The 144,179-nt window shown below is 41.9% G+C and overlaps 1 protein-coding gene across 2 annotated transcripts; it reads right to left on the bottom strand.

Annotated features, from left to right (window-relative positions):
- Positions 1-36,480: 36,480 nt before the first annotated feature.
- On the bottom strand, positions 36,481-90,872 carry TRMT9B (tRNA methyltransferase 9B (putative)). Of its 2 annotated transcripts, none has more exons than XM_053578352.1 (5): positions 90,405-90,872; positions 53,851-54,042; positions 48,681-48,835; positions 43,983-44,156; positions 36,481-38,477 (listed from the first exon to the last, which is right to left on the bottom strand). In XM_053578352.1, the coding sequence occupies exons 3-5, from the start codon at positions 48,832-48,834 to the stop codon at positions 37,450-37,452; spliced, it is 1,356 nt and encodes a 451-aa protein (XP_053434327.1). In that variant the 5' UTR covers position 48,835; positions 53,851-54,042; positions 90,405-90,872; the 3' UTR covers positions 36,481-37,449. The 2 variants fall into 2 exon arrangements, with proteins under 2 accessions (XP_053434327.1, XP_053434328.1); XM_053578353.1 differs by having other exon boundaries at positions 53,882-54,042.
- Between the last annotated feature and the right edge of the window lie 53,307 nt (positions 90,873-144,179).

Raw genomic sequence — 144,179 nt, 5'->3', positions numbered from 1 at the left:
AGGATCACTTGAGCCCCACAAGTTTGAGGTTGCTGTGAGCCATGATACCACAGCGCTCTACCCAGGAAGACACAGTGAGACTCTGTTTCAAAAAAAAAAACTATTCAGTTCAGACTCTGTTTCAAAAAAAAAACTATTCAGTTCATTCACTCTTCCTGGTACTTCAAGATATTTCTATAGATACAGCCAGACATCGGAAAAGTAAACACTTAGATACTTTGGTTCCAAACGCATTTTCATTGGGGAAGTTCTGAGAGCCAGGGCAGGAAGCTGTTAAGCATTTGGTTTGGATCTGATTAGGTCTTCCACCTCCTGGGTCCTCTCTCAGTAACCTCCCATCAAGAAAGCCTTTTAAACTCAGGGCTTTAGAAAGCTTTTTCTCCCCTGAGTTTGCTCCCATAACTGACTTTATCTCCCCCAAGGCCACACGCACTTATTTGAGATGGGAACCTCAAATTTGAAACTCCATCTCACAATGCCATGGCCTCGTGTGTGGCCAGGCCGCATGTATCACATTACTCCTCAGACCCTGCTCAGTGACCCAGCTTTTTTTGTGCTTTAGTTGCAAGCTGTCTCAAGTCCTTTCTGAAAATTAGGTCTTATCCAGCAAATAGCATGTTTAAAATAATAATTTAGCAAACAATCGGATTCACATTATATGCATGTAACAAAATTTTTGCACAAATTAAAAGTGTACTAAATTAAAGTGTACTAATTACACTTAAAATTAAAATTAGTACTAATTAAAAGTGTACTAAAGTTTAAGAAGTAATCAGCTTCAGGGACTGATTATCCTGTCATAAATTGGCCGGCCCCTTTGTCGTCTTCTTTCAACCATCCTTTCTGTCCACAACTTCAGTGCTCACATCCAGTGACTCAGTAACAGTGTTATTGTTTAAACAAGTAACTCTAAATGAGCCTCCGTGCTCAGTCCAGACTCATGCCAAGTGGGATTTGTTTGTCAAATGAATAACAGAAGATTTGCAAAGGGAGGAAATTGAGTTTTGCAAAGGAGCTCAGGAATTCTCTCCACATTAATTACCAGAACTCCGGGTTTCTACCCCATAACTGATCTAGTTTTCTTTTCCTTGCAAGTTTCCTCGAGATTAGACACTGTTATGAAAGTGGCAGTCCCTTTGTCCCTGTTTGACTCTTCCTGGGTGACACTGGGAGTAACTACACAGTAGACCTGGAATCCTTCTTTGGAAAGGGGCACACAGTCAGTATTTTAGAGTTTGTGTTCAATATTGTCTTTGCCGCAAGTATAGCTGATGTTTGTTATTCGTGGTTTCTGTGTTCATGAATTCACCTACTAAAATTTATTTGTAACCCCCAAATGAATACTTATGGTGCCTCTGCAGTCATTCTCAGAAAAATGTGAGTCTCCTGACGCCCAGGTGCCCAGCTAATGGTGAACAGGGCTCTGCCTTTTCAACTCTCATACTGTTAATAATGATCTTTTCCACGGTCTACTTAGGGTTTTTTTCATATCTGTGTTTTTTGTTAATTATTTTGCTGTTTCACATGGTCCCCAAGTACAGCCTTGAGTGCTGTCTAGGGTCCCTAAACACAAAGAAGGCTATGACACGCCTCCTGGAGAAAATACCTGTGAGATGGGCTTCATTCATTCAGGCATGAGTTTTACTGCTGTAGGCTGTGAGTTCCATGTCATTGAATCAACACTGTGTATTAAACAAGGTGTCTTTAAACAGAGACACAGAAAAAACAAAATTATATATTGAACAGTTGGCAAAATTGTTGTGACCGGAGGCCCACAAGAAACTGACCCCCTATTTTCCTTAGAAGCAATGGTTCGGTATTCACTAATTCAGCATTCCCAATGATTCTACAGAACAGAATCACCAGAATTGGCTGTATTCAATTCTGTAGTCAAAATGCAAAAGCAGCCGTAAAGAATATGCAAACAATGAGCCTGGAGGTGTTCCAATAAAACTTTATTTATGGGAAATGAAACTTGAATTTCATGTCATATTTATATGCCACGAAAACTATTCTTTTGATTTTTTTTTTTTTTTTGCCTTCAACCATTTAAAACTATAAAACCAGTTTTAACATGCTAGCCATACTAAAACTGGGGGTGGGCTGGATTGGGCCCACAGGCTTTTGCAGATTTTTTCTGTATAGCCTTGTTTTTGATTAATCTTCTGCTTAGAGCAGGTCGCAGTTGATTAGAGTTGGGGAGACCCACAATCTTGCTCTCCCTGGAAGTCTCTGCGACCTCAGTCTCTGCGACCTCTGCGACCATCACTCTGATGGGGCCAGAGAACATCAGTGATGTCTGAGTCTATGAAATGACTACAAGGAGTCAGTTTTGAATGCAGAGTCCTGGCAGCTGGGTTGACAGCTGGGATATCACCTCTTAGCTATTTTCCTGGAGCCAACTTTTCTAGTCTCTTTTTAGCAGATCACCACAAAAGTTTTGAGACAGGCTGTGTTAGGGTTCATTATTTCACTTCCAAGAAATACAGGGGACAGTGTCCACCCTGCCAGTTTCTACTTACTCTGCTTATGAATGTGGCTCAGAGGGCTTCATTTCTTTCCCTCCATGCAGATTCTCCTTTTCTTGATTTTTGTCTATCTCAAAACTTTTGTAATGACCCATGTATAAGACAGAGGAAAAAAAAAAAAACCACAGGTGTCTCCCCAGGGTCTAGGAGGATCTCTGCAGAGGGAATGCCCCATGCCACCCTCACCACTCCAGCTCACCCAGGTCCAGTGTACCTTCAATGCCCAGAGTTCCCTGGACATCATTCAATTGTCACATGGAGAACAAAGCCTAAGTGGACATCTCTCATTCCTCTCCACCCTTCCTGCCATTTTCAGGGGTCAGGGATACCATGCAGTGTAACCAAAAAGCCAAGAAGAAGGCCTTTCCCTGCAAACTGCAGCCCTCCTGGGTCTGCCCTCCACATGCTGTGTGGAGCTTGGGAGGTGCTCCAGGTTGCTCCACCCTTGTTTGGGCTCATGTCAGGCAGATGATTTTCAGGCTCCAGCAGAAACCTGCTGGTGAGAAACTTCTCAAGTGTCACTGCTTACAAAAGAGAGAAGAAAATAGAAAACCCTGTTTATTTTCCTAACCTAAAAGATAACATCGCTTTGCCCTTTCCTTTTGTTTAAGGTTAGGCTGGGAGCATTTCTTGAAAGTTGCCCAAGAAGAAAGAGTTTCTCAGACATTTCTTTCTCCCCAGCAATTTGTGTTTTCATTCAAAACGGATATTAATTTGAAATAAAGAAAAGGAACAATGCTACTTTCTTCATCTGTAAAATTGAATATAATGATTTGGATCCCAGTCTACCTATTTAAAGTGATTTCTAAACTATGTAGGAATGCTGTTGTTACTATTACATCTAAGGAAGCATTGCTTTAAAAATTGCCATTATAGGCTCCGCGCCTATAGCTCAGTGGGTAGGGCACTGGCCACATGCACCTTGGCTGGTGGGTTCAAACCCAGCGCAGGCCTCTTAAGCAACAATGACAACTACAAGAAAAAATAGCCGGTGTGTGGCGGGCACCTGTAGTGACAGCTACTTGGAAGGCTGAGGCAAGAGAATCTCTTAAGCCCAAGTGTTGAAGGATGCTGTGAGCTGTGATGCCACAGCACTCTATTGAGGGCGACATAGTGAGACCCTGTCTCCAAAAAAAAAAAAAAAAATTCCCATTATACTGGACTACAGAAATAATGGGTGACAAAAAGTTAAGTCAGCACTTCTATCCCAAGGGATTCATGGCACTTTACAGACACAATCTGATTAATTTTTTCGCAAAGTAGAAATGCAATGATGTAAAGCCATCGCCTCAGACCGGAGCCTGGAAGTGACTTCACAGAGCCCATCCAGGTGCTAGAGAATGTGGAACCCACCCGAGGCCCTGAAAGCGACAGGGAACTTGCAGGCCTTGCAGAGAAAGGAGAGAGAGTTCGCGGGTGGATCTGTGTCAGTCTGCAGGCTTGTGGGGGCATGCTGCCCTGCATGGTGCCCCCACCACCACCCGGGACGGGCCAGGAGGAGGGGGAGCAAGCTCCCCCTCCCCCCTCAAGGGACCCCCAGCAGCAGCCGGCCAGGCTGGGTCACTCTGCCCCACCCAGGGACCGTGCAGACTTCTCGGGGCCAGCATTTTATGATACATGTATAGAAATGTCTAGAAAAATGGGAATCTGGTGGTTCGTACTTGCTACACTTAACCTAAGACAAAGGAGTGTCCCAGCAGGGCTCTCAGAAAGCATGGATTTCTCTCCTTTTTTTACGGATAACGAAAAGGATTTGGTCAAAATCCAACGGTTTAGGAGTCCCCAGCCTGGACCCCTGCACCTTCTTCGATCCTCACCTTTCGCCCCAGACCTCCACCCCGTTTCTGTGCCCTTTCTCCAAGCAATCCTGCAGGTTCCCTTTTTATCTGATGGGTTTAGGACTTTAAATAAGGACTTGAAAGCTCCAGAGTCAGAATGCTCAGCTTGCCTCAGCCACTAACAGACTATGTGACTTTAGTGAGTTGCTTTATCTCTTGGGAAAGAGAGATTGTAACAGCAGCTGATCACAGGTGTGCCGCCAGGAAAGATCACTGGCTGTGACGTGCAAGGCTGCATGGCTCTCTCCACTGCTGAGCCTTGGTAAGATTTGAGCCCCACCAAAAGCCCAAGGTTGCTTTTTATCGCCACTGCCCAACCGAAGCTGCTCCAGAAAACTTAACACATTTCTACGGGTCAGCCCCCAGGGTGCCACCCTCTTGTGAAGTGAAGGGGAAGGATTCCACGTGCACAGGCGTGCAGGGGGTCAGCTGGTGATTAGAGCTTGATTTTATCTTTTTCTACACCTGCAGGGGTAAAGCCCCAGGGACAGTTTGAAAACCCCTGTCCCGCAGGTTACAGTTCAGGGCTTTCAGTACTTGTCACCCTAAGTAGAGTGCTCTGGCGTCATAGCTCAAAGCAACCTCAAACTGTTGAGCTCCAGCAATCTTCTTGCCTCAGCCTTTGGAGTAACTAGGACTACAGGATTGTGCCACTACCTTCAACTGTTTTTTTTCTATTTTTAGTAGAGATCAGGTCTCAGTCTTGCTCAGGCCGATTTCAAACTGCTGAGCTCAAGCAATTCACCCGACTTGGCCTCCCAGAGTGCTGGGATTACAGGCATGAGCCACCACGCCCAGCCACATTGTGCATATCTTGAAAGTAGCATCAGAACCTCTGTTGTCTACAGTCAGTTTCCCCCACATGGTCATGATGAGTCCCTTGAAAACAGGAACCGGGTGTTATTCTTGCAGTGTACAAGGGAAGCTCATAGAACACTCAAGTGCTGGGGCTGGGGATAGAGTTGAGAGAAGTGGGACCCTCATGGAGCTGACGTCCTGGAGAGGGGGAAGACCAACAATAAACAAGTACCAGAGGTAGCATGCTACAGAGTGACCAGTGCTGTGGAGACAGTGAACTGGGGACAGGCAATTTGTGTTGGATGAGGACGAGGCTGTTCAGCTGTAATGGAATGTCAGGGAAGGCCACATACAGCTGGGGAAGGAGGGGGTCAGCCTGCAGGTGGCAAGGGAGGAAACAGAGTGTATCTTGGTTGGGGGGGTGGAGGGTGAAGGGCGGAAGTAGGTGGTGAAAAGTGATCAGGCTCTGGTCTTGGACTCCTGGCCTCAAGCAATCCTCCCACTTCAGCCTCACAAAGTGTTTAAATTATAGGCATGAGCCAGCATGCCCTGCTGGATTTATTTATTTATTTATTTTCAGATAGGGTTTCACTCTGTTGCCTGGACTAGAGTACAGTGGCAACATCATAGTTCACAGCAGCATCAAACTCCCGGGCTCAAGTGATCTTCCTGCGTCAGTCTCCCCAGCAGCTGGGGCTATGGTTGTGCACCAGCACGCATGGCTAATTTTTTCTGATTTTTGTAGAGACAGGGTCTTGCCATGTTGCTCAGGGTGGTTTCAAACTCCTGGCCTCATGCAATCCTCCCACCTTGACCTCCCAAATTGTTAGGATTACAGGTGTTTGCCACTGTGCCCAGGTGTAAGCAAGCTACTTGAAAATTAGGTGTAAGCAAGCTACTTGAAAATTAGGTGTAAGCAAGCTACTTGAAAATTAGCTTTTTCAGGAGGGAACATTTGAACTTAGACCTGAGTGATGGAAAGAGAAGGAAAAAGCCATGAGAACATCACAAGGAAACATATTTAAGAAGGAACAGTGGGTACAAAGACCCTGGGTTAAGAATGGGCAAGTTGGGTGGTCAGGGAATAGACTGGGCATGTGGTGAGTGAGGCCAGAAAAGGCCAGCAGGGTGGCTGTGGACCAGATTCAGAGCTTTGTGTTGTGGGTGTGTTATTTCATTTGAAATACTTTGGCACAGGCAGTTATGATATCAGGTGTTAGTGTATGTGTGAACAGTTACCATTACCTAGAATTGGATTGCTGGGAATGGTCAGCAATAGTTTTAATCGTGAAGCCTCTATAGGCAGTCCTCCAGTTACGAACGTCCAACTTAGATATGACTTGCCCTTATGAATGGGGACTACTGCAGGTAATAATACCTAGTCCAAATTACATACAAATTCAACTTAAGAACAAACCTACACAACCTATCTTGTTTGTAAGATATCAGAGCTGCCTGTACTCCAGAGGCAGCTACATCCTAGTACAGGGGTCCTCAAACTTTTTAAACAGAGGGCCAGTTCACTGTCCTCAGACCATTGGAGGGCTGGACTATATTTAAAAAAAAAACAACTATGAACAAATTCCTATGCACACTGCATATATCTTATTTTGAAGTAAAAAAATAAAACGGGAACAAGTACAATCACACTGCCTCATGTGGCCCGCAGGCCGTAGTTTGAGGACCCCTGTAGAGGCTTTGCTGATGTGTATAATGAATGTTAGCAACGTATTTTCATTGGTAAATTATGGCAAGTTAATATAATTTCATATAATAGATTATTAATGGATTTTTATTATAGAAATTATTGGCATTCAATAAATATGGACTGGCTCAAGTATTTTAGACACACTCCTGAATATAAAAATTTTAGCCAACAATCTTATTAAAAAAATAAGCAGGGTGGCACCTGTGGCTCAAAGGAGTAGGGTGCCGGTCCCATATGCCGGAGGTGGCAGGTTCAAACCCAGCCCCGGCCAAAAGAGAAAAAAATAAATAAATAAAAATAAGCCAAGGACTTGGATAGACATTTCTCCAAAGAAGATATTCAAATAGGCAAACAAAAAGAAAACACATGAAAAGACACTCACCATTACTAATCATTAGGTAAATGGAAATCAAAATCACAGTGAGCTACCACCTCAAACTCGTTAGGATGGCCATCATAAAAAATAAATGAATAAATAGCAAGTGTTGGCGAGGATGTGGAAAAATCAGCAGCATGTGTACTGCTGAGGGTCTTGTAAAATGTTGCAGCCAAGGGAAATATCCTGTTTCTCCGAAAATAAGACAGTGTCTTATTTTAAGGTGTGCTCCCAAAGATGCGCTAGGTCTTATTTTCAGGGGACGTCTTATCTTTCCTGTAAGTAGGTCTTATTTTTGGAGGATGTCTTATTTTCGGGGAAACAGGCTAGTATGGAAGTTCCTCAAAAACTTAGTTTTATGTCAAGTTTATAGTTTTAAACTATAGTTTATAGTACCCAATTGTTTGCTCAGAGTCAGTCTAAATATTGCAGGGAGGATAATTTTTAGATATAATTCACAATTAAGCCAGTAGATTTTGCATAAAGCAGATAACTCTCTAGAATGTGGGCAGGCCTCATTCAATCAGTGGAAGGCCTTGCCAGAAAAGATTGAGGTCTCCTGAAGGGAAAGGGATTCTGCCTCTACACTCAAGACTTTTGCAACATCAACTTTTGCTATCATTTCCATTCTGTCCGCCCGCCCTGCAGATTTTGGACCTGCCAGCCCCCACAGTTGCATGAGTAGATCCCTCAAAATGAATCTCTTTCTCATTGCTTGTATTTTACTGGAGAGCCATGACTGATCCACCATAAAAAGGGCACCGAACCATGGGACATACAGGTGATGAAAGCCTGGCTTTCAGATATTATGACTCATTTGGTGTCCACTTGCTGGACACTGCGAAAGCACAGCAGTTGTTCTGGTCACAGCCAGGTAATTCATACCACTGCTTGAGCATACGGTGTTTTCCCTGACATATTCAGTTTTTAGAGTGCCACTTAAAGCACCATAAGCCAAACCCCTAATGAAATCCTTTCAATTTACTGTTCTTAACACCATGCCACGGGTTCCTCTTAGGAAAGACTCTCACCAAAGCTGGATGGTTGACGGCTGAAGCGATCCATCTGTTGTCCTCCCGGTGTGACTGTCACATGTTTCCTCTCACACACTCACACTCTGTATTCTGGCAATTCGGCTGCAGAAAGTTTCCTCTTCCTCCCTAGCACCAGCCAGAGTGTGCCTGCTTTAGTAAACAATGTGCATGCTCGCTGGGTGTTCTCAGTCAAGCCCACTGAATGCTTTTTCTTTCTTTTTTTTTTTTTGGCTGCTCAGAGACAAGAAATGTGCACCCCCAGCAATTTTCTATCTAATATTATCAGCACTTACTGCCTTCCATGGAGGTCCTGGTTACAAAACAGGATGAAATGCGCCCCCAAATAAATGAACTGATATTATATAATGGAAATTATACATTGATTAGGATTCTGCTGCTTCTCTTCATGAGCTTCATTATAGGGCTCCTCTCCGCCCACACACACATACATAGGAAAATCTGGAAGAAGGTATTTGAACAATTAAGGTTTGGGCCAAACACGCAACATGTTTTTAATCAGATCTTTCTGACCCTCTCCCACCACCAGCTCCTAGTTCAGCACAGAGGTGAGGGAGCCAGTGATTTAGCAGCGATAAAAAGAGACGCAAACCAAGCAGACTGAGCGAGACAGAGGGCTATTTTAAGAAGCTAAGGAGTGAATCACAATGGCAGAAACCAAAGGGAAATGGAGGTAGGAACTGAAGCTGGCTCACAAAGCTAAGACTCTGGGATGGGTGGGAAAAAGTGACCAGTTAGAACCTGGTTTTCCTAGCTTTGCTTTGCAGTGCATGAGTTTACTGTAAAGTAGAATGCTTTCTGAGGCATGGGCAAAAGAAAACTAGGCATGTCTTACTCAGCTTTCCTTAACTTCCCTAAAATTTCCTGCTAACCGTAAATTAGCTACCACTCACAGCCCCTGCCCCAGACCCCCCCAGCAATGGCCCAGCTAAGGAGCCAGGCAAGGCTGGTTCCTCATGCTCTGCTCACAGGGCATGCTGGGAGTGTCAGAACAAGACTGGGCAGCTGTGAAAACCTAGAGTCTCCCTGTGACTCTGACTCATCTTTTCCTTGGTTTGTTCCTCTGCAAGGTCCAAAGTCAAGAGTCCAGAGTCCAAAGTCAAGGCTTGGTGTGATTCGTGTAATTTTTAAATGTGAAAAATGTTTCTGTGATAGAAATATAGGACCAACTGGTTAAAGTTTAGGTGGGGGTCTATTTTTAGGAGACGAAAGTATCAAAACACATGGGAAAAGTTCAAAAGGGAAGACAAAACAGCCCTGATGGAGGTGTGGTGGACTGGATAAAAGACAGTGGTGCTCAGGACAGTAAGAAGCTTGTCCTGTCTACACTTAAGGTGCTTATGATAAGATCCGGTTGAGCGGTGACAGGTGGGGTCTAAATTTGGTTTGAACATTTTAGGAGCCAGTCTGAAAGGGGACCGTGTAATAAATCACCTGACTGGGGACGGGGTGGCTACAGCAGGAAGTACCATTGCTCTTGAAATAGATATTAGAGGAAAATCCACCCTCCCACCACTCTCAATTTATCCCAGCTGTCTCTGGGGACAACATCAAGAGGACTTGGTTAGTCGTTTTTCTAACCAAATTTTCTAACACCCTGACAATGAAAATAACCAAGAGTTGGGATTGTAGGGTTACCATGAGAAACGTTGTAAAGCCTTGCCTTTTAGTAATTTTATGATTTAATAAATAGGGGGAGTATTTATGATTTAATGGGTGGAGGGAACTGAATGGATGGGGATGGCTTTGGAGGAATATTTCCACGGCAGGGTGTTCTTCACAGTTAAAGTAGAATTATGCATGATCTGGCCGGGCACAGTGGCTCACACTCTGTAATCCCAGCATTCTGGGAGGCTGAGGCAGGTGGATTGCTTGAGCTCAGGAGTTCGAGACCAGCCTGAGCAAAAGACCCTGTCTCTACTAAAAATAGGAAAAAAACTAACTGGGTGTAACAGCATATGCCTGTAGTCCCAGCTACTTGGGAGGCAAGAGGATTGCTGAACCCCAAAGTCTGAGATTGCTGTGAGCTGCAAAGCCACAGCACTGCACCCAGGGAGATTCTGTCTCCAAAAAAAAAAAAATAGACACAATCTGTCTAAAATGCCTTGTTCTGTGGAGAAAGACCTACCACCCCTCCGGGATGTGCCTTCTGGAAAATGTCAAATGGCTAAGAAAGAAGACCTATGAAAGGGACCCCGTAGAGCTTTGTTGGGGTGACAATAACTCAGACTTGCAAGGAAAGAGTGGAACCTGTGAGATAAGATCGTGACCTTTCTGTGAGGCATGACGCAAGAAGCAGGCACTCTGAGGGAACAGATGCTAGAAAAAGGCAAAGTGGAAAGGCTCCCTGAGCACACGCCTGAGCAGGGAGAGCAGCTACATCACACGCACGACCCTCAGAAACGTGCCTGGAGATGCTGCCTCCGCTGCAAAGGACGCGTTCCTTCAACATGAGCCACAGCGGCGTCTGGCAGCGGATCTGGGGGACAGCAAAGCAAGGCAAAGAGCAATTCTAGGGAGACGTTCTCAAGTGAGGGGCATCATATTCCTCTAGGACAACGTGCTTTTCCCATAGGACCTCCAAGCCATTCTTGTTAGTGTTTTAATGTTTTAAAAATTTGTCTGGTTTTGCTCTTCCATGCCTAGTTTAGGTTAATACTGGTATAGAAATATTCACCTAAACCAAGTGAATAAAATATTATTAGCATGTTCTAAAAGTGACTGTGGGGCGGTGCCTGTGGCTCAAAGGAGTAGGGCGCTGGCCCTATATGCCAGAGGTGGCGGGTTCAAATGCAGCCCTGGCCCAAAACTGCAATAAATAAATAAATAAATAAATAAAAGTGGCTGTGTAGGCCAGGTGTAGTGGCTCATGTGTATAATCCTAGCACTCTTGGGAGGCCGAGGTGGGTGGCTTCCTTGAGCTCAGGAGTTTGAGACCAGCCTGAGCAAGAGTAAGACCCCCCTATCTCTACTAAGAAAAAAAGAAAAAAAAAAAACAAGGCTGGCGTTGTGGCAGGCACCTGTAGTCCCAGCTACCTGAGAGGCTTACACAAGAGGATTACTTAAGCCCAAAAGTTAGAGGCTGCTGTGACCTGTGATGCCATGATGCCAGAGCACCCTACCAAGGGAGACAGAGAGAGACTCTGTCTCAAAACAATAACAAAAATGGTTGTGCGATGCGTCAAGCAGAAATAGCAACCAGCTTCTGAATGTCAAAGGGAGTTGGGCATTACAACCTTGGTAAGAGAAACTTCATATTACCAGTAACCGAGTTCCATCTTTGCCCTCTTCTGCCACCATCCTCAGGTAGTACAAGCAGCATCCACATCCTACACAGGCCACCTTATTCCGGCCTCATCTGCTCGTATTAAGTCATCTCTTCACAGTGCCTTGCTGTGCCCGCTGGGAGGGAGATTGGCAAGGCTTCATTCTCCTCCACTCTCTCTCTGAACGGGCGATGGAGCACCCCTTTCAAATACAAACAACCATGCTTTCTTTTCTCTTCCCCTTCCCTTGATTTTTAGGGGTATCACAATCTATCCTAGCCGGTTTCTCACTGGAATCTTCCCCTACACCCCTATTCTATATAACAGAATAATATACTATTGTTCTCATTGGATACACAAACATGACCCCTTTCATTGTGGGGCCATCTTGTTACTGTCACACCCCATTAATCACATGCACATCATTCCATGTTTGTAGCTATCATACCATTTAAAAATTGTTTGACATTATCTTGTGGCTTAATTTCTTAATGAGTTTATAACAATTTTCCTTCCATACAGTCCCTCAGAACAAGAATTTTGCTTATCTTATTAACTACTGTATTTTCAGGGCTTAGAAGAATGTTTGGCATATAGCAGGTATTCAATAGTTTAATTTTTTTTGAGACAGTGTCTCCCAATGTCGCCCTCTGTAGAGTGCTGTAGTGTTACAGCTCACAGCAACCTCCAACTGTTGGGTTAAACGATTCTCTTGCCTCAGCCTCCCATGCAGCTGGGACTACAGGTGCCCGCCACAACGCCCAGCTATTTCTTTTTTTTTTTTTTTGTAGTTGTCATTGTTATTTAGCAGGCCCAGCCCGGGTTCAAACCCTCTATTGTTGAGAATAGAGGCTAGATTACATTTTAAATTGGAGAACATGTGGGAAATAAGACATCCTCCTGAATGCTACAGTAAGGACGCTTAGAGTAGCCTGAGGTCTCTGGAGGCTGGAGAGCTGAGGAGCAATAAGGGGGCAGAGGGCAGTGGTTCTCAACCTGTGTTCCTCCGACTACTGGTGGTGGTACCCTTGCAAGGAATCTATAAGGTAAAAATTACTTTTGTAACATACGATTTTAGTTGCCTTTTTTTCACTATGTTTACATTTCCACTGATGGTGCAAAAGCAAGAGAGGCTGTAACTACTGTCACCTTAACGCGTATTAAGACAGTGGCACCAAATTGTCACCACACACTCACAGTGTCCTTGGCTGGATGTGGTGGTTCACGCTGTAATCCCAGCAGGAGACCAACGCGGGAGGACACTAGAGATTAAGAGTTTGAGACCAGGGCGGCGCCTGTGGCTCAAGGAGTAGGGCGCCGGTCCCATATGCTGGAGGTGGCGGGTTCAAACCTCGCCCCGGCCAAAAAAAAAAAACAAAAAACTGAAAAAAAAAAAAAAGAGTTTGAGACCAGCCTGAGCAAGAGGGAGACCCCGTCTCTACTAAAATGGACACATTAGCCCAGCGTGGTGCGTGCGTCTATAGTCTCAGGTACTTGGGACGCCGAGGCAGGAGGATGGTCTGAGCCCAGGGTTAAAGACTGCAGTGAGCTGTGATTGTACCAGCCTGGGTGACAGAGCGAGTCCCTGTTTCAAAAAAATAAATAAATAAAAAAGGAAGAAGAATTCTCTTGAAAAATCAGTAAAAATTTTATTAAATTTCAGCCTTTGGGTATATGATCAAAAAATATTTCTGCTGAATGATAAAATATGAAAATATTTCTGCTGAATATTTGAGGCTGAACGATAAAATATGTTGTTTTTCTTGAGGAAAATCCTTGGTAATGGAATCATGAGCCAACCAGACCATTCTTTTGATGGAAAACTCTTTTTACTTTACGGAATAAAAGAAAAACTAGGTTATAATTTAGACTTGGATGTATCAGAGATATTTTCTCAAAAAGGAATACAGTAAGATTGTCACCTCAAGGAGAGCTACTGACAGTGTCTACTGGCAAAGATAAAATTGGAACTCAAGAGATAATTAGGATTATAGCAAACTTATGCCTGTCGTGGTGAACTTGACAGCTTCCTTATCGAGGCTTTGATGAGGAGATTGGTGGTGATATTGATAAAAATTATTTTTGATTTTGTATAATAACATATATCAAAATTCTATCTATATAACTCAGTAAAGCATTATTTTCCATGTGCTGCAAAATCATGCGTAGGTAAAATTCATTCAAAATGCAAAACAGACAATGGATTTCCTGTAGCTGACTTTGAAATCTCCATAGATAAGGCTGCACATTCCACACTGAAATTTACTTTTAAGAAACCAGTGCTTACTGGGTTTGAATATAAGTTATTAAAATAATCCTCCCACAAGCAGAGGCTGATTTTTCTTCATAAATTTCAACTAAAACAAGCTATCACAACAAACAATGTAGAAGCAAAGTCAACGTGAGACTCCAGCTGTTTTCCATTAAGAGAGACATTAGGGACGTTTGTCAACTGTAGGTGATATCACTTTTCTTACTACATTTTTGTTTTGGAAAATACATTTTTCATAAATTATGCCCTTTATGTTAACATGTAATACACGATTGTTACTCTTTGATGAATAAATAAGAATATCAGTATTAATTCCTAATATAGTAAATATTGATAAACCACCTATTTTTAAAAAGCTATTTGGAGCACTCAATTTTTTTTTCATTTTGAAAAATAATTTATTAAAAAAATGAAAATCTAATTCCCTTACCATAGAATTTAGCCATTTAAAGTGTACAATTCGATAGTTTGGAATCCTTAATTTTTAAGGGTGTAGGTGGAATTTGAGACCAACATGTTTGAGAACCTCTGATGAAGATTATGTCTAGAAGAATTCAGCAGTGGCTTCACAGTAAATAAGGCATTTTATTCTTATCTTTCTTGAGGCTGAGTCCACACCAATGAAGCAAAATAAGGTAATTAAATTGAAAAAAGGGGGTTAATATTTACTGCTGTGCTTTTGTAGCCCAGGAAATTAACTCTTATTGTCTATTGTGTGAGGCAAGAGGTAATCTCATTTTTTCTTTTTTGGTGCAAGGGAATGTTTATTTTATTCTAAATAATTGAGCAAACCTGAAGTAGATAAACTACCTTGCACTATTTCCCAGATATAAGATGTTGTCTTCTTTATTTATTTTAGTTAAAAGGCCATGGCGACCTAATATAGTGAAAACAAAATACTTATATTTATAAGGTACTAAAATAATAAAGAAGGCTCTTATTTTAAGAATAGTCACAAGAGGGATGATTTTTCAAGTTAACATAAGTAAATTATATGTTTTTTTGCAGAATAATTCCCAAATCACACTTCTGTTTTCCTGTTTAAAAGTTGCAATTTTAGGCCAGGTGTGGTGGCTCAACACCTGTAATGCCAGCACTCTGGGAGGCCAAGGTAGGAAGATCCCTTAAGCTCGGGCATTTGAGACCAGCCTGCACAAGAAGGAGATCTCATCTCTACAAAAAAAAAAAAAAGAAAGAAAGAAAGTTAACTGGGCGTAGTGGCAGGCACCTGTTGTCCTAGATATTGAGAGGCTGAGGCAGGAGGATTGCTTGAGCTCAGAGCTTTGAGGTGCTATGAGTTTGGCTGATACCAGGGCATTCTAGCCTGGGCAACCGAGTGAGACTCTGTCTCAAAAAAAAAAAAAAAAAAAAATTGAAAATTTCCATTTGAGTAAGAGTATGAAGCTACTCTATTCTTCAAGTAACACTTTATTCTTGGTAAGATTTATTTCTGTGTGATAACATCTTGCTTTGGCAATATAATCGCAGGTATAGGAATGTCTGACCTTTAAAAAACAACATTGCCTCAGAGTTTTTAATGTCAACTAGTTAATTTACTATTTCTAAGTATTATTACTCCCTTAGAAATTATGACAGTGTTGATTATTTGTTCCTACAGAGCACATTTTTATTTTAGCCTTGATAGTTGAGTTTCCATTTCCACCACCCCCACCCAGGTTCAGAAACCTTGCTAATTCTAAAAGAGAGACCTTAATTCTCTCCTACTTCATTCTTTAAACCCGGGGAGGTAGAAATCAGTGTGTATCTCTTACCAACAGCTTTCCAAGCTAGGGAAGCAGGAGTTTGCAGATGTGATAGCTGCGACTGTGAGTTCTGGAAGGTGGCCCGTCATGGTGTCTATTTGCTGATCTTTAAGTTCAAAGAAGAAATATTTTCTCATGATTTAATAAAAAAAAAATTAAAAATTAAAAACATTAAAAAAAAAAAAAGAAATATTTTCTCACCTGTATAGTTGTGTTAATCGATCTCATTTTGAGAAAAGAAGAAAGTGGCTCAGAACAGTTAAGTACCTTGCCTAAGGTCACACAGCTCCTAAGTGAAGAGCAGAGTCACAAGTCTACTCAGCATTTCCCATTGGACCAAGATGAATCTGATGCTTGTTGGAAATATTTCGCTCCAAACTACTTTTGTCTAAAAGGGGTAAAATGTGGCTTTGATTTGTTTGAATTCTTCCCAATAATTGCCTTGGTATGCTACTTCCTTGGGCTGGGGAAGACAATGGCTTCACAAAAGGGTTACAAATTTCCTTGCAAAACTCTCTAAACCAGCTGGGCCTCTCTTTAAATTTTTTGGAATAAGTCCTCTTCCTAAGGAAGAAGGTGGTTGTGATTCTTTTTTTTTTTCTCCTTCTGGTTTCGTTCTGGCATTCTTTTGTGAGTATGGAACTGATTACAGTATAGGGTCGCAACAGCTGGAGTTGGGCTTCCTGTGTGAATGTGAACAGTGCTGATTCCTAGACTTTCGTTTGATATGTTATCTGTGGCGGCCGTGCCCGCCGTTGACGTTTCAAATGGCTTCCTTCAATTTCCTGTATTGTTACGAGGGTGGATGTTTGCCCACGTGCACGTGTAGGCGGAGAAAGGAGGAAGGCCAGAAGGGAGAATGCTTCTGCGTGAATGAATTTACTTGCATTTTGTGAGAGGTTTTTAGTTAGACATTGAGAAGGCCACATGTTAGCCCTGGTTAGCAAAAATGAGGGTCCCTGGCTTGTCTGCCCCTAAGTGTCTCTGGTTTGGGGGGAAATTATTGGTTCCTAAGGCCCGATGCTGCTTCCTTATAAGGCTCCTTCCATCTTTGAAATTTTGTTCTCTGGCTTTTGCTGACAGCTTGGCTTTCCAACTCCACACACTCTGCTGTTCTGAAACATTTGTTTTTCTTCTCTCTGATTTTACTTCCCAGGCATTCCTTGTCTCCTTCCATTTCCCTTTAATATGCCTATATTATAGCCTCTGACATTTAAATTCTTCTAGAAAAGCCTCCCCCACCTCCACCCGGTGCTTCTTATTCAGCGACCATTGTCTTTACAAAAAGTTACAAACGGTCAACTTTATCTTGGAAAGAAGGCTTAGAATGTGTTGGCATCCTGTTTTGGTGGTGGGGTATCTAGAGCTTGAGTGACCCTTATTGGGATCCTCCCTGAGCCTATAGAAGATGGCTCAGAGTTGCTGGGCAGACAGCCACTACGCTATCTCTGCTCTATTTTTATAAATTTAACTAGCTTTGGGCGAGGCGTGCTGGTTCATGCCTGTAATTCCCATACTTGGGAAGGCTGAGGCAGGAGGATCACTAGTGGCCAAGAGTTTGAGACCAGCCTAAGTAACAGAGTGAGATCCCATCTCTACAAAAACATTAAAAATTAGCTAAGTGTAGTGGCTTGGGCTTGTGATCTCAGCTACTTGGGAGGCTGAGGCAGGAGGATCACCTGAGCCCAGGAGTTCAAGTCTGTATGGTTAACAGAATGAGCCCTTTGAGAGTTCGGATCATGCTACTGCACTGTAGCCTGGGTAAAAGAGGAAGATCCTGTCTCAAAGAATGAAAAATAAGTTCAATTAGCTTTAAATGTGCAGAATAGTGTCTTATTTAATCCAGCCACTTTTGTGTTCAAGTATGAACATTTAAAGTGGAACCAGGACATGAAGCTTCTTGAACATTAACTTCTTGGGTGAGTTCTTCCCCAGATCCACAAGTGAGTTTATTGCCATCTAGTGGTGGGATGGCCTGATATTTTGCTGCCAGATTCACAGAGAGCTTGGGGAATGAAAACATCTTGTCTGAAACACAGGCTGACACTTACCCAAATGGGAACATTTGCAGGTGATCACTCTGTATCCCAGAAGTTCAGATTTGTTAGGAAACATTCATATTTGTGTAAATATAAACAGAATCCTTGAGACCACGCAGAGTAAAGAGTTATGTGTGCAGTATGTGCTTCAAATGTGAATTCTGTTAGATTTGTAACTTTTGAGTGAGATGTTTGTGTTCTTAGGGTGGGGTCAAAATGTTGTCTGTTGGTAATTTTTGGATCCTATGCTAAACATGGGCAAGTTGCTTACTTTTTATCAGCCTCAGTTTCTCTTTTTCTTATAGGTGAATGATAATTTCTAAGAACAACCCTCAGAGCCCTTTAAAAAGTTTTAACCAACACCAAACATTACAGTTCTGGGATTTCCTCAGGTGAATGTCTATATACTTCAGAATCACACTTCCTCCCATCTTCCAAGAATTTACATTTAATAGGGGGCGTGGAAATAATCCAATAGTCATTTACTGGGTGTTGCTGTGTTTTCGGTATTATTGTAGGGAGTTTACACAATGTACTTTTTAATTATCTTAAAAATTCTGGCCTAAAACTCTGGAAGATAACTCTTCTGAATCTAAGGCTTAGCACATGCTGCTTCCCACATTTACGAACCAGCAGAGAAGCTAAAAGAGCAAGGAGGGAGAAATACTAAGGTCAAATTCAACCTCACTGCGATTTGGGCTCCAGGCTTCGGCCACTTTGCAACCCTATAAAATGCTAAATATTCAAGCCACAGGAGGGAGATATCTCTCCATCTTTCACCTACTGATAAAGCTACTGTCCTAAGGCAATTGTTAGAGAGTTGTTTTTTTAAAAAATACATTTTCCTAACCCCAGTGAGAATGACCCACATCACAAAATCTCAAAACTGCAGATGCTGGCGTGGATGTGGAGAGAAGGGAACACTTTTACCCTGCTGGTGGGACTGCAAACTAGTACAACCTTTCTGGAAGGAAATATGGAGAAACCTCAAAGCACTCAAGCTAGACCTCCCATTCGATCCTGCAATCCCATTACTGGGCATCTACCCAGAAGGAAAAAAATCCTTTTATCATAAGGACACTTGTACTAGACTGTTTACTGCAGCTCAATTTACCATTGCCAAAATGTGGAAAGAGCCTAAATGCCCACCAACCCAGGAATGGATTAACAAGCTGTGGTATATGTATACCATGGAATACTATTCAGCCATTAAAAAAAATGGAGACTTTACATCCTTTGTATTAACCTGGATGGAAGTGGAAGACATTATTCTTAGTAAAGCATCACAAAAATGGAGAAGCATGAATCCTATGTACTCAATCTTGATATGAGGACAATTAATGACAATTAAGGTTATGGGGGGGGAAGCAGAAAGAGGGAAGGAGGGAGGAGGGTGGGGCCTTAGTGTGTGTCACACTTTATGGGGGCAAGACATGATTGCAAGAGGGACTTTACCTAACAATTGCAATCAGTGTAACTGGCTTATTGTACCCTCAATGAATCCCCAACAATAAAAAAAAAAAAAATACATTTTCCTGGGAAATGAGCATTCACTGAGTTCTAATGAGGTGCCCAGACCAGAGCTGGTACCTTCATAAATCTCTTCCCTGTGAGCTGACCAGTGAGAGGAATTGGAGAGTCGGGCCCCCAAAGTAGCCACCATCCACGTCCCAGATGCTGATGTAGGGATGGCAGGTGGCAGAGGGATGTGGTGCGACAACAGCCCTCTATGCTTGTCGACTGGCTTTTTTGGGTCTTCCTTTTAGAAGTGGAGAGGCCTTTTCCCAAATGTACTCTACAGGGAGTTAATGTATTTTAGATGGAAAACCATCTTTCCGGGTTAAATAACAGAGGAAGGATAGTGCTGAATACAGTTAAACGAATTTCTCTGCTCTAGCATAGGACTTCTTGAAAGCTTTTGTGTGTCAATGTGTACTTTTCATTTCATTTATAAATTAAATTATTTTAATCTAAGAGTTAATTATAAGTCTATGTCAAATAACTCAAATTATCCTAATAGCTGGTGATAAGGCAGCTTAACCACTTTTTTTTTTTTTTTTGAGACAGAGTCTACCTCTGTCATCCAGGCTATAATGCCATGGCCTCAACCTAACTCACAGCAACCTCAAACTTCTGGACTGAAGCAATCCTGCCTCAGCCTCCCAAGTAACTGGGACTACAGGTGCCCACCACAATGCCTAGCTAATTTTTCTACTTTTAGGGGAGACAGGTGTCACTCTGGCACAGGTTGGTCTTGAACTCCTGATCTCAAGTGATCTCGCCTCAGCCACCCAGTGGTCGGATTACAGGCGTGAGCCACCATGCCTGGCCTATAGCTGAACCACTTTTAATAGATTTTTGTGTGTGTGGATTCCCAAAAACAGCCTAATAGCTTCACCTTGTTTATTTGGCAAAGCTCATTAAATCTGGTGAACGTTGACAGAAATGCTGAGATGAATGATCAGCTCCATGCTGACCTGATATCCAGATGGGCTGGATATCCCTATATTACAGCCTCTGACATTTAAAGCATGAATTGTATGTCAGTAGCCTCTATTAAGACTTCCTAAGGCCAGGCACGGTGGCTCCCTCCTGTAATCCTGGCACTTTGGGAGGCTGAGGTGGGTGGATTGCCTGAGCTCATGAGTTTGAGACCAACCTGAGCAAGATGGTGACCCATCTCTAAAAATAGTGGAGCGCTGTGGCGGGTGCCTGTAGTCCCAGCTACTTGGGAGGCTGAGGCAAGAGAATCACTTGAGTCCAAGAGTTTGAGGTTGCTGTGAGCTATGTTACTACTCTACTGGGGGCAAGAAAGTGAGACTCTGTCAAAAAATATATATTCCTAGGCTATTAAACACTTTTTTGGAAATCCTGGAGTCCCAAATTGATTGGATCTCAGCATTTTAGTAGCAACATCTCTACTCTGTGCCAGGCACTCTTCACGCACTAACTTGATGAATCTTCCCAGAAACCCTATAAATGTAGGAAACTGGAATGTCTTTGATTTATAAACAGGAACTGAGCCAGACAACTTTCATGGTTAAACAACTTGCATCCCTACACAACTTCTGGAATCTCTTCTGTCTCCCCTCTTTGGCCTTTGATGCGCTCCATGGGAACTTCAAGCTAATCTGACTCAGCCTTATGACCTACCATGATATTTTCTCTCCCACCCCCACCCTCTGTCTCCTGCCCACGGTCACTGCTCTGAGCATGACGCACTGTGACAGATGTCTGTGTTGGACTCTCTAAGAATTTTCTGTTTTAAGATATAAAGTGAAAGAAGCAAAAAGCAAACTTTTCTGCACGCCGTGACTTCAGTTATAGGAAAGGCATGGTGATGAGACTGTGTTAGAGTTGTAGGGTACTGAATTTTTTTCTTTTTTGTCCCCCTATTTTCTTAGTTTTCTGATATATGGTTATTTTACCTATTAAATGAGAGATTTATCTTTTTGTTACTTTGGAGTTTTCTTCCCAAAGATTGAACTACGTATAGTGGTTACCGTGACTATATCACAAAACATGAGTGAATCTTTGCAATAGTTCCTGTTTATCAATTACTTAATATTGCTAGGTATCGTATATATATTATATGTAGCTATGTAAAATCTTGAATCCCCATAAAAACTGACCAAAGCAGCTATGCTCTTTTTGAAGTTTAGGACACTAAGGTCCAGGGAAGGCTAGCGATTTTTCCAAGACCACATTGCGGGAAGTGGGATTTACAAATGCCGAGCTCATGTGAATTCAAAATGCCCTCTCAGATTAACGCAGGTCCACGTTACCTGGGTTTCTATAGGTAATATTCACACAGATCTTCTCAGTCACTGTAACTCATTTGAGCATCACCATTCAGGCCTCATTCATCTGGTAGAAACAATTATTATTATTCTGATTTTCAGGATAGTCAGAGATTTCATTACTATATCAAGATGGTATGAAGTGTCAGAAACATGACTAGAATCTGTGGCCTCTGACAGTGCTCCTGGGACCAGCTTCTAACATGAACTGGATGTGCTAGTCTGTCTACCAATTCACGCTCATGTGGAGTCTCTGCTACATCGTAACAGCATTGTTCTGTGTGACCAGACACAGCAGAGAGGATGGCATGTCACCTCTGGGGTAAACTCCTAAAAGACATCTTACTGCTTCCTTCTGGATCACTGACTCTGGAGGAAACCAGCTGCCTTGCCATGCGGACGTTTAAGCAATCTATGGAGAAGTCCACGTCGTAAGGAACCAAGGCTGCCAGGTGACAGCCATGCCAGGGAGGTTTTAGGAACAGATCCTCCAGTCCCAGTCGGGCCTTCAGATGACTACAGTCCCAGCTGATATCTTGACTGCAAGCTCATGAGACACTGAATCAAACCCACCCAGTAAATTCACCGAATTCCCAATCTGCAGAAACTGATATATGTATGGCTATAACCCACTAAGTTTTGGGAGTAACTACTTATGTAATAACAGGTAATTGATATTTCGGATAATCTTTCTGTTTAGTTCACAGGACTTTAGAGAGAAACTCTACTTAAGAATCTCTTTTTCTTCTTCTTCTTTTTCTTCTTCTTCTTCTTCTTTTTCTTCTCTTCCTCCTCCTCCTCTTCTTCTTCCTCCTCCTTCTTTCAAGAGGCTCCATCTCACTCTATCTCCCAGGCTGGAGCAGAGCGAGTGGCCTGATTACAGCTCACTGCAGCCTTCCACTTCTAGCTTCTAATGAGCTTCCCACCTCATCCTTGTGCACTGCTGGGACTACAGGCACGTGCTGCTACACCTGGCTAATTTAAATTTTTTTTTTTTTTTTTTTATAGAGGCCAGGCTTCTCTATGTTGCCCAGGCTGGTCTCGAATTCCTGGCCTCAGAGGTTATGTACTTAAAGAACTACCCCTCAAGAGACCTATTTTCCCTGGGACCTGATTTAGAGGATGACTTCCTGGACTTCAAGCTGATGCTGTACAGGGATGAGACTTTTGGGAAGTGTTGAAAGGGATGAGAATATTTTACTTGTAGAAAAAAATCTAAATAATTTGTGACCAAATGGTGGACTGTGATGGTTGAAAGCCTAATTCCTCTCCACTTGAGTGTGTGCTGGGCTTAATGACAGATTTGTACAGATGCACGTATGTCTACGTTGCCTGGGTTTCTATAGGCTAATAGCCTGTGGACTATAGAATAAAGGCTGTATGTAATGTATAGGAGTAAATGACCACAGGTCTGTTACATTACATTTAGCCATTACTTTATAGAATAAAGTTAGACGTGTCAGTGTGTGACGTCAGAGATAGGTCATAAAAGCAAGTATGTCTTCCCACCTGCTCTTCCTCAAGGATGGGCTGCCTTGGGGAAGCTGTGAGTAGTCTCTGAGACCACTTGGTAGGGAGCTGAGGCTCTGGCCAATGAACCATTTGAGTGAGGCTTTTGGGAAGCAGATCTTCCAAGCACAGTCAAGCCTTCTGATAACTGTAGACCCAGACAACTTTTTGACTTCTACCTTCACGAGAGAGCTGCTATGCCAGAATCACCCATTTCCCCAGATTCCTAAAAGCTCAGAAACCATGTGAGGGAACAGTTTGTAGTTTTAAGCCATTAAGTTTGGAAGTTACTTGTTATATAGCAACAAATAGTTAATACATCATTCTGCAGAATTACTTTATCATATTTTCATTATTTGGATTAGAACATTTTAGTTAAATCCAAGAAAATTCTTTTCATCCTAAGGTCACAGAAACTTCAAAGTGATTTGCTTTTATTCTTGTTCCCGTTCTTCCAATATAAACCCAGAGATTCCTTTTGTCTTTATAATGTAATTTTTCATTATAGAAATTTATACAGTTACTTTTCATTTTAGAGAACTTTGTTATAGACTATGTTCAAACATTTTATTAAATATAAATTTTCTGAATAGGTACTTTATGAATTACATTATTCTGGGGATTCAGGAGCTGTAAAGATAAATAAGATTCAGTTCTTGTCCTCATGGAGTTTAATTTATTCATGGAATATGAAATGATTAGAAAGCAATAATATTCTATTCATTAAAATAGCAATTGATTTATGTCCAAATATCCTAAATTGAGAATTATTCTTTTGCTCTTTGTGTTTTCAACTGGATTCTCCTCCTGTCTTTTAAATGGATTCCTTCCTAGAATTTCTTTTCTATACTTTAATTATATTTTATTAAACTATAATACACAAAAACAAAAGTCCACTTATCAAAATGTGCTCCTGGATTCACCCAGCACCCCACCCACATATCCATGATCAGATTGGCTAACAGAGCATTAATTACCCAGCCCACCACCCAAGGAGCCATTATTCTAAATTCTACCACTATATGTTAATTTTGCCAGTTTTCAAAATATGTGAATGGAATTATATGTGTGATTTTTGGTCTGTCTTCTTGCATATAAACCACGTTTGTGAGATTTACTCTCAATGTTCCGTGCAGCAGGAAATGATCACTGTTATGTTAGATTACATAAATACACTGTAAGTTATTTGTACATGCTACTCTTGGTGGATGTTTAGAGGATTTCCAGGTTTGGAGTCTCATGAAAAGTGCTGCTAAGAATAGGCGCACACACGTCTGGTGTGTATCTGGGCTCCACTCGCAGTGGAATTGCAGACTCATAGCATACTAGCGCAGATTGAATTTAGAACACAGCTTCCTCCCTTTCTGTGCCCGTTGCCCTGTGGCTTCGTGGTGCCTCCTTTTAGAGGAGTTTTAGGTTGTCCCCCATCTTCTTCCACTTCTGCAACAGCATTTGACATTCGTAACTGTTTCTCACTGGTGACATTCTTGGGTGTTTTGTTATCTAATTTTTACCTAGATTTTCTCTATGATTGGTAACTCGCAAGGAATTACAGAGAGAGAGAAAGGGTGGGGGGCCCACATAAAACACTGGCGAATGGGAACAATCTCACATCAAGGTAGCCAAGCTGGTATGTATATACCACTTTTAGAGACCATAAATATTTATATTGACATTTGGGTGATTTCATACAAATAATCGCTAAGTATATACAAAGTACAAAATAGTCTTTGTGGTTCGAATTTTATATTCCATTCTCAAAATTCCTCAGGGCCATCTGGATGTGAACTGGGCAGCTCTCCTGAATCCGTCAGCTCCTGGGAGGTCAGGATGGAAAGAGTGGGGGAGGGAAGGAGGGGTTGGTGGGGGAGGGACGGGGATTGGGCTCTGGACTGTTTCTCTCTTGACTAAGGGGAACCTTCTCCCCTCTGGCCCACTCTCTCTTCTCAGTCACTCCCTGGCCTGTGTCCCTTCCCTTCCATTTTATTCTCTTGCACTGCCTGCCTCCAGCTCCAGCTTCCAAGTCATGGAATTCTATGGTTTTGATGTAGAGCCTGGAAGGCCATTGTTAGGGTTCATCTCATGACCCTCAGGCAAGAACAGCCCCACTGTCCACACTCCAGAGAAGATGCAGCCACCATTTAACCCTCCCCATGGAACAGCCCCTTTCCATGGCCCAGGACACACACACGGCACAGGAATGGATTTTAGAATGGGGGGGGGGCAGGGGTGAAAGGGCCTGTAGCTGAGTGCTGGGGTGGGGGCAGGGAGGAACGCCCTGTATGCCGCCCACTCAACGCCCCCTGGTCTTGTCCAAGTCTTCTCACCTGCTGTCATCTTTGCACAACTGCACATGCCATCTTTTTAAGTTGTTTGAACTCTGCACGTTTCACCAGTTGATAGCCTTAATTACTGCAGTGCAGCATTCACAGCTAAGATCACGATAGTCCAGGTCTTTTGTCCCCTCGGAACATATTAATATTCCCTAAAGGTTTGCTCTCATTTTCCTCCACAGATTATATTCTTATCTACATTCGCATAAATAATATTAAATATATATATATTTAAATTTTGGTCTGCTTCTGAATCTGAAATAAGATGCTATAGAAGATATAAGAATTTGCTCTGACAGCCTCTTGTTCTCTCTGCACAACCAGACTTGCCCGAATTACCACCTAGTTACTTACCAAGCTGTTAGTTAGCAAGCGTTTACAGGCCCAGTTGGTAGGAACCTCAGCCTCATTCGGTTCTACAAGGACATTGAGGCGCAGACGTTTCCGCCCAGCAGGGGGCAGCCTGGGCCCACGCTCCCCCTGGGCAGACCCTTCCTGGCTCTGGGCAGGTCCTAGACGTGTTGGGAGCATCAGCTCCTGGGCAGCAGGCTGGGTACCGTGGAGCCATTTTTTGCCTTTTTCTTCTCTCTGGCTCTCTAACCAGATTCTAGTCCAGTCCATCGTCACTCTGGACGTGTCATATTTTCATTTCTAAACTTACTGTCCCACTCGCTCCCTTTCCCCCCACTGTAGACTGCCCTAAGTCTCAGACCCTTTTCTTCACCTGCCCTCCCTTCTCCGGAATGATCTTTCTGAAGCGTCTGCTCAAAAATCTTCAGAGGCCCCTTAGCATCTGAAGAAATAAATAGCTGTGATTAGGTTAAAGTCCGGGAATCCCTTCGTGTGGCATCAGACTATATAACACACTTCTTCAGTTTCTCTGCCTTTTATCCCACTCACAAAACCTAGGCACCTGTGGAGTGGGAAGAAAGAGGGATTTCCCGGATATAAATCAAGTGCAAGGCTGAGGGTAGGAGTGGGTTACAACACCCTCACAATCGGCTCCACGTGGGGCTTCTTGTTTCATAGAACTGTGGGGGTCCAACATTATATTTCTTATAATGAGAAACTTGTAGTTAGCTCTGATGTGGGAAGGGGGGCTAATAACAATACTGGAGGTATTGGGGGGGGCAGTCCACCGCCCTGTCTGCATCTAGGGTGGGGACAGGGACGATGGTCTTACTAGGAGCACAGGAATGATGCCTGTTGAAGTGACCCTGCCACCTCAGGTCCCTCTGGGACAGAGGAATTTTTGCCAAGCCTCCCAAATGTCTAGGACCAAGCACACATGATCCGTTTTCATCAGTACTCATATAAAAATCTAATAGATATTATAAATGAGCACTTATTCTGCATACCCACAGCCTTAGAGAAGGCTGAAAGATGGGACTTGGACCTAAGGGAGAGCTTATTTCCTGAGAGGAGACTAAAGATGCAGGAAATGAATAAAGTAGTTTTCACAGTATTGTTTATTAGCCCTCCATGGCTGGTACTGGGAACTGGGTCCCATCAGCCAGGCCTGGGCCTCTTCTTCCCTGAGATCCTGAAGACAGGCAGTGTGGGTGGGAGAGCTTAGGGCAGGCCCTTTAAAATGGCTACTTTGTTCCTGGAGGTCAAGGCAGGAGGGACATGGAGGAGAAAGATGTAGTCACCCTTGTTATCTAAGGAGAACTGGTGCCAAGAATACCGTGGGTACCAAAATCCATGGATGCTCCAGCCCCTGATCTAAAAGGGTGTAGTACAGACGGTTGCCAGGTATGGATGAGAAACGTCCCTGAGAACTTCGCACGTCAATTGATAAGCTGTGTGTACCTGGTGACAATAATAATAAACTACTATAATGACTTGTATGTGGTAATAATAATACAGTGTGATACTGTAGTAATAATAATACCTGTGTTCTGTAATAATAAAAGTCAGAAACTATTGTGCTCCTTCTTTTAATGCAAACAGAACATAAAAACAAACTCATAAAAATATTTAGGTAAGAAATTGGACAAATTGCAAAAAAAAGTATTACACATCCACATTCACCTAATGTTGCAGAAATGCCTTGCTTACTGGCAGGGGCCTTTTCCTTTTCCTTTTCATTTTTTTGGAGATGAGGTCTGGCTCTACTGCCCAGGCAGAGTGCAGTGGTGGCATCATCCTCAAACTTCTGGCCTCCAGCGATCCTCCTGCTTTAGCCTTCCAAAGTGCTGGAAATACAGCGTGAGCTACCCCTGGCCTGGAAAGGGCCTTTTTGAGGCAAGAAGGTACACTGACGTTATGAGATGGAGATGGTGCTGTGAGGACGGAGGCAATGCTGGGAAATCAGGATTCGATTCTGTTGCTGGAGGAGGGGAGCTCACCACTGAAGTCAGGATCTAGGGTTCTGCACACAGCCTTTTCCTCTTTTCTCTCATACATGGCTGTGAAGCAGCTGAACTTCTCACTGACTGCGCAGCAAAGCTTTGCAAACCGCTGTGTCAAGCTCTCCTCAAGCTTAGCAAATCCTGCTTCAATGAGACAAAAGGCTTCAGCTAATTCTTTTCTTGGCTCTGGAGCTTCTGATTCTTTGTGTTCTTGTGTTTATTATCAGCTGCTTTTCTATGAGACTAGTCACATGTAACAATGCTTCGCTCAAGAACCGCTTAGGCCTTTAGGTTTGTGTATATGCATGGAAGAAACCAGTTCCTGAATTGTGAATTTAATTATTTCGTTACAAATTATCCTCATGGGGAGCATTGGGAGCCTGTTCCTAAGTTGTAGGTGGGTCCCTTATAGACAATGGTTTAGTATTAGCATATAACCTACACATATTTCCTCTACACTAAATCAGTGTTTTTCAACATATTTATCTCATGGCACACTTGAACTTATAGTTAAACTTCCTTGGCACACTTAAATTATGGTGATCAAAAAGAAGAGTAAAAAAAGAATATACTTACTGTGCTTTGAACTTCTTTCAAAAATAATTTAATTTGGCCAGGCCCGGTGGCTCATGCCTATAATCCTGGGAGCATTCTGGGAGGCCCAGAGGATGGATTGCTTGAGGTCAGAAGTAAGAGACCAGCCTGAGCAAGAGTGAGACCGTGTCCCTAGAAAACCAGCTGGGAGGCTGAGACAAGAGGGTCTCTTGAGCCCAGGAGTTTGAGGTTGCTATGATGCCATGGCACTCTACCAAGGGTGACAAAGTGAAAAATTAAAAAAGTAAAAAACAAAATTAAAAATAATTTAATTGATTTGTTTTTTGGGGGGAGGGGGGAGCGGGGAGGGACAGAATCTCACTCTGTTGCCCTGGGTAGAGTGCTGTGGCATTACTGTGCACAGCAACCTCAAACTCCTGGCTCATGCAATCCTCCTGCCCCAGGCTCTAGAGTAACTGGGACTACAAGCACCTGCCACAACAGCTGACTAGTTTTTCTTTCTTTTTTTCTTTTTAGTAGAAACAGGGTCATGCTCTTGCTCAGGCTGGCCTGGAACTCCTGAGTTCAGGCAATCCACACACCTTGGCCTCTCAGAGTGCTAGGATTACAGGCGTGAGCCACTGCACCTGGCCTTAACTAAGGGTGTTTAAAAATTTTTGTGGCACACCAAAGACCCTCTCACAGCTCACCAGTGTGCCGTGGCACACCAACTAAAAAATCACTGCTTTCAATCATCTGCAGATTACTTACAACAATACAGTGTAAATGCTATGTAAGCAGTTGTCACACCATAATCTTTAGGGAATAAGTAACAAGACCAAAAAAGTCTGTGCATGGTCAGCACAGACACAAGTTTTGTTTGTTTTTCGATTCTTTTCTATCCTCGGTGGGTTGACTTCGCGGGCTGGTTGACTCCTCCGGATGTGTGAACAGGAGCTGGAAAGGCCTTAGGCAACTCTCCATTTTAAACAACTGGGGAGACTTACGGAGAAATGGAGGATGGAAGAAGGTTTTTAATTGCTACCGGTGAGTAAAGTGAGCAGTGCCGTAACACATCCCAAATGCCAGGGCCACGGATGGTGAAGAAGAAAATCAACACGGAGTCGTGTGATCAGGGACTTCCCTGAGGATGGGACCTGTGTGGGGGCCTCAGCATGACTAAAGCCTGGATGGATGCAAAGGGCGGCAGCTTCTGGAAGGAGCATGAACAAGGTGCTGCTGGTAGGAAGATGGCAGGAGCCCACGGGTCTGGGGTCCAGGGTCGGCAAGTCACTCGGCCACTTCTTCATGGGGTTGGTGCTCCTTAGGCTTCTGGAAGCTCAGGCATCTGGTGGTTTCCCATGCAGGGAGGGTGCGCGTTCCGCCCCTCTTGTGGGGATGATGTGTTTTCTGCCCTTGGACATGGGGTGGGGGGAGTGCGCTGAAGTTGGCCGCTGCCTTCTGATCTGTCATTGAGAAAAATGTGAAAACTACTAACTATCTGTTAAATGTACAGCTATTATTATTATTATTTTGGCTAGGGTCTCTGTGACCCAGGCTGGAGCACGGTGGCAACATCATGATTCACAACCTTGTACTCCTGGCCTCGGGGTGGCTGGGACCACAGGAGTGAGCTCTGCTCTCCCACCACACCCAGCTAGTGAAATACATCGATTTTAAGCTGAATTTCTATTCATCTATTTCAATGATGAAAGGTGAGCATAAAGACGCAGGAAGTGATGATTCCCAAAGACAATGACTAGCGGTGTTTTCAAACTGGGACATTTCCGCTAAAGAGGAGGAAGCGCCTGACCAAGGTCTCACTGATTTTGACAAAAGATTGGCAAAGAGCCTTTCATTTGTCATGTTTCTCTCTCAGCGGCCACTGGAGGGCCAACCGAGGCTTTGGGGGTTGGGGTAGCTTCTTCCATGACAGGTGAGGCACAGCCAGGCTGCCCTGGACAGCCACCATCTATGGCGAGATCACATTCCCTCGGAGCTGTGTTGGGACCACCGCCGTGCCAAGCGCACATCCCCTTGGCTTCATATCCCTGCTTTGGTCAACAGCTGACAACCTGCGGATGGAGGGCAAGAAGGTGAACAGCTGTGCTCACCCTCCAAGCAAAACAGAAAATAATAAATTTTCAAAGTGTGTACTGCATTTACACACACCCACGTTTGGATAGTCTGATACATCTTTATTCTTTTCAAAACATTTCCTTTTTAGTCAATATATTTTTTTAACCCACTAAAGGTATTATTAAATGGTTAACTTGGTTTCCGTTAGCTAAATATAACAGAATTCAAACCCAAACTCGTTCGGTTCCGCTGACATGAAATGACAGTTGGCTGCATGTGTGAACTGAACAACAGTGTCCCATCACAGAATGGAGAAGAAGAGCTAGATTTTATTCATCTAAGAATATTTGTTAAAAATAAGGTGATATATAACTTAACAATCGAGTGCGTATCATAAGCATACAAATGATACCATTTAAGAAAGACTTACTACAAAAAGATCCTGAACATTGTTAGTTAATGCAAATATTAACTCTTCAAATTATTACAAGAGTCATGATATTTATGTCAATTTGTGCTTTTAAAACTATTGCTAACTTCCTCTGGGAAAAGATAAAGTAAGGGTACATTGTAGAAAAAAAAAATAAAAGACTTTTTGCATTTTGACCCAAAGACACATAACACCACCAGGAGTGCAGTAACACTTAACAATTACCTTTAAATTTTCCTGAAACACAAAATCTATGCAATGAAACACATTTTTGTGGTAATTGCTAATTTACTGTTTTTCACAAGTGCACAGGGAGTTATTTTTTTGTGGCCATTAATGATAGCACACATTAGATGTCTAGAAATATACAGATATGTACATAGATGCACTTACATACATACATATTTAAGAGCATCTAAAGAAAATAGGATACTTTGCACATACATATTCTAAGTATCTCAAAAATTTCATTTTGGTCCACACTAGTAAGCTATGTATTGCCAGTGTTCTGTGTAAATAAACAATGAAAAAACCTTTAATAGTGGAGTCTCTCTTCATACGTCAATAGAAAATCCAGTTAGAAGGGATATGGTTAGCTCATAAGAAAAATGCCCATTTTTCAACCACATTTCCATACTGTTCATTTACGGTGAACAGTAAACACAATCGTAACTTAGGGAATTCAACATCTAGAAACACTGGCTACAGGTTAACAGCAGGGACCCACCGATTTTTCTATGTGGCGGTAACAGCCTTAGAAAAATAAACATTCTCTGTGTAGAAAATATATTGTTTCCTTTGGATTAATAATTGGGTTGGGCAAACTTTACTTCGCCCAGCTCTAGTTGAATGAAAGACAAAAGGATGCATTTATTTGCCAAAAGGGGATCCAATTTGATAACCAGCTGTCACAGTGGCCCATCAGATTGAACAGATAGATAATATTACAGCTCGAATCCCTCCCAGATAAAGTGGGTCATTATCCAAACATAATCAATTACGGAAGACCTGCGTCAAGATGGGACAGAACGTGCGGTTACTGAAATGATTCACATCCCTATTAATGTGTCACATACTGTAGGACCCCTGGGGAATCAAAAATAGGACAAATCACAGTCAGGATTTTCTCTCTGACTAGCTGTGGTAGGTTTCTTCTTGTGCTCTGAAGCTGAATGCTTTCTCTTTGCATTATAATTTCAATCCTTGCTTCATGAGAGTTCTTTTTAAATGTTCCACTCCAATTTTATAAATAACCGAAGATGCAAACATGGAGTTTATAATATCAAAACATCCAAGTTAAGATTGGGATGAGAGGAAGATCACACCCACGATTCTCTGATTCCCTTCCGCGCCCACGGTTTTTCCATCTGTGAGATGGGTGTGTAATCACCCCACTTATCTCATATGCCCCTTGATGGAACGAAGCCGGTTTCATGCATTTTTCTTTGGAGAAGGATCATAATTACGGCATTTTAAATCCAAGTATAAATCTGAAAGGTGTGATAATTGTCATTATGTCTAATGAAACCATTGTTTAAAATAGCACATTGCGGAACAGAAAAAAATAGGGTGCAGTTACAGGAAATGAGGCTGAAAAATAATTTCAGTCCATTTGTGAAGGGCTTGAATATCATCCCAAGGAGTCTGCATTTATTCTATAAGACCTTCTTTTCTGAAACATATCCCACAGCACACTCGTGCTGAGAGGATGTTATTGTATCTAGGGCAAGCTTCATTAGATTAAATCCAGGTTTTGTGTAGACTTTTTTAATGTGTTAGCATGCATTATGATTCTTTAAGAGGGGGCTTTGTGTATTGTTTTTCTCAAACCAAACAATATAGCTTGACAGGTTATACAGCAAATGTGAAAAAGGTTCCAAATTGGCACTTTTAGGTGAGGCAATTGTAATATTCTTTGTACATCAAGACTCCAGGTGGTCATTGCCTTGAGTCTGATGTATCCAGCACACAGGAGGACTCAGTACACAAACGCTCCTCAATTTTCCCACTTATAAAGTGAGAACACAGTAATACAATTTTTAAAGAATTGAAGAGTTGGAGAAAAGTGATCACAGAATATTTTGTGACCAAGACATATTTTAAAAAATTCAAATCAGGCTCGGTGCTCGTAGCACAGTGGTTATGGTGCCAGCCACATACACGGAGGGTAGTGGGTTCAAACCCGACCCAGGCCAGCTAAACAACGACAACTGCAACAAAAATAGCCAGGCATTGTGGCGGGTGCCTGTAGTCCCAGCTACTGGGGAGGCTTAAGTCCAAGAGTTTGAGGTTGCTGTGAGCTGTGACGCCACAGCACTCTACAAAGGCGACATAGTGATACTCTGTCTCCAAAAAAAAAAAAAAATTCAAATAAGATTGAAACAGACATACAAATAAAATTTATATAAAGATGGAAAGAAAGATGTAAGAGATTAGTATGGAATTATTGTCTAGCTGTGTAATCTTTGCTTAACCTCTCTAAAGCTGGTTTATAAGGAGATAATCATGCTTACCTTGAAAAGCTCATAGAATCTGCAGAGCACAGTGACGGGAGCCAGTGAGAGAGAGTATGTAGTGTTGTGGTTAGGAATGCAGGCCTGGGAACTAGACCTGGGTTTGAGTCTCAGTTCTACTATTTAATTTTTTGCCTCAGTTTTCCTCATCTGCAAGATGGGAACAATAAGTTTACTTATCTAAGAGGACTGTGGTGAGGATTACAAATAAAATAGTAAATTCTGGGTATTAAGAAAAGTTCATGGCTATTGTCATTAGTATGTCAAATTTTCTCTCTCGCATTTCCTTCCTTCCTTTTTTTTTTAAACAGCGTTTCTCACTCTTGCCTAGGCTAGAGTGTTGCAGCCTCAGCCTAGCTCCCAGCAACCTCGAACTCCTGGGCTCAAGTGATCCTCCTGCCTCAGCCTCCTGAGTAGCTGGGACTATAGGCACCCACCACACCTGGCTAATTTTTCTATTTTTAATAGAGATGGGGGACTTGCTCTTGCTCAGGCTAGTCTCAAGCTGTTGAGTTCAAGAGAGCTTCCCACCTCTGCCTCCCAGAAGTCTAGGATTGTAGGCGGAAGCCCCCGCACCTGGCCTTTCAGATTTTCTATGTATAGGAAAGGAAAGTCAAGGCCGGCCCTATTTGTCCTTCCAGGACTGCAGCTGCTTGGCTAGAACTGCTTGCTTGGTCCCAATTTACTCCTTCCCCCCAAACTGGGTGCTCACAGCCCATTTTTAGGAAGTACCCTCCCCCACCAAGTTCAACTACTGAGTTAAAACTTTCTGTTCCCTAAACCCATATGTCTTTATTTATATCAAAAATTTCACCAGTGCTTATTCTCTCTGCAGCCATCAATGTACAAGTGCACTAACGTTCCTAGCTGATTTATATTTGGATCATTTTCTCTCTGGCTCACATCCGAATTTTTGCCCATTCAATTAATAGTCAGTTAAAAGCCAGAGGAATTCTTGGCCGGTCAAAGAATTTAGAAGGAAACAGAATTGCAAACCAGAAACAAGAATTAAAACTATTCTGCATAAGGATGTGTGAGGAGGAAGGACGATCAACCAATGAGATATACCAAGATATTAGTGTAGTTTGTTAGTTATTGCAACATACTGGTGGGATTTCATCACTATACTGGCAACTGAAAAAAAATACCCTTTTATTTTGAGACAGAGTCTTATTCTGTCACCCTGTATGGAGGGCCATGCATTATAGCTCACGGCAACCTCAAACTCGTGGCCTCAAGAGATCCTCCTGCCTCAGCCTCCCTACTAGCTGGGACTGCAGGTGCCACCACAATGCTCAGTTAGTATTTCTATTTTTAGTAGAGATGTGGTCTCACGCTTGCTCAAGCTGGGCCCGAACTCCTGAGCTCAGGCAGTCCACTCGCCTTGGCCTCCCAGAGTGCTAGGATTACAGGTGTGAGCCACCACGCCCGGCCAAAAAATAATAAATAGGCCACCTGCACGGTTCCCACTGTGACATTATTTTGATGGCATCTTTTGTCCATGTTCATGCACCTTCTCCCCCAATCATTTGACTACGAACATGGAGTTCCCAAAATAGGCTGGTGAAGATGGAGATGCTACCAAAGGTTTTGAAGGACTCTCTGATAGTCCCCCAAACTCTCTCCTCCACATAGTGGGACTCTGCTGATGCCAGTAAGTAAAGAAGGAATAGACACTGATATATTCTCAATAATGAAGTCAGTTTGCTACTTATTTTACTTCCTACAGTCTATGGTCAAGCAATTAAGGCTTGATTAGTTCACAGTAAACTGTCTGCATCTGTATTCATTTATGACTCATATTTCCATTTAAGCACAACCCTAAGTATGAACAAGCTTTTTCAATAATCAAACTTCCATTAGTTTTGGCTTCAATGGCTTTTTTTTTTTTTATCCACAGGCAGAAGTTAAATAGTGCCTTTTACCTGAATATCCCAAAGAGAGGTTACCGGCTGCCAAGTTAAACATCTTTATACAAAGTAGTATCTGGATGCATAGACTCTTGGGTTCAGCATGTGAAGAGCAGAAGACGGCTACTATTAGTGGTGTTCTAACTGTAGCCCTGTCAAGATTATATAAAACCAATTCTCTCCCAAGGACTGTTCTGGAGAACCCTTTTATACAAAGTGGTGTGCATGTGAATAGAAGGTTGCCCACATAGGTTGGCTCAAAACTGTTCTGGGACTGTCTAATAAACTGAACGACACTGTGTAACGACCTCTTATGTGCTACACTTAAGAGATGGCTTCAGGATTGAAGAGTCGCATGACAGGCTTCAGAGAGAAGAAAAGTCCTTTCATAATAAAAAAAGGTCATTAAAGGCTTTTTGTAAGGGTTGTTGGACATCTTTTGATCTGAGAACGTTCTCTTCCTACCAAGAAAATCACTTATGCTCGCGGTTTAATGTCGTAATGTAGGAGATGGAAGGCACTAAATTAATTTTTAATTGTGACCCTCCCCTTCTACGCCATTTCCATTGTTCCTCTAATGCAAAATGTGCACAACGGTACGAATAGCTGTCATTTCCACCAGACATTAATGTGGTGATGACACAATCTTATTTTGAAGCCAAAAGAGTTATAAATAAACATCAATAACACTTTAAAAATAATCCTGTACGTTTCTTCAAAAGTAGCGTTGTTGTTTTAAGTTATAGCACAAACATCAAAGGAAAAAAATCCCCAAGAACAAGTGAAATTCATTGCTATTTTAGTTTAGTTTTAGTGGACAAATAAACAAGATTTGAATCTCTATCTGGGATTATAGTAGCACATAAAATTAAAAGACTTTAATCAAATGTCAAATTTCTAATCATTAAGGAGCTACCTGAGTCCATATTCCTTTCTGGGTCAACTTATTTCTGCTTCTCTTAGGTGACTAGTCCTGTCGTAATTTAATTTTATGTCTCGGGATCCATGACACAGACTGAAATAGACCTGTGGTTAAATTCAAATAGATGAAGATACTAATTTCTCTATTTGGGGAAATTCAACCTTTAATTAATAGAAGTCAATTCTGTCTATAATTCCTAACATAACAAATAAAATGTGGCAGCCTTCAATAAAATAAATGCCTAGATATTATTTGTTAAATTTCAACACAAATCATACTTATATTATGCTTCTACCCAAGCTAAATATCCTGCACCTTCATTTAGTTGTCCTCGGAGCAAAAAAATAGAACGGCGTTTCAAAGAGATTCGTGAGAAAGGCATCATTCTTGATGAAAACTCTTTAGTCAAAAAAAAAAAAAAAGAAAGAAAACTCATTAATCAATCTTGATCTTTTCCTAACAGGATATTCATGCTGTAAATAAGGTTGGAAAAACACCGGTTGAGTACTTACAACTGCTGGTATCCATATATTCCATTTCCTACAAGCTAACAGTGCCTTTAAAAACCTGAGCAACATTGAAAACCTTATTACTGTATTTCAACTTATCTTGAAGCAAGTTTGCTTATAATTTAGAAAAGTCCTTATAACTCTTCTTGGTTCTGTCTGCTGCACTCACTTTTCTGAAAGGCTTTAAGTAGAAGCAAGATCTTGGCAACAAAATGACTCATCACACGGTTCTCTATATATGATGTGGGTCATTAGCAAGTTTTGAGATACGCGACAATCAAGAAACATAAAATCTGCATGGACAGAAAACAAAGGAAGCCCTTCCAGCAACAGTGACAAGCTAAGCAAGTTGAAACTTGCATGGGTGAATCAGAAAGGACGCTGTTGACTGTGTTTCTTGGAAGTGAAATAATGGACCATAACACAGTCTGTCTCAAAACTTTCATAGTGACCCACATCTGTGCCATACTTGTTATCTTGCACACAGATCTAAATTATAACCTGAGAATCAGAAATGACCCCCCTTATTTTATAAAAATACTGTTTTAAAGGTGTGTTTAACAGAAGAATCTTTTAAAATTCAGTATATAATACTGAAAAACAACAGATATATATCCTTATAAGAATTTCACCTTGCAGGGGGTAAAAAAAAAAAAAATTTAAACACTACTTCAGTATATTTTCTATTGCTTCTTCAGATCTTTTACATTAACATTTAAGCACAGATACCCTTTGTCAACTGTTTTCAGTGCCAGGCACTGTGCTTACTAAAAAATTAAAAAAAGATGACCCATTAATCTATGGTCTCTCCTCAAAATAAATGGATTAAACTATAACAAAATAGAGTGCAATTTCGGGTAACTACATCAAACTTAGTGAAAAGAATGCAGCCTGTCTTTTGGGAGGAGCTGTTCAATCAATCACAATTTTCCTTTTTTTCTGCAATGATGCACCAGTTCCCGTGATCATTCCCAGAACTCAGAATATGAAGCTCTGACACATTCTCCTTAAGCAAACCACAGAGCTCGCCCTCTCGAAACACATGGTAGTAACGCATAAGGGCTTTGGAACCCCAAATATCAGCCTGTTGTTCAACAGACATCAGGCCATCTGGGTTGGAGTCTGTGCAAGCAACTGCAGAAAGCCTCAGTATTCTACTAGCAGAAGGGTTCTTGCCTTCCACATTATCTGGATGTCCGCCATTCTCACTGGAATTACTGCCATCCAGAACAGTCCTCCCTCCATTTTTCCGAATTTCTCCTAGAAGGTCTCCATCTAAATGCTCCCACGGGCCCGGTGCTCTCAGCCACTCTGAATGTTTTCGAGAAGATTCCACAAACACGTCCTCATCCAAGTTTTGCTCCTCCCTTGAAAATGCTTCTTGGTGATCAAAGTCTACACTGGAGTGGCGGGAAGGCTGGATGGTGATGGTGCGATTGGCCCACATGTCTGTGTTTCTCAAGGGTCTCACTCTTTCCATTTGCTTCCTCAGAGTTGATTCATCCAAAGATCTTGAGAAAAACCAGGAGCGAAAAGATTTTCCTAACGTGCGATAGAATCCGTATTCTTCCTCACCTCCCTTAGACATATTTGCAAAACAGGTTCTAGCCATGATGGGTCCATAGTCCACGCTGTGGGACCGTTTTGAATCACATCGCTCTTTAAAACAAACAGAGCAGCTGCACTCAGAACAAGGAGGGTGATAGGGATGGCTTCTCTCTGGCTGTCCACACTGTTGCTTCCTCCCAGACAGGCTGGATTCTGAGAAGGGCGGGGAACAGAAGGCTCTGTTCCATGGCACAAGCACATCCTGCTTCTCAAAGCGACGGTTCTTTTGTTCCATGGCCCAGACGTAAATCATCAGCTGGCCTCCGGGAACTAACACTCTGGCCATTTCTTTGATTGCTCTGATTCTTCTTTGTTTTGTAGAAAAATGATGTATGACTGAAAAAGAAGAAATCAGATCTCAGCGTGTACACATACACATAAACACATACATTTATAGATCAGTGTTTCCCATATACCAATGATGAAATTTTGACATATATTAAACCTTATTTCTTCCGTGCCAGGGGGATGATGGAATAGCAAAGGCCTGGTTTTAGGTTTTAGGTCTGTAAAACCAGGCCTTTGCTATCTTTGCCTTTGGCGCCTCTATTTATTATTAGATAAGTTATTTAAGTTCTATAGACTTTTAAGTTTCGTCATCCATGATCATAAGCCCAAAATACATAAATCCATGCAGTTTCTTTCAGTTCCAAAATCCTATGAATCTTGTTAACCAGAAGAACGGCCAGTGTGAATTACTAAAATCTGAAAGCAGTACTAAATGTTCCCTGGTAGAATTCTATGAAATGATTCATTGCTTTAATAAATAATTGGCACTTCTAAAGCCATGAAGGATTAAAGCCACTAATCCGTGTTAATAAAATTAACAAATCAGGTAGTGAAGAAAAATGGTAAAGATCATGTTCTGTCTAGATAATGCAAAGATCAACCAGGCCAGCACCAGTCCACAATTGCTAAAAATTTTGGAAAATGTTAATATGATTTAAAATAGTTGCGTCTATTTTTTAAAAGTCAATGTATAGGTCCGTCATTTTTTTTTTTTCCAATCCCTACAAAGTCATCATGAGATTCAAGCAATTATCTCATTGTAAGTGTGTTATTAAGCACATTTTTATCCAACAATACAAAGAAAGTGCTAGCTTGGTGCCTGTAGAACAGTGGTTACGGTGCCAGCCACATACACAGAGGGTGGTGAGTTCGATCCCAGCCAAGCCAGCTAAACAACAATGACAACTGCAACAAAAATTAGCCAGGCATAGTGGCAGTGCCTATAGTCCTAGCTACTTGGGAGGCTGAGGTTAGAGAATCGCTTAAGCCCAAGAGTTTGAGGTTGCTGTGAGCTGTGATGCCACTGCACTCTACCAAGGGTGACATAGTGAGATTCTGTCTAAGAAAAGGAAGGAAGGGAGGGATGGAGGAAGTTGTCTAGTTCCTGGGGGAGTTTAATTACAGCACCGTGTCAAGAGAAAACATCGAATTATTTCTCTAACCAAGAGTCCCACATCATCTCAGGGAGGAAACGAGCCCCAGTGAAAGTTGGAGAGACTCCTCTCGTATGAGTAGTGAAGGCAGAGTTCAAGGCTGATATTCTTGCTGGAATCACCACCATAATTCAGCTGTTAACAGTGATTTCAAAAAACTCTTTGCAGTTAACCTGCCACTGAGACATATTAAATGTCTAAAACGAGATTGTCTCCCAGATAAAACTGCCAAAGAAAGATCATTCCCCAAGCACAGTTAGCCATCAAGTTTGGACTCCTAGCCACCTGGGCATCCTTACCATGCCAGAGGTGTGAGGGTGAAGTGTGTGTGAATAAGACGCCAGTGCATTTCCTTCTGCTACATCTACCAGGAATTTACTTTGTCATCTCTGACCAGTCACTCAGCTGACCTCGGGCTGCTCCCTGACTCCCACCCCAAAGAAAGTCCTTCAAAATGGTTCATTTCAGAGCATACCTTTCTAGAAGCAGTGTCTTGGTCCCTGGGCTAAGGAGGCACAGAAACTGAGTGAGAAAGATTGACCCTGAGGCTAATGTTCATATTTATCTGTCACTACTCAGGGCCATTAATACAGATCTCCCCAAACTTTCATGTAATTCTCCTAGATGGTCAACGGTTGCATTTTCTGACAGTCCATCCTCATGGGTTCCAGTATTTGCAAATATGCTCACTGCTAAGTTTTCTTGGTAATGCCCCAAGTCAGTACTCCCAGGCTCTTGTGGTCATCCCGCAGGACACGCAGAGTGGCCATGTGGCCTTTTCACTGTACGTGTTCCCAGCGGGAGAGGGACAAAGCAATGCTGTCCTTTCTTATTTCAACCCTAAGACTACAAATGAGCATTTTTTGTGGTCTCTTTTGTGCCACTGTTTTTTGTATTTTTATGCTTTTTGTGGGTGATTTAACTATTTAAAATGGCCTCCGGGCATAGCGCTGATGTGTCGTGCAGCACTTTTGAAAACACATGAGTTAGATGAGCTTCATTCAGGCATGAGTTACAGTGTCTTTAAACAGAAACACACACAAAAGTTATATGTTGAACAGTTGATAAAAATAGTGTGACCAGAGGGTCACAGAAACGCAATCCTATATTCCTCCTAGAATCTTGTACTCCGCTGAATTCGCTAACTCAGTACTCCCAGAGATGTTACAGACCATTATATCTGTGAACCATGATAATTGACTATATTTCTTTTGGGAGGTCATAAGAGAAATATTACAATGGGACTGTTTTAATACAATAACCTCTTTCAGCAGACTCATAAATCTTCAACATCTCAGAATTCTATTGGGCTTCAAAAGAAGCTTTGATCTTGTAAGACAGAAAGTCTTTATATCTACTCACTCATTAATGAATAAGTGATAATTTATTTCTGATCACTAGCAATACCATGTTTTCACCCAGGAAATATCAGGATCTTCTACATTATGTTTCAAATTTATATTTAACATGTAATAAGTAACTACCTTCAAGCCAAATATTTTTAAGTAAAATAAAAAGGTTAACAAATGAGGATTTTTTCATGATATGTAAAAGATATGAGACATACATTACATCTATGTCCTATTAAGAAACATTGCAAATGAAATACACTGAGATGTAAGGATATATTTACATCCAACATCCAGAAATATCAACATCCAGACACTAGGCTGAATTTTTAAAAGATTAAAAAATGTTTCCATTTGTTTAAAAATCATAATCACAACTTAAAGGAAAAACATTTTCCTGCTGAAAGCCCAGATAATAATAGGTAAGTTGAATTCAATTATCAGATGCCAGAATCAGATGGTTAAGTTGTGCAAGATCACTTTTAAAGTCTTGTTATATCTCGATATTATGCTGTTTTTTAACTTTTCAAGTCTGTATGCGTCTTCTCTCTTAAACACTCAGAAGTTACAGATGTAGCAGACAGCGGAGTCTTTCTACATCAGTTTTATTGACATTTTGGGCTAGATAATTCTTTACTGTGAGAGGCCACCCATGAGATGACATTAGCACACATGCACACACCCAGTTGTGACAGTTAAAAATATCCCAGACATTGCCAAGTGTCCCCTGGGGCAAAGAAGAAGGAGCAACTAAGCCCCCGTTGAGAACCATCGGCATAAAGCATATTATTGATTGACACTATTTAAATATGCTGCCAAATTTTCCTAGAATTTTTGTCAGATTATTCTAAGGGCAAGCAGAAAGGGCATTCTTTACTGATCTGTCCGTAAAGCATACTAAATGTGTAACAAGGGTGATGCTTACCTCATACATTATTATTAAGAGACATGGACAAGCAAAAAAAAAATAATAATAAAGTATTTCTTGTATTTCTTCTTATAAAGAAAAGCGAGAAGTGCCAACATATAAAATTTTAATAGGGAAGTAAATATGTATGAACATTAGAGAGGATATTGAAATTTCTCTTAATACATGTCATATTAATTCATTGCTATAGATCATAAAAACACATGCTGTTTTTCCCCTTAAGGAAGCATTTTTAACTAGAAAATGGTAATCATCAGGTGTGTTCCATTTTCTCTGAGACTAACTAATGGGATGTGAACCAAAATCAGGATTTAACCAGGTACACAGGGAGCATTTCCAAAGGCAGGAAAACTGGTCTACATCCCCTCCTCCCAACAGTGGCTCAGTGGCATGGTCTGGATGTAGGTGAGCCCTGATACTAATATAAACAAAAGAAAAGCAAAAGGTATACACACTTCTCTGACCTCTCTCTAATCTCTAGTTCTTTGGGTGGAATACCCAAACCAAAACCTTTTTTCTACCAAAGATTCAAAGCATTCTATCCTGTTGCTTAGTTCAACTGAGAAACTCTCCCTGTTAATGGAATGGATGTTTGTATTTCCTCGAGATTCAGGAATCAAAGCCCTAACCCCCGAGTTAGGTGGAGGGGTTAGGGAGGTGGGGAGGAGGTGGGGCCTTTGGAAGGTTTAGATGAGGTCATAAGGATGGGGCCTCCATAGTGGAATTAGTGGCCTTACAAGAAGAGAGGAGAAAGTTTGCTCTCTCCCTCTCTCTCTCCCCCTCCTGCCCCCATCCCTTGCCAACCCTGTTCATGTGAAGACACAGCAAGAAGTCAGACATCTGCAAGCCAGGAAGTGGGCTCCTACCAGAACCTGACCCTGCTGGTACCATGATTTCAGACATCCATTTGCCAGAACTGTGAGAAATACAATGTCTCATTTAAGGCAACTAGTCTATGATATTTTGCTACAGCAGCCCAAGCATACTAAGACAGTCCTCTTAATACTGACAACCAAAATGGACCTAGTAGTTTCAACTAATTTCATAGAAGAGGTTTCCATGGCAACTATCTCTTGCCAATTTTAACTACTTCCAAGGTTATGGCATCCAGGCCTGCGTCCCGTCACTGTGCAAAGATACAATCCCCATCTAATGTTGAATAAATTGATCTCTCATCTATTTCAGGAGAAGACAAACAGTCTCATTCTGGTTTTTTGTCATGAATAGCAGTCAGTTTTCTGTGAGATCAACTTGCTTCGACAAAGCTTGTTATATTCAAATAGATCCGTTATTTTTTTTTAAGTGTATCAATGCAAGTAATTTGCTTTGCAAAAGATTCCTTCTCTGCAAAAGAACTTGTCATAAGATTCCCTTAAATATCAAGTTTCCTAACATATTTAAATAGAGCTAACATACCAGGTGTCAGGAATACATGCATTGAGTAAAATGAGCCTTACTGGTGTCTATTTCAGAAATGGATTTTTTTCCTTTTTTTTTTTTTTGGCACGTGTGTTTTCTGGGCATACTTGTTGGAAGAATATGAGGATCACATTCCCTAGGATCATGCACAATCTCTGGCAGTGAGAAAGCAGAACGACATTATAAAAACAATGCAATCTGGGACCAGGTGGGACCCATCTTCTCCAGGATCTGGAGTACCACTGAGTGGCAGATTGGTCCAGGTGTCAGTCGGCGTGTTTGTCCTAGAATTCTCTATTAATAAAGGGCACTATTTTGGCCTGAAAAAGGTAATATGAATCTAAAAAGTCTACTTAGCTTTGGAAGAATCTGTCTTCATTTTAATGCAATGAAGCACTGTTTTCCATGAGTAAGATTCCTTTCATGCTTTCTTACTAATATGTAAGAAAAATGGAAGGGAATCATTGAAAAGAATTCAATAACACTTTGAATTTGAAGGTTTACATAGTTGAAACAATCAGATGTACCGTAAGAGCCATTCGAGATTAGCCAAATTACTTCAGTAGTTGAAATATTCTTTAAAATGAGATAGAATGAATCACATAAACCTTTGTACACAGAACAGATGCTGAGTCACAGGAGTGGACTCAACTATGTAAATTATTTTCATGGGAAGGGTGAATGCGTGATCCAGCTGCCTTACCTCCTATGGAGATGATGGCATCGAAGCCCTGATCCCTAAAAGGGAGATTAAGGTTGTCACATACCATGACTTCACATCCTCTCTCCCGGGCAATATCTACCAGTGGCTCACAGTAGTCACAGCCCAGGGTATGCACCTGGCTGTTCACTTTAAGATACTTTCCAGTCCCACAACCTGTAAGACAAAAACCTGTGTTACATGGTACCCTTCATGGAGCCCTTCAAGGACATTGGGAGAATAAGCTGTTTATCTTATAACAAGGAATAGAAATCACTTTATGTTGACTAATCAAGACAGAATACAACATGGGGGAAGGTATTCCCCAAAGGGGAACAGAGAAATTGAGTACTTTAGAGAGTGTTTCTATGGAACAGAAGCAGGAAAAGGAATATTTAATGTCCCCATGGGGATTAGTATACCAGCACAACCACAACATGTTAGCTGGCCCATGGCAGGGAATTATACGAGATCAGACAATCAAGTTCACAAACTCAGCCTAGAAAAAGTGCTGCCTATTTCATGGATAGTATCAGTACCGTCACCTTCAAAGTACTCCCTTTCAGAAGCTGTGCTCTGACACCAATGCCTAGGCCACCCCTCAAAGCAATTTGGGAACTCTTTTTCTGGAAATGGCCATAAGAGCTGTCATCATAATGAGGCTTGACAATTAAGTTTGTGAACTTAGTCTAGAAAAAGAGCTTTAAAGCGTGGACTAGGCTCTGGCATTGGTACATAGCTTCCCAAGGGGAGTTCTTCCAAGGTGACTGTAGTGATATTCAGCAAGGAGGTATGTAGCAGTTTTTCTAGAACGAGTTCACAAACTTCACTGTCTGACTGCATAGCTCTGCATCCCTGGGACACTGTGCAATCACTTCACCTTCACGCACCTATTTCCTTATGTATATAGAGATGTAAGTTAGGGCATTTATGCTCCTGTGTCTTTCCAAAGACTCTTAACACCTGCCGACTGTGTAAAACAAACTACGGTCAACAAATTTTCAATGGTTATAAAAATAATTTATAGAAGAAAACATGCTTTTCAATTTTTTTTTAAATTTGAAGTTGAATGAAAAAATAACTTTCAACATGAGTTTATCTAGTCTGTTGTCAGTGCTAGGTTCGAAATGATCTCTCTAAACGCAGCTCACGACTGGAACAAAGAACTATTTTTCTCTTAAATATGTCTCTGAATGGACAATTTTTGGCATTTACTTTCCGGTGGCAGAGACCCAAACGATTCGGGATTTTCCCAGCCCCACAGACGTAAATCATTCAGATCGTACTGATATTATGAAGAACAAAATAATAACATGAATGAATAAATCTATCTTGAAACAAAGTTTTCTATCATCAAGTATGTAGTATGATATTCTATTATCGACATATAATCTAATTGCTTTCCAGAAATATTTTTAAAAGTAATTAGGTGCGTACCTATTGACATTCCTTATTGATTTTTCTGCATTAAAAAACCTACCACTGGGCGGCACCTGTGGCTCAAGGAGTAGGGCGCCGGTCCCATATGCCGGAGGTGGCGGGTTCAAACCCAGCCCCGGCCAAAAAAAAAAAAAAAAAAAAGAAAAAACCTACCACTATTCAAACATGATTAGTTTTCTACTTCTGAAATATAGGACACCCTTAAATCTTCCTTAATACGTGCTATTCACAATTATAGCAAATAATATTATAGCAATTATAGCACAATTATAGACAATAAAAGCAAAATTAAAGTTCATTGATGCCAGCTGAGACTGTGGAGAGACTATGAATAAAAAATAAGATTGCCAATGTTATTATTTCAATATAAATGATTGGAGCCTGAGACACATTTCTGATCTCATAACCACTGTTCCTAATAATGCTTGTGAGGAAAAAGTATCCATTCTTTGAGAGCAGCCATGGGGAAATACAGTTCACAAAGTATTTTAAAACTGAAATCTTCTAAATTTTTCAAAGATGATCATCCCAAGAAATATAACCTTGGAAATATGTGTGCTTTTTTATTGGTTGAAAGGGGTACATTAGGAGAGATGAAAGGGAAAATTACTTTGAAGGTACTAATAAAAAAAGATTCATTGACCATTTGAGCTAAAGAGGAAGTGTTCAAAGGGCACTTGGTAATAAAGAGGAAACTGAGGTCTTTTCAAGTTTAAACAGTTCCTGAAGCCTACTCGTTTTATTCTATAGTCATTTCTAATGACATTCATTTTTAAGGGCGGTAATGGAACTCTCAAATATGATGCAATGATCCATTTTCTAAATGCAAACGCTGAGACGCCAGGAGAAGATTTTATCCTAAGAAGGAAACCAAGAATATTGACAAGTCTAGTCTGCCCATTACCTGAAATGGAAATCAGAATATTATCAACACTATAACAAGCTTCAATACACAACAGCTGCTCCTATACAAAAGCGCATTAAGTGATCACTTGCACAGTGCTGCAAAGAGAGAACAAGTGAGCCCTGACATGTCCCTTGATTTCGTATGCTGCTCCACACTATGACTAAAAGAAGAAAACACACAATTGCCTCAGTTCAGCACGATGTTTGGTCCATGATGGGCAAGTACTCGCTCAAAAGTATCTAAATTAATCTGAATGTTCTTTCTGAAGTTTGCAGAAGCAGCAACATTTTTTAAAATGAGAAGTTCTTTGATAAAACCTTATTGGAAAGAGAATTCTCTTTTCCTATGAGAAATTAAGAAGAATATTTTTCTCATTTTATATCTACTTCTTGAGGCCAGAAATGAACAGTACGTTTTATTGTCCAGGCATGGTGCCACGCCTTCTACATTTTTATTGCCTCAGTGGAGGAATGGTAGAGAATGATTTAGCCAATTAACTCTGACCACAGGGACGAGAATAGATACACTGAATACTAAGAGGATAAGGGGAACCTTAATTTTGAAAAGTAAATTTTTAGTATGTTCACAAATCTGAAATGTTTCGTATGGTTAAGAGAATTGTCTGTGATGTCAGGTAAAAAGGGAATCTTGCTCAAAAAGAATTCAGCTCTGGTCTTTCCTCTACTTTCTAAACTGATCCAAGCAAAGATATCAAACCACAGAATTGCCTCTATTGTCCCATCTAAAGGACTGTAGTTGACTAAAACCATTTTAGCAAAAAGTCATGCCGTAAGTGCACAGATCACAGCATTTCCTGAGAGTACTTTGTCATTTCTGCTGTCTTCAAATCACTGGAGTTCTTACTTCATCCAAGATCCTTTATCACTATACAGCAAATCAGCTTAACTGGGGCATGGAGTTATATGGTTAACAAAATTTTAGTTAACTAAAAGTTTCACCACTAAAATAGTGAAATTGACCCAAAGAAAACCTATCTAGGCAGCTGAAACTTGATTACCTCTGGATTTTTTTTTTCACTTACGTAATGTTTTATAGTAACTAATTATAAATTTCTAATCTAATAGCCAATCAGATGAACCTGCCTAACAAACAGTAGATGATTTTAGCTAAGTAGAAAACCTAGGAATAAAAAAACTTTCCTTTTGGAGATAATGGTGTCATCACACTGTCTTTTCTTTTAGCTCCTTTGGACCTTTTTATTCCCTTTTCATTTATTTCTTCTTTGATTTCAATTTCATTTAAAAACACATCTTTCATCTCATAATCAAAACATTGACTATTCATTTATTGAATAATAAAAAATGTAAATGTACAAAATTCAAAAGACGCAAATAGGCAAAAAGATGTTTACTACAGATGTAATTGTTGGTTTGCACAGGGGTATTTAAAGAATATAATTTGAAGTAGCAAAATGCAACAAATAGCATACAGCAGGTCAGACAATTAAGTTTGCAAACTTATCCCAGAAAAAGTACTACATACCTCATTGATAAGTATTACTATGATCGTCAGATGGTCAAAGGGAGTACTTTGAAAGTGACATGGTGGTACTCTGCAATGGAGTAGGTAGCACTTTTTTAAGTTCAGGAGTTTAACTGTCTGACCTTACATTCCCTGTTAATATGGCAAGATTAGGATATAAAACTAAGATTAATACTAAGCATCTGTATAAACACAAATACTGAATGATCTTCACAATATATTAAAAGTAACAAAAGCTAAGTATGTAATTGTTTTTAAAGCATAAAACCATTTGTGGAATGGAAAAAGGGGAATCCACCCATAGGCACAACCATAGTCACAAATATGCTTGTATTTATATCAGGTATCTCAGGAAGATCACACGAGAAGCTTAGAGCACCAGTTGCCTCCAGCGTGGGTTGCTTGGTGCCAGGGGACCGAGAAGACAGGACATTGTGCAGTGTCCATCTTTTTGTTCCTTTGGTACTGAACCATGTGAGTAGATTACCTATCAAAATATTTTTATGCAATCTGTATTCTGCTCCTTTTTTTGAACTATTTGTTCATGGATCCTTCTACTATTTTTCTTTTGGATTGGTGGTATTTTTATTTTCTTAAAAATGTTTTCTTTTGAACTTATTCCCCCTCATCTAACTGAAGCTTTGAAGCCTTTCAAAGGGTCTTGCCATTCTCCGGCAAGACGAAGTTGCTAACTTGACTCCATGTATTCTGCTATACAGTCAATATGCCAGGTTTCAAACAGGCCCAGGACACAATTTCAGGTTTCTTGTTAGAACACAAATAAAAAATGAATCTGGAAAGGAAAGCAGGGTGGAACATATCTCACGCCATGCGGCACACCACTGGCTTACCTATGTCAGCGACGAGGCTGCCTGGCTTCTGTCCCTGGAGGAACTGGCGGACTCGAGGCCAGGCTTTGCTCTGCAGGTCACTGAAGTAGGGAGCGGTGCTCTCATACACGTGGTGGACGTGCTGCTTCTCCAGCTGGGCGGCTTCATGCTCCATCCTGGGGAAACAGGACCCACCCAGGGGACACAGGTCAGCGCATGTCCCCAAGACACATGAAAGAGGACCCAGATTTCCTAAACGTGGGGACCTACACCTGTGACAGTTATGCTGTTCTTACATTTTCAAACAAGCTGCAGAGAACAAAACCTCCACTGTAACCTCATCAGAGTCACGAAAAGACCAGCAGACACTTGGTTTTTCACCTCATTTTCAGGAAAACAACCGGTTTGGGGATGAGCTAATCATTGTAAGTTACACAAAGTCATTTCTTAATTTTGGAAGCACAGTCGCAGTTCTTACCAAATGGTTCACTTTGGATAAGATCTGCTCATTTGAATCTGCCAAATGTTAAGATATATTAAGATTAAGATACATTAAGATTCTGCTCATTTTAGCGTTAGATATTCTACCTGACAGTAGCTCACGAAAACCCTATTAATTCTACATTTTTTTTTATTATTTATTTATTTATTTATTTTATTGTTGGGGATTCATTGAGGGTACAATAAGCCAGGTTATACTGATTGCCTTTGTCAGGTAAAGTTCAACCATTTCTCTATAACATGCCTGCTTTTATTTTAGTAAAGGTGTTTTCTTGCCTGAATTATTTCAACAGCCTGCAACCAGTTTTTCTGGCCATTCAATGCTTTTCCCAATTTCAATTATAACTATTTTTTTTAGAATGTAAGTCTGATGGTGTTGCTTCTTATCTTAGACTTCTTCAAAGGCATTTTAAGGTGTGTTTGATCAAGTTCAGCTGGCTTAGGAAGGTGAAAAAGGCCCTTTGTGACGTGGCCGCAGTGTCAACTGGTCTCCTAATACTCAATGAGCCACAGTTTCTCAGCATTGACACAGTCTCTGTCATCAGGGGCCTGAACAGACTCTGTGCTTTCCCTGGATAATTCACAGTCATTCTTGGCACAGACATCACCTCCTCCAGGAAGCCCTGCCTGCCTCTATGCAGCACAGGGCAATAAGACAGGAATAAGAAGGTCACCAGAGCAGCTCCTGGAGGTCCCAGCTGTTTCGGGCTTAATTATTTAATTATTCTATCCTGGCACATGAGTGAGGGGTTCCCCAGGGAAGTGCCCAGGGGCTCAGATCGGAGCTTTTACCTTCCAAATGAAGGTATTTTTAATCATGTAAGAGGCCACTTGGCCCTACTGGTACCTATCACCTCAGCCCTGCCCCTGTACCCCCTCTGTGTCCCATGCACACCTCTGCATGAGAGCACGAAGTTCTGTAACTGTGTTTAGATATTTGTCACTTGCACTGGCTGGAAGACTCTAGGGGGTTGTGGTCCCCAAGTCCGCCGGAGACTGGTACTATGGCCTGTAAAGCTGCACAGTGGGGAGGGGGGCCACCGAGCGAAGCTTCATCTGTGTTTACAGCCACTCCCCACTGCTCACATCACCACCTGGGCTTTGCCTCCTGTTAGATCAGCGCAGGCGTTTGATTCTTACAGGAGCGCAAACCCTACTGAAAACCGCACAAAATTTATCTTATTTAATGTTGAATCCCCAGCACTTAGGACACACCAAACCTTTAACAAATGAGCAGATAAACATAACCAGAATGGACTCTGACTCTTGAGTACAGAGGGCAGTGCCAGCTTTGGTTAGCATAAGGAGTGGCTGTTTTCACCCAAGGGAGTGTGGGATCGAAGGACTCTATCCCTAAAAGTTTACGGATGGCCATGTGACGAGAGAGAAGATCCTCTCCGCCCATCCCCAGCCCCTCCCTGGGAATTAGGAACCCCTGGATAAGATGGTGTCTCTGAAGACATCTCCCTGCACAGTACCTTCCTCCTCTTTTGGATTTAAGAAATACCTTGTGGAGAGATACTTCTAGACTATAAGAAATAGTCTGTTTCTTATGTGCTCACCCACAAGTTTTAGCATCCACTAATGATTCTCGCTTCAAACACTTGTTACTACACGTATCACCAAAGGACGGTATTCTAATGCCACCATTCCTTCCACTGCAAGAAAGAGCTATTCAGGATTTACTCTTAAAATGTAATAGGTTGTCTTTAGTCAGTATGGACCTGCCACAGGCCCTGCAGGAAAAAAAAAGAAAGAAAGAGAAAAAGAAAATCCTAGCAAACTCCTAACAGAGTAAAAATCTAATCTGTCTGACCAAACTTCCACCCAAACTGAAACAGCTTATATTGCACCTTCAACTGGAATTTACAAAGTAAACATATGGCTATAACTTCCCACGCGAGAAGAAAAACTGAAACATTCAGTGCTTTTTCTTTTATCAAAATCCCAGTAGATTTAAGTCTATTTAGATTCCCTCCTCCTCAAGGAATCAATTTGGGCATTATAATTCAGAGAACACTGGAACACATAAATTTCACTTTATTGAACTTGCAAATGTTAAGTGGCGACTGACAGTTCCTGCCAATTTGCAGTTAAAGCGTGGCTCCAATTTCAAGCTCAGCATTTGTAAGGTCTGAACATCACCCCTTGGAGACCTTTCTCTAAGTTCTTTGTCAAATTACCTGGCCTCTGCCATAAACAAGTAACCTTACAGATAGCTATTTTTCAGTGTGTAAGCAATATGAATCAATTTTGTTTTTCTGGTATTTTACAGTTAGTTACCTTTAAATGCTATGAAATACAAAGCTGACTGTGAAAATTGATTTGTAGAGTTGGGGCTGTCCAATATGACATTTTTGAAACTCCATGCTGGGTTATCCACTAACCAGTGAAGAATGGAGTTCATCTGCTCTCATGAAAGATGTCATTTCAGTTGTGGGAGCGGGTGAGTGACTCATCAGTGGGATGAGAGAAAGTCATTTTGTCTACCTTAGGTTTGTGGACTTATTAGGCATTGAATAGCTCTGCCCAATAATTCAAAGTGAAAATAAGGATGAATTATGTCAGCAACAGCATCCAAATAGGACAACTATGATGATATATGAAGATTACTTATCTCGATAAACAGGTGGGAACAGAAATTGTGAAAGCAGCAGTCCCCAGCCTTTTCAGCACCAGGAACTGGTTTCATGGGCGATAATTTTTCCACGGACCACAGCAGAGAAGGATTAGATTCTCATAAGAACTGTGCAACCTAGATCCCTCCCATATGCAGTTTTGAACCCTCGCAGTAGGATTCATGCTCCTATTTGAACCTAACGCCGCCCTGATCTGACAGCCCAGTTGGTGACGTGAACCATGGGGAGCAGCTGTAAATACAGATGAAGCTTTGCTCTGCTAGGCCGGCTCCAGATTTCCTGTTGCATGTATCAAAACTATAGTCACTCAAACTCTCAGCTTCACCCCAAGGCATTACTCACTTTCTCCCCATGGCCCTGGTGCATACTCATTTCTTCAGTTTTTTGCTGAAGCCAATGAGCTGTTTTTTTTTCTCATCTGCAACAACCACCTGTCACCTCCTCCTGCCAAAATCTTACCTGATATTCAAAGCCTAACATAGCTTCTTCCTCCTGCATGAGGGCTTTGTGGCTAACTATAGATAAAAATAAACTCTCAATATTCCTGTATATTGCAAATTTACTATCTATCACTGTGAAGGCATGTCATCTGATACCATCTTGAACTCTCAACTCCGTATATATTCCGAACTGGATTATAAATTCTTGGAAGGCAGGAAATAATTTGATCTTCTCTAGAGAGGATCAAATATATATATATATTTTTTTTTTGAGAAGACCAAATATATATTTACATATATATTTGTGTGTATATCTTTTAATTACTAATTTATATAGAGAGGAGAAGTCTCAAATTCCTGAGCTCCAAGGATCATCCTGCCTTGGTCTCCTAAACTGTTAGGATTACAGGTGCAAGCCACTGAGTCCAGCCTATATATATACATCGTGTGTGTGTGTGAAAAAAATTATTTATGTGTGTGCGTAAGGTCATTTGCAGAGAGATGACCTTATTACCTATACATATGTATACACACACACACGTATATATATAAAATCTCATAGTGCTAAGCTAGTTTGAGAACAGAGCATCAATTAATAATTGAAGAACCAATGAATCAAGGAGTTATTTCTTTAGCTTCCTCTGCAAGAGAGAGCTAAAGAAATATGTTATTCCAGACAAGCTGGTCCGCAAGTGTTTAATCAAAAATCCTAAATACAGCACCGTGTGCCCAGTAGGCACCTGCAGGAAAGAAAGACTGAGCTTTCCTGGTTCTGTTTTGTGTTTTATCATTTCTTGCGATAGCAGAGGTTGGTTTATTTCATAGACGCACCCTAGGCATGCAAGAGTCACTTTTTTAGAATCTCTTTTTTCACTTTTTTTGCAGTTTTTGGTCAGGGCTGGGTTTGAACCTGACACCTCTGGCATATGGGGCCAGTGCCCTACTCCTTTGAGCCACAGGTGCCACCCAACAGTCACTTTTTTATAACTAAAAATAAATAAAAAATATTGTAAGTTGTTCTCCTGTTATAAATACTGTGTTTCATAGAAGACACTGTATCAAAAAAGACAGCATAAAATTTTGCCTTAAATTTCAAAGCATTCTTACACTGTTTTCTAAAGTGAAGATACAAGTTGGTCAGAACAGTTAAAAGATTTTGCCTATAATATAAAAAAGACCTAATTATAAACTATATAGCTTTTTGAAAACTTTTTAATACATGACACTTCAAACTTAATACCTACATATTAATCTATAGCACAAATTATATTTAAAAAATTCACATGTAAAAACTATCATTTAGAAATGTTTAAGTCCTAGAAATGTGTGTGTGTGTGAAAAAAATTATTTATGTGTGTGCGTAAGGTCATTTGCAGAGAGATGAAAAGAGAATTTTTCTTTCTAAAAAATACTAAATGTATTCCTGTAATTTTTATTTACAACTGTCTTCAAATACTTTTTTCTATGTAGTACAAAAATAAACCCTAACTTTATGTCATGTCAGAAATTTATAATTATAGGAATTGGGACTAATTCGGTTTGCCAAATATGCACATTGTCGAAAAAACCCTCCTTTTCTGTGAGCGGCAGCCAGAGCTGAAAGCTACTAACCTGAGTCATCCTGAGATCACAGGAAAATTACCTCTTGTCTTTGTGAATCGTGGAGTCTCCACCCCCAGAGAGTGACAGTTGTTTCTCATAAATTTCTCAGTGTGTAAATGAAAACTTGTAGAAGGGAAATCAAATATCCAGGTCCTTCACATGATGAACCGCTTGTGTGCCTCTCGGAAGGGAACACAGGCCCTATTAGGAAGAAGACGAATATTAAAGGTTACTTTACATAATAGAAAAGTATTGAACCAGCTACAGCCCAGGTTGAGCTCGTGACCTGGGCATACATTACCCAAAGAGGAAGGAATTCCTAAGAACTCTGAATATGTGGAGTGTGCCAGAACAGTATCAGCAGTTTATAAATCAATTCCTAAGCTTTCTGCGAAACACGATGGTGCTTTCTCCCAAAATTAAATTGAATGATTTCATCTTGTTCCTGGAAAAACTGCAAGCATTGGCAAGTCCACTCTGAATCCAGGGGCTGAAATAAATATATACTGACTATGTAAGACAATGCTACTAAATTTTATTGAATCTTTCCAGGACAATTGGACTTCTCAATAGTTGCTCATATTATTAGCTATTTCCTCGTCCTTTGACAAGTGGCCCTAGTTAATTTTCATTGCTTACATTATTTTTGTTTTTCTTTTTCATTACGAGTTTGTCATGAAACCTGTTAAAATGCTCTTAGTTCCTAAATAAATAAAATAATGCCTCTTGCATACAAAAAGGCACTTTGTAATACTGAAGTCTTGGGGTACGGAGTGAGCTCCTGAGTGATGCCTAGCAAGACAGAAGCCCACCCTAAAATACCTCAGGCCCTAATTGTTTGTCTGCCGATGGGGTGACTGGACCTTAACCTAAGTCACAGCTTGCAACTATGTTCCCAGGTCTCCCGTCTTTCCTGTGTGTTCACCACACTGCCCAAACTGTTATCTCTTACTATCCGGTGATTCTCAGGAGGGCAGGGTAAGGCGCATACGGCTTCTCCCAACATCCCGATGACATCCCCCCAGCCTCGGTCCCTATTTAAGAGTCACTGATTTGGCAGAGACTTGTGCTTCGGCAAACTCCTCTCTGGTCTTCAGAGTTCGCATCTACATTTTAACCCCAGTCATCTGCTGGTTATCCACGGGTGTATTGTCTAAGTCAGCGAGAGCAACAGAAGTTGACGTTCACGAAGCCTTTGAAGAAGGATTTTGGATCAACCGCCAGTTAAAACACATCATCATTCCTCGTGCAGCCTCATAGCCTGCCTTTATTTGTAAAGGAGACGATGTCTGTTGACTGATTCCCTGTGTCAAGTCCAAAGCAAATGGCTTTCCACTTGGAGTTGCCCTTCCAGGTCCTGCCTGGTTAGTTCACTGCCATCAGCCGACGGGGCTGTCTGTACACCTTTCCTTCAGGCACTAGTGCCAAAGGTGCTTGTGCCTCAGGTGTTAAAGGCAAAGTCTTCAACGACAATGACCGTAGCCAAAGAGAAGAACTACAGATGGTGTAGAGGACGCATGTGAGCTGCCTGGGCTTTTCTGTATCTAAATCACACTCCTAAAACACCTACACGTATAACTGACTTCCTTTCATGTCCCCAAATTATGATCCACATTTGTTTCTGTCTAAAATGTGTGAATCATATCATCCTCTCCAAGAAGCTGCTGGACAAAGATAGAAACGGGTAGTATCTGTCTAGAAAGAGTGGAATTCTGATTGCATCCTCTTATTAGCTCCACTGTATTTACCCCTGAAAGAAATGCACTCCTCCTCCTCTTTTTGAACAAATGGGAAGCTGTATTCTTGGGCAGAAGTTTGCCCAACTTCAGACCTTCTCTCAAATGAGTTCTGTGTATTTCGCCATGAAGAAAGAGGGTCAGAACATCCAACCACAAGTAGGGGGAAAAGTCAGTTTTGGAAAAAAAGGGACTTTTTACATTGAATTAAAAATACACACTCAATAGCTTGGAGCGGTGGCCCATGCCTGTAATCCTAGCACTCTGGGAGGCTGAGGCGGGTGGATCACTTGAGCTCAGCAGTTCGAGACTGTCCTGAGTAAGAGTGAGACCCCCGTCCTCACTAAAGATAGAAAAACTAGTTAGGCATTGTGGCGGGCACCTGTAATCTCAGCTACTTTGGTGATTGACGAAAAAGAATTGCTTGAGCCCAAGAGTCTGAGGTTGCTGTGAGCTATGATGACACCCCAGCACTCTAGCCTGGACAACTCAAAAAAAAAAAAATACACAGTCATAAAACAGCCTTACACCCCATTCAAGAGCCAGAATTTAATATGGAAAACATACAAAGAAGCATTAAACGTAAATGTAGTAGAATTTTTACTTTGGGGACAGGTACATCCTGAGTGCAGGTGACTCCCCAAGCTCATACCCTTCCTTACTTAATCCTGATTATTATATAATCGGTATGTGTATATAATAACCCCATTACAAATTACTAAATATCATGATCATGCACTTTAAGGCCGTGGACAAATGTTCAAAACCACAAATGTCAACGGTCCGTATCTGGTGTGATGAATGTTATGGTCCAGGTGTGCCCAGGTGCTACTGTAGCCCATAGGCATCTAAGCATCTACTCAGGCTGGAGTGGGTAAGGGCAGGGGAGGCTCCCCTAAGACGCTGGCATCTAAACTGAAGCTCAAGGGTGAGTAGGGGTCAGCTAGGTAAAGGGGGAGTGGGCGATTCTAAGCAAAGCCAACAGCATATGCAAAACGGACGGAACAAGACCACTTAGTCTCTCTGATGAGCTTCACGTAGATTAATACCTGTAACAGGAACAGTAATAGCAACACACACAAATACACAGAGATGGTCCCTGACTTAGGACAGTTCGACTTTATGACAGTGAGAAAAGTGACACATACTCAGCAGGAACCATACTTCGAATTTCGATCTTTCCTGGGGCTAGTGACATCCAGTCCCATGTGCTCTCAAATGCTGAACAGCAGTGAGCCACGGCTCCCAGCAGGCCACACAATCACGAGGGTAAACCACAGATACTCCTTACGGTCTTCTGCACTGCAGATCACTTTGCCCTAATGTAAGCTAGGGTAAGTGTTCTGAGCACAGTTAAGGGAGGCTAGGCTAAGCTATGATAGTCAGCAGGTTAGGTGATTCGATGCACTTTCAACTTACGATATTTCTGTTTGTGATGGGTTTATCAACCTAACTGCATTGGAAGTCAAGGGCCATCTATATTAATTATTTACTATGAGGCAGACCCTGTTGCAGGAATTTATATAAACTCACTGAATGTCCCTAGTAATCATATGAAGTAGGAACTACTGCTTCCCCCCATTTTACAGATGAGAATACTGAGGTACAGAGAATCTAAGTGACTTTCCCAGGGTAACATAGCTAGGATATAAACTCAGAAAGTTTGACTCCAGAGTTCAGACTCTTACCTACATACTTGGTGGGGAGGAAGAAAGGGAGGGAGGCAGGTGGCAAAATAAGAGACTGTAAGAGCAGGTCAGAGTCAGATCACGTAGGCCTAGTTTAGCATTCTAATGAGTCTGGATTTTGTCCTGCACATAATGAGGAACCATCTGAATTATTAAGAATGACAACATTTGATCTAGATTTTAGACATATCCTCTGGCAATAGCGTAGACTGGCACTGGTTGGATGAGTCCACAATGAAGGCAGACAGAACCTGGTGATATACGGAATACTAAGGATGCTTAGAAGGGGTCAAATACAAGAGATATCAGGGTGAAAGAACCAAATTAATAGGGCTTAAACACTATGGAGAGTTAAGGCAAAGAACATACTGAAGATGAAGCTATGGTGATAATAAGCTGATTGAGTAAAATGTACCATCACCACCCTAAGATAACGTAGGAGAGAGAAGGCAAGGTCATCACAAGGACACTTTGGTGACAGTCGCCCAAGAACTCTGATAAACCTTCCTTTGTAATACGTGTGATACATTCAAAGTAGATTCAAGATTTACACAGTTGCAGGGAACAGGATATAAGGAGTTCATACTGGAAACCGAAATGCCATAGTGATCAGCAATACATTATATTTTATATTATGGCATGGGCTCTTTGTATATAGTTTCTGTAATTGATGACAGCTCTTTCCAGATAGAGACAATGTATTTTATGATCTCTACATCTTTGCTTGGTATTTTTACCGTGTTCCATAAATATTTACTGTATAAATATGTGAAAAAATAAATAGAAGGGTAGAAAAATGGTCTCAAATAGACAGTGCTGTGGTTCACATCAGAGGAAGTGGACGTTTAGGGCATATCGCTTCTGTGCTATCTGAAGCACAGCAAAGTTAGACGGCTATGAGGCTCAGGAAGTCAGGCTGGATTAGACATCATAAAATAATCATTATCATCCTAGGAAATGGCCAGAATATATATATTTTTTTATTTTGCATTTTTTGGCCAGGGCTGGATTTGAACCTGCCACCTCCAGCATATGGGGCCAGTGCCCTACTTCTTTGAGCCACAGGCACCACCCCAAGAAATGGCCAAAATATTAAATCAAAGTAGAATGTGCAGAATCAGGAAAGGGAAGAGGTAAGAACTTGAAGAATCACCAATATGAAGCCTCCATAAATGTTAGTATTAGAGGACAGACTATCTACTACAATTAAATTTAATTCAAGAAATATTGACTAAGCACTCACTAGGCGACAGCTGATTTGGTGGCTGCAAGAGCAGAAGATAATGTGGTCCCTACTCTCTACTCTCTAAAAGCTATAGACCAAGGCAAGAGTACCACAGAGTAACAGCTGAGTGACTACGGCAGGGGACGAGCATACGATTGACAAAAGGAACAGCCCAGATGGCAGCAACAGGAGCTTCTCAAGCTTTAACTCTGAGACTTACTCCCTTTAAATAGTGAAGGAAGTAAAACAGCCTCAAGAATAGTTTCTGCTCCACACAGAACTCCTTCATGACAAAGCGCGAGAGATTACAGTGGAAATGCTCCAGAAGGGAACAAGTGACATTTTTAATCCCACCAGGAGAACAAATTCAAAGAGCTTTAAAACAACAGATTATGTAGCAGCGTGAATATGATCAGCTCTGTCATCCCAGCAGGGGCTATAAAGTTACCCCCAAGTAAACATGTCAAAAGTTTATCTTAGGGGAAAGAGATCAAATACTCCCCAAGAATACTGCTTCTCTTGAAAAATGTCAAGGGTTTCATGTCTAAATAGACTTCATTAAGAGTAGGGCATTTGCTCCAAGATCCAAACAAGGGAAATGAATGTGATAACATCTGGGTGGGGAAGCAAGGGCATGCAGGTGCTTACAGGATGACAACGCAAAAATTGGGAAACAAGAACTCCAAGGGCAACATTGATCACGCGATCCCTTACAAGAGGTGATTCCTCCAGGGCATCAGTGAGGCCATATTCACTGTGACTATGTTACAACTCGTTTTAATTATGTAGATTAGAAAATGTCAGAAAAGCAGAAGGAAATCAAACCTGAGTATAAGAAAAGTGAAAATATAGCACCCAGCTTCCCCAGGACATTCACTGCTGGAGTCCTTTTGATAAAACCACTCTCAGTCTATATTGAGATAAAAGCAATGGGACCTCAGGAACAGCAGTTTGGAAGAAGATTGTTCTCGTTTTAGGTATGACAGATGGAGACTTTACCTCTTTCATGTTTACATGGATGGAGCTGGAACATATTCTTCTTAGCAAAGTATCTCAGGAATGGAAGAAAAAGTATCCAATGTACTCAGCCCTACTATGAAGCTAAATTATAGCTTTCACATGAAGGCTATAACCCAACTATAGCACAAGACTATGAGGAAAGGGCCAAGGAAGGGGAAGGGAGGGGGGAGGTTATGATGGAGGGAGCGTAATGGGTGGGGCCACACCTACGGTGCATCTTAGAATGGGTACAGGTGAAACTTACTAAATGTAGAATACAAATGTCTACATACAATAACTAAGAAAATGCCATGAAGGCTACGTTGAACAGTTTGATGAGAATATTCCAGATTGTATATGAAACCAGCACGTTGTACCCCTTGATTGCACTAATGTACACAGCTATGATTTAACAATAAAAAAATAAAAAATAAATAAATAAAATTAAAAAAAATTACATGCCACAGGCAATAACCAAAAAAAAAGGTGGAACATTTATCACTTATCTTTAGGCTTAGGCAGAAGAGGGGACAAAAAAAAAATCCTAGTTATTTTATTACAAAAAGATTATTCAAGAAAGAACTTTTAAATATGAGTCAACTATGAAGCTATAAATCATCTAACAATTTTCTAAGACTGGATTAAAGCGGAAATGTGAGCATGAACTATGGGTTAGTATATGTCATAAAACATATTTATAATACAAATGATCCCCAAGCAGGCACTCGCGGGGTTATTACAGGTTGAGTATCCTTTATCCAAAAGGGTTGTGACCAGAAATGTCCCCCAGTTTGGGTTCTGGAATATGTGCATATTTACAATGAGGTTATCTTAGGGATAGGATACAAATTGAAACACAAAATTCATTTATGTCTTGTATGTAACTCATACACATAGTTGAGGGTAATTTCATGCAACTTTTTTTTTTTTTTGTAGAGACAGTCTCACTTTATGGTCCTCGGTAGAGTGCCGTGGCCTCACACAGCTCACATCAACCTCCAACTCCTGGGCTTAAGCGATTCTCTTGCCTCAGCCTCCTGAGTAGCTGGGACTACAGGCGCCCGTCACAACACCCGGCTATTTTTTGGTTGCAGTTTGGCCGGGGCCGGGTTCGAACCCGCCACCCTCGGTATATGGGGCCGGCGCCTTACCGACTGAGCCACAGGCACCGCCCCTTCATGCAACATTTTTAACAATTTTATGCACGAAACAAAGTTTGTGTGGCCAGGAAGCAGAGGTGTCACTGTCTCAGCCACCCAGGTGGACAATCTGTGGGTGGGTGGCAGTATCATCCTTGATTCTGGATTTACATGCTACCAATAAGGAATCATTTTGTTATACTTGTCCACATGTAAGCACTTCACAATACAAATGTGGCATACAATTAATACAGGGAAAAAACAATGTTTTCAAGGTGCTAAACAGCATAAAATCATCACTGGAGTACCCCTATTGTCTGTTAAACAACAGCAACAGCAAACAACAGCTGGCTGTCAGTATCTACCTATGAAGAAGCGTTTTGACGAAAAGGTGACCACACACCGCACACCGTGTCTTTTTAGGTGAGAATAAACATCAAAAGCCTGTGAGGAACCAGGAAGTGGGTCTTCTAGGGGTGAAGTGGCAATCTGCTGAGTGGCTTTTTCAAATGTCTCCTCCAGAGTCACCTGTCTCAGCCACAATGGCTTTTGTCTTGGAAATGTTTGATTTTGTAAGCAGATAAGATTGTTTTGTTAGGAATGCTCACTGCTCAGGTCCTTCAATAGCAAATTTTCTGCACTTTTTCTGTGGTGTTAACATCATCTTCATTATCACTGTTACATAAATGCTTCCTCTTCCTGTCACTGTTAACTCACAGTGGTGGCTGCGGGTCTTTTGGACATTTTCAATAATATCCTTAAGCCACTGAGCACAGAATAACTAGGAAATGACAGTGATAATGCGGGGAGGTCTTGGGCTGATGTGGAGTATTAAGGGGAAGCTGCCCTTGGCACATCTGGCCCTTGCCATGCGCTGTTTCCTTGCACGGAGTGAGCACGCTTGCACGGGGACATTGGGGAGTACAAGGAAAAGTCCATCACAGCTGATGGGGAATGGACTGTTTCTTCCTGGGGATATTGACTCAACTGGTGACATGTGCCTACATTTTCTCTGTGAACCATCACATGAAGTCAAGTGTGGAATTTTCCACTTGTGCCATCATCTCAGCACTCAGAAAGTTTCAAATTTTGGAGCGTTTTGAATTTCAGAATTTTGGATTAGAGGGGCTCAATCTACACTAAAAAAATAAGATAAACAAAATCTGATCACATATTTGAGTGTCGAGGCAGAGAGTCCATGTGCGTACGAAGCATGGGAAAATGTGGACTGCTGTGACCTCCTGGGGCGGCTCCAGTGTGTCTCCATCCTCTCCAGCCTCTTCTCCGCTGCCTCAGTCTAAGGCTGGGCCCCCCACCTGGCCCAGTCTTGTGGATTTCACGGTCCAGAAACATCTTCAAGGGACATTTGGAGAACCAGTGGGAACAGCTTATTTTTTTATTGTCTCGGGTTAATTTGAGGTTACGAAGAATTAGGATACAATGTTTGCATTTTTTAGGTAGAGTCTCCCTTATAATTGTGCCCCTCCCCCAAGAGGAGTGCCGTACACCCTAACATCGTGCCCATTAAGTGGTTCCCACACCCATCTCCCCTCCCCGTCCCCTCTCCCAGCTCCCTCATTCCCTTGCCCCCTACCTTGAATTGAACTGAGTTTTTCTCCGATGTGGGCAGGTATTAGATCATCTACTGGCTTCATATTAGAATTGAGTACATTGGATTCTTGCTCCTTCATTATTGTGATGCTTTACTATGAAGAATGTGTTTCAACTCCACCCAGGTGAACACATAAGATGTAAAGTTTCCATCTTTTTAATGGCTGAATAGTATTCCATGGTGTACTTGTTAATCCATTCCTGGGTTGGTGGGCATTTAGGCTGTTTCCACATCTTGGCAATTGTAAATTGAGCTGCAACAAACAATCTAACGCAAATATCCTTATGATGCATTTTTTTTTCCTTCTGGGTAGATGCCTAGTAATGGGGTTGCAGGGACAAATGGAAGGTCTAGTTTGAGTTCTTTGAGGATTCTCCATACTTCCTTCCAAAAAGTCTGCATTAGTTTGCAGGCCGACCAACAGTGTAAAAGTGTTCCCTTCTCTCCACATCCACACCGGCATCTGCAGCTTTGAGACTTTGTGATGTGGGCTATTCTCACTGGAGTTAGGGGATATCTCAGGGTGGTTTTGATTTGCATTTCTCTGATGATCAGGGTCTATCAGTGTTTTTTCAAATGTTCGTTAGCCAACAGCTGATTTTTTATTTGAAGGCAAAGACACAGATCAGTAGATAAATGGATAGGTGGATAGAGAGATACCACAGGTATCGGTATTTTAAAGCCATTATTTACTATCATCATAATTGCATAGATGAATGGACAATTGTACCCCCATAAAAATTGGGAGGCCATGACATCAAGCAAAAGGAGAGTGCTCTAAAATTGAACAAAATTTAGCTTTATGACAAACTGACTAAAATTGACCAAATTATCTTAAATTTTCTCATTGCACTATAGACTGATAAGAACATTGTCACAAACCAATACTGGGAAAAAGAACGGAGTTTTGGGAAACAGATGAATACCATGGTCTCTGAACCTGCAGACCCCACTGTCTGCTGTCACCACCCTTCCAGAGAGTCATCCTCACTCCCCATCCTGTGTCGCTGTCACTCTCCGGCTCTGAAGAGAAAGTCCAGATACCTGAGAATGGAGTGTAAAGCCCCCCGTGATCTGCCCTGCCCTTCCTCCAGCACCTTTGCTCAAGACGTCCCACCCCCACTTTGGACCCAGGGTTCTACTGTGCTGTGTGATGTAACCTGTCAGTCAGGGGACTCTTTGTTAGAGTGCCGAGGACGGTGCCCCAGCATATGAACCAATTCATGGCTTCTGTCATGGAGAAACAAACTCTGGCTGTGATGAAAGTAAAAAGAATTAGCCCAGTGACTTGGCTGATTTATGTTTTGGCGCAAGCGCTGCCCTTCCTTCCAGACTTGCAACTCTCTGAACGTTCTGCACATTTTAAATCATTCTGTTTGCACTTTTGCTCCCTCTCCGTGTGGAATTCCTTTCTCCATCTAAGGGTCATCATTACCTTTGAATGTCCAGTGGTGTCATATTCTCTATGAAGCCCCCCATGTCCTCCAGATAGGATCCATCCTCTGTGCTGTCTTGGGTCTCCCTGCATTTTGTAGGTGCACTTACATCCTGGCATAGTGGTGGCCATCACTTGGTTCATTTCAGCTGTCCCACACCCCACAGTGTGCAGTGCTGGTGAGATCCAGGGGCTTACCTCTCACCATAGACACGGAAGCAGGGAGATTCTCCCACTTTCTGTGCCCCGGTAGGATGGGATAGTGGACTGAACATTGCCATCGACCCCCCCAAAGTCCATATCTTAACCTATGGACCCTGTGAATGTGATCTTATTTGGAAAAAGAACTTCACAGATGTAATTGAAGAGCTCAAGATAGCATCATCTTGTGATATCTGGGGGAGCCCTACATCCAATGACAGGTGTCCTTGTACCAGAAGAGCAGAAGATGAGAGGTAGAGATTAGAGTCACTCTGCCATAAGCCAAAGAATGAAGCCACCAGAAGCTGCAAGAGGTAAGGAAGCTTTTGCCCCTGAGCCTTCTAAGGGAGCACAGCCCCACTGACAACCTGATTTAGGGCATCTGGCCACTGGATCCGTGAGAGAATAAATTTCTGTTATTTTCAGCCACCCAGTTCATGGTAATTTATTATGGCCCTAGGAAACAAATATAGATGGTCTAGTCATATGACCCAGATTCGGTTAGTCGGGAACTCTCATCCTGGACCAGGAGGCTGAAGCAAGTCATTGAGAGGCACAAGAACTCTGATGCACGCGTGGTGATTGCTGCCTGTGGCAGGGGGGCAGAGTCCTGGTGACCAGGGCTCCCTGCTGTTCTTTCTCTGACTGTCACGTATCATGCTCATTTTGCAGCCGAGTGTCTCTTGATTCTGTGCGGTCCTCATCAGATTCCAGAAAATTTGCTTCTCTGCTTAAGCTATCTATGAATCATTTCTGTTGTTGCAATGCAACATTTTCACTAATTAGAAAGGGGGAAAAAAAAAGTACCAGAAGTTGTTGTGGTCCTTTCCATTTAGAGAAATAAGAAGATTCTGAAAATCATCATTAAATTCCAGAAGGGGAATCTGTCAGCCAATGGCATATGGTGGCAACTTAACCTGTCACTTGTGGTCATAGGAGTTAGGTGTCTAGAAAGGACAATGCTCTGGGGTCCCCACTGTTCTTACCAGAGAAGGGCATGAGGAATTCCAGCAGCTGGTAAGGAAAGCATCTGAATGGGCTTATGAAAGAGAAAAACAAACCTGAAGCATTTAATTCTTTTTTTTTTTGAGACAGACTCTTACTCTTTTGTCCAGGCTACAGTGCTGTGGCCTCAGCCTAACTCACAGCAACCTCAAACACCTGGGTTCAAGCGATCCTCCTGCCTCAGGGTCTACAGGCACCTGACACCATGCCTGGCTCATTTTTCCATTTTTGGTAGAGACAGGATCTTGTCCTTGCTCAGGCTGGTCTTGAACCCCTGAACTCAAGTGATTCTCCTGCCTCAGCCTCCCAAACTGCTAGGATTACAGACAGGAGCCACATGCCCAGTGAGAGCCACAGCTTGATTCTCTGATCTCTTGGCATTGTAGTATTAAGTAAACTGAAACATAAACTCCAGGTCAATAAGAATCTATGTGTTGCCCCTTTAGTCAAACTCTCAGCCTCACTGAGTATTATAAGCAAAAGTCAGAGCAATGCCTTCAGGGGGAAAACTGGGCCCTGAGGACAGGAAGGAGAAATTATGAACGCACACATCTTCCCTGGCCTGACAGACGTTGCAGTTGGCTCGCTAGAGAAGTTTATCCTAAGAGGGAGACAGTTCAGTTCATTCCACACCACCACGTTCTCTCCAGCTCTCTCTGTCCCCAAATACATAACTAGCCACTTTCCTGCACATTCCAAAGAAAAAATTACAAAGTCAAACTTGGAAGGCTTCCACACCAGAATTATAGGTCGCTGAATTTAGCAGGCAAAGACCTAGGGTAAGTATCCACACAGACGGATCCTGGAGGTGACTGCCAAAGGGAAAGAGACGTCATTCCAGAGCCTACAGAGCTGATCAACATGGCTGCACTCGCCAGACTGTCTGGATTCAACACGCCAACCTGGGCAACTGGATGTGGTCCTACAAAGTTGCTCATCTGGAACATCAAGACCTGGTGGCCTAACCACAGCTGAGAGGCCATAACAGTTCTCGGTTAAAGATCAGCTAAGGCGAGGCGAAGGAGCCTGCACTGGATCCTGCAATGGTTTACAGGGTTACAGGGTTCTGGTTAGTGACACAGAAACACATTTGGGGGAGGAGCCATTTAGAAGGACTCCTCAGAAATGCTCATAGTGCGAAAATATCCGTCACTCAAAATAAGAAGGGCACGGTGCTCTCCCAGCACTCTAGAACTTGCACCTCTGGTTCCGTGAACAAAGAGACCACACTCCAAGCAGAAGGTGGCTCTGCAGGCCCCCAGGAACAGTCTTCGTCCCTCCAGGCTGAAGTTGCTACGGCCACTCTGAATGATCCATCACCCAGAAGAAGCAACAAACCGTGGGCCCTTGTTGTGCAATGCTTCAATCTGCCTTTTTTTGCAGGTTGAATGTTTGGGAGAACCTTCCATCATGGGGGGGGGGGGGGGGCAGCAACCGGAGAAGGATTTGATCCACGTTTGAATTTTCTCTTTGCCCACCATGCTTCTGAGAGCAGCACTGTCTGCCAGCAGCCCTTCCTGAGGCTCTCTTCGGAAACTCCTTTGCTCTTGGGTTTACATCTAGGGCAGCCACAGGCAGAAGCCACTCGGGGCAGGAGGCAGGAAGAGGCAGGGGCCAAGTTACTTATTACCCCCAACTGCCCCTGATGGGCCTGGGTTTAACAATGGCTTTGTTCCCTGCCGGAAAGTCACGGTTCCTGCTGGGCAGCTCTCTGGTGGGGTTAAAGTTTTTCTTGCCAAGCTCTAGCAAACAGACTTTCCCCTTCTCCTTTCAGGCCTAGGGACGGTAACTCTGTCCAGCTTCCCCATCCCCACTTAGTTTTCTTTTTAACCTTGCCAGTACTTTGTAAATAGGCCTCAACCCTCTTCAATAACACTTTCTGAATGCATGGCTTTTTACAGGAACCTGTACTGATCCAATATCTTAATGAAACTAATACACAGTATCCTGCACAACATTGCTTCTGAGCTAGAAATTCACTTTCTAGTGAAAGAAGTAGACAGAAAGCCCCAACACTGATCTTAGGGTGCCCCCATCACCTAAAGATCTCTGACCTTTTGCAATAGGGGAATGGCCTGCAAAGGATTCAGTTGAGAACAAATGGGAAAGTCCTCTGAGCCTGGACGTGGCCTTGTGGGTATCATCCTGCCAGGGAGAGCTATGGCAGGTGTCCAGTGAGGCAGCGGCCTCTCTGTTGGTGGCCATGCCATGGGTCCTGGTGATACTGACCATTGTATCTCAGGGTCACAGGCATTTTGGAGATACCCAGGGGCACGTTTATTTTCCAAGTCTGGTTCCTTGACCTTCTATGTTCTCCATATCTTTTCAATAACTCCTAGTCAGTGGAAATATCATCACTTTCTGTTGCTTGTAATCGGCAACTGAAAACAAAAAAAAAACAACTGCTGTATTCATTTATTTATGCTTGTTTATGCCCCCCAACTTGGCCTTCACTCTTTATGGATGACCAGCCTGACTCATCTCTTTATCCATAACAGCCACCACCATAGTCGGCAAATACAGGAGAATAGCCAAGTGAATGAATAAATACCCCCCATAGCTAGGAACACCAATTTAGAAGCATTTTGTTTCTTGTCCACTACTTTTAGAATAAAGAGACAAATAATAAGTTCTAAATTTTGGGGCGGTGCCTGTGGCTCAATGAATAGGGTACCAGCCCCATATACTGAGGGTGGCAGGTTCAAACTCGGCCCCAGCCAAACTGCAACAAAAAAATAGCCGGGTGTTGTGATGGACGCCTATAATCCCAGCTACTCGGGAGGCTGAGGCAAGAGAATCGTCTAAGCCCAAGAGCTGGAGGATGCTGTGCGCTGTGACACCATGGCATTCTACCAGGGACTACAAAATGAAATTCTGTCTCTAAAAAAAAAATAATAATAATAAGTTTAAAATTTTATTCTTGGGGTAAGTTTAGGTATGTTCAACAATTATATGATCAATAAAATGTTTTGATAACAATATCAAGTGTATTATGCAGGGGAGTGGAATATTCTAATTTCCATGGGCTCAGACCAGGAAATCTACTAATCTATTTGTATCTCTTTTCATACGCTGTCCTCCTGGAAAGGGGAGGACGATGAGCTGTCTGAGCTGTTGGATAAAGCAAACCCTACTGGCTGAATGCCGAATCCCATGTTCTTGAAAATTAACAGCTTTTCTCCTGCAATTTTCTTATCTCTCCTCTCAGTCATCAACTTTCTCCTCAATACTTGACCTTTCCCATTAGCGCAAAAGTACACCAGCTTAAAAAACAAACACCATCACCAATCCTCTCGTGCATGACCATAGATCACGGTCTAGTTTCAACCTAATCTAACAGCTTCCTTTTATTGCAAAGTTCTTTGAAAAATGCTGTCTCTACTTATTGGTTTTCCTCTGATCTGACAACTTTATGTTTATGATCTTTGAGGTTATCATAAAACATCTGTCAACCTCAGAACTGTAGGATGGCCCCTACCAAACTGCATGGCCAGGAGAGGTATTTTTAAAAAATAAAAAGCTTCACCTGCTGCTGTCTTGGGTCATGTCCCCTTTCATGCAAGAGAAGTGAAATAACTGCTTTGGTTTTATTTATACTGTAGTATGTCCCAGGTTCTATTTCCCACCAATCTCAAATCATGACTTGTACTGCAAGGAGATGCACAACAGAAAGCAACCCTCTGCCTCCTGTTGGTACCGGACTTCACCACCCCTTGAAACATCTGCTTGCAAAACTGTCATGAGCAACAAGCAAGATCCGCAGGGAACTTTATATCCCTGGAAACAGATCCTGTGCGGCTTATTTGCTGCCATTGAATTAAATTTGCAGGGATACAGATTTTTTTGATTCCTTGTTACGTGATAAAATGCTCTCCCAAATCACTGTATTCCCAAAATGCTCCCACTTCCAAAATTAATATTCCCTGCCCAGTGTAAAATCGAGGCTCCAAATGTCATTCCCATTGGAAACTTCTCATCCCCAGCTTCGGGCCTGCTGCTGTCGAGAAGTCTGTGGTAGGAAAGGTGGAGGGTGCAGGTCTCTGTTTTTGGTGGGGCCCCACTCCCAGCTCAGTGGGGTGGCAAGGAGAGGCCAGGGCACCAGAAAAGTCCTTTCTGACTGTGACTGGTGTGACCCGAGGTCGGTCATCCCTGGGCATGCTGGGAACTCAAGGCTGCCTTCTATTTTATGGAGAGTTTTTATGGTGCTCATGGAATGTTCCACTGGTTCTTTGCAGACCCTCATGGCAGAAGACCTCTCACCTGCACTTTCCTGATGGCTGAGCCATTGTCCTGCTGGCTGCTTATAACACACAGTTCCCTAAGTGCCTGGCCAGCCACCCCACACCTCTAGCATTTTTCACCTGTGCTCTCTTCATCCTTCCAGATGAGAAGACGGCCAAGCCACTGCCATTCATCATGTGGGTCCCATAGCTGGTACAGGACAAACAGACACCTCTGACCCATCTTCAGTGAGGGTGTGAGTTCTACTTTTGAAGTTATATGGTTGAAGTTTAGTGCACTGTGTTGGTGCTTCAATTTTCTTTCTTTTTTTATTTTTTTGAGGCAGAGTCTCACTCTGTTGCTCTGGCGTGGCGTCATAGCTCACAGTAACCTCAAACTCGTGGGCTCAAGCCATCTTCCTGCCTCTGCCTCCCTAGTACCTGGGACTACAGGCGCCCGCCACAACACCTGGCTAGTTTTTCCATTTGTAGTAGAGATGGGGGTCTCCATCTTGCTCAGGCTGGTCTCAAACTCCTGATCTCACGGGCTCCTCCTACCTGGACCTCCCAGAGTGCTGGTATTACAGGCGTGAGCCATCCCATCTAGCCTGGTGCTTCCATTTTCAAATTGTGAATTAGCTGATTTAAAATGGACTTGGCATGACAGCATCTCATTTAATACGCAATAGCCAGTTGACGTTAGAAGAGAGTTACAAGAACCGTAATGCCCAACACAAAGAAAAAGATAAATGTCTGTGGTGGCAGGTAATATCCCAATCACCCTCCCAATCATTGTACATTGTAGACATGTATCAAAATGTCACATGTACCCCCCCAAATATGTACAACTACAATATAACAATTTAAAAATAGTCAAAAAGAAATTCAGAATTCTACTCTCGTTCACTTCCTCTGCACGTCCAGCTTTGGTAGTCCGGCACCTAGTTTCCCAGACAGACCTGCTCCCTGCTGCCATAGGTTGCTTCCGCCAGCCTGTAGGTCTTTCAGGAGCAAGTCTGACTCCAGACCACCACGTTCTCTTAATAGCAGGCAGCACAGATGGAGCTTGCTGTGTGGTCCTCCTGCAGCTCCCACCCTTGACCAGGAAGAAACACCTCCCTCTCTTCTCTCAAGATGTCACACGGGGTTTGCAGGGGCATACACACCAGGCCAAAAAATATATCCAAATAAATCCTCTCCCCAGTATCCAAGTCCTTCCACATGGGTGCTGGACCAAAGGTCACAAAACCAGCTTTCAGATTATTTAGGCTTAAAAAGGAATGAAACTCTCACACACGCTACAACCATGGATAGACCTGGAAGACACCACAAGCCGGTCACAAAATGTCAAGTCCTGCATGCGGAGACACAAAGCAGAGGGGCGGCTGCCAGGCCTGCGGAGAGGGGACACGGGGAGCTGGTGTTCAATGGGGACAGAGTTTCAGTTTGGGAAGATGAAAAGTTCTGGAGATGAGTGGTAATGATGGCCACACAAAGTCACTGTACTTCATGCCACTGAACCGTACCCTTAAAAATGGTTAAAATGGTACATTTTATGTTATGCGTATCTTATCACGATAAAAAGAAAAAGCAGTCACTTCTGCACGTCCCTGAAGGTGGGAGTCCCTGCCAGCTAAAGCATTTGGGACTGAGCCTTGTGGCAGGCCATTGTTGCCACCCCAAACTCCCCCTCCCACACGATGCTTTGTAGGGGAGGGTGGGGTCTGCACAAACAACACGGCTTCTCTGCCAAGTGGCTCCCCTAACCAGGAACACCACGGGGGGCCTGCAAGGCCAGAGGAGAGAGAAGGGACCGCTCCACTGTTTGCTTCCAGCTCCAGCCAGAGTTGCCCGGCAACAGCCCTCCACCCTGTGGCTGCGGTTTGTTTCCAGGCGCAGTCGCTCAGGCTTCAGTTTTTTCTGCTTTCTCAGGAGCAGCCCTCTTAAACATGCACAAAAGACATCTCACCTGCTAAGCAAGTCCCCTCCCAAGTGATCTGGCTCTCAAAGTCGGGGGCCCTCCCTCTGAGCTCTGGAATACACCACCAGCTGGCCAGCGTCCCCCCACGCAGAAGTCCAGGTCTGGGTCTGCAGGGCCCTCCTCTGGTTTCTGGGAAGCTCATTCTCTTTTCTGTCCCCCCGACGACGACGCAGGGAGGCAGATGCTCATCCCAGTTTCTGGTGCCGTCCTTCCCCAGGCGTGCCCTCTTCATTTCTAGCCCTTAACATCTGTTTACCAAGTCCTTACACCAAACATTCTCTGTTCATGTAACCGGCATGGTTTTGTTCCTGACCTTAACCGATACTCCTATTTTTGCGCGACTGTGCAAAAAAGGGAAACAAGAAAGAGTTCCATTTTGGTATTCTCCTGCAGTTATTTACTGATTGTCTATCTCCACTTGTTTTTAAACACCATGAGAGCAAGGTTTTTTGTTTTGTTCCCTGATAATATCCAGAATTTTGAACACAGTCTGGACCATAGCAGACACCCAATCATGGTCATTGGATAAATATTTAGGAAATATCTAAATATTAAAACAGTGTATTTGGTCATTGAAAGGGGTTTATAATATATAAAATTATAGTCAGGAGGAAATAACTTTGGCAAACTCCCCTTTTCTGTAATTTTTAGCAATAACGCTTTCCTGCTCCCTTCCCCCCTCATTTTCTTATTCATTCATTTTTATTATTGGGATTTATCTATATTTTTATTGTACATTAGGCCGAGTTATCCATGAGATAGTCACTCAGTCCATAAAATACTGTTTAATGTCAACTCTTATATTAAACCAGATGCTATAGTGACAAGTCTATTTTTGTCAGCTAACATGTAACTTGAAAACTGAAACCCTGATAAATACAGTAAGCTTCATAAATAAAAATTCGGAAGTAGAACTCAGAATAGTTTGTTATGACAAAATAATGCTCTACTGGGAGCAGACCAAGGTCACAGGCCCAGGTCTGTTCCTCACTGGTGATGTGACCTTGGGCAAGTTATTTAGCTTCTCTAGGTATCTGCTATTTCTTCTCACAAATAAATAAACCCCAGTGTCTGATAGGATAGTACAGAAATCATAGTCAACAATAATTTATTGTCTAGCTCAAAATAGCTACAAGAGAAGAATTGTAATTTTCACAACACAAAGAGAAATGTGTGTGTGATAGATGTCCAGTTTACCTGGACTTGACCATTACATGTGGTATACTATTTATTAAAATACCACATTTAAAGACATGATTGCAAGAGGGACTTTACCTAACAATTGCAATCAGTGTAACCTGGCTTATTGTACCCTCAATGAATCCCCAACAATAAAAAAAAAAATACCACATTTACCCCAAGATATGTACAACTATGATACATCATTAAAAAGTACCCTCCAAAACAAATACAGTTCATTTCTAAAGTCCCCTTCCTTTTTTAAGACTCTGATCTTTTACGTGGAACATATGCTAGGGTTTTTTTTTTTTTTTAGAATATAAAAGTGTATGTTTCTTTTATATTAGAGAGAGGGGAGAGATGAGAGAGAGCAGAGAGCAGCGAGTGAGAGAAGGGAAGATGGGGAGGGAGAAGCAGAGAATGGCCTGGCCTCCCAACGAAAGGACGAAGGCCAGCCGGAACATGTGCTTTAACATCTCAGTTTTCACATGTTGACAGCCAACACACAGGATTGAATTTCTTCTTATCCCAATCCTCAAGCGTGCTACCTTGAACAGAGGGTCTGGAAAGGTATGAAGTGACCGAAAACAAGTCGAAAGTGTCCTTAAAAGCTTTGATGCCAATTCTTCCTTCCAGTTCCAAATACAATTTTGATTTTTCTGTAGCAATACTTTCAAAACTTGGCTGGATATTTTCAAGATCCTAATCTTTGGCATAATATTAATAATACTGACAGGGATGTGGAGCATCTCGCACACTAGTATACACTGCAAGGCTCAAAAAAGACCACCTTGGGACAGCCAGCTCATCTCTTTTGCAGACACGTCCAATGTGTAAAACAGCCCAGGTGTGATCTGAGCAATGCAGCTGATACTCACCAAGAAGCCCCGCACTGAGCCACACAGGCACAGGGGACTGCAATCCGGGTGCAGTGTGGTGACCAAGGTCACTGCCACCCATGTTCTTTGCTTTTATGTTGTGATGAAGAATACAGTACAAGGTAAAAGTCGGTCAAAGGCTACCTTGAAAATAAAAGAATGATAACAGAGGAACAACAGGCTTACATAAAAAACAGATCCTACAACTACAAGTTCAAGGACAGTGAAAGAACACACTGGTCTGTTTACTAATCATAGAAGTCTGCAAGTTAACTGGGTAAATGTGTTTTCTTTGCGTTTTTTCACACAAATTTTGGTCTCAAATGTAGAGTGTGCACATACCTGGAAGAAAACCAACTTTCACTGGAGTTATGACCAGGAGAAAGCTAAAGGATCTGAAAGAGTTCTCTCTCTTTACAGTGTGTGCAGAGAAGTGTGTCTCTGGGTTCCACATCAGCACATTCAACCCAACAGAGATTTAAAATATTTGGGGGGGGGGACAATAAAAAAATAGCACAACCATTAAAAAAGAGTACATATAAAATCAGTACAGTCTGCCAACTATTTACATAGAATTCACATTGTATTTGGGATTATAAGTAATCTAGATAGGATTTAAAGTATACGGGAGGATGTGTTTGGATGCAAATACTAAACTATCTCTTACCAGGGACTTGACCGCTCTCACATTTTACTATGGAGGGACCTGGAACCAACCCCTGCAGATGCCAAAGGGATGACTGTGTGTGTTTGTGTATTTGCATTTAAACCACACAAAATCATGGAAAGGTGGCTTTCCAAGCCTACGTGAGCATTAAAGTACTGTCCCTGAGCCCAGGATGGAAAGCCCCGTGTTGTGAAGAGAAGGAGAGTCCTTTCAGTTAGATCTGTGTGTTAGTGCAGGTGGCCTCTGTGATGACTTCTGACCAGTGGCAGATGTCCCTTCTCTGTGATGCTCATCGGGCCGGGCCGATGTACGCAAGTAAAGAGAATGACTGTTTATCCACCACGAGTCGCCTCTCTTAGTACTTAAGTGACCTTTTAAACTGAACAGCACCTCCTGGGAGAGGCGCGTGTACAATCTGGCCTTTCAGGGAGGAGCCTTGTGGGCTTCAGCTACTCAAGTTGTCTCTGACGTTCTCTCCACCTGCAGACTGGTCCCCGAGTGGGGAGATGTGAAACTCGATTCCTCGTGGGCATCAAACATTGCTGTCTTGAGATTCCTCTCAACCTGATTGCGTTCTATAAAAACTGGGGCCTCAGATTAGAAAGCATCAATAAATCGCCTTAATTCATTAGAAGCTATAACTGTTTATAACAAATAAATCAGAAATTGCTAAAATGTCTGTCACTAGATAATGTCTTCTTATGAAAGGAGAAAAAAATTTTTACAGCAATTCCATCCAAAGAACACGTCTGTGGCTTTCCAGATTAAAACGACAGAAGCCAGGAAAGTCTGTCCACTTCATTCCGCTCACTAACATCATCCTCGTCAAAAAGGCCACACACCAGGAATGTCACATACTCCTGGGGACCTTTATGGTCCCTTGAGATGAATGGCATCTCATTTAAAGCATCAATTAGGATATACTATTGTCTTTTTTTGGCAGCTGTGTTATGAAGCCCTTTGGTCTGTGCAGTGACAATGCAAAATTAAATTGATGGCAATGCTTCCAAATCCACTTGTTAAGCAGTCGGAGTCCTGGTTACCACTTTCATACTGACGAATCGCTATGTGGTGTAAAGATGATGTTCTGAAAACATATTTAATGCTCTCCTGGCATTCTAAGTGGATTAGTGATTATAATTCTACCCTGGAAGTGAGTACTCTCTTAAATGGAAAAACTAAAAGACAGGAGGCTCTGCCCTTGTCAAAGAGCCACTTTAATTAGAAAGGATGCATTGCGTTACAGTGCACTGGTAGGGAAAATTTAAGAACAATCTACATCAGTGTTTTTCAGGCTTTTTACCTCATGGCACATTAAATTATGTTGATCAAAAAAAGAGTAAAAAGGGCCAGGTGTGGTGGTTCACGCCTGTAATCCCAGCACTCTGGGAGGCCGAGGCAGGTGGATCCCTTGAGCTCAAGAGTTTGACAGCAGCCTGAGCAAGAATGAGACCCCATCTCTACTATAAATAAAAAAAACTAGTGGGGCATAGTGGTGGACACCTGTAGTCCCACCTACTTGGGAGGCTGAAGCAAGAGGATGGCTTGAGCCCAAGAGCTTGAGGTTGCTGCGAGCTATGACACCATGGCACTGTACCCAGGGTGACAGTGAGACTCTCTCAAAAAAAGAAGAAAAAAAATTACAAAAAATATGCTTACAGTGCTTTGAACTTCTTTCAACAATAATTTAATTAATGATCTTAAAAATTTTTCACAGCACACCTAAGATCCTCTCACGGCACAGCTGTTGAAAATTACGGATCTTAAAGAAGAGGGTCTGAGTTGGTGAAATGCTGATCAGAAATATCATCCCTCGAATGTGCACTTCATGGCACAAAAGTCTCTGTAGTAAACAAATCATCGGGGTCATTATCCCTACCGCTTCACTGCGGTCTAACGAAGAAGTTCACTCCTTGTATAGAAAGTATAGGATGGTGTATGATTTAAGGCCAGGGCATATAATATCTGAGGTACCCAAGTCAAGTCTCAGCTGTCCCTCTGTCTGGTCCCAACATGGAACACATTGTTTCAAAAACTTTCAATGACGTTTTTACTTGTGCTTTTGCTTATTAGCCCACTAGCATGCAACTTAACTGCACTAGTCAAAGATTTCAGAACATTGGTGTATCTTTGGAATGATCACTTCAGAAAGAGAACAAATTCAGAAAATGATTTATCCAGGATCTTAGAGTCATGCCATGTGTAAGCACGAAAATTGCAGAACGTTTCTGCTTCTCAATCCAGTATTTTGCACACTGTCAAAAAATTTATTTTCTCTGCACAGCTAAGGATACAACAATCAAAGCAAATAGACAAGCTTCAGAATGGGAAAAGAAATTTGCATGCTAACAAATCTGACAAAGGTTTGATAACTAGGATCTATAAAGAAATCAATCAACAATAAAAGAGCTGACAATCTCATCCATCACAGGGCAAGAGATATGAACAGAACCTTCTCTGAGGAAGACAGACAAATGGATAACATGAAAAAATGCTCATCATCCCTCGTTGTCAGAGAAATGCAAATCAAAACCACCCTGAGATATCACCTAACCCCACTAAGATTAGTCCACATCTTAAAAGCCCCAAAGTTCCAGGTGGCGCCTGTGGCTCAGTGAGTAGGGCGCCGGCCCCATACACTGAGGGTGGCGGGTTCAAACCCAGCCCCGGCTGAACTGCAACCAAAAAATAGCCAGGCGTTGTGGCGGGCGCCTGTAGTCCCAGCTGCTTGGGAGGCTGAGGCAGGAGAATGGCGGAAGCCCAAGAGCTGGAGGTTGCTGTGAGTCCTGTGACATCAGGGCACTCTCCCGAGGGCAGTAAAGTGAGACTCTGTCTCTACAAAAATCCCAAAGTTCCAGATACGGGTGTGGATGTGGAGACAAGGGAACACTTTTAGACTGTTGGTGGGATTGCAAACTCATACAGCCTCTTTGGAAAGAACTATGGAGAATCCTCAAAGAACTCAAATTAGACCTCCCATTTGACCCTGCAATTCCATTACTAGACATCTACTCAGAAGTAAAAAAAAAAACATTTTATCATAAAGACATTTACACTAGATTGTTTACTGCAGCTCAATTTGTGATTGCCAAGGTGTGGAAACAACCTAAATGCCTATCAACTCAGGAATGGATTAACAAACTGTGGTGTATGAGTACCAGGGAATACTACTCTGCCACAAAAAGATGGAGACTTTACATCTTTTGTATTAACCTGGATGGAGTTGAAACATATTCTTCTTAGTAAAGTATCACAAGAACAGAAAAGCAAATGTCCAATGTACTCAATACTAATGTGAAGCCAGTAGATGGTCTAATTCATGACCACAGAGGAGAAAAACTCATTTCAAATCAAGTTGCGGGGAAGGGAAATAAGGGAAGGTGGAAAGGGGAGGGTGGGGGAGTTGAGTCTCCCACTTAATCGGCACAGTGTAAGGGTATGTGGCACACCTTTGGGGTGTAGGCCACAAGTACAAGAGGGACTCTACCTAACAAACTCAAATACTGTGACCTGCTTGTTTGTACCCTCACATGAACCTGGAATTAAAAAAAATTATTTTCACACTAGAAAGAAATACCTAGAATTTCACTACCTTATACTTCCCACACCTCTAGAATATTGACAATTGGTGTCTGTAAGGATGACCAACATCACCCGATCCTGAAATGGCTTTGGATTTTAATCTCATAATATAAAAGTGTTAAGAAAAGGACATTGTAAAATGGAAGCAAGGTAATAAAAGTGTGGTAAGCTCTAATTTTTGCTTCCATTGAATTTAGATTTCCCACTTCACCCAACTCCTGAACAACCCTAAAGGCTCAGGCCTCATCTCCAACAGGATGGGTCCCCCAGTCTGGTGCCCTAAAAAAGCAGGTGCTATTGGAGCTTCCACACACAGCCTCTGGCTCCTGCTCTTGTACACTGGACAGTGGTTGGGTTCCATCTTCTGTAGCAGTCTGAGAAGTCCTGTACTAAATAAATAGGAACCAAACTCAATGTGCAGAACAATTTAAATAAAAGCTGTGCCATAGGGCTTAACAGTAGAAATAATTGTATATCTGTGTCATATTGCTTAGCAACAGAAACAAAATACATAATTATATTTTCATATTGATATACACACAGCTCTCCAGGGCTTAACAAAGAGTGCTCATTTACATCACATGGCACCCAGCTGGTACTTGTTTGGAGTATTTAATTGTTCCTCTGCCCCACCTTGCTGTCAGTTGTCACTGCTCACTCTTGGCGTGCCCGTCTCCAGGAAGTCCCTCCCCTTTCTAATTGCTATTTTTAATCTGCTTTGGGATTAAAAACAAATCATACAACTTAGTCTACTTAGGATCCTACCAAAAATATAAGACTTTCAGGTCACCAGAGGGGTCAGCTTTGAATAAACATGTCTGGTGACATGTGCACTGATGGCTCTCGGGAAGGCACCTTGATTCTAGACTGGGACCTGGATGCTGGGCAAGACTGGCTGCCCCTGTGACCTCCTGCCAAGTCATCGGGCACTGGCCCTCTGATTGCCAGTGTCTGCTTTTTAACCAGAGCTCTCCCGGCCACCATTTCTGTGCCGTGTTCACGACAGTGCTAATTCTGCAGGCTTTCCACCGAGCTCCTCAGTCGCTCAGATCCTGCAGCTCCCTCCACTGTCTGCAGCAGCACATATCTGCTTAATACGTATAAAAAACAATGCGGCCGTATGACTTAAACGTTTATATCACACACAGGGGCTTCCATTTCTGAGTAAGCACCGCAACTACAAAAGCTGCACAGAAGTAGGAAATCCGCCAGTATTAAGAATGGTCTCATCTGCAGGCAGCGTGCCTTGTGTTTTATAAGAATGTGTTTGACATTTTAAGCTTTCCTGTGGCAGCAAATTGTCCTTCTCCTCGAGGCTGGAGTTATTAAGAGTCTGTGCCCAGAATAAACCAGACTGTTTTGGAAAGTTTAATTTCTTTTGGTTTCCTACTCCATTTTATGACCGTGTTTGTTTCTTCAGAGATAACAGGTCTGTATACAAGGAGACATGGTCTATTATTTCGAATTGAAAACTACAAATACTTTTTATTCACCTTCACAGGGTCCCATCACAATCTAATTTAAAAATAAAAAACACGTGAAACAGGAATACAGAGTTCTGGTTCTAAACTAAAAATTACAAAATAAATAAGACAAAACCTTCACACAGAAGTTCAAAGGCAGGATGGAAATATTTCTTGTAAATGGCTGAACGTTACAGTGGTTCTCAACCTTCCTAATGCCACGCCCCTGTAATACAGTTCCTCATGTTGTGGTGACCCCCAACCAGAAAATGATTTCGTTGCTATTCTTAACTGTAATTTTGCTACTGTGATGAATCCTAAGTATCTGATATGCAGGATGGTCTTAGGCGACCCCTGTGAAAGGGTCGTTTGACCCCCAAAGGGGTCGCGACCCCTTGAGAGGTTGAGAACCGCTGCACATTTCATGGAAATCAGGGTGCCACCTACTTTTTTAACATCCACCATTACTTTACTTATTGCTAACATTGTTGAGGATGTCCCATCAAATCTAAGACGTACCCTTATCAATGACGTTGAAATGGGAAATAATTTTTGAAACAGATGAAAAACAGTATTTTCACAGAATAGTTTTGAAGTAATAGAAATTAGATGACAGTAATAACTTGAACCTTACTCAAGAAAGGCCAATATCCTACTTTGATCATTAGATCTTTGTTTCACGGCATCCTAAGTTGTTAGAAAATGAGAAGCTGTGGCCGGGGGCAGTGGCTCACGCCTATAACCTTAGCAATCTTGTTTGAACACAGGGGTTCGAGACCAGCCTGAGCAAGAACCAGACCCTATCTCTACTGAAAAAGTAGAAAAAATTAGCCGGGTATTGTAGAGGGTGCCTGTATTCCCAACGCTTGGGAGGCTGAGGCAGGAGGATTGCTTGAGCCCAGTTGTTGGCGGTTGCTGTGAGCTAGGCTGATGCCATGACACTCTAGCCTGGGGCAACAAAGTGAGACTCTGTCTGAAAACAACAACAAAAAACCTCTGTAGTTGGCAACCTCCCTACACTGACCATTTCCTCAAGTTGATCTAATTTTCATAGACCATACGTGCAACACGCAGTGTAAAGTTCCTCATGTTGACCACCTCCATATGTTGACCAGTTTGTTACCGTCCCTCAGGTGGTCAACTTAAAGAGGTCCTACTGTCCTCTGAGAATCAACCAGTACAGAAAAACTGTGTGATTAATTTCTCAAGAAGCAGGGCCTAGACTATGGGAACTCCTTCTAAGCCCCCATGGCAAACTGCAGTCTAGTTCAAATAAACTGCAAACAGGAGTTTCTCAGACACAGCTCTAACTAAAGTAGTTGCTGCACAAAGTTTTCAAAAAGTTGTGTATGTGTTTAAGTGGTTACTATTTATCTGTAATGAAAATTTCCATATCAAAATAAAACTTAGTTTTCTCCCCATATTTTAATTACTCAAGTATTTTTCAATTTACTGCTTTAAGGGATGAATTCTAATACACAGATCACTGGGAATAATTCAAAACCCCAAACTATGTGGTTAGAAGTATGTTTTTTGACAACTGAGTTCAGAAGTTGTTCCTTGCCCAAAGCACGAACACAGAGCCACCATGGGAAGCTGGTCTGCTTTTAGCTCACCAGTGGTAGAATTTCTAGTACCTTCTGCCTTTCAAAGATTCATTTTCATTCTAAAGTGGTACGCTACACACAAAACCATCAATTTTGTGCCATAATACATCCTCTTAATGAGAATAAAAAGCTTCTGTATGCCCGTTCTGCCACCACATTTCAAAAGGCCCACATTTTAACAAGTAGAATAGATAAAATGTCAGAGGAGAGATCATAAATTACTTGGGCTCAAAAAAAAAACCTTTAAAAATATCTAGCTCAACATTCTGCTTGCAAGTTTCTATGTATAATGTACACATATGGGTATGTCTGTACAGCTTTTTAAGGAAATGTTTTATGGAGCCCACATTTCCAAGATTATGTGGCAACTACAATACTCTTTGTTAGCAAAACAAGAACTAGGTCTACATTTCTGCCAATGCAATGCACAGCTTTAAGATCTTTGAACAGAGGGCTCAGTGCCCATAGCTCAGCGAGTGGGGCACCGGCCACATGTACCAAGGATGGCAGGTTTGAGCCTGGCCCAGACCTGCTAAAACAATGAAAACTCCAACCCAAAAACAGCCGGACGTTATGGCGGGCACCTGTATTTCCAGCTACTTGGGAAGCCGAGGCTAAAGAATCACTTGAGCCAGAGAGTTTGAGGTTGCTCTGAGCTGTCTTGCCATGGCATTCTACCAAAGGTGACATAGTGAAACTGCCTCAAAAAATATATAAATAAAAAAATCTTCCAACAGAGGAAAGTTGGCATGGAGAATCCACTGCCTGTGGAAGGAAGAATTAATGGTCAAATGCTGGGCAGACTTGACGGTTGGCCTTGCAAATTTGGGGGGCATTTTCTCTGGTTTCAGGCTTGTGAGTGGATTCTATGGGCTCTGACCCAAGTCTTGGACCAATATAAAACCAGATAGCAAAGACGTAGTCTGCACTGAAGTCTGCTTGAATGTTTCCTCCTCATCTGCTAAAAGTTAGGGTGAGATTTCTGCAGGTAAGGTGCAACATAGCTCATTGGATGTTTCCAACTGGGATTAAAGCACCTGAGCCACTCTCATTTAATTCCCTTGTCTCGGCCATGCTATCCCTTGGACCCCTGAAGCTAATGTTTATCTTTTACATCTTCTATACCAGCACCAAGTGACATGCCTGTGAAACATCTCACGGAATCTTTAAATTTAAATCTTGTGTTGGTAGGGCACTCTGGTAACAATGGGTGAATCAATATTGATGTGTTTTATCAACCAATATCCATGGTCTATATTAAGATTCACTCTTGGTCTTGTGTAGTTCTACTGGTTTTGCCAAATGCATAATGTCACGCAGCCACCATTGCAGTGGTAAACAGAGCGGTTTTATTGCTCTCAAAATCTCCTCTCTTTCACCCGTTCATCTCTTCCCCTCCACACCCAGCACCTTGGCAACCAGTGACTGTTTTACAATCTCTATACTTTTCTCTTTTCCAGACCATCAAATAATTGGAATCATACTGCACTTGGTATTTTCAGACTGTCTTCTTTCACTCAGCAATATGCATTTAAAAGTTCCTCCGTGTCTTTCTGGGACTTGATAGGCCATTTCTTTTTATCTCTGGGTAATATTCCCTTGTGTGGATGTACCACGATTTGTCCGTCCATTCACCTAGCAAAGGACATCCTGGTGGTCCCCAATTTGGGACAATTTAGAATAAAGCTGCTACAAACATTGGAGTGCAGGTTTTTGCGTGGGCATGCCTGTTAATTTCTATGTCTTCACTGATGAGGGTGTGGTCCACTAAAAGTACAACTGGGTACACTGTCCAGTCTGGACAGCTGTAAGATACTCAAGTGGGGTCCATTTTTCCGAAAGCTCCTTAATACCTAATGGGCCCTCAGCTACAGATGAGGTCTACAGATGTTTTCTCTGAAGCTCGGTTACTACTAATGGCAAAAAGCTTATCAATTTCCCTCAAGGTTGCCGTTAAAGATGAACAAGTGTCCTCTTCCCACACACTGCTGACACTGCCACACAGAATACAAGAGGAAGAAGTTCCCATCCAGAAAACATGGCAGCTCCCTGTTTGTTCCAGACATGTCACTGTTTCTTTCCAGGACTGTAAACCTCCAGTGGAAAAGGAATTACTCAAAATTTCAAATGAAGAGTTATAGTTAGATGTCTCCTTTTCCAAAACAGGGATCATTTAAGTTGAGATCAGATGCACCAAGGTTCTTGACGTTGGCATTCGGATATCTACTTCCATACCAAATGTAGGAATCTTTTCTCCATACCTGGAAAGTCTGCCTCCTGCTGCAGCCTCTTTCCTCTCACCTCAGTTTCCAAATCAGCAGATACAGATTAAGTACACCTTATATGAAATTCTTGGGACAAGAAGGTTTTAGATGTCATATTTCTTTGATTTTTGGAATATTTTCACATACATAATGCACTATCTTGAGGATGGGACCCAGATGTGAACATGAAATTCACTTAAGTTTTGTATATAACTTATACACATAGCTTGAAGGTAATTTTACACAATAATTTTGATGACTTTGTGCATGGAACAAAGTTCTGGCTGCTTTTGACAGAGATTTATCACATGAGGTCAGGTATAGAAATTTCCACTTGTAGCATCACGCTTGTTTCAGATGTTGAAGCATTTCAGATTTCAGACTAGTAAGGTTCAACCTGGAGTTGTTGGTCCAATTCCTTTTCCCCAGGAAGTTCATGGTCTCCTGTGTTACAAAAAATGGTCTTGGTTGGGTGGTGTCTGTGGCTCAAAGGAGTGGGGCGCCAGCCCCATACGCCGGAGGAGGTGGGTTCAAACCCGGCCCCGGCCAAAATAAAAAAAAAAAACTACAAAAAAAAAAAAAGGCAAAAAATGGTCTTGGTCACTGGGGGCCATTCCATGTTCAAGCTCCTGCTGGTTCTCTGTTCTGCTTAAGGCAACAGAGACGCAGACTCTGGTATTCTGGGTGCCAGCCCTTCCCTCTTAGAGATAGCCATGGTCAATGCATCCTAGGAGTTATCATAGAAAAACTAGCTTTCTTTTTTCCAGCAAGTGGTTTCTTCAGATTATCTACAGCTGCATTTTCTGATGAATTCTGCAGAGGCATAGCTAGACACCCATCTGATGCAGTACTATGCTTAAAAAAACATGATTTGAAAGATCCTAGAAAGGAGAAGAATATTTTCTTTTCCCTCTACTTCCACTTTCTTCCTTTAAACATTAATATTGAGGGAATATACCTAAAACTATTGGAAACAGGAACTGAAAGAGGTATCTGTACATCCATATTCATGGCAGCCTAATGCACAATAGCCAGAAGGTGAAAGACACCTGAGCATCCACCTGCAGATGAATGGATAAACAAAATGTGGTATATCCATACAGTGGAATATTATTCAGCCTTAAAAAGGAAAAAATTCTGATACATGGCACAACATGGATAAGTCTTGGATATATCATGCTAAGTGAAATAAGCCACTTACAAAAGGACAAAAACACAAAACACAATTCTATTTATATTAAATTCCTAGAACGGTCAAAATTACACAGATGTCAGATACCCTGGTGGTTGCCAGTTACTGTGGGAAGGAAGGATGAGGAGTTGTTGTTTAATAGGTTTGACAGGATAAAAAATTTCTGGAAGTGGACAATCGTGATGGCTGACAACAATGTGAAAATACTTAATGCCACTGAATTGCACACTCAAAAGTGGTTAAAACAATATTTTTATGTTACATGTAAGTTACCAAAATTTTAAAACCTCCCAATATTGCAGTTAATGCGATCAAGCTTCAATACTAGCACCTAAATCTTGTGGGTGATCACAAGTCCTAAGCACCCAAGATTTTCTGAAGCGGTCTCCATTTATGCTTTTCAGACTGTCACAGTGATCACTAATAATGTCCCCTTCACTCTCAAAAGTGTCCTGGATTGGACAATAAGTCACATGGTAACCTTGAATCTATTTCATGATTGCATAAATCACTGCATTGCAATCTTTGTTTGCAAATGTCTTAACATTCAGAATGTTCCTGTGTTTTCTTGAATTACTCTAATCATTAATTTAATGTCCAGTGGACTGTTATGAGCTCTGATAATCTCTGAAGATTCCTGATTGCTTTGTGAACAATGATTTGAGTACCCAAAGCGATCCTCTTTTCTTGCGAACACTTTATTTCTTTATTGGTAAAACATTAATACCTTCTAACTTTTTTATAAGCTCAACCATTGCAATTTCTGTGGTTTAAAGGGAACAGATAAAAGACATGACCCTAAATAGTTGCCACTTTTTGCTTATCTCAGCGATTTTCTTACTTTTATTAAGAATAAAGGCAAATAGTCTTTGAAGTCAGAAATCTGTTCATGTTTTAATAATTTCCATCTTCCACCTTACCATGAGAGAATACCCCACTTTCTCTCTGATGAAGCCACTGTTCTTCATACTTATGATAAAACTATCATAATATCATAAAACTTTATTATTATCTACTCCCTGAATGACTACCTTCTTTCATTTTCTAACTCCAAGCATTAGAGGTCAATGTAAGAAAATTTCATTCAACAATCAAGCCCATTTACAGATGTGTTAATGTAATTTATGAATGCAAATATACTGATAGTTTATTACGAGAGAAGAGAAGGGATCTTATCGCATGTACTTTAATAGTTTGCAAGAAAAGGAATCGGACAAGCGCCCAGGTATGAAATAAATGATCAAAGTGAATTCAAACATACTCTTATTTTAAACTCCAATAAGTCATTTCTATCTTTGTTACCCTGAAAAAGAGCATCATGGAAGATGGGGGAAAGAAAGATTCAGTAGAGGGCGGCACCTGTGGCTCAGTGAGTAGGGCGCTGGCCCCATATACTGAGGGTGGCAAGTTCGAACCCGGCCCCAGCCAAACTGCAACAAAAAATAGCCGGGCGTTGTGGCAGGTGCCTGTAGTCCCAGCTACTTGGGAGGCTGAGGAAAGAGGATCACCTAAGCCCAAGAGCTGGAGGTTGCTGTGAGCTGTGACACCACAGCACTCTACCCAGGGCGACAAAGTGAGACTCTGTCTCGAAAAAAAAAAAAAAAGATGTAGTAAAAACACAGATGGACAGATAACTCATCTAATTAAGGAATTAGCCAGACTTGTGTTATTATTTCTCTAATAGAACACGACATTCTTCCTTTTGGGTTCATTAAGTAGTGGGCTATCCTACTGCTATGGTGGGAAAAAAATAAAATTTAAAAATAATTTTTCTAATATTTTACCTTGATTAATAAACCAAGTCAAAGAAACATTTTTCCACATTCAATTAGTACCACACACAGAGATAGGCACTTGGTGATTTTTAGTTATTTCTTTGCTTGCTGTTTTTTCCAGCAATTTCAACTATAAAACTATAATATCCATCAGTCTGAAAGGGTAACTGATTAGCAACTAAATCTTTTGTTCAGTTTTGCAACATTTGCTACATATCTAACATCAATCACTACTTGTTTTTAAATATTCCAGCTAAGTCTCTGATAAAATATATTTTAAATACTATGTGTTTAGCATGATGGTCCCTCAACAATCACTCCTGTCTGGTGTACTGAATAGTCTCATCATCAGCCCAACTGATTAAAAAAACAGGTAGGATTAACAAAAGGATTAAAACATAAACATCCCTTTACCTCTAAAAGTGAAGGTTACAAACCACATTTCCCAGAGTCCCTTGCAGCTAGGGTTCTGGGCGCAGCTTAGGGAGCTGAGCTGGATGAGAAGGAAGGCAAAGGGTATTTAAGGAAGATGTTTGCTAACTTGTTTCTGTTGTTGGTAGCAATGTTCAGTGCTAGCTTCTTAGGGTGGAGAGGAAGTTTGCGGTAGCCTCTGGGATTACTGGAACACAGCCCAGGCTGTATGTCCTTGATGTCAGCAGCTTGCTCAGATTCCCAGCCTCCTGGGGCCAGTCTAGCCTTGATGCCTGGGATTCAGCTCTCAAGGGTCAGGCTCGATCCTATCCTCTCCTTAAGTTGCAACCTTTCCTTCCAATCTTCTTGTGAGCACCTACTTCTCTTCTCAAACTCCTTTCTGCTTAAAGGAGCTAGGGCAATTTCCATTATCTACAAGCTAACTGATAAAAGAATGAGAAGGGAGAGATGAGACCATTCAATCTGCCAAGTGGCAAGTCACACCTCAGAAGAACCACGGGAAGGGAAAATGTTGTGAGCCTCTGACATACACAGGTAAACATTTAAGAGCAAGAAGATGGTCTCACCTTCCAGGTCTATGTAAATCAAGGCCAACAACCCTTTGGCCTTTGAGGCCAGGGCACAATGACAAAGGCTGAGAAATACTCATAGCCTAGCTCTCCTAGGAGACCCTTAGAAAAGGGAAGAGAAAGGAATAGGGAAAAGAAATGAGAGTAAAACTATTCATATGGGGGAAAAGAACCACAGGTCAAACCTCTCAAGTGACCTTGAGGGTAAGACACTTTCCTGTTGCTACCCTGCAGTCTGTGTTACAGCCTCACAGAGCTGGGCTCAAGAGTTCTCAAATAAAGACCCAGGAAGCCTTTCCACACGAGAAATACAAGGTGAATCAGACCCTACAGCTCTTTCATAGACACTGGACAGAGAGAGAGAGAGAAATATACGGATTGACGGATGATGGAAACATGATAGGTAAGTTAGAGACGGGGGTGTGTGTGTAATAGCTGGAAATATACATAATATGTACTTTAAACAAAAATCTGTTAGATTTAAAACAGATTAATCCAAGTGGTTTTAAGATCAGACAACTGACAATACATAGAGCTGCTGAACTGGTGGATGAGAATAAATAGTGGTTTAGTTTCTGATCAGCTTAAAAAGAGATTGTAAATAACCTTTTACAATTCAGTAGAGTAGTCTGAACAAACACCTAAGATAAGATGTTTACACAAAACAGTTAAGAATTCTCCTGAGACTACCGTCCTGACATAAAAGAGGCTCACAACTTTTTCCCTTCCTGTGGTTCTTCTGAGGTGTTACCTGCCATTTGGTAGATTGAAATGTGTCTCACAGCCCAGGCCTACTGCTCACTCACACAGCGCTGTCTCTGCTTTCAAAGACACCTGTTGTCTCCATCATTCTCCCAGCAATTCTCTCTCTCTCACACACACACACACACACACACACACACACACACACACACACACACACACACACACACACACACACACAGTGCATGGTTCTGCATGGCGCTGTTCCTCAAATGCTCTTCCTTCGAATCCCATTCTTAAGCAAGCATTCCTGACCAACCTCCCTCCACAGGTGAAATTCGCCATCTCTGGGACATCAGTCCTGCCCACACAGCACATAGCATGTGTTTTATTGATAGATTTACCAATTCATGAGCAGCAGACCTGTGTCCTACGAGAACTCCAGGGCTGAGCACTGCCCCTTTGGTGCTTTGGGAATGCCGAGCTTGACAAGCTGAATGAATACTACTGCGGCTCCAGCCCCGAAGGCCAGACACTCCATGTCTACATTGTGACAGATGTTCCCTCTCTTTGCTCACTGTCCACAGGAAAACTAGGAATTAATGTCATCTTAGGAGGTTCATACTTTTAAAGGCATTAACAGAAGCAGGTTAAGTGTTTAACATCTATTTTAGAATTTCAATGGGGCATCATCTCCCTCTCCTACTATCTCACCATTATCTCCCAAAACACCCATCTTTATCCTAGTAAGTCAAAGGCCTATCTAGGCTGGAGGAGATGCAAGAGTGACAGTGTCAGCTTGATTAATAAAAAGTGCAGAGTGCTCTACACACCATGTAAAAATGTATTAGCAGTATCAGGATGAGGGAACGATCCACTGATCCAAAAACTACGTACTCTCTTCCAAGGCTGGTTAGGCAGCAGCCCCACGCAGGCCCCAGGAGATGTCTTTCAGTCAACAGATTTCTCCTTCTGGTTATAAACCCTCTGTATGACTGCTCCCAATGTCCTGATAGTTTATACAGCCTTTTATACTGATTACCTCACTTGTTCTTCACGACCACCTTCAGAAGTATCATTAGCCCCATTTCACAGAGAGGAGATGACTCAAAGCTGGACTTCCCTCCAGGTAATCTAATGGCTGCCTTGAGTGCTTAGACCTTTCTCTGGATGAGAAGTAAGTACCCAGAGCAAACGATGTCAGCTCCTTTTGAAGACTTCTTAGCCAGGGGTTCTACACAATGTATCTCTTATGCAAAAAAGAGAAGAGAATCACAAAGGCTGAAGGATATTTAACTGGATGCTTAGCATCACCGTTCAATCGGTCCTTAAATACATTCTCAGTTACCCTAATACTTTCACGCCTCTCTTTTCAGAACATTTCCTCATTCATCTGTGAGTGAAGACAAAAGATTGCACAGACAAGTGCTGACAGCCTAATTTCAAGAATGCATTATAACCGCAGCTAAACTGCACTGAGAGCTCTCACCCAATCCCTGTGTAAAAATATTAATCAGAACATTGACACGTACTTACATTTTTCTCTCAACAGTACGGAGTCTGTGTACTACCAGGCCAGGCACCTGGCTCCTGCCTTCTTCAAGGCAATAACAGAACCTTCTTTACAAAGTGTTTCAAATTTTGGAAACTAGTTTTCTAAAGAAGCATGTAAAGTCTTTACAAGTGAAATGCATTTAAGCATTTACATATCCACCTATTAGAAATACTACAATACCTATCTGGTTTATATCTTTACTTTAAAGCCCTCTTAATCCTAAGTAAGATTTGGCTTTAAAAGATACACATAAACAGAGGCTTAAGATTTATGGGGGATAATAAATCTCGCCCTGCACTTCCAATGTAAGGCAGAGTTAACTATGCAAAGCATTTTCAATTCCATATCTCTCTCTGGTTAAGTAAAATTTTATTAAAACCTTTGAACTACCTTGGAGCTTTAGCCATAGTAAGACACACGCAAAAAAGGAAAAATTTCCAGAGAACCTCATTAGAGTAATTGAATCTTTCTAGAAATAGAGTTTCTTTTGAATTAGGAAAAGAGCCCATGGAGAGTTCTCTTTTCAAATCCGACCAAATGCACTAATAAAGCAGCAATTCTTTGGAGCAGCTTCTGTAGTGACAAGATACTTTCAACTTTTCAAGGTCTGGTTTATGTAAGTGACATGCAATCAAGGGTCATCAGAGGGTGGGTTTCCATTCTTCTCAGAGAGGTTGTGGCTTGAGCAACTCTAAGGCACCACTCACTGGGACTGGGGAGTTCTTCAGAACTGCATCCACCCACATCCAGACATAGTAGGACAGGAAAACCTACAACCCTCTCCTCCCCAAACTTCAAAACAAATCAACCATTCATTAGCCAGAAAGGTATAACAATACACTCAGCTGCTGAAACAAAGGGTTCAATGTCTATGGTTACCTGGAGCATTGCCAATAACTTGAACATCAAAATGGTATAGATAATATTTTAGCTCTTTATCCACAGGAAATTTTCCAGGTACCTTTAAATTCATGCATACTGACAAATTTAAAGCTTTGCGAGATGTTTGCAGCCTTAGCCCCTTTCGACATGAAGCGTTGTACGCTCGTATCAATTTATCACAAAGAACCCACATAACATAAAAAGACATCACACACAGCAAGTAATATTATACAAATCCCGCCTTCCTATTTTGGCATTCTTTCTTGTATTTATTTTCACCATCAGCTTTGAAAACTTTCTGGCTTCACGTTATTAGCTCTCCTTCTCTTACTAGTTAAAAATCAATTCTAAAGCTAAAGGAAAAGACACACGTGCACTCCATGAAAATACAAATTCATGTTCACCTTCAAGACACTAAACCCTTCGGCTCTGAGTTCTGATTTGTCCGGTCTCGCATCCAAAGCGCATCCGGCAGCCCTTACGGCAAGGCAGCCTCGCCTGTTTGGACCCTAAGTTTGCAATGTAAACAAGTCACCCTCCGCCACCAGGACGGCGGAGGCGGAGCAGAAACTCACCCAGGCGGTCGGACCCGGGCGCAGGTGCCAGGGCAGGCTCCAGGTGACCCGTCGGAGGCCGACAGGCGGCGGATCTAAGGCGGGGAGGAGGCTTCTCGCCGCTCCCCGAGGCTGACCATTGTCAGCGCCCAGGTCGCTGGCGCTGTCCGCGCGGTCTGGGGGCGGGAAGCTCTGCGGAGCCAAGTAGTTAGGATGCCGTCCCGAAGCCGGGGTTGGGGGAAGCTGCCTTTGCATCAGAGCCGGAGCTGCACCCGGGGTAACTTCCACCCCTGACCTATTTCAGAGTGAGGATGTGAGGAAGAGGAAAAAATAGACAGAGAGCGCGTGGGGCTTGGAGGGAGGTGGCGGGGCGCGCGCGGCCGTGGGGTGCGCGCGCCCGGGCGCGTGTCGCGGCTCCGAGGAGAAGTTGGAGCGCGGCCCCAGCGGTCCCCGCGCCCGGCTAGCCGGCGACCCTGCCGCGAGCCCCTCTTTGCCCCCGCGCGCCCCGGTCCTGGCTCCTCCAGCCCTTCTCCCCGCGCGCCCTGCCCCGGGCGTGGGGCGGGGGAACCGGCGACTGTCGCGGGGTGGCCGCCCCCGGGTCCCCGCGGCCGTCCCCGCCTCCCCGGCCCGCCCCCACCTCTCAGGAGGCGGCGCCCGGGCCCCGGCAGTCCCGGATCGCAGGCCCGCGGCGCCTGCAGGCAGGAAGGGCGGGCGCGCTCGGAGGGGTCGCGGGCGCCGAGCGGGGCCCCGGCAGAGTCGCCTCCCGGCCCGGGCTCACTCGAGCGCGCTGGGGAGGGAGGCTCGGCCGCGCCCGCCCCGCCTGGGCTGAGGGTGACCTTCCTCCCTCCTCACCCGTCTCTCCGGCGTGGCGGGTCCTACGTAGCAGAGGACGCCGAGCCGGGCACACCTGGTCGGCCCAGAGCGCAGCGCAGCCCCGCGCTACCTGGGTTGACAACGACGTGACGCTTTAGCGAGTCTTATCTCTTTTCATCCTTGCAAAGGCCGCTTCAACGGAATTGTCCCTATTGGTTATATGTGGTACCTGGGACAGCTGAAGATCAGGGTGACACTACTTAGATGCTCCAGACCTTTACACCAGAACACCAGGATTAGTCTGTTGAGTTTTGCTAAACTAGCTGCGTCAAAATAGTATATATCAGAAGGTGGGGCGGAACTTAGGTTAGAAGTTTGGGCCTACAATTGGAACCAAACCACCATCCACCCACCCCCCAATTACTTCCGAGTCAGTAGCGTTAACTCTTTAAAAATATATATATATATATTTTTTTTTTATTTTTATTTTTATTTTTAGATAGTCCCTCTGTCCCAGGCTGGAACTGCTGAGCTCAAGTGAGCCTCCCCATTCAGACTTCCAAGTAGCTAGGACAACAGGCGCATGCCACCAAGCCCAGGTAATTTATTTATTTTTTATTTTTTTTATTTTTTCTAAAGCTGGGGTCTCCATGTGTACCCAAGCTGGTCTTGAACTTTTGGCCTCAAGAGCGCCTCCCTCCTTGGCCTCCCAAAGTGCTAGGATAATGGGCGTGAGGCCTTACATCCCTCTGAATTAACTACTTTCTGCCAAATTCTTAGAGTAATCATCTTCAACCCCTATCATTAAATAACTCTAACCATCAGGGAGCTATGTACTTTAAAAACGCACTTTTCTATTATGGAAAACATAGCATGGTTAGTAACCACACATTGCCCTTTATGGGTGAGGCTGATGCTCTTAATCCCACAGCGGGGGCAAGGCGCTTCACACTGAGTTGTTTTTCCATCATAGTTATTTGTGGGGACTCAGCTGTAGGTCTTAAGTAGACACTTGTCTATTTAAGGTACTAGGATAATTGATGGAGTGCTGGGGTATATTGGGGTGGGTGGGGGAACCTCTGCTCTGGCCTTTTTGTCCTCATGCCCAGGATAATCAAATTGATGTTTCATTTTTCTGTGAGCTGCTCCTTTTCCCACTTAAAAGGAAAAAAATGTATGAGCCTGATTTTACATATTCTTGACCCAAATGCCAGCCCACAGAAATGCCCTGATCATTCTTGTTTCCATTCAACGGAGCTCCTACTACAATATGTCCTTGGACGTGACACGTATTAGATATTATGATATTCCTTGCCCTCTTTTAACAGTGCAGCGGGTGAGAAAGTGTACCTAAATAGGTATAGGATAATACCTGGCACAGAGTCAGTACCTAAAGAACACTTCTCAGGCAATGAGATCTAAATGGATTGTGTTAAAAAAGAAGAAGAAGAAGGTGGTCTGGTTTACATTTTGCAGGAAAACATGAGGGAAATCACTTATATATGAGGTGATCAGGGAAGGGATCCTGGAGTGGTGGTAAATATAGGATTTTCATATAGAGAATTGCCTAAGGATTAAAAATGAGCAGGTATGTTTGATATGCTTTGAGATATGGTAGAGGCAGAGAGTCCTAATTTTTTTGTAGGAAATAGGCCCCTATGAGATTGTGATAGAAACTTTGGACCCCCAATAGTAAATGTAAAATATTTGCATATGTTTTCTGAGAGTTCAGAGACCAGCTGAAGCGTATCTGTGGACTCCCTAGAGATCTGTAACTAGAGTTACCAATTCTTTGTTTGAAGGAAGGGAGAAAAAAAGAGAGATTATTCAAGTTGAGGCCATGATAAGACGTATTTCTATGGTGACCAGCAGAATTTGGGCAATGCTTGTGGAAATGGAAAAAGAAAAGTGTTCTGTAAAGAAAAATTGCATGCTAGGAAAACATAGCTGGACTTTGTAACAGTTTATGTGTAAAGGAGAGTTTCACTTTCATAATACAGCCAAAAGGGGAGGGATTAGAAAAATATATCACTGTCAAAACATTGACAGTTGCTGATGCTGGGTGGGCATGTGGGGTTTGTTGTATTATAATCTCTTTATTTGTGATGCTTCACATTTTCCATGACAATAATTTTTTTTTTTTTTGAGACAGAGTCTCACTTTCTTGCCCTCAGTAGAGTGTTGTGGCGTCACAGCTCACAGCAACCTCCAACTCTTGGGCTTAAGTGATTATCTTGCCTCAGCCTCCCAAGCAGTTGGGACTATAGGCACCCCCCACAACGCCCAGCTATTTTTTTGTTGCAGTTGTCATTGTTGTTAAGCTGGCCCAGGCTGGGTTCCAACCTGCCAGCCTCGGTGTATGTGGCTGGTGCCATGCCCACTGAGCTACAGGCACCGCCCGAAAGTAATTTTTAATGAACTTTTACTCTTGGTATTCATAACCATTCTTACAGCATTCCCTAACTTGGCTCATTAGAACAGAGATTTTGTATATAAAAAGAGAAAGAAAAGGAAGAGGAAACAGTACAAATACGCCAGTCATGCCACATAGAAGATTGTTATTAATGACTAAAGACTATGTAGAAACAATAGCTTTCTCCCTTAAATGAAGGATGCTGACCATGGGCTCACAAGAAATTAGATCCCTGTGGGACACTGAACATACGTTCTGTTTCTCTCTAGATTTACACTTCATTTTATATTGCTTAGTTAATTAAGTTCCTTTATTATTACATTATTTTACTATATATAATATAGTTTTTATGTATTTATATGTGTATATAAGTATATTACATATTTCTATATCATATTTCTATATACTATGTGATATATATTTATATATCATATAAATGATAAATTTACATATACTATAAATATGTACTATATAACATATTTGCATATAATATACAGTATATTTATAATATATTACATACCATGTATACAATGACAGTCCTCAACTTAAAACGGTCCAACTTACACAATCTTTTGACTTTACCATGACGGGAAAGCAATGTGCATTCAGTAGAAGTCATGTTTCTGGTACCCAAACAACCATTATTTTTCACTTTTGTGTTACATGAGATATTTGACACTTTGTTATTAATAGGCTTCCTGTTAAATGGTTTCACCCAACTATAGGCTGATATAAATGTTCTGAGAATGTTTAAGGTAGGCCAGGCTAAGCTATTTGGTAGGTTAGGTGTTTTAAATGCCTATTAGACTTATGAAGTTTTCCGTTTATAGCGGGTTTATCAGGGCATAACTCCATGGTAAGTTGAGGAACACCTGTGCTATATATTATTACGTTATTATATTGTTTAGTTAATTTAGTTCCTTTATTAATTAATGCTCTGGGTCTAGTGGCCCCTTCTGAGAAAGACAGCCACAGCAATTCCTTACACACAGGCCCTTTCCATACTTTGCACCCTGTGACTAATTCAATCAATAATTGGTGTCCACCCAGGAGCTGTCTAGCTTGCCTGTGAACTTCATGGCAATTAAAAGATTTCTCCAGCCTCTGAACTCCACACCTCTAGTCTCTTAACATATGGCAGCTATGTAATTCACTCGCGTTCTCTTCCTAGGGCTTTTGACCGTTATTTTACTTGTTTGATCCTCATTGTCTATGGAAGTTCTCAGCAATTAGTTAGAACTCAATGCATATGTTTGAATTAATGAGTCCACTATATTGCCACAAGTCAAAATGTGTTGCCTGATACTTAAGTCACTATTTCATTCATCTCAACCTTGACCATCAATGCATGCAAGATCCTGGTCTAAGTTATGGCTCTTAACCATCTTGGATGCTTACCTATTGTTAGTTCAAGGAAGACTTAGCAAAAAATTGCTGTGTTTTGACCCACGTTTCTGCACTTTGCAAAGCCATTCCACATTTTGGAATGATTTTAGTGTAGCATAATATCTTGTTGCATAAGGAAATGGAACCTCTCACCAGGTGGAATGGTAGATGACGGGGCTCAGGTTAACTTCAGATTTCAGAAGGAAATTATGAAGGGCTCCAATCTCTCCAGAATGATCTCTAGGAGACTGGAAACAAAACTTTCTGAGGAAGGAATAGACAAAGATCAAGCTTTATGGTCTCAATGGTTTTAAAGGATTCCTTACAATGAACCAGTCGGACTGGTCTGGAGATCAAAGAGCTCACAGCTGTTTGTAATATGCAGCACAACTTAGAGATAGGAATGGTCCTTGGCATTTTGGGATGTGCGTGGCCTAAGTCCTAAACCCGTCACTTCTCCACCTGTCTTGGTGCCAGAGAGTCTGGAGCTTCTGCTTCTGTCCGAGGAACTGGTATTCTCCAGATCTGTGAAACCCAGGAGGCCTCCTTGGATTAGACAGTGAATTTCCCAACATCGGGATAGGATGATATCTTATCTGCCAGGATGTTAAGGGCCGAAAGGAGAAACAACCTGTTTCCTGTCTTCCTGAACTATGTGGAAAATGGTGCTGCCAAATCTCAACATTTCTCAGGCGCCTGTCTTTGGTCATTAGCTTTTCTCTCTCCGTAGTCTTTCCCTGGACAACCTCGTCCATTTCTCTAACTGGGAAGAGAAACTCTACAGAAAACTCTGCATCTCTGAATTCTCACAAACCTGCCAATCCACATCACTCGCATCTTGCTTGAAATCTCCATCAGGGTGACTTCCATACATGTGAAACTGAGGTCCTTTGCCCTCTGGGGACCTTTGCAGCTGCTCTGCTTTCCTCTGCAACCCTGTCCTCCAGGGCACCCACCACATTCTTAGATGTGTTTCTCCCCTTCATATCCCCTTCATATCCCCTAGGCAGCCACTGTCTCCCAATTTTATGTTTGTAATATTTTTATTTATCTACTTCTCTCCCTTGTTATTCTTTCTACCCTGGTTTTTTTTTATGTCCTATTACTTCCCACCTAGATGATGATGATAATTGGTAAGTCTGCTCTCCTGGCCTCCAAAGCCATCTCTTTCATCCAACCTTTTAGCTTTCATCTGAAATTAATCTCCCCCTCTTAAAATCCTAGCAGTTCTTTTTTTTTTTTTAATTGCTAGGGATTCATTGAGGCTACAAAGAACCAGGTAGCCTAGCAGTTCTTTATCTAGATTCTAGTTATAACACTTATCATTAACCTTAATAACAAGTATTCATTCATTTAAGTATTTAACAAATAGGGGACATTTATGATGCGCCAGGCACTCCGTGAGGACTGCAATGGTAAGAAAAACACAAAAATACCTACCTTCTCAGCACTTAGAATCCAGTGCGATGACGGACCTTAGTCAACTAATCACAGACACTGGAAATAAAATGTGCAATCCCAAACTGTAAGAATTACCTTCAAGAAAAAGCTCCAGGGTGGTCATGAGAAGTCCCTGTCCCCAGCCAAAAACTGCAAAAAAAGAACGTTCTTTACTGTATGGCAACAGTTCTTACACAGGCTTTAATAATTCTCTGTCATCGCCAATGCAAGCCCATCATCTCTCTTCCTTGTACGTTGTGATTTTGCTACGGTTGCCAAAACACCTTGTTTGTTCTGCCCCAGCAGAAGCTGGGTCGTCTTCCAGCCGTCCTTGGGGACATTACATCCTTCCTCTCCATCTCTGAAGCTATTTAGGTGTTACCTCTGCATCCTTTTTCTCTTATTTCACTGTCATCCTGCTCTTTCATCATCTACTATGTGGCATCCTGTCATTTTTGGAGTCAGCTTTTTGCTGGAACTCTGAGTGACATGTATCTCTCTCTCTCTCTCTCTTTTTTTTTTATATAATGCTATTACATCATTCTTTTCAAGAAGCAGTTTCAGACACAGAATCTCAGATCTGACTTGTGGATAGGTTGTCTGTTTCTGGCTAGGAATGGACAGGGAATGGGAGAGGTGACCTTATTTGTTGTGATAGGGAAAGAAGGGCCGCAGAAAAGAAAAGAAAAGAAATTACACCAACAGCGAGTGTCTTATATACAAATGGGAACATCTTCATGTAGTAAAATGCAGAGCCAGGATTCCAAAGACAATTTCATGACCTGGAAATACAATATTTAATAATATTGATACTTCGTCCCTGCCGTAACCAATCAACTATATGAGAAGTGGTTTCAGCACACAATCCTCCTGCGCCTTTTTGTTATTCCTTTAAGTTTTCTAATGCAACAGTGTAAGAAAGCCCAGTTGTCTTAACAATAAGAGTCAAGTCACAATTTGCACAGCATTCCTAGGAATGTGCTTTTCCTGACTGCTTCCAAGATACAACCACATGTGCTCCATCCTGGATTGCAGCTAAACCACCTGTTGTATTTACATCCTGTTCGTTGCAGAGCTGAATGTCAGCTATCTGGCTAAGTGTCTTGTTTATATCTACCTATTAGCAATTTGGGGTTGAAGTCAGCATTTGGAACAGAGAGAAGTAGGGTCACTCTGCGTGCATGCGAGCATGCTTGTGTACCCACACGCATACGCATAGTCCCTGGAGATTTGATTTTCTAGGGAAAACAGAGGGATCAGTAGATTTTATTTCCCCTAATAACTATTTCCTAGTTCTATAACTTTGGAGGGAGATGTAATTTTTTAAAAAGTTTAAAATTAATTCTTAATATTAGGTACTAACGTTTGTTTCTACAAGAAGCTGTAGAATAGTTTTAGAAAACTGCAATAAGCAAATTTTGTAAGAAAACTATTAGCAATTGTCAAAGCATGTTCTTCCTTTTTTTTTTTTTGAGACAGACCCTTACTGTAGAGTGCGGTAGCATCACAGCTCATAACAACCTCAAACTCTTAGGCTCAAGAGATCCTCTTGCCTCAGCCTCCCAAGTAGCTTGATCTACAGCTACCTGCCACACCCTCTGGCTAGTGTTTTCTATTTTTAGTAGAGACAGGGTCTCACTCTTGCTCAGGCTGGTCTCCAAGTCCTAAATTCAAGCAATCCCCCCACCTTGGCCTCCAAGCGTGCTGGGATGACAGGTGTAAGCCACCAAGCTGGGCCTCTCTTCTGAGAACAAGTAAGACGATGCTATTCCACTGCAGTACCAGACCCAGATTCTAATAACCAGAGTTCTGTGACCCTGATCTCAGTCAAGACGTCTGGGCTTTTCGGTTCCTCATCTGGAAAGTGAGTTAAGTCAGATAATCACTGAGGTCCAGGCACACAGTCCTTGCTTGGATCTGGACAGGAGTAAAAGAAAGGAAGGATTCAGTGCCGCGCTTATGGTATTCATTTCTGATCTAAAGGTTCACTAGGAGATTCCTAGTTTCAAAGGACTGGCTGTGGTGTTAATAGTTGATAGAAGCTTCCATTTAATTCATTTAAAGAATTTAGGAAGGACATGTGATACGGAAAAGGAAGGAGACTTAATTCCGAGATGCTCCAGAGGGCAGACTTGGACCAGTGGATGCAAGTTATGGGGAAAAACATGTAAACCAAACAAGAGGCGGAGAGCTCTGAATTTCGAACTCTTTATAGGGCTCTTTCCAAAGGTAAAACTCTTTGTCTCTGCAAGGGTAAGTGAAGAGGACCCCTCACTTACTGGTGCTGCTTGCAGAGGGAAGCCACACATCAGAGAGAAGATCACACCAGACACCTTGAGAAATAAAAATAAAATCTGAAGCTGCCCAACTGCCTGAAAGGACACCCTCTGAGTCATGAGGGCCCTAGAGAAGCTTTAAAAAACAAGTTTCTGGCCATGACAGGATGGAAGGTTGGACATGTCTCATTATACTCCCCCGACCCCCATGAGGCTTTCCTTCCTAAGGGTTAAACAGAAACCAACTCTTTCAGAAGATTTGCCCCACCACTGATTACAGAACTGACTAGCTGACCGTGGACTTGTTCTGGCCAGTTTACAGAGGCTGTGCACAGGATGTCTCTGTGCCGTGTCCTCTGCTTCACCTTTTGAAGGATAGAGCATGATTTTAATGTACCTAAATCCACCGTAAGGTAAACACAGGATGTGTGTAACATGCGTGTTTGCTTACTATATATGCACATGCCACCCCTTAGCAAATAGTAATTGCTCCTCCCACAAGCTCCTGAATGTGTATCCTCAGCCAAGCGTTCAGCAAACACTCCAGTCTCAATCTTCTCTCCCTCCAAGTGCTTGCTCCTGAACTGATGCTTCCCAGCCTGTGAAATGATCAGCTGGCAGACTGCAGCCCTTTATAAGAAATAGGACTCTCCTTTCCAAATTTCTGAACCTCATGACTCTGCAGTTGACAACCTCTAAGTCCTCTCCTGGACTGGGATTCTTGGCTGCAATGCTGACAACACGCCTTGGAAATAGCAGGCCACCCAGCGTCTTTTCAGGTGTTTGAACAAAGAATGAGCCTGGTATTTTCACAACACAGTCCTGGTAGCTCTTAAAGGACCTGGCTATATTTGGAAATAGTCATCACGATGAGAGGGGTCACGAGGATTAGTTTCTTATTGTCATTTGAGGAATTGAGCTGAGACTGGAACAGGGATTCTGCCTTGGGAACGGTGAAGAAGCTTGTGCACAGATAACCCAGGAAAACAGCATCCTTGTGCCCCGAGACCATGCTCTGATCGGTTGACCTGAAGTTTGTACATTCTTTTTCCCATTTAACATGGAAGAAAAAGAAGATGACTTCTGCTGGTTTGATGGAAAAAAAGAAAAAGGGAAGAAACTGCCTCCAAATTATCAGGCCCAAAGAGGCACAGGAATGAGGCAGCAGTCAGTCCGGCTGCTCCCCTTGAGCTAAGGAATCACCTCTGCAGGCTGCTTGCTATGTGGCCTCCAGACTGTCACCGCAAGTAGTGACGAATTAACCTAACAATGCCACATGCATGACACCATAACTCATTCCCAGTAGTTCAACAGTACACAGCTGATACTAGTCAATGTGGTTTCTATAATAATAGGAATTCCTGCTAGACAACTTTGTACCAGCTCACCCCGACACCGCTGTTTGCCTCTAACAACTTGCTTGTAACAAAGGTAGAATGATGCTCACAGCCAAGGTCATTTGGGTCAGAGTCTTCCCAACAGCGGTCATCATCTTGGCTCAACTAAACTCTTTTTTTTTTTTTCTGTCATGCATTTTTTTATTTTATTTTATTTTTTCTCTTTTTTTTTATTGTTGGGGATTCATTGAGGGTACAATAAGCCAGGTTACACTGATTGCAATTGTTAGGCAAAGTCCCTCTTGCAATCATGTCTTGCCCCCGTAAAGTGTGACACACACCAAGGCCCCACTCCCCTCCCTCCGTCCCTCTTTCTGCTTTTCCTCCCCCCCATAACCTTAATTGTCATTAATTGTCCTCATATCAGAATTGAGTACATAGGATTCATGCTTCTCCATTCTTGTGATGCTTTACTAAGAATAATGTCTTCCACTTCCATCCAGGTTATATTCTGTGCCTCAGCTTCTTCTATTAAGTTGATACAAACACTGATAATCTGTGGGAAGATAATTTTGTTTTTAAATCCATCTGAGCTTTCAAAGCAGGCACAAAAGAGCAGAGAGGGTCTCTGCTTTTTTATCTTTCTGTCTTTGTTTGGTCTAAAAGAAAAACAAACAGTCATCAGGAAAGAAGAATAAGAAAATAGGAGAAAATGCCTTCTTCCGGGAGAGATTGCAGGTGAAATGGCCCAGAGGTTGAGATCACTGCCAAGGGGAGCAGATAGGTAGGAAATCCCTTGGCTCCTGTGTGTATGTGTTTTATTACAAGAGAAGATGTTTCATTTTGGACAATGGCCTCTCATTCCCCATGGCAAAGCTTTTTGACATTTACTATTCAGGCCACATACGGGCAAGTACAATGCAACATAGGCAAGCTTGTCTTGCAAACTCATTTTTACCTGATCAGAAACCAGATCAGTATAACTTGAAGTGAACAACTTAAGAAAAACAATAAGCGCTATTTTCCTATGTTCAGACTGAATGCGTGTTACGGGATGAATTTTCTGTACACAGGGTTAACTTGAAATTTTGTAATCAGTACTCAGGAAGTGTTCATGGCTACTATTTAAGTGTAAAAAAGAAGAAAATCCTGCTACTTGTGAGAACGTCGACAAACCTGGAGGGTGTTTTGTTGAGTAGAATAGGCCAAATGGAAGGTAAAACACTGCTTGATCACATTCGTATGAGAAATCTAAAAAAGTTGATAGCACAGATCTGGGGAGTAGAATGATAGTTACCAGGGACTGGAGCCCTTACGGGTGAGAGGTGGGTAAGGAGATGTGGATACAAAATTTATTTAGGAGGGGTGAGTTTAAGAGATCTATTGTACAACATGGTAACTGTAGTTAATGACAATATATTGTGTTCTTGAAAAATCCTGAGAGTGTGGATGTTAAGTATTCTCTTCACAAAAATGGTAACTAGACAGATAATGTATATGCTATTAATTATTAGCTAGATTTAGTCATTTCACAATGTGTACATACTTTAAACATCATGTGTATAATTCATACAATCGTAACTGTCAATTAGAAAGGAAATGTTCATGAAAAAGAGAAAAACAACTTATATGGAAATAAAAATGAACATTTTTGGGTGGCATCTGTGGCTCAAAGGAGTAGGGTGTCAGCCCCATATACCAGAGGTGGTGGGTTCAAACCCTGCCCCAGTCACCAGTCAAAAACTGCAAACATTTTTCTCAGAATTTAAATTTATAAACCAGAGCAAGTACATACATTTCATATATATGTACCTTAGCAATAGCTTTAAAGAGAGACTGGAAAGGTTGGGAGTCTAGAGTTTTGTACCACTGATTGTCATGTTGTACTGTTAGTAAAATTTTGTGAGGTGAATTGTTTGAATTCGGGATCTAGGTGCATGTTATAGGAGGAAAAAATGGGAAAAACAAGGATTTTGAAAGATATTTCGGCTTTTTATTACACATATTGACAGAGGGAAAAAGATCTAGAAGCAAAAAAAAAAAAAAAGCAAAACCTATGTGCTTCTTTTCATTTTTAATGTTCTTGGCCAATAATTCTAAGGCAAGAGCAAAGCCAGCTGCTTCCTCTGGGGGGTCTTCTCTTTATGAGGAAATAATAAAAGAATATGTCATGTTAATAAAACAATTAGTAAGAGATGTGCGGGGTTTTGGAAATAATAGACTGCAAATGAAAGAAATAGAGGTTTACTCTAAAATCATTCAAAGATTAATAATTATGTGATAAAGAAAATAAAATGATTCATAATTGCACCATCTAAAGACATCATTGTTAATGGTTTGGTGCATTTTCTTCCTGACTGTGTCAATCTATCAAAATTAGGATTACATTAATTCCATTTTTAGTTTAAATTGTACTTTTATGCAGCACATCATCATGTTAGATAATCTCCAAGAACATAGATTTTAACATCACCATAATCTTTTGTTTAAATATTGATCATGTTCCGACTGATAGACAAAGTACAATGATGCATTAATTTATGTAACCTTCAGGAGAGCCCGAGACAGCATTACGATTGAGGTTGTTATCCTTTTTTTTTTTTTTAACAAATGGGGAAACTGAGGTTGGAAGAGGTTAAGTAACTTGCCCAAAGCCAGAAAGTGGCTGGGCGATGTCTTAGAATAATTAGTATTGAACCCTAATGCCAATATTCTTCATGATTATGATAAACCATCTCTACATGAGAAATGTAAATAATATCAAACTCTTTTTTTTTTTTTTAATTTTTCAGGAGATGAAGCAACTCTTTTCAGAAGTGTTACTGAGCAAATCACCGTGGGAGCTGTAGGAATCATACCTTCTCTCAGAAAGCAAATGGTCGTCTCTGTTCATAAAGGTCTTCAATTTTCTTTTCCACAACTCTGATTTTTTTAAATGGCCATACATTTTGTTTCCGTGCTTGAGGAATACCACCAGCCTGCTTTAAAACTGTGTAAAGAAATCCGGAGAACACTGTATTTGTTTCTCTTTCAGAATAGTGCTATTGAATTGTAACTAAAGCCATAAAAGTGTTGCTTTGTGTATTTTCACTTGTGCGCCACGCTGGGTGTTCTGTCTCTCATTCGATAGGAGTTTCATCCCTGTCTGAAGTGTCAGCTCATTTCAGCATTTCACTTCTGCATCATCAGAGTCCATTATCTTCTAAAATCGTTATTTATCATTTGTTTGCAGTATACAGGATGTTGATTATATTTATTGTGTCAGCACTTGAATAGAAAATGCTTATATACTAAATACTTCAATGCTAAACTGTTGTCCTCTTAAATGAATTAGTCTTGATAAATGATGCTGTGTCTGTGGTGGAGATAATGTTAAGTGACCAGCCACCCTGGCTCACTTACCCCTGGGACCCTTGGGGAGACTACACAGCCCAGGCTCTTTTTTGGCTGTCCGTGTCCACGTGACTTTCTTCTGGCCAATTGCGTGTGACCAGAAGCGATGCACAAACCTTTCTGGTTCTGGTCCTGACTCCTTACTTCTCGCCTGTGTTATGGTCCGTGTCTGTCTCTGCCTCTGTTGCTCTCTCACTCTTATTCTCTGCCTCTGTCTGCTGAACACAGAACTACACTGTTTTCCCCAAAATAAGACATCCTCCGAAAATAAGACCTACTTACAGGAAAGATAAGACCTAGCGCATCTTTGGGAGCACACCTTAAAATAAGACACTGTCTTATTTTCAGGGAAACGGGGTAGTAAGAAAGATAGAACCAAGGCCAGGTGCTGTGGCTCTCACCTGTAATCCCAGCACTCTGGGAGGACAGGGCGGGTGGATCACCTGAGCTCACGAGTTTGAGACCAGCCTGAACAAGAACGAGACCCCATCTCTAAGCACCGTGGTGGGCACCTGTAGTCCCAGCTACTTGGGAGGCTGAGGCAAGACAATTAATTGTTTAAGCCCAGGAGTTTGAGGTTTCTGTGAGCTGTGATACCTTGGCACCCTACCAAGGGTGACAAAGTAAGACTCTGTCTCAAAAAAAAAAGAACTGTTAGATTCATAAGTCTATGAATCTTCATGTGAAGATCACCTACGGAATGCTAAATTTGACTGTTAATGTTAGTTATTGAGATTTGGGGTTGTTTGGTACAACACCTAGCATCAGATTGTGTTTATCTCATAGTAAATCTCAGCTGTGCACTGGGTACACACCAAGGCACCCCGTACTATCATCTTTCTCTTCCTTTTGCTCTGACTGTTCTTTCAACCCAACATTCTCTCCTTCCGGATCTTTACCTATTAAAACCCTATGTATGCCTGGTGTCACCACACGCCCGTAATCCGAGCATTCCGGGATGACAAGGCAGGTGGATCACCTGAGCTCAGGAGTCTGAGACCAGCCTGAGCAAAAGTGAAACCCTGTCTCTACTAAAAACAGAAAAAAACTAGCTGGTGTGGTAGCAGGTGCCTATAGTCCCAGCTACTTGGGAGGCTGAGGCAAGAGGATCTTTTGGGCCTAAGAGTTTGAGGTTGCTTGTGAGCTATGATGCCATGGCACTCTACCCAGAGTGACAGAGTGAGACTCTGTTTCATAAAAAAAAAAAAATGAAAGAAAAGAAAAAGAAAATCCTATACATGACAGAGCTTAAATACTCCTTGTTTGAAACTTTGTTTCCTAGCACAGTCTGAATAATCTTCTTCCACTCTAAACTGTCACAGAAAGTTCCCTTATTCCACTTCCAGAACTGTTAGTCACTCAATACTTGTCAACAAATGAATGAAAGAAAGAGAGCATTTCATTTCCCCCCAGTTTTGATAAATTCTTTACATGTAGGATCGTGTCTTATTTATCTTTGTGCTTCTCAGTGACAGGCGTAGAATTTGGTACATGGTAGTGACTCAGTAATGTTTATGGAATGGCTGAAGTGCTATTGATCGTGCTGGAGAGAGGTGGAATTTTTTATTTCTTAGGATGAGTGTTCATCGCAGTTTTATAATTCCTCAAGTATTTAATAACTTTTGTAGTAGGAAGTGTATCCTTAAACTTGACCTAAATTTTTTCTGTTGCAATTTCAAGCCTTCCATGATTCTTAGTTACCCTACAGTGGCAGCACTTTTGAACAGGAAAAGTTTCAGTTCTTCTAAGATATTTCTATCTAACTGATGTATTTATAGAAGGGATGGTAGTGATTCAACAAATCTAAATCAATACTGCTGCATTATTTCAGGAAAAGACAGGGCTTTTAGACTGCTTACATATATTCTTATGGTTTCTATAATTAGTCACAGACTTATACTTGAATGGAGGTAGAAAAATGGGTCATCACCATTTGGGGGAGAAATTATGGTGATGGCAATTGACAATTTTTTGTTGATTTGTTTTTTCTTAAGGAGGCGGCCAATATAGGGAGGTGGTCAGCTATGGATTTTCTACTGTATGTGATTTTTTGGTCCAACTTGCTGTCAATCACTAACCTCACCAGCCTGACCCCTATAGCCATTTGAGTTTATAAGTCATTTTTACTCTCATCTTAATCTGAAACTAAAAAATAATAAAATAAAAAGCAGGGTTCTTTTTTATGTTGATGTCCACAGAGCTGTCATGTCTGATGCTGGTATTCTATGAAATTGTTTATTTTCTCCTTCCTTCCTTCCTTCCTTCTTCCCTCCTTCCCGCCTTCCCTCTTTCCCTCCCTTCCTTGTTGTAGTTTGGCCGGGGCCAGGTTTGAACCCACCACCCTCAGTATGTGGGGTGGCGCCCTACTCACTGAGCCACAGGTGCCGCCTTGAAATTGTTTATTTTCAGGAGGAGAACAGTGTGACCCAGCTGTGGGTGCAGGGCCAGCTCGGAGCAACGCCCAGACGTAGCTAACGTCAGGCTAGCTCCCAGTGGCAGAGGCCAATGTTCCTATTCTCAGAGGAAAATCAGGGGAACATGATGTCATCAAAGCCATGAGATCAAAACAAAAAGAGAAGGACTAGTGGTGGATAAACTTCGTTAGATGGGACCGCGAAGTTCATGTGGACTCTACAACACTGAGTTTTTGGAAGACCGACAAGAATGTGAAAAATTAACAGGGTTAAGACTAAAAATCCTGAGTTCCAGTTCCAGCTTTTTCTTTGGTAAAGCTATTTGACCTCAGAAGAGTTCGCCCTCCTTTCTGAATCTTGGCTCTCTGTGTCTGACAGTGTTGAACTTGATGCTTCCCATAGCCCTGGGGAAGACAGCGCGTACAGCCTGTGGTTCTCACACTGGAGTGCCCGTCAGAATCGCCTGGAGGGTTTGAGAACCCTCCCCACCTCCAGACTTCAGAGTTGGTGGTTAGGGATGGGGCCTGAGACTGCTTTTCTAACCAGGGCCAGGTGAGGCTGCGGTTGCTGATGTGCCAACCCCAGGACTGTGAGTGAGCCTCTCATATTGACAAAAGAGGAATGGACTCTGTCATCATCCAGATCTGGTCCCAAATCCTGGCTGCACTTGCCAGCTATCATCTCTTGAGAAAGTTAAAACTCTCAAAATCTCCATGTTCCCCATTGTAGGAAATTCAAAAGTTGGGACTTCACCAACCCTCGGTTTTGACAGCCCCCGTTCCCATTCCGCACCTTCTTTGAAGCAATACTTTCTCCTCAAAGCAAATCCAATGCAGATTTTATTGAAATAGGTTTTTTTCCCCCCTTGGGGGATGGAATGGGAAAAAATGCCTTATTGTGTAAACATTTAGCAAGTAGATGATTATTTGTAAAATTCTATAAATATTTCTTTCCTTCCTATTGTCTCTTCTCGCCAGCCAACTTCTCCGCCTCCTTTCCTTCCTTCTTGGACAATTCCTTGCCCTGCTTTTTTCCCCCGAAGTTTGCCCTCTGCTCCTCTTTTCCTCTGCCTTTCTAAGCAGAGCAGTTCAGCTCTGGCACATCTGATGTATATTACGCTGCTTCTGCTGCAACTCAAGATCAGCAAACACCAGACCAGTCTCTCAGGTGATCAAAATTTGTACACTCCAGGTAACATTTGGGGGGTTTTAAAAGACGGGGACATCTTGCTTATATCATACAACAACTTAGTAAGAACATGTGCCTTTATGAGTGTGTGGAAGATTCAGTGAGGTGCCAAGGTTACGTGCCTGGCTTAGTACCATGTGCATAGTATGTGATCACTAAAATTCAGTTCTCATTCTGCCTTAAGTTCAGTTCTCATTTTGTTACATATGATTTTATCTTTTCATATTTTAAGAACAATCATGGAAAATACCTAGTGCACAATTGGAGATCATTCCCAGATGAACACGGTCTGACTCACAATGGTGTTCCTCCCGGCACACTGACAGGCACATGTTAGGGTTCAATACATCGAGTTTGACAAGGACTCACAAGGGGGGTCTGATTACTTAAATCAGTTGCCTTGGGGGCCAAGTATAAGGGATTGTGCTGATATATCAAAGCACAAGAAAGAAAGAGATTGAAAAGGCTCTCTTGATATATTTTCATTTCCCTTTCACTGTCCTTATCAGTCAGTTCCCACTGAATAGCCAAATGATTGAAAAGCTTAAACTTAATTTTCTAGTTTAAACTCAATGTTCCAAGAGCCTTCCAACTTGACAGCAGTAAAATATTGAAGTCTATTAGTCTATGGTTCCAGGAATTTCACACAGATTCTTTCTTCAAATGATTTCCAGCAAGGACGTATTAAATTGCATTTATCTCAACTGTCTGTGAAGGCCTTGAAATAAAGGAGTTCGTTGGAACAAATCAGCTAGAAGGTCAGATCTTTCTGTTAAGTCCTTGCCAGCCTGCTCTTAGCTTATTGACATTCCTTGCCAATAGAGATGGAAGTTAACTTTTGATTCAAGAGATTGATGGTAGTTGGTAGGACTAGGTACCTGTAACCCAGACACTATAACGGATTTTAAAACTAACCTCCCTACTTGACCTTCTGTTCAGCCCTGCCCACAGACCTGGGAGAACACTCCATTAACAATCAAATGCTAAGATAATGTTTTAAAAATTCATCTACCCATTATCCTTCCGATCTGGTAATTTTGGCTTGGTAAGTCATATCCAGTCATCACTCTGCACACCTCTACCCACCACCGATTATCCAAATATTTCTCCTTTCCTTGTAGTTCAGATCTGTCCCCCTACTTCCTTTGGAAATAAGGCCTCTGCCTTATTCAATTTTTTAGCATGCATAATACACAGCATAGTGCCTTAAATGTAGTAGAGAGCACTCAACAAATATTTAAGCATAAAGAAGTTGAAGACTTGTGAGATCCAAAATTGGGAGTCCACTGAAGTTGTGTACAACTTAGGAATAAGATTCTTACGTTTAAATTTTGACATCCCTAGAAGCAAGATGAAAATATGCTTAGATCACTCCTCCCCTCAAACCTTCCCTGTCTTCTCACAGGAAAACAGAGACTCCTCAGAGATGGCTTCACCAAATTTGATCATTCCATAGACCCCACTTCCTACACAGCACCTTACCAGGTTTAAAATGCTCTTCTGAGCCCAGAGTCTACAGGTTTTGTACCAAGGGATTATTATTTCTCAGGAAGGAAACTCTCAATCCAACCAATATGTTCCTCAGCCCATCAGCTCAAGTCTCCACATCTATAAAAAGGCCCACTAGGATATAGCCACGAAGGTGCCACAGAACCAGAATAGTCAAGAGACATAAAACATCTAGGGCATTACATTGCAACCCACTTTAATTGAGAGCTGGATCAAGCCAGGCAGAACTTGAAGTCTATAAATGGATTGTAATGCTGGCCAAGAAATCCTCTTAATTTAGTTAGGTTTCTTTTCCTTCACTCCCTTCCTTCCTCCCTCCCTCCCTTCCTTCCCTCCCTCCTTCCCTTCCCCTACCTTCTCCTCCCCTCCCCTCCCCTCCTCTGCCCTCCCCTCCTCTTCCCTTTCCTTCCTTTCCCTTCCTTCCTGGACTATAGAAAGAAACAAACAAGCCTGCATTACTACGCTGTTCTGGGAGCTGTATACATTCCGCAGGGTCATAGCCTTCTTGTTATTTTGATGCAATTTTTTTATTAGTAAATGACATAGTATTCCTGGTGGATTCCTCAGACCAAGATTTCTATTAAGTTAATAGAAGAGATTAAATCAAGGTAATTGAAAAGACATGCAATCCTTCTAATGCAATCACTCATTTGTAAATCTAATTACAGTGAAGCGTGTAGGCCTGAGTCATCCTTCTTCTCTGACAGGGAAGTTTAGTACTAGACAGGTCCTACCTCTGGGGAGAGGATGTATCAGTGGAGCTTTCAGGCTCTGACTCTAGTAACATAGACTCAGTGAGAACAGTTGGTGCCTACAGGTGGGTACATATTAGAGTCGGGCTGAAGAGGGAACCGAAGGCCTTTCTTTGCCTTTCCTCATATTCTCTGTTAAAAGTCAGGGCGGTTGATACACATTCGTAAAGAGAAACTCCAACTGATGAATTAAAAATTTTGCATAAATAACCAGGCTAGAAGGAACATCTCAGAAAGAATGACTTTGTGTTTTAGGCGGTTGTTGGGGTTTGGAGGGTTTAGGGAACAGCTCCTCCCTACGGGTTGAAGTTCCCCACTGGACATCCTCCTGTCCAAAAATTCTACCTGATGTTTTTTCCATTTTTCTATCAGTTTGCATGAGAACATATTAAATGCAGATCTGTAAACACTCCTTTATCAATGGGACTTACCCTAATCATTTTAATTTCTCAATGACATGAGGCCTTGGAGGCAGAGAGAGGTTGGGGAAGGTAATCTAAATGCGTTATTTTTCTCATCTTTCAGGTAGACACTATGCTTTTTAAGTTCAAGAAATCAGCAAGTGGATACAGTAAGTTACAAAATTTATTACCAGAAACACTATAAATTAGAAAATGGTAAAAGTGGTTAATTCAGGGGAATGGAGTAAGAAAAGGAGATGCCAGCTTAACATTTTAGGAGCCCCTAAACCATTTGATTTTTTTTTTTCTTTTACAATGTGCAGGTAGCACTTTCACAAAAACAAAAGGACTAGTTTAAAATAATTTTAAATGTCACTCTTGTCAATAATAGATCGTTTAAATAAATTGCAGTGTATTTACACTGGGAAATATTATGCAGCCGTTGGAAAAAGTGAGGTGAAGCAGACCTACCTGTTCTGATGAGGAAGATGTCCAAGAAGGAAAGCTGATTAAAAAAAATAGTTTTAGGGGCGGTACCTGTGGCTCCAGGAGTAGGGTGTCTGCCCCATATACAAGGAGTGGTAGGTTCAAGCCCAGCTCTGGCCAAAACTGCAAAAAAAAAAAAAATAGTTTTGGTGTAGTATGGATACAATATTATCTCATTTATAAGTTCAGAGAAGTTTTCAAATTCATCCTAGAAAAAGTACTATGTACTCTGTACAGGTGTGATAATTACCAATGCCCTCTACCACCTTTTAGCTTATAATTTTTTTGTTGTTGTTGGAGATTCATTGAGGGTACATAGAAGCAGGTTACGTTACTTGCTTTTGTTAGATAAGGACCTTCTTATATGTGTGTCCTGCCCAAAAGGTGAACCACACCCCTTGACCCCCCACCTCCCCCTTCCTTTCTCAGCTCTCCCCATTCCCCACCCCCCTACTATGTACTAAGACCTTAATTGTCCTCACATAAGAATTGAGTACGTGGGATTCTTATTTCTCCATTCTTGTGATGCTTTACTAAGAATAACGTGTTCCACATCCATCCAGGTTAATACCAAGGACGTGAAGTTTCTGTCTTTTTTAGTGGCTGAGTAGTATTCTGTGGTATACATACACCACAGCTTTTTCATCCATTCTTGAGTTGGTGGGCATTTAGGCCGTTTCCACATGTTGGAAATTATAAATTGAGCTTTGATAAATAGTCTAGTACAAGTGTCCTTGTGATAAAAGGATTTTTTTTCTTCTGGTAGATGCCCAGCAATGGGATTGCAGGATCAAATGGGAAGTCTACCTTGAGTTCTTTGAGGGTTCTCCACACTGCCTTCCAAAAAGGTTGTATGGATGGAGGATTCATTCTGGGGTGACCTGCCCCTGTCTCTGTGGGTCCAAGTTTATAGATGCTTAGAAAATAAACTCTGAGAATCCACTCCAAACTGGGCAATGAATGAAGGAAGAAGGGAAAGACTTTTCTGCCCTACTCTCTGTATTCCTGAGCACATATTTGTCTGTGTTTTCTGCAGCCTGTAATTCCTGAGCTCAAGTGATCCTCTCACCTTAGCACCCCAGGCGGCCGGGATTATAGCTGTGGGCCACAGCATCTCTCCTGGTTTGGTTTTGGGAATTTTTTGAAAGGCGATTTACAAATAATTCAGAAATATATTCTGAAATATCCAGAGGCTATTACCCATAAAAATCCAAAGAATACAGATAAAGTCCTCCTTGGTTATCTCTCCTGCCCCAGCTTCTACCGGAAAGATAGCTTCTATAAATAACATCATTTAAAAAAAAATACTGTTTTCAAAAATCAGTGTGGCCAATTTGTGCTTTGAACTTAACTTGGTATCTTAGAAAACTTTCTATGTCTGTACGTGTATCTTCTTTGTTTTCAGCTGTGGCACAGCTGTAGGCTCATCTGTATCCCTGCAAAATTCACAGGGTGGCATCCTGATTCCCAATATCTTAGAATGTGGCTATGTTTGGAGGTAGGATCTTAAGAGAGAAAAATAAGGTTAAATCAGGTTTCGTAGGATGGGTTCTAATCCCTTATGACTAGTGTCCTCCTAAGAGGAGGTTAGGACACAGACAGAGAAGAAAGACCATGGGAAGACACAGGTAAGATGGGCCATCTACAAGGCAAGGAGAGAGACTTCCGAAGAAACCAAGCCTGCTGCTATCTTCAACTTGGACTTCCAGCCTCCAGACAGTGAGAAATTAAATTTCTGTTGTTTAAGGAAGCTAGTTCGTGGTACTCTGTTATGCATGCCCTAGTAAATCAATATATGCATACCATCACTTACCTAACCACTACCCTGTTGATAGACATTTAGGTCTTTTCTTTTTTTTCCCTTCCTTTTCCTTCTTTCTTTTTTGACTATTGCAAATGATGTTGCAGGGAGATTTTCTGTGCATTATTCCTTATTATTCTTTGTGTACAGGTATAGGAATTTCTTTTTGTGCGTGTATGTGAGAATGTGTCTTCAATACCAAGAAGTGGAATTGCTGTGTTATAAAGAGTATGTACTAGCTGCGTGCGGTGGCTCACGCCTATAATCCTAGCACTCTGGGAGGCCGAGGCGGGTGGATAGCTTGAGCTCATGGGTTCAAGAGCAGCCTGATCAAAAAGCTATACCCCATCTCTACTAAAAATAGAAAAACTGAGGCAAAAGGATCATTTGAGCCTGAGGTGGAGGTTGTTGTGAGCTATAACGCCAAGACACTCTACCAAGGGCAACACCTTGAGACTCTGTCTCAAAAAGAAGGAAAAAAAAGTACGTATCTTTTAAAATTAAAAAAAGAAACTCCTGTGAATGGGAAAAATGTTTATAATTATTTTATTCCTACCATTACTATAAGAACATACTTATTTCTCCATATTCTCATCCATGTAAGACATCAGTTTTTAAAAAGTTGCCAAATTTGGGGGTAAAATGTTGTTTTGCATATATTGCATTCTGTAAATTTTCCCTAAGTGGTTGACAATGCTTGATTTTTAATCTAGTTAGTGAGTTTAGCATTTAAAAAAAAATCATGGTGTGTCTGCCAAGTTTGTAGGGGAAGGATGGAATAGGACGTACTGCACAGTCCCAAATGGTGGTATTTGAACTTGCAGACACAAGGGCAGATGATTCTGCAGTAATTGTTTGGCACAAATGGAAGCAAGATGCCGCCTGGTGGCCCGGAGGCTCTTTTTCCTGAACTCCAGCCATTAAACTTATGTTTCCTGGGTTGCTCCTCCTCTCTCCAATGGACCATCCCTAAGCTCAAGGTACGTCGTAACCCATCTCCCACTGCCATGATCTCTTACCTAACATTTCAGGCTTTGATCCACCCATCCATCTTCTCATCTCTGGTCCTTTAGGGATTTCCCATAATTTCTGTTCACTTGAGACCATACTGAACACCACATTAAAAATATAAAGTTATTTCGAGAGAATTACAGATAGAGGGTGCTTTGGTCGACCTGCCATCTTTAATCGACTATCTATATGGCACAGTTCTATTAATAGTCCATTCGAGACAGATGGACAGATAGATACTGATTTTAAACAATTCCAGTCACATTCTACCCCATGAATGTCTGCTCAAGAGTGAGGACAAGGTGGGAATCGAAAACCAAGTGGCCCACAGAATGAGCTTCTGGCTGTGCACAGTGTGAGTCTCGTGTTGTAAGATGTGTGTTTTTGGGTACAATATGGCCGCTGAGTGCAAGCCAACCTGTTCAATCTGGCACTTAACTGAAAAACAACAATCTGTTCCAGCAATGGAGGAAAAGCTGTGCTGGAACTACAGAATCACCACGGCCGTTCTCTCGATGCGCTGTCTTCCTACAGAATTTTCTGCAGTAATTTTGACTACAGGATGTGTTTGTTGCCTTACATGTTGACTTTACAACCCATCCATTCCCTCCAATGTGAAGGTATAACTCCACTGTATTAATGTAATATTTTAAAAATTAAAAAAATTGATAAGGTATTTTAGAAGAGCGTCGAGTTGAGATGACTGCAGAAGAAAATGTTATTTTGAGGGCATTCTCAATTGCATAGAGATAGCAGACAGGAAGTCATTCTGAAATATAGAAACAACAGGTTAGAAGGCAGGGGAGAAGCAGTGTACTTAGGAAAGAGGGAGGCAATGTTACGACGCCCCCTACTGGAGTCCTATACAAACATGAGCTGGGGTAACCCACAACTCAGGAATTAACAAATTAGGTCTTTGGGGCTTGATCTGGGAACCACATTACAGTATTTGATATAATGTGTATTGAAAAATATATTCTAAGTTCTAACAACCATTCTTATTTAGTCAAAGTATTGGTTATTTATTTGTGTTTTTGTTTCCAGGTTCCTACCAGCAATTTAATGTTGATTTTTGCCATCTGTCACTTAGCTGTGTCTCTCAGATTTGTTTCAACGACAAAACTGCCAGAAATGCACTTATCCAAATCCTAGACAAAATGTGAAACAGGGCGGAACAGAGACAGAAACTGTGTGATGCTTTGCAAGAGGGCACCCCAGCCTGCTGTAGTTCATAATCCTCAGGATTTCTGAAGGTGAAAGAATTTTTCAGCCCATCTAATACAACATCTATATTGCTAAGAAACAGGGAACTGGAAAATGGGTTGACTTGTTGAAAGTCATATAACTAAATTAATGAAAGTCGTTCATTTATTCAAAAAACATATGTGAGTGTGTGTGTGTTTAATCTGTTACATGTGCTCACTTTCAGTGGAAAAATCCAGCTCCTCCACCCCAACTCCAAGGCCAGGGCTCTCTTCCATGGATTCCTCTGCAAATAATCATTAACCCTCACTATTACAGATGCTTATGTAGTTCTCAAAGCCCCTATGTTACTTTCATCTGTCTACAAGGATAGCATGGGATATTCTATAAAATATGTTGTTAATGTTAAGGTGAATTTGACCGTAGCATTTTCTTGACATAAGAAGTAAGTGATTGTATGGATTTAACTGGACATAGCTTAAATTCTAATAAATGTATTTGATCGTTCCATCCTCATCCCCAATCTTATTCCATTCTTCTGTTCATTCAGTTTGGGAAATCTCATCCATTGTGACAATTATCAAATATATTTCATCAGTCCCTATATTTCCTCAGAGTTTCAAACTTTTCCTATCTTTACTGTAGACCTCAAACTCAACATATTGAAAACTAAACTAATTATCTTTTCTTGCCAATTCCACTTCAAACCTGAACTTCTACTATGATACCATCACAACTGGTGCAATATTTTGGGCTAAAAACCTGTTTCAGTTTCCTCCTGGAAACCTATTTTCTCATCAAGTTTTCTTGATTCTATCTCTAGATATTTTTAGGTTGGATGCTCATTGTATCTTGTTTTGAAAACCACAGCAGCCTCTAAATTGCTTTCCGAGCTTCTGATCTCCAGTATCCTCTCCAGAGTATTATTCTACCACATCAGTTTAGTTTTTATCAAACTGGGCATCTGTAAAACATTATTTTTTTTCAATATCCTAAATAATTTTCTATGAAAATCACAGGTAGGCAAGATTTTAAGATGGAAGCTAAGATTCCTGGTCCCTGTTTATTCAATCAAATACTAACCCACTTTCTGCTATCAAGGAATTTTGTGGATGTAATTAAAGTCCCAAATCAGTTGACCTTTTAAAGATGGGGAGATTATCCTGGGGAAGGGGGAGGGGGCAAATCACAGGAGCCGGTTAGATACAAAGAGTTTTCTCCACGTGTCAGAGAAGGAAGAACAGAGATTTACTTTGGCTGCTCTAAAAAAAAAAAACCACAAACATCCATACTGTGCATTATGTTTGGGAGACATGTGGAAGGAACCCAAGAGGGGCTTCTAAGAGCTGGGATCAAATTCTGGCCCACAGCCAGCAAGTAAATGAAATGGTTCTGCAACAACCAAGAACTGAATTCTAGCAACAGTAAGGAGTCTGGAAGTGTCCTTTCTCCCAGAGCCTCCTGACAGCAAGAACTCAGGTTGGCCAACACTTGGATTTTAATCTTGTGATAACCTGAGCTGAGAAAACAGACACCAGGCTGGACTGCTGAGCTGCAGAGCTGCAGAGCTACGAGCTGATAAGGGCAATCGTAGCGAGTAAGAGACAGATGTTCAAGGCGGAAGTCTCAGAAGCTGAAAATCTTTCCCTTCCAGAAAGGCTTCAGACTTGAAGGTTTTCTCTCTCTTTCATACTGCAACCCTGCTGCCTTGTTTTTATTTTTGGGGGGGCGGATAGGGCAGGGGTGTCTTTCCCTTCACGAATAACTTCTGAACCCATCTCCACAGCCTGCTCCACATGTAGCCACCCAACTCTGAGTGTTCCGCGTGTTCTAAGTAAGAATCAGAGTCTTTGGTACACACAGTCTGCAGTCCCCAACCCTCAGCGGCTGGCAGGCACTGGCCTGTGATCTGTTGGGAACCCGGCTGCAGAGCATCACCGCCTGACCTTTGGCTTCTGTCCCATCCCCTCTTCCATCTGTGGAAAAACTGTCTCCTGTCAAACCGGTCCCTGGTTCCAAAAAGTTTGGGGGCCACTGCACTTTAGAGGATTCTGATACTCATTGTCAAATCTACCCTATACAGACAGAAAAGGTGCATTATGAAAATCTCCTTCCTCCTTGGTCTTCCTCTTCTGTGGACTTTAGTTAAATATTACTACATGATGCAGAAGCTGATAGGCTTACCAAAATAGCCATCAAGACTGTTCTGTGTGTGGGATATAGGGTGGGTGGCGCCCAGGCCAGCTTGGCTCACCTGAGAGGCAGACCTGCTACCTCCGCCCTGGCGGTACTGGTGCAGCAGCCACTGGCAGAGTGACCAGCAGGTTGTGGGGGGCTGGCTACTGCAGGAGGCTCTAGTAGCCAGAGGGGCCAGACAGCTGCTGGGGAGATACCAGCTGCTTAGAGTATCCTTCCCTGCCTCCCTTTGCACTTGCCCGCGAACAGGGAACCCTCCATTTCCTAGGCCTGGTCAATTTCATGTACGTTTCCTAGGCCTGGCCAATTTCATGAATGGACTGTATGCATTCATTGAGGCACTCATTCACCTTGCCCCTTTTGGAAGGGACTGTATCCATTCATCAATCCCAGCTGAAGGGACTGTATCTATTCATCAGTTATCAAGTTCTGGCCCTATAACTACAGAGGACCCACACAACTGTATATACCCTGGACAAAGAACCTGGGCAGAGAGACAGACAGAGAGAGAGGGGAGATTTTTTTCAACTTGGATTTTTCTCTCTGCAAGGAGCTCTGGTGCTTTTTTTCTCTGTATTCTTTTTCTGTGCAATAAATCCTGTCTTACCACTAACCTGTGGTCCGTGGATTTATTCTTTGAATCCCGAATTGAAGGATCTACTGTAGAAGAAATTCAGTATCTGGCCCAGTTTTCCTTGAAGTGAGATAAGGTTGTGAGTCTGCCCATTAGAATCTGGGGAGGAAGGAAGAAAGTCACCTCAAGTCCTGGTCCAAAAAAATCCCATATGCTCCTTATTCCACTCCCTCTTTGCCTGTTATGGTGACCTTGGGGGCTCCATGTTCCACCCACCAGGAGGCAATCAATCTACCTGACTTCGTGTGAAGGTGTTACTGATTTGAAAGCTGCTGAAATTTCTGGGTTTTGTCATTTATGGAGCAGAACCAACCCAGTCTGAGCTTAGCCTGAGCTAGACATTTAAAACTTGAAAATAATCCGTGAAGAATCACTGGTTGCAAATAAGGAAATAAACATGAAAGATTAATTGGAAAGAAGTCGTTCAAGAGTCTCTGCAATTTTTCTCAAGTGCAGCTTTGTTGTGAAAATGTAAATGCTAAACCAGTGCTATGGATGCCCACGATTATAATTAAAGTAATCGGAAGGAAATAGATCTCCCACGCACAGATATAAATTTATCCGAGAACTAGGTTGTACCCCTTCCAGTATTCTTTTGAAACTCTTAATTATAGAGATTACTAGCTCAAGGAACAGGAGGTTAAACATCTGCTTCCTAAAATGAAGCCAAAAGCTTGAAACAAATAGGCTGAATCATACTAAAAAGAAGGAATGAGGGGCTAAAATTAAACATCTCCACCAGCGCCTCATACTTCTATTAATGAAATAGTCTTCATAACAAGTACTTAATGGAGAGGGGTGGAGATGGTGGAAAACCTTTGAGAGAGGCCTTCAGGATTCTTCTTCAGCCACTCTCATTTTTTTTTTTTTTTACTTTCTCTCCTATCTGTTTATTTCTACCTCTTTTGTGAGTAGCTTATAGTCATTTCATATCTGTGCCCTGATCTGGTTCTAGTCCTTTGAGTATTGCACCAAAGGCAGTTTTTTCTGTACTCTGATTAAGGAGATATGAGGAAGGCACCTTGTCCCTAAGTCCTTTCCGTGGCATTCCTCAATATGATAGCTGAAATGTCAGTATTTTACTACTTTGGTAGTAAGAATTAAGGTTTTATGGTTGTTGAAAGCCATGATGCCTATGTTACCGCCTCTGAGTTACAGGAGATTTCCACCCATCTTGATTGTTAGCTGAGTGAGGGGACTAAACAGAAATGGAAGGAACAAGGGATGGAGGGCAGAGAAGATGTGGAAACAGTAGGGAAGCTGAAGATATAGAAGTCAGATTCTTGCTTTTCACAGCCCTGCCCTGGGATATGGAAGGTGATGGTGATGGTGACTCCCAGAAGGGTCCACTGAGCTGTTTCATCAACCTTCAGTCTGACTTTCCTTAGTTTCCTTCTCATCTTGAAATCTCAGAATTATCTCCAATTATACTTTCTGGTGCTCAGTTCAAGAACATTGATCTCCTTTTCTGGCCTTTCTCAATCTGTGCAGAATTGGCTGATAGAGCCAATTTTGATTTAATTTTAGCTCTCGTACTCATTTTGCTTTTCTTCTCTCTCTGCATTTTAGGATAACGTATAAAAAGGCAACTTTAAAACTGTTCAACCAAAGATACCACCAGGGATCTAAGTTGGATTTTGTTTATAGCCTATCCCTCCTTAGGAAACATCACAGTGGGTTGTTAACCGGCCAAAGTTCTCTATATTAAAAAATATTTTATTTTAATATTTTTAATATTAAATATTAATTTAATATTTTTATTACTTTTTATTATTACTAAGAAGGTACTTGAGAAACTCTCCTTATAATATATGAATATTAGAAAGTAGTGTCGGGGGAGGGAGACAAGATGGCGGACTGAAGCCAGCTTTCAACAGAGGCTCCCGTCCAGAAGGAGAGTTAAGGGACAGGAATTTAGTAAGTATCCTGGTGGACTTGAGCCACACCAACAGAGAAGGTTGAAGAACGCACATCAACACCGCTGAGGCAAGCTGTGACCACAAGGACGCAAACAAAAGGTACAAAATCCACCACCAAGCGGACAGGAGTCCCCCTCCCCCATGAGACCAGCTCAAGAGCCCCACAATTAAACAAACGGGCAGAAATTAAAGGCCCTCCCACTACACTCCACGGGATAGACCTTCTAAAAACTGGACCTACCTCCGCTACTGGGGTACCGTGGCGTTCTCCTGCCGGGCATAAAACTGAATAAAACTTTAAAAATCCTTTGCCGGCAACCCTGAATCCCCAACACTTCCCTCCCGCCCACTGAGGTCTGGAGGCCTGTCCCCCAGGAGTTCGGATTCTTGAGTGATTTCTCAAGGGGAGTGGACAGTCCCCGAGTTGCGACTGGTCAGCATTGACTCTGAGGCACGCGAGTGAGGAGAGGGCACCGGGCTGAGGGGGAGTCACGCCTCGGCGGCACTTCCCTATGGTGCGGTGCAGCAGCCCTCCCCGTGCATCAATACAGCCAGACATAAAACTGAATGAAACTCTAGCTTCCCCCCCACTCTCACTCGGGGTCTGGGGGCCTGTCTCCCAGGAGTTCGGATCCTTGGGTGATTTCTCAAGGGGAGCGCACAGTGCCCGAGCCGCGACTGGTCAGCGCTGACTCTGAGACACACGAGCGAGGAGAGGGCACTGGGCTGAGGGGGAGTCACACCTTGGCGGCACTTCCCTGCGGTGCGGTGCAGCAGCCCTCCCCGGGCAACATTACGGCCAGGCACAAAACTGAATAAAACTCTAGCTTCCCCGCTGAGCGCCCCTACTCTCACTCGGGGTCTGGAGGCCTATCCCCCAGGAGTTCGGATCCTTGGGTGATTTCTTGAGGGGAGTGCACAGTGCCCAAGCTGCATCAGGTCAGCGCTCACTCTGAGACACGTGAGTGAGGAGAGGGCACTCTGCTGAGGGGAAATCAAGCCTTGGTGGCAATTCCCTGCGGTGCGGTGCAGGAGCCCTCCCCGGGCAACAATACGGCCGGGCATAAAACTGAATGAAACTCTAGCTTCCCCCCCACTCCCACTCGGGGTCTGGGGGCATGTCCCCCAAGAGTTCGGATTCTTGGGGGATCTCTTGAGGGGTGTGGACCCAGCCTAAACTGCGGCAGCTCAGTGCTGACTCTGGGGCGCGAGACAGAGGAGAAAAGGGTCGGCTGAGTGCCCACACCAGAGCGGCAGTTCCCTGGAGGCACAGCAGAAGCCGTTTTTTCTTTAACGGCAGAACGGCTCACTTCTGGGTATTCTGAGGCCACACCCCCTGCCTCCCTGGGCAACCAGAGGAGGCCACCAGTGAGCGGGGGATTTCCTGACACTGCTCACAAACCTGGGAAGCTTCCAGGGCGGGGCCGACCCAGAGAGGTGATCGGACGCAAACCTTCAGCAGCAAATAGGACACAAACCTCCAGCAGCAAAGACGTTTGAACTCAGAACAGCCCGTCTTCTGTAGGCGATTTCGGCAGGAACAGAGACAGAACCCCGCAAAGTTGTCTGTTCTGTTCTGTTCTGTTAACAGCATCCATCAGGGACGGGGCTAAGCCTGAGTGAACACCTCCTTCCCATCACCTGCATCAAGCACTCAAAGATGTCAGGTCCCATTTCCTCCTGCTAGATAGCGGCAGACTGCGGGGGCCTTGCAGACTTCCTTGCGATTCAGGCAGGTGCAAATCCCTGGAGTGTCTGTTCACTGCAGGCAACTGGGCTAGCCATCTGCAGAGATATCAGTGACTGGGTCCAACGGAGGGGCAAAGTGGGGAAGGAGACGTCAACCTTCCCAGACTGCTCTGTTTGCTGGGTGGCTCCTCCTGACTCCACGCTGCACTGGGATGAGCCATGTCAGAGGAGTCACCAGGCCCCTGTGATCCAGTTCCCAGAGACCTCTTGAACTCTCCCACCCGAGACAGGTGCCGATTGAGACAGTTGATTTGGACCTTTTGAACTGGGCTAATAGACTGAGGACTTTTCAGGCGGTGCCCTGGGTGTGCGGTTGTAGGAAGGTCTGATTCTCCTTTTCCAACTGGGGCCAGAGTGGGGCAGGCGGGGTGACTTAATTACTGATTTTTCCACACAGCTGAGACTTCAAGCCAGAGTAGAAGTTGCAATAGGATCGAACAGAAACCAGCTGAAAACAAGACAGAACCACTTAGCTCCACCACACCAGACAGGGCCCCAGATTCTCAGGCCACAACACTCTACGGGCCCTTGATAAAGCCCCAGGGGAAAAATCAAAGGGAGTAAAATAACCATGGGGCAGAATCAGCGGAAAAACTCTGGTAACATGAATAAATAGAATAGATCAACCCCCCAAGAAAAGATACGGCAGATGTGATTGAAGATTCCATTCATAAACAACTGGCTGAGATGTCAGAAATTGAATTCAGAATTTGGATTGCAGACAAGATTAATAAAATGGAATTAGGAATTCGAGGAGAAATTCAAAAGTTGTCTCAAGAATTTAACGAATTTAAAGACAAAACCACCAAAGACTTAGACACACTGAAGCAAGAATTTACAGCCCTCAAAGATATGAAAAATACAGCAGAATCCCTCAGCAACAGAATGGAGCAAGCAGAAGAAAGGATTTCTGACATTGAAGATGAAGTCTTCGAACGCTCCCAATCTCTCAAAGAGGAAGAGAAATGGATAGCAAAAACGGATCACTCACTCAGAGAGCTCTCAGATAATTCGAAAAAAAGCAATATACGAATTATTGGGATTTCTGAGAATGATGAAGTGGCCTCGAAGGGCACAGAGGCCCTTCTGCATGAAATTATGAAAGAAAATTTTCCAGACATGCCTAGAGAATCTGAAATTCAGATAGCAGACAGCTTCAGAACCCCAGCACGATTCAACCCCAATAAGTCATCCCCCAGACATATCATAATTAGCTTCACTAAAGTTAACATGAAAGAGAAGATTCTCAAAGCAGCCCAGCAAAAGAAAACTATTACGTACAAAGGTAAGAATATTAGAATAACTGCAGATCTCTCTGCTGAAACTTTACAAGCCAGAAGAGGGTGGTCATCAACTTTTAATCTCCTAAAGCAAAATAACTTTCAACCCAGGATCTTGTATCCAGCTAAACTGAGTTTCATCTATGTTGGAGAAATTAAATACTTCAATGACATTCATATGTTGAAAAAATTTGCCATAAGTAAACCAGCTCTTCAGGATATTCTCAGACCTATCCTCCACAATGACCAACCCAATCCTATACCACAAAAGTAAACTCACTCAGAAACTTCGGATCAAACTCCAACTTCCACACTGGTGAAAGGATTAAAAATGTCCACTGGACCTTTGAAAAACTCGGTACCCAAAATTCCACCAGACTTATCAATACTCTCCATCAGTGTGAATGGCTTAAACTGTCCTCTAAAGAGGCATAGGTTAGCTGATTGGATACAAAAACTTAAGCCAGATATTTGTTGCATACAAGAGTCACATCTTAACTTAAAAGACAAATACAGACTCAGGGTGAAAGGATGGTCATGGTCATCCATATTTCAGGCAAATGGTAATCAGAAAAAAGCAGGTGTTGCAATTTTATTTGCAGATACAGTAGGCTTTAAACCATCAAAAGTAAGGAAGGACAAGAATGGTCACTTCATATTTGTTAAGGGTAATACTCAACATGATGAGATCTCAATTATTAATATCTATGCACCCAACCAGAATGCACCTCAATTAATAAGAGAAACTCTAACAGACATGAGTAACTTCATTTCCTCCAGCTCTATAATCGTCGGAGATTTCAACACTCCTTTGGCAGTGTTGGATCGATCCTCCAGCAAGAAGCTGAGCAAAGAAATCTTAGATTGAAACCTAACCATCCAATATTTAGATTTAGCAGACATCTACAGAACATTTCATCCCAACAAAACTGAATACACATACTTCTCATCAGTCCACGGAACTTACTCCAAAATTGACCACATTTTAGGTCACAAGTCTAACCTCAGTAAATTTAAAGGAATAGAAATTATTCCATGCATCTTCTCGGACCATCATGGAATAAAACTTGAATTGAGTAAAAACAGGAATCTGCATACTCATACAAAAACATGGAAGTTAAATAACTTTATGCTGAATGATAGCTGGGTCAGAGATGAGATTAAGAAAGAAATTGCCAATTTTTTGGAACAAAACAACAATGAAGACACGAACTATCAGAACCTCTGGGACACTGCAAAGGCAGTTCTAAGAGGGAAATTTATAGCACTGCAAGCCTTCCTCAAGAGAACAGAAAGAGAGGAAGTTAACAACTTAATGGGACATCTCAAGCAACTGGAAAAGGAAGAACATTCCAACCCCAAACCCAGTAGAAGAAAAGAAATAACCAAAATTAGAGCAGAATTAAATGAAATTGAAAACAAAAGAATAATACAACAGATCAATAATCAAAAAGCTGGTTTTTTGAAAAGGTCAATAAAATAGATAAACCTCTGGCCAACCTAATCAGAAAAAAAGGAGTAAAATCTCTAATCTCATCAATCAGAAACAACAAAGATGATGAAATAACAACAGACTCATCAGAAATCCAAAAAATCCTTAATGAATATTACAAGAAACTTTATTCTCAGAAATATGAAAATCTGAAGGAAATTGACCGATACTTGGAAGCACGCCACCTTCCAAGACTTAACCAGAATCAAGTGGAAATGTTGAACAGACCCATATCAAGTTCAGAAATAGCATCAACTATACAAAACCTCCCTAAAAAGAAAAGTCCGGGACCAGATGGTTTCACGTCAGAATTCTACCAAACCTTTAAAGAGGAATTAGTACCTATATTACTCAACCTGTTCCAAAATGTAGAAAAAGAAGGAAGACTACCCAACACGTTCTATGAAGCAAATATCACCCTGATCCCCAAACCAGGAAAAGACCCAACAAGAAAAGAAAATTATAGACCAATATCACTAATGAATACAGATGCAAAAATATTCAACAAGATCCTAACAAACAGAATCCAGCAACACATCAAACAAATTATACATCATGACCAAGTTGGTTTATCCCAGGGTGTCAAGGCTGGTTCAATATACGTAAATCTATAAATGTAATTCAGCACATAAACAAATTAAAAAACAAAGACCATATGATTCTCTCAATTGATGCAGAAAAAGCTTTTGATAATATCCAGCATCCCTTCATGATCAGAACACTCAAGAAAATTGGTCTAGAAGGGACTTTTATTAAACTGATAGAGGCCATCTACAGCAAACCCACAGCCAATATCATATTGAATGGAGTTAAATTGGAATCATTTCCACTCAGATCAGGAACCAGACAAGGCTGCCCATTGTCTCCATTGCTTTTCAACATTGTAATGGAAGTTTTAGCCACCGCAATTAGGGAAGAAAGGCGATCAAGGGTATCCATATAGGGTCAGAAGAGATCAAACTTTCGCTCTTCGCAGATGATATGATTGTGTATCTGGAAAACACTAGGGACTCTACTACAAAACTCCTAGAAGTGATCAAGGAATACAGCAGCGTCTCAGGTTACAAAATCAACATCCATAAATTGGTAGCCTTTATATACACCAACAACAGTCAAGTTGAAAAAGCAGTTAAGGACTCTATCCCATTCACAGTAGTGCCAAAGAAGATGAAATATTTGGGAATTTACCTAACAAAAGACGTGAAAGATCTCTATAAAGAGAACAGAAAAGAAATAGCTGAAAATGTTAACAAATGGAAAAACATACCATGCTCATGGCTGGGAAGAATCAACATTATTAAAATGTCCATACTACCCAAAGCAATATATAATTTCAATGCACTCCCTATTAAAGCTCCACTGTCATATTTTAAAGATCTTGAAAAAACAATACTTCGTTTTATATGGAATCAGAAAAAACCTCGAATAGCCAAGACATTACTCAGAAATAAAAACAAAACAGGAGGAATCACACTACCAGACCTCAGACTTTACTACAAATCGATAGTGATCAAAACAGTATGGTATTGGCACAAAAACAGAGAAGTAGATATCTGGAACAGAATAGAGAACCAAGAGATGAATCCAGGTACTTACCGCTATTTGATTTTTGGCAAGCCAATTAAAAACATTCAGTGGGGAAAAGATTCCCTATTTAACAAATGGTGCTGGGTGAACTGGCTGGCAACCTGCAGAAGACTGAAATTGGACCCACACCTTTCACCATTAACTAAGATAGACTCTCATTGGATTAAAGATTTAAACTTAAGACATGAAACTATAAAAATACTAGAGGAGAATGCAGGGAAAACCCTTGAAGAAATTGGTCTGGGTGAGTATTTCATGAGGAGAACCCCCCGGGCAATTGAAGCAGCTTCAAAAATACACTACTGGGACTTGATCAAACTAAAAAGCTTCTGTACAGCTAAGAACACTGTAAGTAAAGCAAACAAACAGCCCTCAGAATGGGAGAAGATATTTGCAGGGTATGTCTCTGACAAAGGTTTAATAACCAGAATCCACAGAGAACTCAAACGCATCAGCAAGAAAAAAACAAGGGATCCCATCGCAGGCTGGGCAAGGGATTTGAAGAGAAACTTCTCTGAAGAAGACAGGTGCACGGCCTTCAGACATATGAAAAAATGCTCATCATCTTTAATCATCAGAGAAATGCAAATCAAAACTACTTTGAGATACCATCTAACTCCACTGAGACTAGCCTATATCACAAAATCTCAAGACCAGAGATGTTGGCGTGGATGCGGAGAAAAGGGAACACTTCTGCACTGCTGGTGGGAATGCAAATTAATACATTCCTTTTGGAAAGAGATATGGAGAACACTCAGAGATCTAAAAATAGATCTGCCATTCAATCCTGTAATTCCTCTGCTGGGCATATACCCAGAAGACCAAAAATCACAACATAACAAAGATAATTGTACCAGAATGTTTATTGCAGCCCAATTCATAATTGCTAAGTCATGGAAAAAGCCCAAGTGCCCATCGATCCACGAATGGATTAATAAATTGTGGTATATGTATACCATGGAATACTATGCAGCCTTAAAGAAAGATGGAGACTTTACCTCTTTCATGTTTACATGGATGGAGCTGGAACATATTCTTCTTAGTAAAGTATCTCAAGAACGGAAGAAAAAGTACCCAATGTACTCAGCCCTACTATGAAACTAATTTGGGGCTCTCACATGAAAGCTATAACCCAGTTACAACCTAACAATAGGGGTAAGTGGGAAAGGGAGGGGGGGTGGGTAGAGGGAGGGGGATCTGTGGGATCACACCTGTGGTGCATCTTACAAGGGTATTTGCGAAACTTGGTAAATGTAGAATGTAAATATTTTGGCACAGTAACTGAGATAACGCCAGAAAGGCTATGTTAACCACTGTGATAAAAATGTGTCAAATGGTTTATGAAGCGAGTATATGATGCCCCATGATCACATCAATGTATACAGTTATGATTTAATAAAAAAAAAGAAAGAAAAACCCTCAGATGTTGCCAAACTCTCAAAAATAAATCTTTAAGAAATTTCAAAAAAAAAAAAAAGAAAGTAGTGTCAATAATGTTAAAAGGGTGTGCTAAGTCATAAATAAAAATAGTTGGCCAAACATATGAATCTGGCCTAGAACAGTCACGATTCCTCACTATCTTCAGGAGGATGATATAGTCCTCTCCACAAAGCAAGGAAAGGCAATACTTTTCTCCCTGCTCCACTCTAGCACTACAGAGAAAAAGGATAGACCTGACGGTTTTCCAGTCACCTTTTGTTTAGAATCAAAAGGCTTCCCTTGCCTTCCTACCTTCACCCCAAGGCCATAACCAAATGTCAATCTCACCATTCCAAAGAGAAGGCAGTCCATTTGCCAATAGAAAGGCCATAACAGTGAGAGCAGGCAGATGTTGCAAGGGGCTGAAAGTTTGTGTTCCCCACCAAGTTTATATGCTGAAACTCTAACAACCTTCAAAGTGATGTGATACAGGAGAGTGGAGCCTCATGAATGGGATTAGTTAGTTGCCTTGTAAGAAGAGGCCAGAGAACTAGGTGGCTCTCTGCCTGGTGAGGCCGGATGAGAAGTCTGCAATCTGCAACAAGGAAACCTGTCCCAGAACCCAACCATGCTGAGACTCTGATCTTGAACTTGCAGCCTCCAGAAATATGAGGAATCAATGTTTGTGCTCTTTTGTTACAGCAGCCCGACTCACAGATCCTTGAGTGGGGCAGCAGCTTCTGTGCCAGGCTCAGGGTTGGGGGGTGTGGTGGGCCAAGAAGAAGAGCCATGCCCACCGCTGCAGCTCTGAGTAAAAGTGAGCCTGAGGTCTGTATCCACATCAAGAGCCCCTTTAACCTGCTCCAGCGAAAGCCTTTCCTACTTGCACACTGCATTGCCTTTGGACCTGACTGAGCTTAGTCACTCTCCTGCTCAGGGGATGGTGAGGGGAGGGCCTCTTATCTGCCCTTGCATATCCAGCAACTTCTTCTTACTATTATTCTTGAAATGGAAAATTCTTTGTGAACACACCTACTTCAGAGACCAAAAAAAAAAAAAATTATTAAATAGCTTATTGAGAGCCCATACAAGGATTAGCTTTATTCAGAGCTTCTTTAGTGGACCAAATGCCAAGTGGAGGAATATCCAAAGCAGAGATGAGATTGGTAAGTTCATGAGTCTGCAGAGAGAAGCTGACTAGGCCGTTTAAACCTGTACACTGAGCTGAGAAGGACCCATGTCTTTGTCGGATCAGAAATCCTCAGCCCAAGTGGAGAAAAGCCATCACAGAAATCTGCTTTAGAGATTCAGTTCATTAAGGAGCACAAGCCTACGAGGAATGAGAGAGGAATTTCCTGGAAATTGTAGAATTAAACAACAATGGTGCTTTCATTGTGAGCAGATAATAGCTGGTAAAACTACCTTAGAATAAAAAGTGGAAACACTGAATGTCACTGCTGAATATTTATCAGATAAACCAAAGGGGAACAGAGGGGACTTGGATAAGAATTCCAGGAATAAAACCAATGAAACCTCCAGGAGGGAAGAGTATGGCACAGACCTGGGCTATTAAAGCTACAAAGACAGAGATCACCTCATTCAGCACCCATTTTAGAGTTAGGAAGACTGAGATCCAGGGGTAAACTCAGCTGATTGTGTTTGAGCAGCTTGCACCAGTGTTTTCTCACTGTTCCCAGCAGAATACTGCTTAAAAGAGAACAATCTTGAAATTACAAGGCTGTAGGTAGGCTTCTGGGACCCATTCTTCCAGTAGAACTAAGACCCCACCTGCCATTTTAATTTGTGCATTAAATTTACATATTCAATTTTATTTTATATTATATGTTAGATTTTATTATCAATGACAGATTTTATGTGATTGTACAACAAAAGTCTATTCTATGTTCTTTCATGCAATGGTCATGAGAAGAGATACAAGGTCTGACAATTAAATTTGTGAACTCATCCTAGAAAAAGTGCTACATAACCCATCACCAAGTATCCCTACAGTCACCTTTGAGGCCCTTCCCCTTGGGAAGCTATACACTTACGCTGGCACCTAGCCTACCCTTCAAATCAATTTTGCAACTCTTTTTCTGGAATGATCATTAGAGTTGTCATGGTAAGGCACATAAAAACAATAATAAATGACACTTATTATTAACAAATTATAAATACCACACATTGACATGAAGACAGCTGTGAGACACTGATATAGGAAGGTTATAAAACCTTACAGAGTTGTTTATACAGTGCTGTCAACATAAGCACACAGTGGCAAGTTTGTGAACTTAATTATCAGGCCTTATGTGACAACAGCTCTGATGGTCCTTCCAGAAGAAAAGTTCTAGAATTGCTTTTAAGGAGGGACTAGGTGCTGGCATCAGTGCAAGCTTCCCAAGGGGAGTACTTTGAAGGTGACAGCAGTGTACTCAACAATGAGGTATCTAGCACTTTTTCTACAGTGAGTTCATGAACTTAACTGCAGAGCTCATACAGGAGAGGCTCAGGGAAACAAAATTCATTCTACTTGCAGGTTCTAGAGACAGGAGGCAAGGCAGGCCACACAGGGCCACTTGGAGAAGGCTCAGGGTGTTCAGAAGGTGAGTTTCAGATGGAAAAATGAAGCTGAGCATGGCAAAGGTGTAGAATTGGCTAGTTTGAAAATTTTCAGCTGCTTTAAGCTGTAGGGGTGGTTGCTAATTACCTGGCACTTGGTCTTGAGGTGCTTAAAGCATTGCCTCTTGGGGTAGAATGGGTCAGATGCAGATGTGTGGCTCTGGACTGCTTAGTTTGAGCAACAAAGGCATGTTCCTCCTGGCTGAGCCTCTGCTGTCTCTAGGAATTGGCCAGGTCTGGGAAGGGCAGTCTCTCCCCAGCTGGGGAGATTTTTAAGATGTCAAGACATACAGGAAATAGCCAGGTTTTATTTCATCTTATTGGATGAAAAAAACAGGAAACACACACACACACGCATACACACACAAGCAGGGTGTTTGTAAAGTTCATGCGCAGCATAAAATAGCCATGCAAACTTTATGGACACCCTGTATAAACAGTACAGAGTCAAAGGATCTGGAAGCATAAAAATGAAACATGAACAATTTGACCTACACCCTTCCCACCCACCTTGTGTAATTCCCCGTCATCTGAGGGTAACATGGCTGCTTGGATGTGTGTTCTCCACACATTCTCTATGTGCAGAGACATATGTATGCAAACATGTTAAACTCAAATGTAGGATTTTTTTTAAATAAAAATGAATTCATATTCTTTACATCTTTCTGCTACTTCTTTTTCACTTGGCTTTTTTTCATGGGCAACACTTCACATTCATACATGTAGATACAACTCTTTGCTTTTAATAGATGCTTAATATTTTATAGGAGACATAGCCTAACTTATTCAACCACTCTCTTTACAGACATAGGTAATTTTCAGGTTTGTTTTAAAAAAATAACTACATATATGGTTTAATAAGGATCCTTGAACACAAATCCTCATGTTGCCACGCTATGGGATTGTTGCTTCAATGAGTGTATCATACATGTTAAGAGATGCACTAGCTGGTGATAGGTTTGTATTTCCAAAATGTCTTAGCAGTTGACATTGATATCAGCAATGTGTGAAAGTACCAATTTTACTAGTTTTACCCTTTCCTGATCGGCACCAAATGCTATGTTTTAATTTTTATAAATCTGATGGGTGATAATTTATTCTTTTTCTCCAACCACTAATAACATGGAGAATCTCAGTGAAAGGCTCTTTTATTCTATTTCATGGGGACTTTATGTACCACGTTTCTCTCTTGTTCTCTTATGAGGGTTTGTTTGCCCTGAAGAAGGTGAATGTGTTGTACACGGCACCCAAGTGCGGATGCCAGCTTCTGCTCAGTATGTCTATGTTATTCTCCTTCTGCCTCCCTGGAATAAGATGAAATAAAACCTGGCTATTTCCAAATTCATTTGATCGAGGCTGTGTCTAGGATATTTCAAAAATTCTGTTTGTTATTTTCTCATCTTGGGAGATAATTGAAAGAAAACAGCTGCCAGCTTCTTCCTTCTGAATGTTGTTGTAATTTATTTTCTTTGAGGAATTAACGTGACATCGAGTATGCTTTGCTATTGACTATAATTTGGTTTGCAGACCATCATTTTGTGCTGCTTTTTAGACCAGAGGACACCAGTGGTCTGTAATTTGGGGTGGTGTTCAACCTTGTTTTGGTAAGCAGGTGAATCTAGGAACAATAAAACTGAGCCTTGGTTTATCTGAGTGAATAAACCTATTAGGGCTAATCTTTTATTTCTGACATGGTGGCCTTAGGGGGGGGATATTGACAAGGTGGCACTGCCCCTCATTTAGTGGACAGGAATAGTGCCCAAGAGCAGCATATGGTGGAGGAGGGGTGCCAAAGTGGTTGTGATAGTCAGGGTTTCCCAGAGAAACAACCCAACAGGATATCTATCTATCTATCTATCTATCTATCTATCTATCTATCTATCTATCTATCATGTATCTGTCTGTCTATCTATCTATCTATCATCTAGCTACCATCTTTCATATATCTATCTATCTGTCTATCTATCAATCATCTATCCATATAATCAATGGGGATATTTGTTTTAAGGACCCTGCTTACACGATGAGGGGGCCAGCAAGTCTGAAATCATAGGGCAGGCTAGCAGCCTGGAAATCCAGGTAAAAGGATTCCTTACAACAAGGGCCATGTTGAAAAACTCAAACTTATCCTGCTGGGTTCTTTTAATCTGAGGCTCTTTTCACCACCAAGGATGTGTCTGTGCTTAAGGAAAATAGAAAAGCACCTCTTAGAAATTCAGCCATTTTATACTTGTTAGATTAAAATGAACATCAAAAACAATACATGGTCAATGCAATCTTGAACAAAAAGACTAATAAAGAAGATACTTCCCGGCTGTGCTGCCCGGATCTCCGTAAGAACTGCGCCGCGACAGCCATCAGCTCTCAAAAGGACCTCCGTAACAGCTGTGCCACAACCCCCGACCTGCGACCAGCACCCACCAGGCCTCCGCACGCCCTGACCTGGAACTGTGGGAGCCGCGCAACCCCACATCCTCCCCCTGTACCTTCCCTGCCTCCACACCGGCCCACTCGTCTGGCCAGGGACTCTGGTAGCCGTGTGCCCTCCAGAGCCCTACATACCTCTGTGCGGAGCCCTTCTCCTGATCAGAGACTGTGGAGCCTTGGGCTCTCTGTGACAAAGTCACTGGGCACTAGGCAGTCCCAGAACTGTGTGCACACCCCCCCGCCCTGATGCTGGATCTGGGTGTGTCACACTCCGGAGCTGCTTGCACAACCAGAATTCCCTGGCTGGGGAACCCCAGAGGAACTACACAGGATCACTCCCTACAAAGATCCAGCAACAATAGAGTGATCCTGCTGGGGTCTAATCTTGGAGAGACACCTCCCCAACTCTGAAGATGGCCAGAGGCAATGGTGGAAAAAAATCATGAGGTGAAATCAACAGAAAAACTCTGGCAATATGAATAATCAGAGTAGATCAACTCCCCCAAGGATCAATGGGGCAGACGTGGCACAAGATCCCATGCACAAACAAATAGCTGAGATGTCAGAAATTGAATTCAGAATCTGGATAGCAAATAAGATCAAATTAGAATTCCAAGAAGTAAACCAAAAGATATCTCAAGAATTCAATGAATTCAAAGACCAAATGACCAAAGATTTTGACACACTGAGACAAGAACTTGCAGCCCTCAAAGATCTCAGAAACACAGTAGAATCCCTCAGTAACAGAATGGAGCAAGCGGAAGACAGGATTTCTGACATTGAAGACAAAGCTTTCAAACGCTCCCAAACTCTCAAGAGGAAGAGAAATGGAGGACTAATCTGGGATAATTTGAAGAAAACCAATATTCATCTTATAGGGATCCCCAAAAGCGATGAAGTGGCTTCACAAGGCACAGAGTCTCTTCTCCATGAGATTATGAAGTAGGACTTTCCAGACATTCCAAGAGATTCTTAAATTCAGATACAGACAGTTTCAGAACTCCAGCACGACTCAACCCAAATAAGACATCCCCCAGACACATAATAATCAATTTCACTAAAGTTAATATGAAGGAGAAAATTCTGAAAGCAGCCAGACAAAAGAAAACCATCACCTACAAGTGCAAGAATATTAGAATAACTGCAGATCTCTCGGCTGAAACCTGTCAAGCTAGAAGAGGATGGTCATCAACTTTTAATCTCCTAAAACAAAATAACTTTCAACCCAGGATCCTGTACCCAGCTAAACTGAGTTTCATTTATGATGGAGAAATTAAATACTTTAATGACATTCACATGTTGAAGAAATTTGCCATAACTAAACCAGCTCTCCAGGATATTCTCAGACCTATCCTCCATAAAGACCAGCATAATCCTCCACCACAAAAGTAAACCCACCCAGAAAATTTTGATCAAATTCCAACTTCCCCAGTAGCAAAAGGATTAAAAATGTCCACCGGACTCTCGAAAGGCTTATCAACATTCTCAATTAATGTGAATGGTTTAAATTGTCCTCCAAGAGGCACAGGTTGGCTGCCTGGATACAAAAACTCAAGCCAGATATCTGCTGCATACAAGAATCTCATCTTATATTAAAAGACAAATATAGACTCAAGGTGAAGGGATAGTCATCTATACTCCAGGCAAATGGAAAGCAGAAAAAAGCAAGCATTGCAATCCTATTCAAAGATGCGATAGGCTTTAAACCAATCAAAATAAGGAAGAATAAGGACGGACACTTCATACTTATTAAAGGTAATACTCAGTATGATGAGATTTCAATTATTAATATTTATGCAGCCAACCTGAGGGCATCTCAGTTTATAAGAGAAACTCTAACAGACATGAGCAACTTGATTACCTCCAGTTCCATAGTAGTTGGAGATTTTAACACCCCTTTAGCAGTGCTGGATAGATCCTCCAAACAGAAGCTGAGCAAAGAAATTTTAGATTTAAACTTAACCATTCAACATCTGGACTTAACAGACATCTACAGAACAGAACATTTCATCCCAACAAAACTGAATACACATTCTTCTCATCAGCCCACGGAACATACTCCAAAATCAACCACATCCTAGGCCACAAATCTAACCTCAGCAAATTTAAAAAAATAGAAATTATTCCTTGCATCTTCTCAGACCATCATGGAATAAAAGTTAAATTCAATAACAACAGGAACCTGCATACGCATACAAAACCAGGGAAGCTAAATAACCTTATGCTGAAGGATAGATGGGTTATAGACAATATTAAGAAGGAAATCACCAAATTTTTGGAACAAAACAGCAATCAAGACACAAATTATCAGAACCTCTGGGATACTGCAAAGGCAGTCCTAAGAGGGAAATTTATAGCACTGCAAGCCTTCCTCAAGAAAACAGAAAGAGAGGAAGTTAATAACTTAATGGGACATCTCAAGCAATTGGAGAAGGAAGAACATTCCAACCCCAAACCCAGCAGAAGAAAAGAAATAACCAAAATCAGAGCAGAATTAAACGAAATTGAAAATAAAAGAATTATACAACAGATCAATAAATCCAAAAGTTGGTTTAGATAAACCTTTGGCCAACCTAACCAGGAAAAAAAGAGTAAAATCCCTAATTTCATCAATCAGAAATGGTAAAGATGAAATAACAACAGATCCCTCAGAAATTCAAAAAATCCTTAACGAATACTACAAGAAACTCTACTCTCAGAAATATGAAAATCTGAAAGAAATCAACCAATACCTGGAAGTACACCACCGACCAAGACTTAGCCAGAATGAAGTGGAAATGTTGAACAGGCCTATATCAAGTTCTGAAATAGCATCAACTATACAAAATCTCCCTAACAAGAAAAGCCTGAGACCAGATGGCTTTACATCAGAATTCTATCAAACCTTTAAAGAATAACTAGTACCTATATTACTAACCCTCTTCCAAAATATAGAAAAAGAAGAAATATTACCCAACACATTCTATGAAGCAAACATCATCTTGATCCCCAAACCAGGAAAAGACCCAACAAGAAAAGAAAATTATAGACCAATATCACTAATGAATATTGATGCGAAAAATACTCAATAATATCCTAACAAACAGAATCCAACAACGCATCAAAAAAATTATACACCATGACCAAGTGGGATTTATCCCAGGGTCTCAAGGCTGGTTCAATATACGTAAATCTATAAATGTAATTCAGCACATAAACAAACTAAAAAATAAGCACCATACGATTCTTTCAATTGATGCAGAAAAAGCTTTTGATAATATCCAGCATCCCTTCATGATCAGAACACTTAAGAAAATTGGTATAGAAGGGACATTTCTTAAACTAATAGAGGCCATCTACAGCAAACCCACAGCCAATATCATATTGAATGGCGTTAAATTGAAATCATTTCCACTTAGATCAGGAACCAGGCAAGGTTGCCTATTATCTCCATTGCTCTTTGACATTGTAATGGATATTTTACCATTGCAATTAGGGAAGAAATGGTGATCAAGGGTATCCACATAGGGTCAGAAGAGATCAAACTTTCACTCTTTGCAGATGATATGATCGTATACCTGGAAAACACTAAGGATTCTACTACAAAACTTTTAGAAGTGATCAAGGAATACAGCAATGTCTCAGGCTACAAAATCAACACCCATAAATCTGTAGCCTTTATATATACCAACAATAGCCAAGCCGAAAAAACAGTCAAGGACTCTATTCCTTTCACAGTAGTGCCAGAGAAGATGAAATATTTGGGAGTATACCTAACAAATGTCATGAAAGATCTCTATAAAGAGAACTATGAAACTTTAAGAAAAGAAATAGCTGAAGATGTTAACAAATGGAAAACCATACCATGCTCATGGCTGGGAAGAATCAACATTGTTAAAATATCTATTCTACCCAAAGCAATATATAATTTTAATGCAATTCCTATTAAAGCTCCATTGTCATATTTTAAAGATCTTGAAAAAATAATACTTCATTTTATTTTATTTTATTTTATTTTTTAATTTTTTTATTAAATCATAAGTGTATACAATGATATGATTATGGGGCATCATACACTCACTTCATAAACCATTTGACACATTTTTATCCCAGTGGTTAACATAGCCTTTCCGGCGTTATCTCAGTTACTGTGCCAAAACATTTATATTCTACATTTACCAAGTTTCGCAAATACCCCTGTAATATGCACCACAGGTGTGATCCCACCGATTCCCTTCCCTCTACCCACCCCCCCCTTTCCCACTTCCCCCTATTGTTAAGTTGTAGCTGGGTTATAGCTTTCATGTGAGAGTCCCAAATTAGTTTCATAGTAGGGCTGTGTACATTGGATATTTTTTCTTCCATTCTTGGGATACTTTACTAAGAAGAATATGTTCCAGCTCCATCCATGTAAACATGAAAGAGGTAAAGTCTCCATCTTTCTTTAAGGCTGCATAGTATTCCATGGTATACATATACCACAATTTATTAATCCATTCGTGGATCGATGGGCACTTCGGCTTTTTCCATGACTTAGCAATTATGAATTGGGCTGCAATAAACATTCTGGTACAAATATCTTTGTTATGTTGTGATTTTTGGTCTTCTGGGTATATGCCCAGCAGAGGAATTACAGGATTGAATGGCAGATCTATTTTTAGATCTCTGAGTGTTCTCCATATATCCCTCCAAAAGGAATGTATTAATTTGCATTCCCACCAGCAGTGCAGAAGTGTTCCCTTTTCTCCGCATCCACGCCAACATCTCTGGTCTTGAGATTTTGTGATATAGGCTAGTCTCATTGGAGTTAGATGATATCTCAAAGTAGTTTTGATTTGCATTTCTCTGATGATTAAAGATGATGAGCATTTTTTCATATGTCTGAAGGCCGTGCGCCTGTCTTCTTCAGAGAAGTTTCTCTTCAAATCCCTTGCCCAGCCTGCGATGGGATCCCTTGTTTTTTTCTTGCTGATGCGTTTGAGTTCTCTGTGGATTCTGGTTATTAAACCTTTGTCAGAGTTATACCCTGCAAATATCTTCTCCCATTCTGAGGGCTGTCTGCTTGCTCTGCTTACTGTGTTCTTAGCTGTGCAGAAGCTTTTTAGTTTGATCAAGTCCCAGTAGTGTATTTTTGAAGCTGCTTCAATTGCCCGGGGGGTTCTCCTCATGAAATACTCACCCAGACCAATTTCTTCAAGGGTTTTCCCTGCATTCTCCTCTAGTATTTTTATAGTTTCATGTCTTAAGTTTAAATCTTTAATCCAATGAGAGTCTATCTTAGTTAATGGTGAAAGGTGTGGGTCTAATTTCAGTCTTCTGCAGGTTGCCAGCCAGTTCACCCAGCACCATTTGTTAAATAGGGAATCTTTTCCCCACTGAATGTTTTTAATTGGCTTGTCAAAAATCAAATAGCGGTAAGTAGCTGGATTCATCTCTTGGTTCTCTATTCTATTCCAGATATCTACTTCTCTGTTTTTGTGCCAATACCATGCTGTTTTGATCACTATCGATTTGTAGTAAAGTCTGAGGTCTGGTAGTGTGATTCCTCCTGTTTTGTTTTTATTTCTGAGTAATGTCTTGGCTATTCGAGGTTTTTTCTGATTCCATATAAAACGAAGTAATGTTTTTTCAAGATCTTTAAAATATGACAGTGGAGCTTTAATAGGGAGTGCGTTGAAAGTATATATTGCTTTGGGTAGTATGGACATTTTGATAATGTTGATTCTTCCTAGCCATGAGCATGGTATGTTTTTCCATTTGTTAACATTTTCAGCTATTTCTTTTCTTAGAGTTTCATAGTTCTCTTTATAGAGATCTTTCACGTCTTTTGTTAGGTAAATTCCCAAATATTTCATCTTCTTTGGCACTACTGTGAATGGGATAGAGTCCTTAACTGCTTTTTCAATTTGACTGTTGTTGGTGTATATAAAGGCTACCGATTTATGAATGTTGATTTTGTAACCTGAGACGCTGCTGTATTCCTTGATCACTTCTAGGAGTTTTGTAGTAGAGTCCCTAGTGTTTTCCAGATACACAATCATATCATCTGCGAAGAGCGAGAGTTTGATCTCTTCTGACCCTATATGGATACCCTTGATCGCCTTTTCTTCCCTAATTGCGGTGGCTAAAACTTCCATTACAATGTTGAAAAGCAATGGAGACAATGGGCAGCCTTGTCTGGTTCCTGATCTGAGTGGAAATGATTCCAATTTAACTCCATTCAATATGATATTGGCTGTGGGTTTGCTGTAGGTAGCCTCTATCAGTTTAAGAAAAGTCCCTTCTAGACCAATTTTTTTGAGTGTTCTGATCATGAAGGGATGCTGGATATTATCAAAAGCTTTTTCTGCATCAATTGAGAGAATCATATGGTCTTTGTTTTTTAATTTGTTTATGTGCTGAATTACATTTATAGATTTACGTATATTGAACCAGCCTTGAGACCCTGGGATAAAACCAACTTGGTCATGATGTATAATTTGTTTGATGTGTTGCTGGATTCTGTTTGTTAGGATCTTGTTGAATATTTTTGCATCTATATTCATTAGTGATATTGGTCTATAATTTTCTTTTCTTGTTGGGTCTTTTCCTGGTTTGGGGATCAGGGTGATATTTGCTTCATAGAACGTGTTGGGTAGTCTTCCTTCTTTTTCTACATTTTGGAACAGGTTGAGTAATATAGGTACTAATTCCTCTTTAAAGGTTTGGTAGAATTCTGACGTGAAACCATCTGGTCCCGGGCTTTTCTTTTTAGGAAGGTTTTGTATAGTTGATGCTATTTCTGAACTTGATATGGGTCTGTTCAACATTTCCACTTGATTCTGGTTAAGTCTTGGAAGGTGGCGTGCTTCCAAGTATCGGTCTATTTCCTTCAGATTTTCATATTTCTGAGAATAAAGTTTCTTGTAATATTCATTAAGGATTTTTTGGATTTCTGATGAGTCTGTGGTTATTTTGTCTTTGTTGTTTCTGATTGATGATATTAGAGATTTTACTCTTTTTTTCCTGATTAGGTTGGCCAGAGGTTTATCTATTTTATTGACCTTTTCAAAAAACCAGCTTTTTGATTTATTGATCTGTTGTATTATTCTTTTGTTTTCAATTTCATTTAATTCTGCTCTAATTTTGGTTATTTCTTTTCTTCTACTGGGTTTGGGGTTGGAATGTTCTTCCTTTTCCAGTTGCGTGAGATGTCCCATTAAGTTGTTAACTTCCTCTCTTTCCGTTCTCTTGAGGAAGGCTTGCAGTGCTATAAATTTCCCTCTTAGAACTGCCTTTGCAGTGTCCCAGAGGTTCTGATAGCTTGTGTCTTCATTGTCATTTTGTTCCAAAAAATTGGTGATTTCTTTCTTAATCTCATCTCTGACCCAGCTATCATTCAGCATAAGGTTATTTAACTTCCATGTTTTTGTATGGGTATGCAGATTCCTGTTGTTACTCAATTCAAGTTTTATTCCATGATGGTCCGAGAAGATGCATGGAATAATTTCTATTCCTTTAAATTGACTGAGGTTAGACTTGTGACCTAAAATGTGATCAATTTTGGAGTAAGTTCCGTGGGCTGATGAGAAGTATGTGTATTCAGTTTTGTTGGGATGAAATGTTCTGTAGATGTCTGCTAAATCTAAATACTGGATGGTTAGGTTTAAATCTAAGATTTCTTTGCTCAGCTTCTTTCTGGAGGATCGATCCAACACTGCCAAGGGAGTGTTGAAATCTCCAACGATTATGGAGCTGGAGGAAATCAAGTTACTCATGTCTGTTAGAGTTTCTCTTATAAATTGAGGTGCATTCTGGTTGGGTGCATAGATATTAATAATTGAGATCTCGTCATATTGAGTATTACCCTTAACAAATATGAAGTGACCATTCTTGTCCTTCCTTACTTTTGATGGTTTAAAGCCTACTGTATCTGCAAATAAAATTGCAACACCTGCTTTTTTCTGATTACCATTTGCCTGAAATATGGATGACCATCCTTTCACCCTGAGTCTGTATTTGTCTTTTAAGTTGAGATGTGACTCTTGTATGCAACAAATATCTGGCTTAAGTTTTTGTATCCAGTCAGCTAACCTATGCCTCTTTAGAGGACAGTTTAAGCCATTCACATTGATGGAGAGTAAGGATAAGTCTGGTGGAATTTTGGGTATCGAGTTTTTCAAAGGTCCAGTGGACATTTTTAATCCTTTCGCCAGTGTGGAAGTTGGAGTTTGATCCGAAGTTTCTGAGTGAGTTTACTTTTGTGGTATAGGATTGGGTTGGTCATTGTGGAGGATAGGTTTGAGAACATCCTGAAGAGTTGGTTTACTTATGGCAAATTTTTTCAACATATGAATGTCATTGAAGTATTTAATTTCTCCATCATAGATGAAACTCAGTTTAGCTGGATACAAGATCCTGGGTTGAAAGTTTTTTTGCTTTAGGAGATTAAAAGTTGATGACCAGCCTCTTCTTGCTTGAAAAGTTTCAGCAGAGAGATCTGCAGTTATTCTAATATTCTTACCTTTGTACGTTATAGTTTTCTTTCGCCGGGCTGCTTTGAGAATCTTCTCTTTCATGTTAACTTTAGTGAAGCTAATTATGATATGTCTGGGAGATGGCTTTTTGGGGTTGAATCGTGCTGGGGTTCTGAAGCTGTCTGCTATCTGAATTTCAGATTCTCTAGGCATGTCTGGAAAATTTTCTTTCATAATTTCATGTAGAAGGGCCTCTGTGCCCTTGGCTGCCACGTCATCAGCCTCCGAAATTCCTATAACCCTTATGTTATTTTTTTTCGAATTATCTGAGAGCTCTCTGAGTGAGTGATCCGTTTTTGCTCTCCATTTCTCTTCCTCTTTGAGAGATTGGGAGCGTTCGAAGACTTTATCTTCAATGTCAGAAATCCTTTCTTCTGCTTGCTCCATTCTGTTACTGAGGGATTCTACTGTATTTTTCATATCTTTGAGGGCTGTAAGTTCTTGTTTCAGTGTGTCTAAGTCTTTGGTGGTTTTGTCTTTAAATTCGTTAAATTCTTGAGACAGTTTTTGAATTTCTCCTCGAATTCCTAATTCCATTTTATTAATCTTGTCTGCAAACCAAATTCTGAATTCGACTTCTGACATCTCAGCCAGTTGTTTATGAATGGGATCTTCAATCACATCTGCCGTATCTTTTCTTGGGGGGGTTGATCTATTCTGGTTATTCATGTTACCAGAGTTTTTCCGCTGATTCCGCCCCATGGTTTACTCCCTTTGGTTTTTCCCCTGGGGTTTTATCGAGGGCCCGTACAGTGTTGTGGCCTGAGAAACTGGGGCCCTGTCTGGTGTGGTGGAGCAAAGTGGTTCTGTCTTGTTTTCAGCTGGTTTCTGTTCGATCCTATTGCAACTTCTACTCTGGCTTGAAGTCTCAGCTGTGTGGAAAAATCAGCAATTAAGTCACCCCGCCTGCCCACCTCTGGCCCCAGTTGGAAAAGGAGAATCAAACCTTCCTACAATCGCACACCCAGGGCACCACCTGAAAAGTCCTCAGTCTATTAGCCCAGTTCAAAAGGTCCGAATCAACTGTCTCAATCGGCACTTGTCTCAGGTGGAAGGGTTTAAGAGGTCTCTGGGAACTGGATCACAGGGGCCTGGTGACTCCTCTGAGACAGCTCACCCCAGTGCAGCGTGGAGTCAGGAGGAGCCACCCCGCAAACAGAGCAGTCTGGGAAGGTTGACGTCTCCTTCCCCACTTTGCCCCTCCGTCGGACCCAGTCACTGGTATCTCTGCAGATGGCTAACCCAGTTGCCTGCAGTGAACAGACACTCCAGGGGTTTGCACCTGCCTGAATCGCGAGGAAGTCTGCCAGGCCCCCGCAGACTGCCGCTATCTAGCAGGAGGAGATGGGGCCTGACATCTTTGAGTGTTTGATGCAGGTGATGGAAAGGAGGTGTTCACTCAGGCTTAGCCCCGTCCCTGATGGATGCTGCTAACAGAACAGAACAGAACAGACAACTTTGTGAGGTTCTGTCTCTGTTCCTGTCGTCGCCTACAGGAGACGGGCTGTTTTGAGTTCAAACGTCTTTGCTGCTGGAGAATTGCGTCTGAACACCTCTCTGGGTCGGCCCCGCCCTGGAGGCTTCTGGGTTTGTGAGCCGTGACACCGGTGGCCTCCTCTGGTTGCCCAGGGAGACAGGGGGTGTGGCCTCAGAATATCCAGAAGTGAGCGTTCTGCCGTTAAAGAAAAAACGGCTGTTGATCTACCTCCAGGGAACTGCTGCTCTGGTGTGGGCACTCAGGCGACCCTTTTCTCCTCTGTCCCGCGCCCCAGAGTCAGCACTGAGCGGCCGCAGTTTGTGCTGGGTCCACACCCCTTAAGAGATCCCCCAAGAATCAGAACTCTTGGGGGATGGGCCCCCAGACCCGGATTGGGAGTGGGGCGGGGGGAAGCTAGAGTTTCATTCAGTTTCACGCAATACTACGGTCCGGGGAGGGCTCCTGCACTGCACCGCAGGGAAGTGCCGCCAAGGCTTGATTTTCCCTCAGCAGAGTGCCCTCTCCTCGCTCACGTATCCCAGAGTCAGCGCTGACCTGACGCAGCTCAGGCACTGTGCACTCCCCTCGAGAAATCACCCAAGGAGCCGAACTCCGGAGGGATAGGCCCTCAGACCCCGAGTGAGAGTAGGGGCTCTCAGCTCTCAGCGGGGAGGCCAGAGTCTTATTCAGTCTTGGGCCCCGTATGCCCGGGGAGGGTTGGTGCACTGCACCGCAGGGAAGTGCCGCGAGGCGTGACTCCCCCTCAGCCCGGTGCCCTCTCCTCACTCGGCGCGCCTCAGAGTCAATGCTGACCAGTCGCAACTCGGGGACTGTCCACTCCCCTTGAGAAATCACCCAAGGATCCGAAGTCCTGGGGGACAGGCCTCCAGACCTCAGTGGGCGGGAGGGGAGCGCCGGGGATTCAGGGTTGCCGGCAAAGGATTCCCAAAGTTTTATTCAGCCCTATGTCCGGCAGGAGAACGCCACGGCACCCCAGTAGGGGAGGTAGGTCCAGTTTTTAGAAGGTCTCTCCCGTGGAGTGTAGTGGGAGGGGCTTTAATTTCTGCCCACTTGTTCAATTGTGGGGCTCCAGAGCCGGTCTCATGGGGGAGGGGGACTCCCGTCCGCTTGGTGGTGGATTTTGTACCTTTTGTTTGCGTCCTTGTGATCACAACTTGCCTCAGCGGTGTTGATGTGCGTTCTTCAGCCTTCTCTCTTGGTGAGGCTCAAGTCCACCAGGATACTTACTAAATTCCTGTCCCTTAACTCTCCTTCTGGACGGGAGCCTTTGTTGAAAGCTGGCTTCAGTCCGCCATCTTGTCTCCCCTCTACTAATACTTCATTTTATATGGAATCAGAAAAATTCTTGAATAGCCAAAACATTACTCAGCAATAAAAACAAAGCAGGAGGAATCACACTACCAGACCCGAGACTGTACTGTAAATCGATAGTGATCAAAACAGCATGGTACTGACACAAAAACAGAGAAGTAGATGTCTGGAACAGAATAGAGAACCAAGAGATGGATCCAGCTACTTACCGTTATTTGATCTTTGACAAGCCAATTAAAAACATTCAGTGGGGAAAAGATTCCCTATTTAACAAATGGTGCTGGGTGAACTGGCTGGCGACCTGTAAAAGACTGAAACTGGACCCACACCTTTCACCATTAACTAAGATAGACTCTCACTGGATAAAATATTTAAACTTAAGACATGAAACTATAAAAATACTTTATAAAAATACTTGAAGAAAGTGCAGGGAAAACTCTTGAAGGAATCGGCCTGGGTGAATATTTTATGAGGAGGACTCCCCAGGCAATTGAAGCAGTATCAAAAATACATTACTGAGACCTGATCAAACTAAAAAGTTTCTGCACAGCCAAGAACATAGTAAGTAAAGCAAGCAAACAGCCCTCAGAATGGGAGAGAATATTTGCAAGTTATACCTCTGATAAAGGTTTAATAATCAGAATCCACAGAGAATTCAAACGTATTAGCAAGAAAAGAATATGTGATCCCATCCCAGGGTGGGCAAGGAACTTGAAGAGAAACTTCTCTAAAGAAGACAGATGCACAATCTACAAACACATGAAAAAAAGCTCATCATCCTTAATCATCAGAGAAATGAAAATCAAAACTACTTTGAGATATCACTTAACCCCAGTAAGAGTAGCCCACATAACAAAATCCCAAAACCAGAGATGTTGGCGTGGATGTGGAGGAAAGGGCACACTTCTACACTGCTGGTGGGAATGAACACTAATACGTTCCTTGTAGAAGGATGTTTGGAGAATACTTAGCGACCTAAAAATAGACCTGCCATTTGATCCTGTGATTCCTTTACTAGGTTTATACCCGGAAGACCAAAAATCACAATATAACAAAGACATCTGTACCAGAATGTTCATTGCAGCCCAATTCACAATTGCTAAGTCATGGAAGAAGCCCAAGTGCCCATCTACCCACGAATGGACTAGCAAATTGTGGTACATATATATCATGGAATATTATGCAGCCTTAAAGAAAGATGAAGACTTTACCTCTTTCATGTTTACATGGATGGAGCTGGAACATTTTCTTCTTAGCAAAGTATCTCAGGAATGGAAGAAAAAGTATCCAATGTACTCAGCCCTACTATGAAGCTAATTTATAGCTTTCCCATGAAGGCTATAACCC

Source organism: Nycticebus coucang, chromosome 24, assembly GCF_027406575.1.
Source record: "Nycticebus coucang isolate mNycCou1 chromosome 24, mNycCou1.pri, whole genome shotgun sequence".
Lineage (NCBI taxonomy): Eukaryota > Metazoa > Chordata > Mammalia > Primates > Lorisidae > Nycticebus > Nycticebus coucang.
This window is presented reverse-complemented; position numbering and strand designations above follow the sequence as displayed.

Bases quoted from the DNA above. Each gene is read 5' to 3' on its own strand.
- TRMT9B (XM_053578352.1), bottom strand. From the start codon at position 48,834: ATGGAGCATGAAGCCGCCCAGCTGGAGAAGCAGCACGTCCACCACGTG. The intron at 44,157-48,680 runs GTAAGCCAGTGG...TTTGTCTTACAG, and splicing joins CAGCCTCGTCGCTGACATAG to GTTGTGGGACTGGAAAGTAT. The intron at 38,478-43,982 runs GTAAGGCAGCTG...CTTCTTTTTCAG, and splicing joins TGCCATCATCTCCATAGGAG to TCATACATCATTTTTCTACA.